Genomic DNA, 144179 nt, shown 5'->3' with positions numbered 1-144179 from the left:
TGGAATGGACTATGCACGTGTCCTTTTAGTCTCTCAGTGGTGGCGTTTTGTCACGTAATAGCGCCCATAATTATAGAGCACTCGCGGGTCACACCGTGCACGTACTACTTATATGACCGTGAAGTTCTAGAATGGAAAGCAGACACGAAAAGGTTCGGCATCCTATTCCATCCCCCACTGAAGAAGTGGGGCATGTGTCCCGGAACCTACATCATTAACTGCAAAACAAAACATGGCGCCGGGGTATTTTGAAAAAGGAGGAGGAGAAATATTATAAAAATGCAAAAATAAATATCCTCTCAATGATAGAGGCATTATAATAATGTTACAGCAACAATGACCGATATAATTAGTTTTTCTCTCTCCCTATATTTCCTCTCTTTTTCCCTATCTCGGTCCCTCTTGCTTTATGCCCCCCCCCCCCCATTTCTACTCTATCAATTTTAAATTGGTTAAGTGAAATAAACCTCAGGTGTTTTACAGTTTTAATACTGTTAGCTGACAAGAATTCAGAATTTTGCAACTTCAATCCGTTGATCATCAATCATCATCATCAACACCATCATTATCATCCTCATCGTCGTCGTCATCATCACACCAACATCATGTTTATCATTATCATCATCATCTCATCACCTCCGCTACCTTCACCCCCATCATCATCATCATTATATTTATTGTGCATAATGTTGCTATGTATTAGAGATAATTTGTACGCTGTCTACTGAAGATGTGAAATTGTTATTATCATTGTTGTCACGATCATGATCATCATCATCATCATTATCATTGTAAAATGGATCTTCATAAGCATATCATTATAAACATGGCCGTCATCGTCATCATTGTTGTTTTACTGTTATCGCATAAGATAGCTGCGAACTATCTAATGAAGATGTGAATGTATCATGTATATTACAACACTGAGGAATAGTGTCTTCGACAGTACATTGTACTACTGTCAGTTGAATTTTTAGTATGACCTGTCGAAATATGCTAATTAACGGATGAGAATTAAGTGGGATTGCCGCTCATGCCATTTTCAGCCCTTCCGTCGGTTAAATATTAATACCAAAATTTGCTGCAACATATTGTATGGCGCTTATTACATTATTGACTGACGCAATGACGAATGAACTGATATCGAATCAACCGTTTGTTTGCAAATGGGGTTAGATTCACACATTTTAAGAAAATCATGTGTTTTTTATTCTCCCATATTGCAACATTCTAATGCGAAACTAAATTGTCATGATACCCTTCCATGTAAAAATAAAATAGGGTATTAACGAAATCTGCCTGTCTTCATATTTTTTTCAAATATTTTTTCCCCAAAATTCCCTTTGTAGATCTAGCCCCTTTTGCAAACAAACTGAAATGGATCTTACCCCTGAAAAAAAAGTGATTTTTCTTTGCCATATTTGTTCACATTTTAATGGGAATTTCCAACTTTTCTTTGGTATCATCTTATAGAGCTATGCTAAAAATCAATACCAAAAAAAAATCTCATTTGATGAAAAAATGGATCTAACGCCTTTTGCGATTGAGTTCTTCAAATATATTAGATGGAATGTTAATGAAAAGGCAAATGTTAGTCAAATGAACAACAATGAATTTGCAATTGAATTACTTCACATTAAGATTAATTGATTACGATTGCGATTGAAGTCACAACAATTTAATTGATACTTGAAAGGCGTTTTTACACTTGGGACAGACTTAAAGGGATGCTCCGGGCTGAAAATATTTTTATCTAAATAATTTTTTTTTTTTAGAGTAAAATTCACAGAGCAAAATGCTGAAAATGTCATCAAAATTGGATAACAAATAACGAAGTTATTGAAGTTTATCAATATTTTGTGAAAACAGTTATATGCACATCGTCATGAATATTCATTAGGTGGGTTAAAGGTAAATGCTAGTTTTGGTAACGATATCAAAATAAGTTCGTACAGAATCCAATGAAATGACCACCAAAGTGTCTGTTTGTATAAATAAAACGCATGTGCCAAAGGATTCTGGAAGAAATTGTGTAATTGCTGAGAAATCAGCAAATAAGCACAGGATTCGGGTAGAGCGTCGGGCCCGACGCTCAAAGCAATAATTATACACTGTCCCACGTGCGCTTATCTGTGTTGGGGAAGTTCAGTCTGAACATTTTTCAGCGTAGATTTCAAGATTTCACAAAGTTCAGTTTATGCAACTGTACCAGATCTAGATCCTCGATGATATACTGACAATTAAGCCTGGTTTTACAGACTTTCTCATGAAATCAGTGTTTACTGCAACTACTGGAATTTCTCTTTAATGATGTCACATCCCCTTTTTCCTTTTTCTTATTTTATTACATGAAATCATACATCTTTCATTTTTTTATACTTGTGTTTATGATGTGTCTCCATTATGATGAGATAAGTTGCGGCAATGAATAACTAATGCACTTAATCAGTTGTCAATCCAATTGTTTTAGTTCTTGGTAGATAGATATTGAATAAACTTAATTTCATATAATGAAATACAAAAGAACAAGGGGGATATGACATCATAAGCCCACCTAATGAATATTCATAAAGACATACCTAGAACTGTTTCACCGGAATAATGCAAATCTTTAAAATGCAATAATTTCGTTATTTGTTATCCGATTTTGATAAAATTTTTAGCATTTTGCTTTGTGAATTTTACTCTATTTATTGAGATATAAAGATTACTAGCCTTGTCCATCCCTTTAAAGGGGCTGTTTTCTTCAATGTGATTGCCTTCAATGCCCTGTTCTATGTATAAAAGGCTCTAGACTAGTATTTTACCTCACATACAATTGGTGATTACAAACGAGGTCACGTGGTCGCCGACGGCACCTTTTAGTCTGCTTTAGCCCGCGCGTTTTCAAGTAGCGCGCCAAATATGGCTTCCGGTCGGGAAGGATGAAAGAGAGTTAGCATTTCTCACACGGTCCTTGTGCCCTTTAGGATAGTATTAGCCTTCATTATCCACCCACCTTCCCTGGCAAAGTAAGAACATGACTCAAATTGATTTCCTATCTTCCATGCGGCGCAGTTTCTCTATTTGGGAAAGCCCAAATAGCCCCATAACTATTCCGACCAGCGTTTAAATGAAAAGTTTGAATTATGTTGCCCTTAACGATGTCTGTTTTAATAACAGTTAATGTTTAATGAAAAATATTAATGTCATTTTCAGTGCAAGGTTAATTTTTTTTGTTCTCAAGGAAAGGGTATCAAATATGTGACAGGATTATTTTCAATCTTGTGTTATCTGTATACAAGAAGAAATTAAAATTCATGCCCAGTCCTTGATTTCGTTCTACTTGTACCATAAAGAAAGTTGCTTTTGAATGAGTAAAAAAGGACAAATTCCTTTATGTTGTGTATGTTGACCTAACTAGACTTACACATTTAAAATAAACTGTTTATCCATTTTTTTTGTAATCGTTCTATCCCCTCAACCTTCGTTTTAAATTTACCCCTATACTTTCATATCCGTAATCTACCACTCATCATCTATTTTCGGTCAGCACATCACGCATTCCGTTCATCGAAGTCGTTTGCACGTTCCAAGGCTAATTCATGACAAAATCACCGTGTTGTACTTGGACGTTGTCATGGTTGTAGGCTAATTAGATTTTATCCTTCATAAAACTTATTAGGTCGATGGTTGTCGTGCCCCGAGGCCAAATTACACCCCTCCCCGCTCCCCTCTCTCCATCTTCCCTTACAACAAATCAATATCTAAAGTAAACGTCATCTCGTGTTCATAACTGTGTTTGCCTACGCCTCATTACATAGTCATATCTGAAGGTGAGGCCGAGGGCATGTTACTCATCTCTCATCCCAATCGAGACTTGTAAAAAGATAAACGCCACTTGTGGTAACGATTCCAAATGAGTTAGTACAAAGTCCCCTAAAAGTTCCTGCGTGTGCATTATGTTTATCTATAAAAAAAAAAAATAATTACCAAGGTATTCTGAAAAAAAAATTGTGTCGTTGCTGAGAAATTTGCAAAATATGCCCGGTATTTGAGCAAATTATGGGCTCGTTTTTTCCATGCTACAAAATGTACTGCCCCACATGTGCCTATCTGTGTTGGCGATTTAAAGTGTGATCGTTTTTCGGCTTATATTTCATTTTATCACAAAGTTCAGTTTATGTAACTCTACCATATCTAGATCCACTATGTCATAGTGACAATTAATCGTGGTTTTTAAACTGTGCAGCGAACTTTTTTTAAGTTCTCAAATGAATTTATTGTAGGTGAGTTCGGGATTATATTTAACTAAAATGTTATAATAATGAATATGCTTACGTGCGGTCTCGTTATTGATTTAACTTTAAAGAAACTGGAATCCAATATTTCTATACCGAATCAACGCCACTTGAAGTATGACCACGATCCCACCACGTTATTTTTGGGATAAAATCTCTCTTTCCAAAAAAAATGCTCGAAATTAATCCGGTCAGTCATAAAGAAAATGATGACACTTCCTATAATTTGAAAAAATTGCCATTCAGGCTATTTTTTCTGTTTTTAATATTAAAATATAATTTAGTTGAAAATTTTAATCAAACTTACGCTGATAATTTGGTGAATTTTACTGCAGTATGTTAACGTATTCCTGTAAGTTGATTGTGTATGATTATGTTTGTGTGGGAGTGTGATAGGGTGTGTGTGTGTGGGTGTGGGTGGGTTGCTGAGGAGTAGAGGTGCCGATTGTTTCGTGGCCGAGTGGTCACAGGCGCCCGACTAGACACATGAAAGACCGAGGTTCGACCCACCGGATACGTTAGAAAGGCATTTATTTCGACAGTGCTCTCTTACCCTACTTTCAAATACAAGGAAATGCAATATGAATTCTTGGTAGCACTATGTGCACACTTGTTTGAATCCTTCTTCTTATTCATCCCCTTCTTGTTCTTCTTCTTCTTCTTCTTCTTGTTCTTCTTCTTCATCATCATCATCATCTTCTTCTCCTTCTTCTTCTACCTTCTTCTTCTTCTCCTTCTTCATCATCATCATCATCATCTTCTTCTACCTTCTTCTTCTTCTTCTTCATCATTTTCTTCTTCTTCTTCTACCGTCTTCTTCTTTTTGTTTTTCTTCTACCTTCTTCTTCTGTCTCCCTCTTCTACCTTCTTCTTTTTATTTTTGTTCTTCTGCTGCTTCTTATTCTTCTTTTTCTCCTGCTTCTTCTTCTGCTTGGCCTCGCTTTAGTCTGCTATGCAGACTCTGAATGGCTCGTGAAGTGGGATCTGCAGCTGGTTTGCGAAGCAAACCAGTCTGAAAGGGCGAGCGAAGCGAGCCACATCTGCAGCTCCAGTAGACCTAGTCTGCTATGCAGACTCCTTGAATCAGCTGTGATACACACACTGCAGATGTGGGTCTACAGTTGTAGACTAGCCTCGCTTGGTATGAAAAGGCCCTGGTTCTTATTATTTCTTCTCGACACCTTGAGCTGTTTGACATAGCAATGACAATGCTCTAATTACTGTCTGGCTTTAACAGACCCCAGGCTTATCATTGTTTTGGATGGATGGAAGTTTATCAAACTGGAGCATCGGAATATCTATACATAACAGTGATTTTAATGAATTGTAATGTAACCTAAAAAGTGTGAGACATTAATCTCGAGTGCGAAGCAACAGGTTTAAGATAAGACGTTGCATTCTTTCTATCGCATTAATGAAACCCACATAGAATCCGTGTTCATATCGAAAATGGGATTTCATCATGTTAGCACTTTTTTTTTTTTCAATACTGTCTCGAGTCTCTCCCAAAATGCATTTAACGTGCACAACTTAACAGGAACCAAATGGGAATGTTGCGTTGTGTATCAAAAGCATTACAAACCCATAGCCATTGAAAATTATAAAAGAAGATATTTCGGCTTTCGATCTTTAAGGGGTCGGTTGTTACTCAACATCTCACACGCTGGAGATGTTTGATTTGGATAACAACGGGTTTTTTTTGTTAATCTTTATTTGTAGGGCAGCAGTGTTTTAGTGGTACGCGGCTCATGGACACCACGCTTGCATCTCCAAGTAGATAATGATCAGGGAATGGGAGGAGAATTGCAAAAGTTATCTGACCCGACGTGGGATAAACACGATCTCTCACTCTGGAAGCATTGCTCAAATCCGCTCTAATATCGGCTGATGAATGCATATTTGGCCAAAGGTGATGGGTCTTATGAGATAACATCAATTGCAATACGTGGGTCTGTAATGAAAGCAGCTCGCCCTACTTCAAGGCATTGCTATTGCCATGCCGGTAAGGGGTGTAGCATGCCCTTGGTAATGAAGCTCAAATTCAAATGTATTTATTTCACTCCTTGCGCGGTTGCTAATTAAGGACGCCTGTTTATCAGACAAGTTTATAAGGGGACATTATTTTCGATATAATACGCCCTACAAACAGTACTAACAGGTAAACGACCTTATTAGATTAGACCTGACACCATAACAAAAACAAAAATACTATTACTTGAATATTTTGTTGGTAAAATAAGTTACATAACATTAAGTATAAAAAGTAGGTCATGAACTTGTTCCATTGCATCTGATAGTCTTTGTTTTTACATAAACCTAGATTAGATATTGCTTTCCTTACATACAGTATTGTAAATAGAGTGGTTCTGAGGTACTAGGGAAACAGTATATTTAGCCAGTGAACGTGATTAAAACTATAATGATTGATGACTATACATGTTTTCAGGTTTTAAACAGTTTCCATTAGAATGAAGAAGTTTGACAACATGATATAATTCTTGACATTGATGTTGTGTTTTTAATGAAAGTCATGGAACACAAATAACAACGACTTCATGGTAACCTTCTACTATATTCCATCTCACTTCGGAGCAATAGAGCTACAATATGATGAATGCGTTGCATTCGAATGACGATAGAAAATTCAAAGAGACCAAAATGCGTTGATACCCCTTGATGCATATAAGAAGAGTTTAGTTGCAAAAGGGGTTAGGTCCACTTTGGACCATTCCGAGAAAAACATGTTTTTATACTCACTTATTGTAATATTCTTATGAGAAACTAAATTGTCATGATGTACTACCCTATCATTTGAACATATAATTCGGTAGAAAAGAAATCTACCTGTCTTCAACTTTTTCTATATATTAAAAAGAAATATCATTGTAAACCCAACCCCTTTTGCAAGTAAACTGAAATGAATTTAATCTCCTTTGATTAAAAAGGTGATTTTTCTTTGCCACTTTCATTCACGTTTTTATTTGAATTTCAAATTTTCTTTGATATCATCAAAGTGACTAAAAATTTTGAGGTTTATAGAAAGAAAACAATAAAATTTATGAAAAATGGACATAACCCCTTTTGACAAATAAGTTCTTTAGAAGAGTTTTGTTGCAAAAGGGGTTAGGTCCACTCCAAGAAAATCATTTTTTTTATTCTCCCATATCGCAATATTCTTATGCGAAACTAAATTTTCATGATACCCTATCATGAGAACATAAAATTGGGTATAAAAGAAATCTACCTGTCTTCATATATTTTAAGATATTATTTTCCAAAAAAATTAAGTGTGGACCTAACCCCTTTTGTAACTAAACTGAAATGGACCTAACCCCTTTTTGAAAAAAGGTGATTTTTCTTTGCCATTTCAGTTCACTTTTTAATAGGAATTTCAACTTTTTTTGGTATCATCTTATAGAGCTACTAAAAATCTATACATTGAGACATAAAAATAAAAATTTGATGAAAAATGGGTTACACTTCGTAATTCCGAAGGTTCGTAATTCCGAAACACGTAAATTGCCTATACCTCGATGTTCGTTAATCCGAAAACGCAAAAGGGTTCGTTAATCCGAACATTTGTGGCGTTATTCCGAAGGTTCGATAATCCGAAAACGAAATAAGGTTCGATGTTCCGAAGGTTCGTTAATCCGAAAACGAAATAAGGTTCGTTGTTCCGAAGGTTCGTTAATCCGACAACGAAACAAGGTTCGTTGTTCCGAAGGTTCGTTAGTCCGAAAACGAAATAAGGCTCGTTAATCATTAGTTTTCGGACTAACGAACCTTCGGAATTACGAACCTCATTTCGTTTTCGGATTAACGAACCTTCGGAATTACGAACCTCACTTCGATTTCGGACTAACGAACCTTCGGAATTACGAACCTCATTTCGTTTTCGGACTAACGAACCTTCGGAATTACGAACCTTCGGAAATACGAACCTTCGGAATAACGAACCTTCGGAATATCCGAACCTTCGGAATAACGAAGCTTCGGAATTACGAATGTATGCGGGAAAATGGACCTAACCCCTTTTGCAAGTGAGCTCTTCATATATAGCCAGCAAAGTTTCATCAGAGGTCAATCCTATCCCCTTTGCCATTTTGGAGACTTTCTTGATATTGAAAAAGAAAAGCTTAAAGTGCTTGATCTTAATTAAGATTCTGTATGTTTTATATTACTTCTCATTTTCTTCCGACCTTGTCTTCCTCTTGCATGTTTTACGAAGCATCGAAAAACAAGCGATAATCTTTAAAGCAATGTCAAGGTCACGCTCACCAAGACAAGTGATAATCCTGTATAATTCCACCAAGGAAACGCATTACCAGTTCTTTACCTTCAAAATCAACTGTTAGCATAGACTTATTTGCGGTTCTGTCACATAAAACCGTCAAATTATACCGTTTTACCGCTCTTCTGGTCTGGCTCATTATAACCGATGATGATGATGATGGTGGTGATGATGATTATGACGAGGGCATTACAACAGTAATTATAATATGCCAAAATATATATTAACGAGTACTCATTTTATATTTCATAAAGATCCCACAATATACAAGCATAGCTTTTTAGTGGGATCCTCAATTTTCACAAATTATAAATCACAAATCCTTTACACATTATTATTATTTTTGTATGTATATAACTTTCTTATAACATGTCTTTTTCAAGTTGATTTTATGACCTTGGTATATTTTTTATGATGTTGACTTGTTATGATTGTATTGATTTGATTTATATTTTGTTGAAAATGAAATAAATGAAATGAAATGAAATAAATAGATGTAGGATAGTAAATATATATATACAACAAAGGAGGAAAGAGTAACAGCGACAACAAAACTAACAAAAATAGTAACAGTAATGAATAAATTAATATATAATAAACATGATAAAAGTATATGAATCGATAGAGAAACGAATAAAACAAAATTCAAAAGAATATTATATCTTCTAAAAGTGTGTAAAAATAAACAAAGAAATTATAAAAGTTTATCAGATGGTTTTCTCCGGCAGTATGTGACAGGACCCCTTCGTGATACACTATCAATATACTGACTTTGTAAACGAACGAGCAAATCTATTTTCAAAGCATCAACAGGAGATGACTAATGCTCTTAGAATGGACGTCTAATAGGATTATTGGAATTAAAACAGGACAAATAAAATGCACTTTTTCACTAGTCATTCAACTTAACAACAATAACAAAATATTTCATATATTGATATTTGGTTTTATTTCCGAACAAATAAAAAGCAATAGAATAAAGAACGTGTAAAATCAAAACAGTATTAAACATGATGAATCAGCGGATATAGGCCAAGTTACCAATGTAAATATAACATTTCTGTTCTTCCTTATCATGCGTATTGCACACGAAGCAAGAATATACATTGTGAGATGTTTCGTTTTAAAAGTCTCTATGACGAAGGGAATTTTTTTTTTCAAAAACAGTATAAGATTCTTTTTTTAATGAACATAGTTATAAAAGTGTGTTATTCTGCTATCAAATTTCGCTTGTATTTTGTGATGTCGTATTTGTAGATGAAAAATGAAAATACGTCTAATATCGAGCCATATAAAGCCATGATGGATTATAACGTTATAACGGTTTTTTTTTCAATTTCGAATCGGATACCAATACCTACTGCATATCAGCATTATTTTATTTGATTTTACCGTCCTTAATTTATGTTAGAGTTATCCCCTGAGAACAGCATTTTGTGAACAAATAGCAATCTAAGCGGCCAAATACGTGATTTTTTAGTGAGTGAATATTGACATTTGAAAGAATGCATGTGATAAAATACAAACGCCATTCATCAGGGTTAAGAATGAGTCGGGAAATCAAATTGTTATTCGAGAGAGAATGACCGACGATCGGTGATATTTTTTTTTTTACCCGGGAAAATATACAAACATAATTTAAAAAAAAAAAAGAAACCTCACAATCACCCTCCGATAAAATCTGGTTCCTTGCAGTCTTGAATTAATATTGAAAGGTGCTCCTTCTCTTCAGTGGCAGATTCCAAGTGTGTCCTCCCCCCCCCCCCTTGAAAGTGAGGACCCTTTTTTAGGTGAAAACCTTGCGGGGGAGGGGCTTGTCATAATTATGTTTATTGACAAAATGAGCCCCACCTTTTGGAAAATCCTGGGCCCCATCTTACAAAATGTTACGATTGAACCAATCAATCTTAACTCTCTGAAAATACATCAGTGTCATAATTTATTCTACACGAAATTTGCAAAATGTCCTTTGTAAACAAAGGAGAACACACCAAATTGTCAAGAAATCAATGAATTTATGAATATACATCGCACCTAGAATTTTTTTTTGAACAAACATGCATTTTATATGTTGACTTTGCTGGCTTTCCATAGTTGCGATTAATCGGATCAATTGCAACTCTTTGTTAGACGGGACCCAGGATCCACCCCTGCTCATGTTACCAATTTATAGCCAGTGGCGTACCTAGGATTTTCCACAGGGGGGGCAAAATCGGCCGCCAAAAAAATTGACAAGCAAAAAAAAAAAAAAAAAAAAAAAAAAGGTCTTCAAGCTCGTCAGCGGGGGGGCAATAAAGGTCTTCAAGCTCGTCGGGGGGGGGGGGCATAATAAAACGTCTTTCAAGCTCGTCAGGGGGGCAGTGATATGTATTTTGTATGGGTTGTGGCTCGTCAGGGGGGGGGGCAGAGTGCCCCCCTGCCCCCCCCCCCCCCCCGTAGGTACGCTAGTGTTTATAGCAATTACGTCATGTAATGTAACACGTGACATGACTACTAGATTACAACGCCATGTTTAAATGTTCCTGGAAATAACCTTGTCTGCTTGCTTTATTTGTTTTTAAGTGAACATTCCGTAGCTTCACATTCGTTACCCCTACATATAAATATCTATTATCTTGTCCCATGGGTAAATTGCCAATTCGTGCACTACCAACTCGTCCACTCACCACATGGTCTACCTTCATTTAGTCTAATGCCATTCCGTCCATCAATATTTCGTCTAACAACCATTTGGTCCAATCATCACTTTGTCTAATCACCAGTTCGTCTATTACCATTTCGTCTAATAACCACTTGGCCTAATACCCTTTTATTTTCCTTCATTTTGCACAATCTAACACTTAAGTTTAATTAGACAAAATGGTACATGGACTAAATGGCTATAGGACCAACTAGTTATTTATAGACGGGATGGCATTATAGACTAAATGAAAGTAGACCATATGGTGAGTGGACAAACTGATGGTAGACCAAATGATAGTAGACGAGTTGGCAATTGGACGAATCGGCATTAGACGAATTGGAAATAAACCGTCCAATGAACCCCTCTTTCCATGCTGCTTTCTTAAACCTTTCAAGACAGAATTTTACGATAATCCTCGGAAGTATAGGGGTCACTGAAATACAAATCTTCAACTACTAACCTGACTAATGCATGTTGAGCCGAGACTTCGAGTATGATAAAGTCAATATTATTTGATGCAGACATGATCAAATATTTGATATGACTTTTCTTCTCTTTTTTTTCCAGGTGGCATTAAGTCTGGATGTGAAGTATTGACATCTGTCAGGAACATATTGCTTCCTCCGCTCATTGATTGAACTCCTGGACTTGTATGCGGTTACATCGGTCAGAGGCAAGTGAAGGGTAGGTTCTTGGGCATCTTTCATTTCATCAAAAAACTTTAACCCAAAACATGCAAAATTGGGATACTACCTCCATGGCTCGTCTAGCAAAGATTTTGAACACTGACGCACAGATAGGGGCTGCTTGGGGGCCATGGTTTCCCAAATGTTTTTCGAACAAGAGACAAAAAGGAAAATGAAAGAGGAAAGAATGACATATCTAGTTTTTATATTAGGCCCGAATCTATCCCAAAATTTTATCTTCGTGTTGGAGATGTCATTTTTTTTGTTCAATCGCTCGAAACATTGTTATTTGTTTCATTATTTGTGGGAGGCAATATTTTAAACTTTCCTTATGAAGGATTTTCGTAAATGGCTTGAGTTTTTTTTAAACAGTGTTATTCATGATAGCTTTGTTTGTTGATGACAGGCCTAAATAGGAAAGATATGTGAACTTGGCATCAAAGACTGACGAGTGTATTCACTTTGATCGAAAAGTCAGTTTTATTATTTTGAACATTTTTCAGAAGAGCCGGAAATTCTCATACATTAAGAAATGATTAATATTTTCATATCTTAATTCCGATGACATTTCCTTTTAGCTATAGTAAAATGGTAAATTGCCAATTTGTCCACTGCCAACTCGTCCTCTCACTACATGGTCTACCTTCATTTGGTCTAATGCCATTTCGTCCATCAACATTTCGTCCAATAACCATTTGGTCCAATCATAACTTCGTCTAATTATCAGTTCGTCTATGATCATTTTGTCTCAGACCATTTCGTCTCAGACCATCAGAACATTTGGTCTGATATTCGTTTTATTTTCATTCATTTTGCCCAATTAAATAGACTAAATGGTATATAACCTAATTGGCTATTGGACCAGCTGGTTATTAGAGTAAATGGTGAATGGACGAAATTGATGATAGACAAAGTGATGGTAGACGAGTTGGCAATTGGACGAATTGGCATTGGACCAAATGAAAATAAACCGTAAAAATACAGCACTTTCTGTTTCTAAGAAGTGATTAAATGGATTTTAAATATGATCATGATCAATATCGATTATCAGATTATATTCATTAACGATAATCATTTAGATTAATTTTTACATTGCTCTAACCAACAACACAGTGATTTTTTTCCCAACAGCGTTTCAGCATGCTAGAAATATTTTTTAGACATCAATTTGAAGTTTCTATTTTTTTTACAAGTTCACACATTGATATGCATTATGCACATAACATTATTTGATGTACGATAAAGCAGCAATGTGGATTAATGCCTTGCTCAAGGCAATCGAAGGGAATCGAACCCCCGATCCTCCGATCTCCAAGCAAGCAACTTAGACCACTCGGCCACTGCCCCTCCACAGGTATCTACCTTAACTAAATGCAACAAAAACATCCGGTCAGCATCTCTCCATCTCTCCATTCCCTCTCCATGTCATCATTTACAGCCTCGGGTTATCTTGGATGTATTCCAAAGCACAATCGAAAAATAGGGGAGCATGGTCAGACGGGGATACATTTTTCTCTTAGGAATGATATAATATACGGTTGAGGATTCATTCGTACATCGACCTTAGAGAGTGGATGAATGGGGGCGCTACGGGATAAAGCGACGCATCTCATATTTCCTTTCAAAGACTACTGTAAAGTACAAATGAGTAAAGGTTCAGGCTCTGGCTTTGAACCAAATGCTTCAGCCCCTTTTATACCTTCACGGATGCAACACGGATCCTCACGGATTGTCAATCCGGGATGAACCGTGTACAGTCCGCGATTACCGTGTACATACCGGCCACTTATCCGGTGCCATCCTTGATGTACCGGCATATCCAGGAGAAAAATTGAACATGTTCAATATTTCATCCCGGAGTACACGGATGGATATTCATCAGTGTTCATCCTTGTAGCCACATTGTACATCCGTGTAGCTACTGGATGCATCCGGAGGCTCCGGGAGGTACTTGTTAATACCGGCTATATCCGAGGCCGAAATTATGCCATTGTTTGCGTACATGAATAATAGTCCGTGTTCATGGTCATGTATGGGTCGCATACATTCGTAATTCCGAAGGTTCGTTATTCCGAAGGTTCGTATTTCCGAAGGTTCGTTAGTCCGAAAACGAAATGAGGTTCGTAATTCCGAAGGTTCGTTAGTCCGAGAACGAAATGATTAACGAACCTTATTTCGTTTTCGGACTAACGAACCTTCGGAACAACGAACCTTATTTCGTTTTCGAATTAATGAACCTTCGGAACAACGAACCTTATTTCGTATACGGATTATCGAACCTTCGGAACAACGAACCTTATTTCGTTTTCGGATTATCGAACCTTCGGAATAACACCACAAATGTTCGGATTAACGAACCCTTTTACGTTTTCGGATTAACGAACATCGAGGTATAGGTAATTTACGTGTTTCGGAATTACGAACCTTCGGAATAAAGAACCTTCGGAATTACGAAGTGTAACCGTATGGGTACGCTTCAGACGTTGCAAAAAGGAAAGAAATGTCAATCTTGGCCATACCACATTAGATATCTTTAGTTAGCACAGTAGAGACCGTAAGCCACCGTGGACGTCCGTGTAAGGACCCAGTAACATCCGTGTATTCCGTGTTGACTCCCAGTAGCTTATAAAGTAGATCCCTACTGCTGCCTTGTCTATCCTTGTAGAAATCGCATTTTCTGTACATTTCCGTGTGAATATACCCAGTCGAATGTGTATTCACTCCGGCAATGGTAGAAAAATATCAATTTGGCACCCCGGATCACCACGGACTGAGATCCGTTATGATCCGTGTTGCATCCTTGGAGATGTAAAATGGGCTTTAGCGTTCTTCATGCATGTCATGTATTCACTGACAAATGGGGCGTTGGAAGCAACTTACATTCAATCGTAATTGAAGCATAAATGCGGTTCAGCGCAAATTAACCAAGAATTTGCATTTGATTAGACGATGTGCGTTTGGTCTTGAGACCTACCTTTGATATAGAATTTTATTGCAGCGCCCCCAAACTCTAGTCACAATGTTATACTCAGATCCAAAATCAAGAAAAAAAAACGAACGCTTAATTGAAATTTACCCTTTCAATTCAACCTATGATCACTGATTCAGTTTAATCGTAACATAATATACGTTTATTTTTTTTTTGTGCAGAAGGAAAGTTATTGACTTCGTTACTGACATGTTTTTTTTTTTAGGGGTTGTTTTGGGTATTTTTTTTTCTTTTTTCTTTTTTATCACCAGTCATACTCATTGTAACTTGAACTATTCATGAATATGGTATAATAATGGCTTATTCAGAACATGCTCGAACTATTACACTTTTTATTTTGAGTTTTGCAGATTTACAACAACAAAAAACCTTATATGCTAGCATGGCTGACCAAGACAGGAACAAACTCATCGGTGTACAATAATGCGCCGTAAGTTCAGCATGTGACCTGTCAAGGCGCCACTTCTCTGATTTTAACGCATCCTAAATCTTTGATTCGTTGATGCACTTTCCAGGGTGGAAATTTGTCAAGGCAGGATAGAGCCTCAGTCAACCATGCATACATCAGAAGAGGGGGCCATCACGTCATGAAAACATTGGGGTGCAAGATTAATGTGCTGGATTACCAGTGACAAAAGGAGGGTGATGCCTTTGTGTGTCATTCCGTCATCTCACACGGACGTAGCTTTGAGGTCATTGAAGTATTTTCATAATATTTCGATCCACCATGTTCTTCAATTGCGGTATCACACCATATATCTGTATCTGTAAATGCCTGCATAAGTGAAGTCCAATGCACTTTTAGAAATCGATATTTTATATTGGATAAGAAAAAAGGATGCTTAATTGTAGTGTACAGTTTCGTGCCACCAAATGATGTGTAGTTTACCACAACGTTGTGTGAATTTAGCTATTAAACGCGTGTTTATCAATCTTTTTTTTTCAAACTAACGTAATACATTTCCCTTATCTATTCATACCGATTACTTGGTACACTTTTACTCAAAACTATAATTTTTATATAGACAATATAAAAGCACGAAATTTTTTTCACCTTGATTTGCTTGCCTTAAATCTAAACTAAATAAATAAATATATACAGATCTTTACTAGAAGTGAAGTTAACTGAGCTTGACAACACTTGCATTCTTCATTGTGGCAAACTCTCAAATTGGATATTATTAAATTTTGTGTAGTGAAATATTATTTTGGCATTTCATTTTTTTTAGATCAATATGTGAAGTTATGATTGTTCCTAGAAACCGACTCAAAGTTGAACTTCGAAATTTAAGCAACGAATCAATTTCTCATTAGAGGGAATCTAGCATTGGTCCTAAAATGTTGTATTGGGGAGGAGAAAATGAATAAAACAGATTCAAAATTGAGATCTGTAAGACTATGTAGATTTCAAATTGGCAACTGGGTAAGTAAATCATGACAAGGGGCAAGGACAACTTTCACCTAGGCCATGGACTGAATTATCAGGAGTATGTGGTTTTCTTCTTAGTACCCATTCCCCTGGGGCAGTTATCTAAATATAAACTAGGTATAGTATATTGATATTTGTCCTCATGAAACAAAAATATAATCACAACTAACTTTTGAAAATAAAAAAGATATTTTAGCCATTTTATGTATTGGGGAACATGGAAGGGTATTCCCTGCCTTACATCACTATGACATCACTTTGTCGGCCAATTTGAGGTTTCCATGAGTATAGTGATTACCAATATTTAAAACTTTAAAAAATTCATAACTTTCTCAGCTTGTATGATTTTTCTTTTTCCTCCAAAAGCACGTTTTTATTCCGGTTGGATTCCCCCTTAAAGTTATGAAATACGACTGTCGCTTTCATATAAATGATTACTCTCATGGTCACTGAATGCGGGGAACAACAGACTTATGTGTTTTTATTTTAATATTTAATAATAATGATGATAATAATAATACGTTGCATTTATATACCGCTTTTAACGAGTGTTTCTAAGCGGTTTTTTTCAAAGGAATAACATAAAATCATAATACAAATTAGAGAACATATACACTTCATATCATATCAAGAATTTAGTCAAGTAAAGGCAATAATAGAAATCGATCACGATCACAAATGATTAAAATGAAGCCTTAATGATATTTAATGAATTAGGACAGGACGAGATGTGTTTTCAGGAGAGATTGGAAGGATTCAAGAGAGGTGGACTGACGGATATGTAAAGGGAGACTATTCCAAGGAGTGGAAACATAGCGAGTAAATGTACGAGAAGAAAGAGAGAGGAACAAGCCAATAATCCTATTGAAGTCCAAATATATATATGTATTTTTTAGACAAATACAGCTCGAAATTATATACATTTTTGGGATGCACATATTGAAGATTTTAACGATCCCGCTTGGTCGGGTGTTTCTCGCGGGCTTTTATCCATATACAAGACACCGATGCCATTGATTAATTACCATAATGGAAAAACAGACGTCGTCTATCGAGTGTCCAAGTTGGGCAGTAATGACCGCTCTCGACTTTTCCCTCCCTCCGGCAATCTACCGATCCTTATAAAGAGTAAACATAGTATAAACAGCTCCAGATTTTCCCTTGTTCGTAAGTGTTCTAGTCAATGTTGTTTGGTTCAAGTTAACGAGATTGTACGCATATTCTCGGCAACGCCAAATGTGTCCAAAATATCGAACGGTCTAACGGGTACTTAAAAGACAAAATTAAGAACGCCAGAAGGAATGACGTCGAGATGGTTGCAGGGATGGCGAATCTCATCATGCTAATGGTGGTCAGTCTATACGGTAGAAGGGCTATATACTCAGCTACATCCTCATAAAATGAAAGACATTATTATTAGTAGTAGTATGAGATCGATCCCTACTTCCTACAGAATTGAGAATTTTCTCCCTTAAACTCCGAGCCATGTAAGTATAAGCTCTGAACAAAAAAACATCTCCCGCGGCAAGTATTGGACATTTAGCATGATGACGCCAGGGCATCTTTGGTTGTTTGCCATATTGAACTGTCATTAAATAAACCCCACCCACCCCCTTCTTCCATTGTGCCATATTCTGTCCCAGTCGAGGCAAACTTGTTTAATGTTTAGTTCGATTCAACGAATTTTAGCTACATTAATTTTTTTTTGCTACATTATTATTGAGGGAGTAAAGAAAATAAAGAAGAAAGAAGTACATAAAAAGAGAGGCCTTGGCCGTGCAACTGGATAACATCACTATTATGCAATTGAGAAAAATATGAAATATGCCATCATTAGACCTCCCCGTAATCCCCCGGCCTCCTCCCAAAGGCCACGAAAGAGTTTAGAAAGTAAGGGACTGACCATGCATTAAATCACAATCAGCTCTTAATTTTTTACGTTTTTGTACACGGTTTTGGAAAAAGTGTGTGTGTGGGGGGGGGGGGGAAGCCCACCCTGCCCTCCCCCCCAAAAAAAAAAATCATGATGTCGCCCCAGGTTGCAATATTGTATTACATCTTATTCCCTAACATGCATAATGATTTACGTACTTTTTTAATTATTTTCATCTTGTATAAACCATCAACATGAATATCCATTTTTTTTTTTTTTGGGGGGGGGGGTATAAAGCAAAATCACTTTTCCACTCTCTGTTGTTTGTAATCTTTCCGTACTCTGGTGAATGCTGTAGTGCCAACACTAATGTAGAAAATTGATCATAGGAGAAAGTAAATTCGCGTATCACCTAAATGAGAAAAAGGCTCGTAAAAGCATATTATGATGCGCAGAAAAATGATAAGCAAATGGCATTTTCTATGGCAGATAATGGGAGGCGGTGTGTTCTTGGTGAATTAAGCACGTTAGGAGGACTTTGTAGAAGAATGCATTGAGACTTACTGGCATAGCCGAGGCAGCATATTTTGTCATTGAACAGTGTTCTAATACACTGAGTGAATAGACAAACAAGCCGTAGCTGGAAATTATTACTATCAATTTATTTTTTGCGATATTTTGATAATAATTTAACCCTATTATATTAGAATGAAATATGCATCTTCATTTATTTGTGAACCATGGACATAATTTCACTCTCTTCATATGTTACTTAGGACACTCTATTACCATGGTTACGAATTCTTCTTTGACGAAAATTTAGTAGTCATATGATTTTTTTTTTTTCTTTAATCTGAACTGCAAGATGCCACTTGTCCTGTGTTTGTGATATGTTGTGAAAAATGAATGCCAGAAAAAAAATTGCGCCCGAAAAGAACATTATCATTGCTTCATACAAGTGGAATATATACTGACCGGAAATACCTTCTTAATTTGGTCCCATACACAAGCATGTGTTATATCAATCTCCCAAGGACATTAAGTAAGATGATTTTTCAGTAACCAATATTTTCATTTTCTGCACGAATTCATTTTGTTTTTTGTTTCTTTTCTCTTCCTGGGTATTTTTTTGTTTGTTCTCTCTTCCTTGGTATTTTTTTTATCCAAATGAACAAAAATTAATGCAACGTGAATCAAAATTCAGTATTTTTTTTTCCAAATAAGATCATAGTAATATTAGCCTATGCCTTTAAGCGTGGATATTTTTATAGAAAATGCAATTCTCGACCCAAAAAAGTACTGCTTAGGGCAGTTTTGTCAGGTCCGACCGTAACGCCATTCTCCGACTCCATTAGGCGACTGAGTATCGAATCGAATTCATTATAATAAACGTCTAGTAAAAAAGAGAGGATATTTCTAAACCTAACCATATAATACTGAATGAATAAAAAGGTTTAATTGGCTCATTCAGATTTTGAAATTGATGACCTCGCTCATGACTGTATTGACTCGAACATAGCCAAAATATCATTAATTTGAGATATTAAGTATGGAAGACTATTGAAAATTAAAAGCTCTTAGCTTGACATGACACGTCAATATTGATTAGTATCCGGGGAAAATAGAGGGACAGACAGAAAGAGAGAGAACACGAGAGAACGGAATAGAATGTGAGAAAACAAATAAAGAGGGGGAGGGCGGAGAGAGCGAGGGAGAGAGAGGTGAAGAAAAGGGGAGAGGGGGAGTAAAATTCTTTAGGCGATGTAACCAATATATCGCTTCGGTTGCCAACAAGCATGCAATTTGCCAAATGACAGATAAAGCTTACCCCACCTGTGTTCTGATTTAGATTGATTGCTCCATTTATTAATTTGATCGATACGCTGAAGTATGAGAAATTGCCTAATTTTATAATTTATTTCTGCATTGCAAACTAATAGCGTCGTACAAATTCATAGTCAAAGTCGTAGGTGAGCGATCTCAAATTGACACTATTGGATTTATCAAGTGACTAAATTACCGTATGATTATAATCCACATCTTTGGTAAATCCCTTAATATGTGGCTATCACTATTTCAGTTTATTGCTAGATTTTACAAATTTGTATGTCATAAACATTTATAATCTGAAGGATATACATGATACATGACATGAAAAATTTTGCAGTCTTACATAAAAAAAATCATTTGTTTGAGTGCCCGATCAAATATATGCGTAGTCTTCTATTTGATATAAAACCTATTCCAAAACAAGGACTGGGCTAAAAAAAAATCAGGATCTAATATGAAGAGCTCAGTTGCAGAGGGGGCTAGGTCCATTTTCATCAAATTTGATTTTCTTTTTTGTCTCAATGTATAGATTGTTAGTAGCTCTATAAAATGACCCTAAAGAAAAGTTGAAATTCTCATTAAAAAGTGAACATAAATTGCAAAGAAAAATCACCTTTTTTTCAAAAAGGGGTTAGGTCCACAAAAAATTTATTGAAAAATAATATTTCAAAAAATATGAAGACAGGTAGATTTCTTTTAAAGACCAATTTGAAAATTTAGTTTCGGATAAGAATATTGCAATATGGGAGAATAAAAAATGATTTTCTTGGAGTGGACCTAACCCCTTTTGCAACCAAAGTCTTCTGAACAGCTCATTTGTCAAAGGGGTTAGGTCCATTTTTCATAAATGTTATTGTTTCTTGTCTCGAAGCCTATAGATTTTTAGTCGCTCTGATGATACCAAAGAAAATTGAAGTTCACATTAAAACGTAAATAAAAGTGGCGAAGAAAAATCACTTTTTTATTCAAATGAGATTTGATTTATTTCAGTTTGCTTGCAAAATGGGTTAGGTCCACAATGAAAATTTTCGCAAAAATATATAGAAAAAAATTGAAAACAGGTAGATTTCGTTTATATCCAATGTCATGTTCACATGATATGGTAGCACATCATGACAATTCATTTTCTCATAAGAATATTGCAATAAGTGAAAATAAAATACATAATTTTTTTCAGAATGATCCAAAGTGGACCTAACCCGTTTCGCGATAAATGACTGTAGCTTCATGATATCCAATCCATAATTTTGTTTAACAAGTGAGATAAGGCTATATATGTTTAATTTGAATATTTTTGTTTTCAAAGGAGAATTGGCAGTTGAAAAAAACCGCTGATACAAGTTTAAAAGATTGGACTATTGGATCATAGTTGAGTATAATTTACAGTATTGACCATTTACTGAGGCTATAAATGCAGTTTTTCAAAGGCATCATTATAAATATTGCATAATTCCCCAAAAGTATTGAAAGAATTGAAGTAGATGTGAGTAACAGGGAGTGCATTTTAAAGGTTAAGATATTCATATTTCCACATTTCTGCCCATAAAGGTGCATAATTACATCTGTAAAAAAAAATGAAATGCTGCATGCCACTTCTGTATTGCTAAACACACCGAAAGTTTTTAACTTTTACTTAAAGTGCATCATTGGTGTATTAATGATTCCTATAACAGAGACAAGATCACAGAGTCTCCCTTTTCCCTTTGCCACACCATACTCCGTCGGACTTTTTTTTCATTAACAATTTATATACACTGAAAAAAAATATATTGGGTAAAATTGTTACCACCACGAGGGTATTATGTGTCCAACCAATTTGGGTCAGTATTTTTTTACCCAATACTTTTTAGAGTGTATGTATGCGGCGTCTGCGCCTTCCTTACCTATTATTTCACCACTTTACGTCTCAATTCAAAGATTGGGGAAGTCCCGTGGCTCCCAAAGGCTACTGTCCGCTAACGTAAAGTACGCGCATCCTCTGGGTGAATCTATGAATGTGATATTCCAAATCTAGTACTCTATTTTAGAATTTGTTTCAATGGGCATTGTTGGTAATGAAGAGAACTACTTCTCACCAATCCATTATTGAGATTTCCAAAATGATGAAGATGATAGACGGAGAGTGAGTGCTCCCCGGGGCAACAACTGTTGGGACGTCGACGGGAGAGACAGATGATCCGAGTCTGAAAACCAGGCCGAGTCGCGCATGAATTTCGATTAAAGAAAAAAAGAGATTTATGAATTTATGAATATGAACGTGCATGTTAAGCTATTAATATATTTTCCTCTCATTTTAGTCTAAAATTAAATTGCATGGTTGGCCTAAATAAAACAAATAAAGTACGCAGTTTGTTTGTTTGTGTAGAGTTATTAATAGGGCATTTTAGCAGTCACTTCACAGACGCTTTCCATAACGCTGATAATCATTTTATCAAAAGCCCTTCATAATATGGTAGTATTTGTCGAAAATTGGTGAATCAAAACAGCAGTGTCGTTTTGGACCCTGGACAAGGACATATTTGCAATTTTTCGACAGGTCCGAATTTCAAGACGATTTGCTGGACCGGTCAACCAACTTTCGACAATGACCTCTGATCTGTCCATTGTGAATCGACTGTGTGGCAATTTTAATAGATTATCAACGTTCCAAAAAGCGTCTGCGAAGTGGATGTTAAAAAACGCAATTGAAGACGTCTATAAAACAGCACAAGACGTCACTTCATATCTTCATTAGATAGTTAAAAAACTGAATTATACACCAAAGAAATCTATTTTATCATACTGATATATTTTTTGTTTGCAATTACCTTTGTGATATTGGTCATTTCAAGTCAAAAGGAAAATATGAATATATATATATATACATGATAAGTGTGAGCGCATGGGTGAGGTAAAACTTGTAATTTTTACAACCTCGTAAAATTCAATGTTATTAGAAGACTTTACATTATAATCCGAGAAACTACTCTTCTAAGATTCTTATGGGTATCGATACAAGAACTAAAGGCCCCATTCCACACCATCACAGGCACGAATTCAGGTGGTGGGGAAACCTCTCCCCCCCCCTCCCCCCCCCCCCCCCCGCTCCTCCGGCTTGTCTCGCCGATATCTTTTTTATTTGGCAAAAGGGGTCCTTTTCTCTTTTTTTTTTCAATCCTGGACCCGGCTCATTAAGGTGAAGAATGATAGATTATGATGATTGGAATGAAGATGATTTCGATGATGGCGACGACGATGAAAACGACAGCAACAAGTAAGAAATGGCAATTGCAGGCCTGATACATAACCCTTCACTTCATTGATACAGTTATATGTATCATAATAGATTGGTCAGATAAAATGAATTTTGATGCATCATCTAGGTACTTGTTTGACTTAACGCTAAACATGCTAAAGGTAACAAAATCCTTTTTTCAACTATTTATATCTTAAATATTATTTCTCAACACAATCATTTTGGTTGTGCCCACACATCACAAAACACATCACCGGTACTGCAAATCATCTTTACAAGAGCTCAACTGAAAATTCATAACTTGATTTCCTATTTCGAAAAGCTGTTACATTCCCTCCCCGAGCTTCATTTTGACATGATCTATCTGTCTATAGAGACTTGTCTAGTTTATATAATACCGTTTATACCCACAGGGTAGTTGAAAAGAAGAGATAGACGGCTCCTTGGGAGGCACCCCGTGCTGATGATGATTCAATAAAGATAATTAATAGAGCGGAAAAATGCTCCAAGAGCATTTAATCACAACGTCAAAACAATAATGAAGGAATAGGAAAATGAAATGTAATGGAAGCTGAGAAGAGAAGAAGATGGGACTGAAGCGAAGGAATTTTAAATGTGTTAAAGCGCTTTGCCATCGAGATCACTTTGGACGCCGTATATCAATGTTTTCCTCAGCATTGTTTGAGCTTGATTTTTTTTTGGGGGGTAATTAATTTAGAATTCAAACAAATTAACAAAGAGGAATAAAACACGCTGACACTGGTAATTACCCGTATTTGACCAGCTTTCACAAAGGAATCTTTATTTTGATCACAATAAACATGATGAACTTCATTTTTCTTCCAGTAGGGTTTATTTCATTTTGCCCTTCAGACAGAATCCTCTCCACGGCCACATCTACCAGACATCGATAAATATCATTTAAGACCAGAATCGTTATTTAGTAAGCTCTGCATACCTAGTCCTGGCTGTGACTAAGTGGGTGCTTTGCCCAATCTACTCGCATGACTGGCTTAGAATTTAAGAATCAGGGTCTTATGTTGGTATGTTGGTTATACCTACATGTATATTCGAGAGCCCATTTCCATTGCCATTCGGTTTCTTATCGTTTCATCTGTTCAGTGTCTGACTGCGGTATAGATGATCAGCAAACAATGGCAAAGATCTGACCATGAAACTCCCTCCATCATCATCCCGCCCACCCGATACTTGAGCACCCCCTTTCCGCTCCAACCCTCTCAATTCAAACACTTTCATGGAGGCCCACGCACACATTCAACGACGTTTCCACTTTTTTTTCTTAGGGTACGACGTAAAATCCCAGTCTCTTAACTTACATGTACATTCATTCATTTGTTCAATCTGAAAAATCCTAAGTAACCCTATGAATATGGATTCCGTTATGACACGGTAAGATAATATCATTACTATTTGTTTTATTCTTTCCACCATGAAACCTTGTACACATTATACCCCATCAATTTGGGTGATGCACCCCCCCCCCCTCCCACACACATACACGCGCCAATGGACACAGTGCATTGTTCAACAAAATGAGGTGCTTTGAAATGACAATTAAAGACTAATCAAAATTATCGATTAAAATCAAATGTTTGCAGTTATGTTTGCATGCTGCTGTAAAGAATTGGGAATCGAATCGCTGCCGTATTCACTGTGTATAAAACACGAGGGAAATTCGAGAATGATAATTACATCTGGTGTGTGTTTCATTAAAAAGCTGTTCGTAAGTTAAGAGCAACTGGTGATCCTTTCTTGTGGTAAATGGTATACACTTAAATGTTTATTGGTGATTATTTAGCGCGTAAGAAAGGATCACCAGTCGTTCGTAAGGTCTCTCTTAAGTTACAAACAGTTTTATGAAACGGCCCCCTGATTGTTTAACTAGATGCTTATCTAATTTCATTTTATAGTCTGCTTTGACTGTATGTGGGAGTTAATTGAATAAGCTGTACTGACAGCACTCATAACATGAACTTGAAGTGGTTTCCTTGTCTTTAACCCCTCTTGATAAGAGGGTCTGTTTCTATCAAAACAACTTCTTCACATAATTTACGAGCCCATATCAGTGGCGGATCCTTAAATCTCACACAGAGGGGTAGGGGGCAGATAGCAATTTTTAAGCAGAATGGCACAGGAGACAGTTTTGTTATATTTGTAAATATGATATAATATCTAAATATATTATTCAACTGGCAACAATATAGGGAGGTGTCTGTCCCATACGCCCCCACCAGGATTCGCCACTGCATATCATCTTGTGCAGATTCGGCCGCACACATAGAACAGATTAAGAACAGAGGATGTATACCTTGATGTATACTTTGTGTGAACACATTTTTCTTTCGGAATACCTCGTGTTTTGAGAGGAGTGAACGTACTGATATTAACACCGAACCCCTTCAGATATGCGTGTTCTCTCAGAGGTAGAGATTAATGGTTCAAGTTTGTTTTAACTGAGTCAATAAGAGACGCCATTCGGCACTCTTGATGTCCTAGATTCGTCGCTTCCTTTCTGTGGGCGAAGGGATATAAATCTTTGCAAGGAAAGGGATATAGCAATTCGCCACGAGTACATTGAGAAATTATGTATTGTGAAGGTGTTAACGCAGGGATCATCTTCATTAAAATTTACCCAATGTTTCAATGCTAAATAGCTAGTAAAAATTAATTAAATAGTAAAGCATGTATAGATTATTGATTATACCTATCTTTTTAGATTTAGTGTGTGTGTGGGGGTGTCGTGCTGAAATATTCAGTATACCTACTTATTTACAGGTAATATTCCAAGCGTCGGCCATGGGATATCATTCAAAATTTGTAAATATATTTTTGGGTATGTTTTTAAAAGAAACATTGTGTTTATCTGTGCAACGTAGCCTGTTTGACACCCCCCCCCCTTCTCTCCCCTCCCCAGCCATCTGTTTTGTTTTTTGTTTTTATTTTTGCGTGTGTGTGGGTGTACATGGCCTTGTGCTTCTCAACAATACATAAACATCCACCCACGCGCACATGCCTTTAAACGCTCACCCTCTAAACACACACACACACTCTACTCAATCAACGTTACCCTCACCATAAACCTACTAGTAGGTCCATGTTCACACTGGGACTTATCCACTTGTGTATAAAGACATAATTACACTCTAGACACACACCCACTAGGTCTCTTCTGCTCTCTTTAGATTTTAGATCCATCCCGCACACCTCTCTCGATCTCTAACACTCACTCTGTCTATCCCTTTCGCTTTCTCTCTCTTCCTCTCTCCCCCTCTCTCCTTATCCCCTTTCTCTCCCCCTCTCTCTTCTATCTGTCCCCTCTCTCACCCTCTCTCTCCCTCTTTCTCTCTCATACACATACACGCACCCGCTTGCTAATCTCACTCCCATTTCTTTCCCTTTTCTCTTCAGTCTATGCATCCTTTCCCCCCTCTAGCATCCTCTTCAAAGGATTGCGTCATGACACTTTTCCTGATCGCTCGATGCCCGTTTCTCCCCGGTAACCCTACCACCTTGACTCGAGAGGTGGGGCATTAGGGAAGAAACGAAAACCCATTGGCGAGTGCCCATCTCCCCAAGCTACGGCTAATCTTACCGTGTCTAATCGATGACATCGGTCATCCTGCTCGGGCGATTAGGCGAAGATAAAGTCGTCTTATATCCCCCACATATCCATACGCAAGGAAAGGAACACAGATTTGAGCAGCAGATTTGTTTCATCGAATTGGGATGTTTCTTGTTTGTTACACTCTAAAAAGGTTTACCCAATATTGGGTAAATGTAAACATGCATGTTTGTTGGGTAAAAAGATATCAAATATTTTGTTACTTTTACGCAATATTTCGTTGAAATTTACCCTTCAAACATGCATTTTTCACAATATTGAGGAAAAAATTACCCTGCAAACATACCTTTCTACATAATACTGGGTAAATTTTTAATCTCTGCTTTTACAGTGTATGAAATATCCAAAGATGTCTTGATCATCTTGAATCGATGAATGGGGGAAAAGGACATACCACAACGTCCATATCTTCTTTAGATTGGATCGAAATATTCGGAGCGGATGTATGACTGAAGCTCAGCAAAAACTACGGAAGCCCTTATCATTGCAATAGTGAGGAGTTCTTGCATCGCAACGCAGAACGCTTTCAAGAACATAGAAAATGGATTTGCCAAATACCCTTCATGACAAAGAGCAACCAAGAAGTCTTTGTCGAAAATTGGTTCCTTACAAACAGCAGTTCCTCCTGGACTCTGGACAAACGACAAATTTGATTTTTTTTTCGTAAGTTCCGAAACTTACAATGGAACTGCTGTTCCCCGTTCACCATATCTCGACAAAGACGAACAAGCTGGTCATTACCATTTGACGAACGTTTCAATGCATTTTACTCTATTATTCAATTCGGTCTGCGTCCCGGTGCGAAAACTACATATTAAGTATTATTGACATGGCCTGAATACAATCCATTTCTTCCGAATTTTCTTCTTCTGTACATTTCGTTTCTATTGTGTAATAACAATAATGAAAAAAGGGTGGAAGGACCACTGGGTATTGGCATGCGAACAATCACGGTTGGTGAGTCCTAAATGCCAGCTCTTTGGAACGCAGGTGTCTCGTCTTACAAGTGATTAAGCATCGCATCCATTCTATACCTTCTTATTATGTATTTATCATCTTTCCCCGAGATAAATGTATTCCCACAAGAACACTTACCCTCCCGCACCCCCATTATACACCCACTTCGTTACACCCTCGCAGTAGTTGCACCCCGATGACCGAAGAATGCCTATTTGAAAACACTTCTATTCAGCTTCGAAATAATTATCGACCATAGCCTATTCTCTGAAGCCATTTGGATTCGTTATCCCACTGCGAATGGCCGATACTTCAATCATGCCAATGCTACTAAAGTGCTTTCCATAAATAGTTGTCATGAAAACCATGCAGTAAGAAATATTATCGGGTAAAAGGAAATAGGTCTAGATGCTGTGCGAGATGATTGGGGAATTCAATTTTTGTCCAATAATCTCGTACATGTGAGATACACCTCGCCCGGCTTGATTCGGCCGTCCTGGATTTGCCCATAGATTGAGGGCATACCGTGTCTGTGATCTCATAGTGCCGTTGACGTCTTAAATATGATCGAAAATGTTTGCTTTACCCTTTGATTTAGCTGGTCATTGTGTTTTCAGCCGAATCCTCTGGGGGACGGAGTGAAAAGAGTGATGTCATGATACCCTATAGTCGGGATGCCCTCTTAGATTGCGGGTTCAATTTTTAAAGGTCTCAGAGCCGTGCGGCGACTGTTTAACAATTTATCAGAAGTCTGATCGTGCCAATGCCTCGATCAGCCTAAGCGATGTATTAAAGGATACATTTAGGACAAAGATAGCCTTACACCTTCGATTTGAATTGGTCCAGGAAACAATTTCCACATCGATTTGATCAACCACTTATCATAAAGATATCTCTTTCTGTTGCTGTTGTTTTTATTTATTTATTTCATTATCATTTCAGAGAGCAAATCTTCCCGACGCATTTTATCACACTGCTAAGAATGTTACTGTTGTTGACACCTTTAGCAGTTTAACACCCGAATACGCACACATTAGTTATTCCCATGGGTTTGGGTAGGGCAAAACACTATACTGGTACAACCTATGCCACAAAATAACTGGTCGGTTGGCCCTCTGAAGTGGTCGGTCTCAACTCTCGAACCACTTTCTCTTTGGCAAGCAAAGGGGATTTTGAAGAGACAGAGTTTTAAGAGAATTAAAATTAAAAAGAACACTAAGACATTGCATTCGCGGTCGTACGATTTTCTGGATTCAACATCAGAAAGATGGATGGCCATTTTTGTTTTGATCCCTACCTCTACAAAGTTACGTCATTTTACTTTATGTTCTTTAAAATCAATATCATCCCCTCATTTAACTTCTGTCAAAACTCTATTTATAATGTTAGGAATGAAACGTCTGTCATATCTCACTCTGTGCACAAATAACAAAGAACGTCTATTTTAGTTGTGAATGATTTGAAATGAAAACAAAAACGGCAAAGGGTTTTTGAAGTAAATTTTGCAAAGCGTTAGTACAATATGTCGCTTGGCTTCCATTGGCATCTAAATAGCATGTACCATACGATGTATTTCCTGATGTTTTACTATTTTAATCAATGTAACTTTTTGACTGCTTGACAGTGGTTGAAAAATTAATTTAAAGTTGTAATTACAAAATTGCAGATAAATTCTAAAATTGATATCGTGCCTCTCTATTATCTGTTATTCCTCGTTCTCTCCACCCCCTCTCATATACTCTCCCCTTTCCCATGCATCTCATGCTGCCTAGTTACGTCTCTCTCTCTCTAGTCTCATTTCTTATTTGTTCTCACCCACCCACCCCTCCCCTCTCTCCCGAGAGATCTAGTTCAACTAATAGACGAAAGTAAAAGATCAGGAATCGCCCCTGGAGCCACTCGATTTGAGGCTCATATTCATCGCGTGAAACAGAGAAACAGAATGAAAAATTGTAAGACAGGATGAACGAAAAATCGTGACTAAAATGAAACCTAGGGCAGGCAGAATCTTGACAGCCCAGGCGCTTTTTTTTCTGAATTTGAGTCCTTTGACAAATCCTGTCTGATTTCGATCATTTCTCCAGGGATCCACATTTCAGGAATTACTCAATAATTTTTTTTCTCTTTAGTTCCCCCTTTCTCTCCCTCTCAGTATTTCTCTATTTTCAATTTCTCTTTTCCCCTCTCCCATTCCTGTATCTCTATATCTCTTTTCCTTTGTATCTCTCTCCGTTTTCTCTCTTTACCTCGCTATATCCATGATCTCTAGCTCTTCATTATTTTGTGCCTCCCTCATCTTCACCCTCCCTCGCTGCACCTCCCCCCCCCCTCTCTCTCTCTCTCTCTCTCTTTCTTAAACCTCTTTTAATTCACTCGTTATCCTATTCAAACTCTAATACCTCTATAACAAAATCGATCGATTGTCGAATGTGACGAATTCTCTCGTATAAGAGGATCCGCATCTGCCAGAAAACGAGCTCATGAATTGATATCGTATTCTTTCCGTCGTTCAGTGTGAAGGCTCATTGAGGATCTGTTGCACTCACTGCTGGCCATCGAAGCAGTCTTAATGGCGTCCGTGGGCATGATGGAGGTGGATTGATGTCTGTATTTAAAAAGGCGAGACAGCAACACCGTCTGTGTCAGATAAAAAGGTGGTTTTAGCTCAGCGATGTAAGGAGGATTCGAGAACAGAGTTTGTCAAATGCCCGCAATGACAAAGCCTACAGAGAAGACTTTGTCGAAAAGTGGTGAATCAAAGCAGAAATTTGGTCCTTGATTCTGGTCACGCGATCAATCTTTTCATTAGCCCTGAAACCAGGACAAAACTGCTGTTCCGGTTCACCAATTTAGACAAAAACTTCTTAATTCTAATTATTTTGCCATTATTGTAATATTAAAAATAATATTCCGCATTTTTTACACATCGTAACGACGTCTCTAAGCGCTTTACGGATATATATCATTACCCCCAGTCAACGGATCCTTGCATGCCCGCATACAACGTATGCACCTTCTCCACTCCCTGGGGAGCATTCCAACAAGAGTTCCAAGACTCAATTGCTAGACATACCACGTAGGCTTTCGCATCCTGGATTGACGCCTTGCCAAAGGACGCTAGGCCATGGTGGAAATCGAACTCACGACCCTCTGATTACAAGGTGAGAGTCAGAACCGCTACACCACGGCGCTTGTGACCGGCAATTGACAATACCTTTACTATGTTGTTGCATGCCCCGTACATCGGAGAGCAAACAATCCTTATTAGGGACATACAATGTGGGAACGCGAGAACGTCAATACTACTATACAGTGCGTCCCACAAAAAACGAAACCGATATTTAGCGATGATTTATCATAACTTAATCATAAATACAAAAGACAAATGACCTACCAATGTAAAGCTTAGAATTTTCTCTTTCATCTTTAATTACTTTCATTAATCCTCATTCACGCATGAGTGAGCAAAAACAATTTGAAGAAAGGATACCAAAAACTCATTTGGCGGGGGGTATCTGAATTTCAAAAAGAAAATTACATGACTAAAAAGTTCAATATCTGCTCTTTCATTTGATACCTTAATCACAGAAAATGGTCAAGAAGTAAAAACGTTCTGTTCCCACGAAACAATGCTTGCATTTTCATTATTTCATTGAATAAACGTGTTTTCACCGGTTTCCAACAGAAGCTATCGCACGGTTAGCTAACTCAATGTCGCCTCTACACATTAGGAAAGTCCTCCACCCGTATTTGCCCCCTTTGTGACTCTTATGATGAGACAGTAGAACACTTTGTCGGATCATGCTCCTCTCTTGGTTACCTCCGCCAAAACTTTATACGCAGAGTCGAGGAGTGTCTCATCGACCACCCAGATTACATGGACTTGTATACAGTTGTTGATCCACACCAATTTTCCTGTGCTACCCTATTAACCAATCAACCTGGTCTCCCTTCCGAAGTGAATAATAGTTTGCTCCTCAAATCTTTCTTTTTTCTACATAAAATTCATGACCACCGCTCCAACCTGATGTTGAATCCCTAACTTATCAGACTGGAATTTATATATTCGTTTCTGAGAATCTCCAAAACAGTGGATGGATCACCTATAGAGAGAGAGGTTAACAAAAGACTTAATGCATAGCTGATCGTCAACAAAACGGAGTGTCGAGTAGTGAGTTTGGACCATAGCCTGTAAAACCTCTTCATTTTAAGAAATTATTGAAATTCAAGCCTTATTTCAAATATCCAGAACTTTGTTATTTCTTGACCAATTTTTGTAATTGAGGTATCAAATTAAAGAGCAGATATTGACCTTTTTTAAAAACGTGGTTTTCGTTTTGAAACCCAGATACAGCCCGCCAAGTGACTTGTTGGTATTCCCTCTTCAAATTGGGTTTGCTCACTCATGCGTGAATGAGAAATAATCTAGGTAATTTCAGATGAAAGAAGAGACTTAAGCTTTAAAATGGTTAGTAGACTTGTTAAGAGGTTGAACGCTGCATTTTTTAGTACAAGTGTCCCACTTGGCACAAATGTTCCTTGAGTCAAAAGAAAAAGATTCATCCAAAGAGACACGCTGTCTCTATGCAAATAAGCAAGTAATTTGAATAAATTTGCATATTATGTCGTTTAGTGAAAACAAGTATTTAAGAGTATATATTTAACCAGAACTGCTCCAAAATTGGAAACAAAGACTTAGGGTAAGAAAGGGAAGAAAATTGTCATAAAATGATTGGGATATCCTTGTTTACTATTACCTAATTTACATGAATTGTGCAAATTATAATTTAAAACAGAGTATTTGTTTCATGAAACCTGAAATGTTTTATAAATAACAGCAACATTCTACAGGAAAGAGAATATATTAGCAAAAACATAGATATGCTTCATGACAGTACTAGTGTCTTAATTTGCTTAGAAAGAGGGAAAATAAGCCAAAATGTATTACGTGATATTGCGCTAAAACGAGGCCAAAACAAACCTCTATGTCACAGTCACACTCACGAATCCGCTATAAAGCGATCAATGGTATGTCATTCGAGATAACACAATCCCAACACAACAGCTTCCATCGGCTTCTCGTATTGCTTTTGTTGGTGTGTCTGCCACAACGTGATATATGGTATATACGGGCAAATGCATTTTGGTATCGGTAAAACACCATTTGTTTTATTTGTTTCTAGTTTGTTTCTCTTGAAAAATTTAGAGGTGACACTGCTTTGTAGGTTACTTTAATGAAGCTCTGGCACATCAAAAATATAAACACATGAGTCATGACGAATGTACCCCACCTCAATCCATATTTTAACTTGGAAAAAAGAAAGAGAAGGCATTGTTTTATATCGCATGGAAATAAGTCCCTGTATATACATGACGGGGCCTGTCGAAGTTGCCCCACCCTTTATTTTGTTTTGACAATATATATTGAAAATATCGTCTAAATGAAACCCTCATCTGGAAAAGGGCACTTATTAACAGCAGCATCTACATTATATAGAGGAGGCCCTGGCACTGGGAAACGTGGGCTGAAGCACCCGCAAGATTTTCGGGAGGGGGGGGGGTGCTACGTGTATTATTCTTCATAGACAGACCCCTTGGAATTCCGGCAGATGTGACAAAACGAAAACAAGAAGTTACCAAAATAACCTTCATTTTGTAGTGCAATCCTTTTTGTTTCTGTTTTATTTATTTTTTTTTTTTTATTTATTTATTTATTTATTTTTTTTTTTTTGCTTGTTAAATTTATTGGGACCAAAATGACCTTCATTTTTTATTTAACCTTTTTTGCTTTTCAAATTTTCATCAGCACCCCCTGTAAAAATCGTTCACAGTGCCCAGGAGGAGGCATTGTTCTAGTGCACAGGCTATATAAATAAGAAATTCAGGCAAATTAAACCCTACTTCTAAGGGGGCTTTTTCCCCATCCCTTTCCATATTTTGACTATATTGAAATATTTCATGTGTTTGTAGCCCCCACGGTGGCAAAAAAAGGCGTCTTTAACACCTAGTAAAGCAAGGTTTAGTTTTATGGAACCTCTGTTTAATAAGATAGAGGAGACGTTGCTCTGTCGATTTCATGTTATTAAGTTCATTAGATCCTATTCCACAAAGGGGCTGCCTGTTGAAAGTATCACATCTCATTCCGCATTGACTCTATGTTTAAACTAGCGTCTTTTTGGAACTGTCAATTGGGGCAAAACGTCATTTTTTCTACATGGAAAAGCCACTTCCATTTTTTTTTCATTGATTTTTTTTTTAACATAAAGGGTACACTCTGCCTGTCTGCAAGTTACAGGTAGAGAAAATCCGGCACATTGAAGCATATCCAACATTGTATGCCTGTCGAAGTACCCCCTCCCCACAATTCTTTATATTATTTTAGGTAAATATAGGAAGCATCATTTCACAAGTTGCATGTAGAAAATTCATGGTACAGAGCGTACCTTCATGGTTCCCCACTCCTTTCCATACTGCACTTGTTAAACCCCCTTTGGGGCCAAAAACATTCCTCTTACTTTTTAACATTTACCATGGCTAGCTAATGTATATAGTCAAGGCACCTTTTCCAATGGAACATCTTCATATTTTGTATTACATTACAAGAATATAGTGGAAAATGTATTAATACCCATCTAAATGAAATAATACATGTTACGAACAATTGATGCGTGCTCGTGTACTAGAAATGCCATGGGGGCTCCCATTGGGAAAGGCTTTGATGTTCCAAATGCTAATGTAACCACTGGTTACATGCTCTACTGGTTACTAACCAGTAGAGTAGGGTCTTCTATTTCTTATCCAAGAGAACATTACGTATTGAAGTGGTTTTACAGTGTAGCAGAATTTGCAGAAATGTAATTAATAAGATAATTAGTCGTGCAACTTCTTTTAGGTCTCGATGGGGAGAGGATTTAATTTGTTAGGATTTTTCTTTACTTAATCCTTATGCCTCCTTTATCTTAGGACGTTAATGAAAATAGAAGCTGATTTAATTTTCAGCAAAAGCGCTCCTTTTATAGAATAATATAGTATAAGGAAAGTGATGGGGCTACTTTGACAAGCAACGTAAAATAGTAAAGGGTTTATAGGCTTCAATGTACCAGGACGCCTTTTAATGCAACCTTTAGAACAATGTATCCTCTGTCTTTTTTCAAAAGATCGGTGGAAATTATAGCGATAATTTCGAATAAAAAATTATATAACTCTTGTTATTGAGAAAGGGTGTGGAATACCTTCGACAGGCTCCCAATGGGGTTAGGCTTTCGTTACCAGAACGTTGTTGCATGTAAAATGCATAGCATTTTTTTATGTTTCTCCATGCATAACAAGAAATAAATTGACTGAATATAATGTTACATATAATACAAAGTAGGAACTATTAAAGCATAAATAAGAAAATGTTTGAAGTGCAGAGTTCCTTAAATAACATCGTTTGTAATTCATTTGACTAACATGGCTAAAAATACGCATTCACAGAAACCAGAACAAAAATTAATTCAATACTAAAACTACAATAATACCCTTTTCCGTCTTTTTCTAATTTTACCAAGAGCAGAGGAGGTTTCATAAATATAAAAGTTGTTTTGCTAATTGTGGCATCGCAGCGTTTTAAGAAAATATGAAAGTTTCAGATTATGGACTCTAAAACTCTAAAATTTTCTTTAACTTTGGGACCAATTTTTGCAAATATAATCCCATGTATATGTTAGAAGAGAACCAATTTAGTTGATACAAGCGATTAAATAACACTGTCTGGAACTATATAGTAATACCAATTGCATGATATGAAAAGTTGTGTAGTTCTGCACCCAACAAACTATTTCTATCTGTATTTACTTGTCTCTTCATGTCATATTGAACTTTAGTTTTAATTGTGCCAGAATTTTAATTGGGAATCCGGTATAAACTGCGAAAATTAGCCATTTTATGTTTGCATAATTTGCATAATGTATGATAATTTATGCAAAATTTATACATAATTTATGCAATTTAGACGACAATATGGATGGATAAACGGCTCGTTGATAAATGTTTTCTTTTCCTCCATCCATAGAACGTTAGTACTGATTAAAATGCCTCATTTTTTACACTACTCATGGAATTAGTATAGGTAAACTCATTAATATGTATTTATGGTAATAAGTGGTCATTTGCATAGATGTAGTGAATTCTTTGTGCCCGAATACTTTATAATAACCCTATTTAACACATATATCATTATTTATTAAGTTTAGATCATTTAAAATCAGACAAAGGCTTAATATCTATTAATAGTACTAATTTGCATAATTTATGCAAAATATGCACTGAATATCACAAACAAATCAATTTAACGCAAATATTGAAAATTACAAAGATATAGTTTTTCCATGTATAGTTTCTTTTCCTTTCATCATCATTAGATTGTCACGAGTAAGACATGTTTTACTATTAAAGCGGTTTTTCTAATGTTCAGAGCATTTTGCATTTTTATGCATAAATTATGGTAATTAGGGATTATTTGCATATTTTAAACAAATTCGTTTGTCCAATGTCTTTCCCAGACCCTAAGACACATTTCTACCATTCATTATTTACATATCACATTTTTTGATACGTTTATTCAATTCAGATTATCCAGAATCATTTGAAAAAGGGGCACTTTCGATTGAAAATGTGTATAATTTATGCAAATTAGGTAATGAAATGTATGGTTACTGCATTTTTTTTTCATTAGTTTTCTTTTGCTACTTCCACAAACGCTTTGCATCAAATTTGACATGTCTATGAAGTAGCTTTACATTTTTACAAGTGTTTTTAGTAAATTACTAATTTTAGAGGCTAATTTACATAATTTATGCTTATCATGGTTAATTTGCATAGATGCAGGGTGTCTCTTTGGATAAAAATTTTCCAATGGGTTCAATGAATATACATGCCAAGAGGCACATTTTTACAAAAAAATGCAGCATTCACCCCTTTTTTGCAGTTTACAAGTCTACAGGTAGGTCATTTGTCTACAGTACTTGTGATTAAGTTATAATATATCATCGATAAATCTCGGTTTCGTTTTTTGTGGGACGCACTGTAGAATTCAATCGAGCATACACATTTTTTTTCATGTATGTGATTTACTAAATTTAGACGAGGGTTGCGTTGCCTTGTTCCTTACCCTATTTTTTTCTGAATAACGACCTAAAAATGCAGAAGACAGACAACGGTATCGTTGACGCATGCGCGGAAGAAGAATGGATATGGTTGATCAGTTTTGTTCCATATTATTGACGTATTTAGCGTTTGTGTGAAATTTCTCGTCCTGTAACGCAACTGTCATATTGTCTAATTAACGTTTGAAGTAACTGGGCAACACAAAGTATTTCTTTTAATAGAAATATGAAAAGAAAAAAAAATGAATGTGTAATCTGCGTTGTGTTATATTCAAAGTGTTGTGCATTTTAATTTTTTTTTTTTTAGCAATCCTAGGAATTTATTTTCAATGTAGATCGATCTTTATTTTCCAAAATGGGACTGATGTATGCTAGGAATACATCACGTTAAATCATCTTTGTTGAATTTTCTTCTAATTATACTGTTGTGAACTGTATAAGTACGAAAATCTTTCTTAAAATATATTGTTTATGAAGTTGATTTTCTTACAATGTTCATAAATTCAGCCTTCTACTATAAGACTACTTATACAGATTTATTTCTTTACGAGTGTCTGTAAGTAAAGTAATTCACGATGAGGAAATCTAAATATACATTCCCGGAAATGAAAAGAAATAGATGTTTGCATTTATTAAATACTTCACCACATGGGTACGAACCACAAGGAAATAGAACCCTACTTCGTGGAAAAATGACAGAATGGCTAAACTATTTAAAGTGTAGTGAAATGTTATGCCGACTGTACAATTGACATTGGACTGTAGGATGTTAGCATTGGATGATGGCCAAGTCTTTTCCAAAAACGTGAACTTATATATCATATTTTTGTTTTCCCCTTCTCCCTTCTCTCCCTCTTCCTTTCTGTCTCTCTTCCTCCCCTCTCTATCTCTCTCTTTTCCAATACTGAATACCCGATACAGATATTTGTCAACGACAGCATTCAAGCCTGGCGAGGGATTGCAGTCAACTGGACAGTTATAGTAAATATTTTGCAATACCTAACAGTGTATCCGGATTCCTATTCTTGGAAGGAAGAATTAATGAGTGATCGCCCTCACTAATTGGACGATATATTTTGTTATGGACACAAATCATTTTGTCTTGGAGATTCATCGATGACAACAGGATTGGCTGCTATATCTTGAAAATTGCAGATTCGGTGTACAAGCATTCAGGAATGTGAGGGCAGAAGAATACGTCCAGAAAGCAGGGGGGGGGGCAGACGAAATTATTCCATCGAGTGACATTTGTTTACGTTAGGTGACAAATCGGGGGTTTGACAAAGCCCAGAAAATGCGATCGAGGCGTGATCATGAACCAAAGATATCGTAATCGTCTGAGTATTCTCTTTCCAAAAGTAGCCGCGCCGGAAGACTATACGCGACTGCGTATCATCGCAGGGATCTTTCGCCTCTCACAATTCATTCTGATGCCTGCAGGCTCCACATGGGCAGAGCTCTTTCGCGCGATTTTTTAATGAGAGAAGTGCCGTCTGTCTTCAAATATCGTCTGCGATGACAACAGCGAAGGCTAATCTCATTCTCCGTTTGCTCTAATTGAATGATTCTCTCCGCTTTGATCACATTTGAATGTGGAGTTAACTCGATTCGCTACGACGCGGTATTTATTTTTCAGAAGGGCGAAATGTGACTTAACGAAATCTTAACAACTAATAAACGACTGCAAAATCAAGGAAACGAACGAGCGGCGGCAACGCTTAAGCCGTGTTTTTGAGGCTGTGATAACTTTGTGGATTTACCAAAAGACTTTCAGACGGATTTGTATTTGTATATGGAAAGCTATTGACTGATTTTCAGCATGTCTTGCCGTTTATTCCCAGTAAAAAGAAGACCAAAGCTTACTATAGCGCTTCAAATTACTTTCTTCGACTTGGCGTTGGTGTGTTACATTTGTTTCTATTGAGTTGATCACAGACGCGGCTGTTTTCTTCATCGAGCTAAATCAAGCTTAGAATTGGAATACGCATCAGTTTATCTGTTTTATTCATGAAAATGGGTAAAATCTAGCTGTCATAATCACTGCGGAGTTTTGAAGATTTGTAAAAGGTTACCTTTCAAATATGTCTTTTTGATAAATTTGCAATGAAAATTCATGAATGTCAATGAGTTATTTTCGCGTTTTGGAAGCATGTGGCGATGCTTTTGATAATTACATCTTAGACAAACGGTCGTCTTGTCAGACACAAGTACAATTTTAATGCTTAACGTTCAGTGACAAGGATTATGAATGCTTATTACCAACTAAGATATAACTTTTGTTGAAAAGTGCTTTTGAAGCCGTTTATTTAACAAAACGGATTAATTGGAAATATACTTTAAAAGAGGAGGTGCGCGACAACATCCGACATTCGCAGGAAATCTGCTCCAATCGTCAGCTCGGTGCTTTGTAAGACGAGAAGTTTTATCTGGATAGTCAACTCGTCCCACAACAGCACAATGTCGCTTAATCAATACGAGCCGGGTGTCCACTCGTTCGACATGAACGCAACGTACAGACTAATAGGTGGAAGCACTTCTACCCAAGACAATCAAGGTTTAGGAGTGTTGGTGTATGATGTAGGTGGGACAAGTCCATCCGTTGTGATCAACCGAGGGGCTAATGCTTCCTGTCCAGAGTTTGGTGAAGCTTGGAAGTGGGCGCCGGTTGTTTGGAATTGGTTCAATATCCTTCGACTGAGTCTGACCCTTGCTGGGATCATGGGAAACTCGTTGGTGATTATAATACACAGTAAGTCGCAGAGTGTGCGCGGTACAGACCGGCTGATAGCAGGACTGGCAGTAGCTGATCTTCTATGTTCCGTGTTCTTCACGCCAATCCCTAGTGCATCCAGGTTGTCGAACAATTGGTTGGGTAACATCTACTGTAAGTTTGTCTTCTCCAATGTTCTCGTTTGGATTCCATTCATAGCGTCGATGTACACTCTATGCATGATATCGCTCGAACGCTTTTTCGCTATCGTCTACCCGTTCGTATATCGTGCAAAGATAACCCCTTCCCGTATCAAGTATGTCTTCATTCCTATATGGGTGCTAGCATTTAGCGTGAACATAGGTAGCTTCGTTGTCAACATGGTGCATCCAGTATCGTGCGTTTGTGTCGTCCATTTTCCGAACCATATTGGTAAGATGATGCAAGGTGTTCTCCTGTTCATCACCGAATACGTCATCCCGATTGGCATCATGCTCTTCGCGCACGTCAGGACGATACGGGAGTTACACACCGAGGCACGTGCCCTCAAAGACAATCGCATGGATTCCTCAAGGATAACCCTCAATCTGCTTCAAGCGCGGGAAAGGGTCCTTCAAATGCTCTTTGTCGTGGTAATGACGTTCATAATCTGCTGGACTCCGGACCAGCTGTGTTATCTCTTTTACAGTATCGGTATACTTGACGAGGACTTCCTCCACAGCCGGCTCTACATGGCGTTTATCCTCCTGGCCTATGTTAATTCTTGTGCCAACCCCTTCATATATACAGCCAGGAACCCAGAGTTTCGGCACGCCCTGAAGGTGTTGTTCAAGAAGGCTGCGAGGGTGCAGCAGGTCTTCAACACCTCAGAGTGGGTGCATGATAGAACTGATGATATCATGAACGAGGTTGGGAATGGGACTGTAGTCGAAAGTAGGGTATGATGTTAAACTTAAAGAAAAAACCTATTAGTCTATCATCCAGGCCTGAAATAACTTATCATAATTTCAGCATGAATTATTCCTATTTTTGTAACAAAATTATATTGGATTCATTTTTTCATATGCTGCAATGTTACGTGATATTTCTATGTTCTTTTGTACGTTTATTTTGCCGGTAAGATAAGATCGCCAGGAACGTAAAGGTTATGTCGATATTTTTTTTTTCCTGTGTGGTAACTTTAACTTTGGTTGAATGTTATTGCTCGGATCCAGCTCCATCGTTTTGTGAGAAATAACAAAATGTAGGCAAGAAATGTTCATTAAGATTTGAACAAAGAACTGACAAGAAGAATTGTTTATTAAACCAAGTTTCTGCTTTGTGGTGACTTTAAAAACATTATTCAAAATATCCTCTCACTTTTAGCCACAGTTCTAATATCAGTAAGTTTGACTCTTTTTTTCGTTTCTGTTTCCATGTACATTTCCTTAATTAAAGTTTGAAAAACGAAACGAATTATCCCTTACCATTCTTAATGAATGCATGTAGGCTATAAAGCAGTGATATTATAATACTTCATATGAACGCCCCTCCCCCCCCCCCCCCTTGATACATACACCTTTATTTTACAAACTGAAATCAGATTCTGTGAAAACCACCAACAATAGCAGTTTCCATACAGCAAAGAAGATCCCAAGATCCTGCACATGGCCCCTCCCCAACTACAAAAAATCTTCTACAACCCCTGCAAGTAATCTTATTCGTAGCCACCAGCAAGACAAGGAAAACCATGGGAAAGTCGCATCGGCGCGATTGATACCATTAACAAAACCATTCTAAGATTTCCAAGAGATGACAGTCTAGACCTGGACATTCGATAGGTTGGGCATGTCGCGTTGAACTTCAGCATCTGCCCCTTCAAGTGATGCGACTGAAAGGGTAGACGCAAAAGTCAATATAGTATGAAAGGGATTCCGTCCAAGGCAATCTGTGTTTATGACTTCAATCTATGTTACTAAATATCAACCGTGTGTTGTTATGATCCAAAGGCTTCTTTATGTCGGCTCATTGCATCTGGTTAGGATTTCGTTTTGATGAAGGAATACGAGATCGGTTCAGACACTTGGAAAAATCTTCCGGTGGGATCAAATTAAATATTGACTACAAAACGTTATACAAATTCTCTCCTTACAGTTTGATTTTGTGATTTTTTTTTCACACTTACTGTTAATACTCTTTTCGACTGGCGTTCGGCGAAGGTTGTATGCAGTTCTTTGGAGAAACAGCATGGTTTAACACATTATTTTTAAAAAGTCAAATACTGATTCCATCAATAGTTGGAACAAAATACCAATATTAACCATGTTAACAAATATGTTTATCAAAGAAATTTGACTAAGTCACCCCCTGTATTAGAACTACCGGTTTGGCTCTAGCAAACCAGAAAGCCACCCCCCCCCCCTCCTCAATAGTAAGCCATTGTAGGTCAATTCCAGCAGTATCGGCTCGATAACCATGTTAGTAATGCGATGAACCCTGATATTCATCAGTTATTAATGCGAAATCCATGAATACCATGTACTCTCCAAGTTACAGAGCATCAATAAATTGGGAACCAAATTATTGGGGTTTTTCCAGGTCAGCATTCTGCAATGGTCTGCGTTTGAATGTACCATGTGTACGGTGGTTCGGGTGGGTGTTCCAGAATGAATTAAATAAACATAATTACCATCGCCATATTTGTTGAACCATCCATCCATCTGTTGCTATGTAATTCATCTATGTAATTTTGGGTATGAACAGCCGATAGTTTTCACAAGATGCATGCACAAACCCTCGGAGGCTCGTTCAAATGCCAATGTGTCTCATTCTGCTGTTTTAGCGACCGTGTACGTTCCGCCCAATCTAATGTCTTTAATAATGTGATCGGGATATAAATTATCTTCGTCAGGTTCATCGGTCACAGGACCATGATCTAGAAGAAGAAATTAACTGAGGTTAATAAACCCAGGAATGTCAGGGGTTTGCCGTATGTTGCCATTTTCTTGAGGACATTGACATTGAAACGATGATGGCATGATGACTCGTAAAATTCTACACAGATCTTAAAGATCGTGTAAGCCATCTTTGAATGTGATGTCTTTTTTCGTTTTATTAATCAATGGACAGACAGAAACGATGGAGATCAATGTCCTTAAGGTCAAATAGATTTACATCATTGTAATCATTGCAAGGTTGATAGTAGGTAAGATTTCTTTCATGTATTCGAGTTAAAGTACTAGTACACTGTACGGTGATATTGTAAACAGTTTATAATGTTCAGCCACCCTGGTTAAACATACCGGGTAAAAAAGAACTTGGCAAGTGCGTAAAAAGATAAGCACAGAAAAAAAGAGATCACAATGAGCCACGGCGTAATATGTGAATAGTTCCACTGTCCACTTAAAAAAATCGCGGGAAAGAAACCGAGGTCAATCAGCAACGATCAGATACGTGCGAAGTCGAACGTATCTGAAGATGCATTCATGTACTATAAAAAGGGAGAAAAGAAAGGGCTTTATATATATCCCCCACCCTCCTCGATGTACTATTTAGATGGCGCTTTTTTACATTGGCGGAAGGTATGAGATAAAAGAAATTGTAGGCACAAACACGTTAATTTCTTTGTTTGAACATTAAATGAAATAACGCCATGATTGCTATATACTGTATAATGGTGACTATGTTTGGCGCAAGCGCATGGATAGCATGTTTTACGTTTTTTGTGTCTGTTCTCTCCTAATAATGATACAGAATACCCCTACCACTGCTACAACCACCACTACTACTTCCACTACTACTACTACTACTACTACTACTACTACCACCACTACTACTACTACTACTACTACTACTACTACTACTACAACCAATATACTACTACTACTACTACTACTACTACTACCAATATAATACTACTACTACTACTACTACCAATACTACTACTACTACTACCTCCACCACTACTACTACTACTACTACCACCACCACCACCACCACCACTACTACTACTACTACTACTTCTACTACTGCTTCCATTCCCACTTCTATTTCTTCTATTATGCCTACTATTCCTTGGTTTTTTTTTTGTATGTACTACCCTTCTATTGCTCCTGATATTGTTGTAACTGCTCCTGGATCTTTTACTATACTAATAATAGTTCTACTGGCTGTTATATCATATTTTTAAATGACAAATAATATTTTTCCATTTAGAATCGCAAACTGCAAACTTTATCAAACAACACACTCACACACACATATATATATTTACAGGACACACACATTCATATAATCCAGTAATTGATCGGAGTATTAGCATGCCCTATCGGGGATTTACCGAATCTTAATATTAGCTTCGAAAATCTGTTTCTTCTTGCTTTTGATTGACAATGGAAAGAACGAATAGAGAAATCAAAATTTATTAGATTCGAATCTCTTTCCCGGATTTCATTCAATTTTGGAGAAAAATGAAATGATGGGCTTATATATTTATTGCGCCCCCCCCCCCCATATATCTTATTTCTCATGATTATTCTCTTGCATCGTATACACAACTTTAAAAAAGTCTCCCAAATCCTCCCACACGATATATTTGATTCTAAGCAGGCATTTTGGCTGTTGTTCAACAGGAGTGGGGGTTGAAGCAAGCCCCTCCCCCCCCCCCACCCCCTTGAGATCTCGACCGCACAAGCGCCGCGAAAATTTGCATGAGGGTGCGATGTAATCTACTACAAGGTTGTAATGCTTTTTTACCCGAAATAGTTACATTTCATTTGATATGAATATATAATACGAATTTAAGCATAAGTCATACTTTTCGCTAATATTCGCTTAGTAAAGCTCCAAGAGTGCTTATTTTGCTTCAAAATATTCTTTGTAGCATTTCTAAGTATTCTAACTACTGCGTTGGAAAAAAAAGTGTAAAAATCATTTTCTTATGAATCTTATTGTTTTATGAGTTATGTTATGTAATTTTTGTTACCCCTTTTCGCCAAATTTGTGTAAAGAGTCGACGAGCGGCGCGGTCGAAAGAAAATCGCGTGGCGGTATGGTAGGGAGAAATATCGAGGGGGTTGATTCCCCCCCCCCCCCCGGCGTTTTTAGGGGTAATATAAGTAGGTTAACTATAAAGGTAAACTTGGATGTTGCTAATTTGAACGTGACAAAACACGATCTAAAACAATATATAGGAACTTAAATGAACTTTCCACATCCCATAAATCCCAATATTTTACTAAAGGTGACCGGGTAGATGTGATTCTTTTGTTTGTACTTTTAGTTTCCGACTTCATGATAAACGAAAAGAAATAATAATAATAATAATAATAATAAACAGTTCTTGTATAGCGCATATCACAATTATGAATAATGTCTCTATGCGCTTCCAAAGGACTTGGATATTATTACCCCAGCTGTAGCTTGGCAGCCGTAATTACTAAGATTACAGCGCACACGCATTTCAAGGTATAAATTCCTGCCAGGTACCCATTCACATCACCTGGGTTGAGTGCAGCACAATGTGGATAAATTTCTTGCCGAAGGAAATTACGCCATGGCTGGGATTCGAACCCACAACCCTCTGTTTCAAAGTCCGGAGACTAATCCACTGGGCCACAACGCTCCACACAAATAGATAATTCTATAATAGTATACTGGAGAGAGTTACTTATGGCCCAAATCTTATGGATCCTATTTCTGTCTGTCTGGCCTGATATAATCACAAATGAAAGCTTAAGATGCCAGCGAAGGATTATTACGACTGATCACATTATCATACAAATTAAAGTAAAATCCCCTTTCTTTCCATTTTCTTTTATTATTTATTATTGGGGCAATAATTTCTTGTTTGATATTGTCTGTCGCGTATATATTCCTGTCTATCATTCTATAAAAAAGCTCCAAACATAATGCACGTGACGGAAATATCATAATGCTGTAATAATTCAGAATTTGCAGAATAATAACCTGTTCTAATTCCAACCCCCCCAAAAAATAAATGAAAGAAATAAATAAAAAACAAAACAAAAACAGACAAAACCCACTTAAGCCAGTAGAAGATTACTTTTCGTTTGCTGTGACCTTTATCTTATTGTACGTTTCCTTCTCCTCCCTATTCTTATGGGGTTTTTTTCTATCAAGACTACTACAGGTACTACTGCTGCTGCTACTACTACTACTACTACTACTGACGAGCCACACTAATAATAATAATAATAACAACAATGATATAATATAGGATTTGTATAGCGCACGTATCCACCTTGCTAGGTGCTCAAGGCGCTCCTATATTACCCCGGCTAAGCTAGTCTACCGTTTCTGGTGCGCACAGCTTTTTGAGGAATTACTTCCTGCCAGTACCCATTTACCTCACCTGGGTCGAGTGCAGCACAGTGTGGATAAATTTCTTGCTGAAGGAAAAAGCGCCATGGCTAGGATTCGAACCAACGACCCTCTGTTTGAAAGGCGAGAGTCAGAACCACTAGACCACGACGCGCCCACACCGATGATGATGATAATAATAATAATAATCATAATGATAATGCTGATGATAATAATAATACACTTCTACCTCTACTTCTGATATGAGTAAAATGAGTATCCATTAATATGTTCATGGGTAAAATGTATTTTGATTTTACTTCTTCTTGTTCTTCTTCTTATTATTCTTCCTCTTCGTCTTCTTCTTCTTCTCCTCCTTCTTCTTCTGTTTCTTCTTCTTATCATTATTATTGCAATTATAACTAATATTCTTAATATTATCATTACTATTAATGTTCTAAATTTTATCTTCACTATTATTATCATTGTTATTTCATTATCATTAGTATTGCTATTATTACTACAATTATCATCATTATTATCATTATTATTATTATCATTATTATTATTGGTGCTATCAGTAGCTTGAGTATGACAACTTTTAAAAGTTTATTACGTTTGCAATCATGTTTGCTTTGAAATTCATACAAAGACATAAGGTTGTACCTTATTTACATCTAAGCAATACTAGTATTATATTACAATCAGAAATGATTTTTAATTTGCCGTATAAATCTTATACTTGGTTGCTCCTGCTTATTTTAATACTCATTTGCCAAATACATGGAGGTGCGATGGCTCAGTCTTTAGATCGAGGGTTAACTTAACGTAATAGATAATTCATGTAATCACATTAAAAGTGTAATTCTTTAAAAAAAAATCACTAATTTGACTACTGCTACTACTCCTGCTTCTGCTATTATTACTTATATTTGTTATACATGTACTTCTTTAACATTTACTAAAAAATTCTCACTACTTCTACAAGCTCCTTTTTTCTTTTTTTTTTTGCTTGTCAATTTTTTTTTCTGGTACGAAATCCTTCATTTGTGATTGAAGACCTTTTTTTAATTTTTTTGCTTGTCAAATTTTTTGGCGGACGGTTTTGCCCCCCTGTGCAAAATCCTAGGTACGCCACTGCTACTACTACTACTACTATTACTACTACTACTACTACTTCTACTACTACTACTACTACTACTACTACTATTACTTCTACTGCTACTGCTACTACACTTACTACTACTTCTAATAATAATAATAATAATACTTCTACTACTACATCTACTACTACTACCACTACTAATTCTACTTCTACTGCTACTTCTTCTCCTACTACTACTACTACTACTACTACTACTACTACTTCTACTACTACTACTACTACTACTACTCCTACTACAACTACATATACTACTGCTACATCTACTACTACTACTTCTACTACTACTACTACTACTACTACTACTACTACTACTACTACTGTTGCGGCTGCTGCTGCTGCTGCTACTACTTCTACTACTACTATTACTACTACTTCTATTGTTAGCACCACTACTACTATTGCAACTATTACTACACTATTACTACTACTACTACTACTACTACTACTGCTGCTACTACTGCTTCTGCTACTACTACTACTGCAACTATTACTATACTATTACTACTACTACTACTACTGCTTCTGCTACTTCGACAAAGACAACGGCGAGGAGGAGGAGGACGACTACTACAACTGCTACTATTACGATCAGTGACGAATTTAGCTAGGTAGAATGTAATAAATTATTAGCACTGAGCAGTATAATTAATGCACAATTGTCGGCCCAACAAATTCATTTTGTCATATCCAGCTGGCTCCACCTTTCTATACTACTAGTAGTGACTACTCAAAGGCGGGGGGGGGGGACGTGCCCCCCCCCCCCTAAATTTGAGGTGGGGCGATCCCCCCTAAAAAAAAAATTAATAACCTTTTTTTTTTTTTTTTGCTCGTCAAAAATGTTGGTGGTACCCCCCCCTAAAATTTTGGGCTTCCGCCGCCAATGCTACTACTACTACTACTACCACTACTACAAGCAGTACTACTTCTTCTTCTTCTCCTCCTTTTTTTCATTTTCTCCTTCTTCTTCTTCTTCTACAAGTACAAGTACAAATGCTACCAGGGAATTATTAGTGAGAATTCATCCCTGCTACCATACTACTTCTACTATTAGTTGTACTACTACTACTACTACTACTACTACTACTACTACTACTACTACTGCTACTACTACTACTCCTACTACTACTACTAATACTACTACTACTGCTACTACTACTACTACTACTACTACTACTACTTCTACTACTACTACTACTACTACTACAACAACAACTACTAATACTACTACTACAAATACTACTATACCACTACCAATAAAACTGCTGCTACTACTACTACTAACACTAATAATACTACTACTACTACTACTGCTACTACTACTACTACTTGTAATGTTACTACTTCGTTATTTTAATGAAATCTTTAATATAATTTACAATGCAATGGATTTAAAAAATGCGTTTGGTTTTGCCTGGGAAACTTCGTAGTCACTGCCCCCCCCCCTCCCCGAAAAAAAGGAAAATTTTCTCAAGTGTCCCTGCAAACTTGTTCACAGCCCTATTTGGCCCCCAAATTGAAGTGATGCTACTTGATATTAAGCACTTGTCTCATGATATTTCCTTGAGCATGTCGAGAGATCCCTTAAGTAGGTGCAGCGAATGAAATATTAATGTCCTGTACATGAATTGAGTTGAATTGATATAATGTGTAGCACATGGATGGCGTCCGGCTATATTTATATACATATATATATATATATATATATATTTTTTTTTTTATTTTTATTTTTATTTTTATTTTTTAAGGGGCAAGAATTCAGGATGACATCATATCTTGATTAAATTACTGGGGTATTGTTGAGATATAAAATGTACGACCCCTGACCTATCTTTGATATAGCCCCATCTCCCGACCCTCTTTCAATTGCTTGAAAAAAATCTGTGACCCCCCCCCCCCCCCCTTATATAGTGCCGCCTCTGCAATGGAAGGCTGTGTGTACTGCATATCCATCTCACATTTCAGGGCCTCATCTTACAAAGAGTTCGGATTGATCCAATCAATCACACCTATGGAAAGCCAGCAACGTCAACATCTAAAATACATGTTTGTTCAAAATATTTTCTAGTTATGAGGTAAATTCATACATTAATTGTTTTCTTGACAATTCAGTATGCTTCTCTTTGTTTTCAATGGACATTGTGAAAATTTCCTAAAGAAAAAAAATTGTGACACTGATGGAATTCCATATAGAGTAACGATCGATTGGATCAATCGTAACTCTTTGTAAGATGGGGCCCAGATCTATCATTTGTTGTACTTGACAAAAATATGATGTGGACAATAATTTTGTGCGATAATTATACCAGAGGCCTAAGTGGTAATTGAATGCCACTCGTTAGGAGTGGGTGTTTGCATTTTGATTATTCAAGAGTTAAATAAAAGGTAGAGGTATATGACGTTTCTGCATTCTGTCCCATGAAATACCAAAAGAATTAAATTTATTTCGCTATGGAACCGAGAATATGAGCTATATAACTGTAATTATAATCATGCTACCACTACCACCAAAACTCTCCGTTTTGCTTAATGATCCATTGTTATGTGCAATAGAAATAAATATATTTAAGTAAAAAAAAAGAATTAGTATAAAATTGTGCAAGTTCTATGGTAATTACTCAAAGTTTGATTCATTCCTTGATTTGTTTTGTTTTAAATGCAAATGTTGGTTGGGTTCGTTTTTCTCCTTAAGTTGTGCAATATACTGTAAGACACTGGGGTGTAAACTCGACAGGTTAATTGTTGTCATAAGGGTGTCATGTCCAAAAGATCTTCATCGAGATGATTTTAAACTGCTTATTCGGTACAATATATTAAAGAGGGGAAATACGACCGCACTTTTGACATGTTTCTTGTGGTTGGTCAGATAGTCAAACGCACCACAGGTTGTATGTGCATTCGTCGTTGCATACGCACTTTTCGTGCGTAATAACGTAAAATGCACCCTATGGAAAGGACACGCACGCAAATTGTGAGAACGGGGTACGGACACAATTTACCCTGATGTATTCTGGCCCGTATGGCCAACCGTATGTATTGTTTTGAAAGACAGCATGTTATGACTTTCATAAACATGATAAAGTCTATATCAATTTTGACACGCGATGAAAAGTAAATGTACGTCGGACATAATTGATACGGGTTATTCTTTACGCATTGATGATGTTAATTAAATGTATTTTACATATGTTCGGATAGCAGTGTTGAATTGACTTTTGAGCTTTGTCTGTATGAATGAAAGTGCGCTTGAAATGACACGATATAGAATGGCAGGGGAGCCTCTCCATTAATTTTTGTTATAATAAAAAGAAAATTGTTTATTCTGAACAAACGTTTAATCATTTTGTCTCCTTTGACTTCGTGTGTGTAGTCATTATTTGAACTTTGGTAGGTGTGCTAATTATCATTTTAAATAGACCTTAAATGTTGCATTGGTTATTGATAAGATACAAAAATCAATACGACAGCAGCAGAAATTACGATAGAATAGGAATGACTTGAGATAACTATGAGAAAATAGAGAGTGAGAAGTAATAATGGACAGAAGAAAAGGTAGATCCCATAAACAATGCAGAAAAGGTAAGGAGTAAGGGGGAGAGAGAGAGGGGGGAAGGGGCCATGGGACGAGAATAATAATTCATATCAAACAGTGGCATACAGATTAGGGGCTTTCCCCAAAAAAAATCACGACCAAGAAAAAAAAAAGGAAAGAGGGAAGGGTGACATTATGATAACAATAAAACAAATACTTTTTTAATAAAGATATCGGATTTTTTGGTCGCCCGGCTCGCTCGCTCACAATTTTCGTTTTCATGCAATACGCCATATCATGCCCCCTCAATTTTTTTAGCTAAGTACGCCACTGATATCAATTATGAAAACATTTTTTTCTGGACGTACTAATAATGAAAACATAATTTTTTTTTTTAATATAAAAACAACTTTCTAGACGTACTATACGTCTCGTCATCAACTGGTATTTACCATATTCACTTTGAGATTATAGAGGGCGACATCATGTCAAAATCATCACCGAGCCCGAAGAAAATCTGCCTCCCAAGAAATCTGTAAGCAACTGAAAAAATAAGTAAGTAACCAGATAAATGAATGAATAATAAATAAACGAATTAATAAATAAATAATTGAATAATCAATAAATAAAAAATGAATAACTGATGAATAAAATAACTAAATAAATAAATAAATAATTGAATAATCAATAAATAAAAAATAAATAACTGATGAATAAAATAACTAAATAAATAAATAAATAATTGAATGAATAAATAAATAACTAAATAAAAAATAATAATAAATAGATAAACAAATGAATAAATAAATAAATAAATGAAGAAATGAATGTTGTGGCTAAGTAGATACGACTCCGGACTTTGATCCACAAGGTCCGGGGTTGAATCCCACAGCAGCACTCGCGTCCTTTGGCAAGGCGTTTATCTACATTTGCCACTCTTCACCCAGGTGTAGTAAATGGGTACCCGGTAGGATGGAATTCCTTGAATGCTCGAGCGTCCGATCAGTATAGCCGTGCTAAAGCCGGGGTATTAGTATGCAGCTCTTAGAAACATTTGTTTTAAGCTCTATATAAATGTTGCATATCGTAATTATAAATAGATTAATAAATAAATACTAGCAAATAAATGATCTAATAAATTAATATATAAGTAAATAAATTAATTAATAAATGCATGTAAATAAATAAATGAATGAATGACTAAATAAATGAATAAATGAATGAATGAATAAATTAATTAATTAATTAATAAATAAATAAATGAATAAATAAATAAATAAATGAAATCAATCAATATTATTGAATAATAAAACGGGTTCTGGGCATCATAAGATTGGTATAAAAAACATGGCGTAAAGATGATGACCTTTTTTTAAATAAAAAAATCCTATGCGTTGATAACTTCTGGTAATTTAGCATGGTAAAACCACTATGCAGTCAATAAAAAGGGTCCCCATGGAGGCCATAAAAGAAAAAAAAACTCCATAAGATTGTATTTGATCTTATTTGCTCTGATTATATTTATTTTCATCACGTAGGTTTATGGAAGAATTGTTACAAAAGATGCAAATCGTGCTAGTTATAAGAGCAAAAGATTCTATATTTGAGGAAATGAAAGTATCGCTTGTCATAATGAGGGTGGCCCCTTAGCAAGACATTATACAAGAAGAGGGCCGCTAGTCATAACAGTTTTATAATGAATTGTGATATAAGAATAGCAAACATCTTCCTCCATTTGACAAACAATCCCTTTAGTCCATTATGGATATCGACCCTTTTGTCTATTATGTTTCTCGAACGTTATGAATGTTGAACCTTTTTAATAATTATCCCTTTCCCTATATTATAACTAGGAGTCTTTAGGGATGTGCCATGTTATGATTGACAGGGACCTTTGTGAATAATTTATCTCATGAATAGTGAGCACTTCTCTGAACCGCGGTGCTAAGTAATGTGAAATGGATTTCGTATAACAGATGATGGCTCAATTGATACTTTGACTTCAATGTGACAAACGCCCTCATTCGGTAGGATCATGGAGCTATTACTGGTAGGATAGTGGTTGTGTTTTCGTTTCGTGGAGGTTGGCAGAAATAATTTTTACCATCTCCCAAGTCTACCTGACGCCGTCTGTCTCCAATTTTGTTTCATTATTTTGAACCCTCTCTATACACAAACATTCCACCCCCCCCCCCCCATCTCTCCATCTCTCTCTCTCTCCCTGGGTCTGTGTCTTCCTTTTTTTTTCTCTCCCTCTACCTGTATGCGACCAGTCCTATGGAACAAAAAATGAAATCATACTCTCATAAAACGATAGCGCTTGATAGATTATTATCGAAGAGGTATTTAGAATAATTCTACTCCAAAAATCGACGGGCGATTGAAATTAATAGATTTCGTTATCAAAATGACAATATTATTTTCATATTCACAAGAATCTGGCTTTTTTAAAAATAAAGATATTAAAATGAGTTCCCATCTGATCAAATTATTTTTTCAAGTTTCATAAGATTTGCCCCCCCCCCCCCCCTTTCCCTCCTCTCTCTCTCTCTGCCATCTATAGAGCCATGTCGTTGGCCCAAAGTAGATATGAAATTGTTTTGGCCAACCAAAACGTTTTGCCATTCCTGGCTCTCTCTACCTTATCTTCCGTCATGTCCATAATTATCTCTCTTTTTCCCCTATATACCAAGTATATTTCCATATAACCTGACACCCCCACCCCCCCCTCCACTCGTCAGTGGACTCGTCACAAACACGGAATAACGTATAGGCATAAACTAGTCCATGAAGGTCATACTCTTAATGAAAACTTAATTCGAAACTTGCCTCAGCAGAGCAGCATTGGGCAATAATTAACATCAGCTTGTTAATAGTTAAAAGAGTGCCGAAAAGGAACCGACAATTTGGGCTGAAATAATTCGTTACATTGAGGTTTGGGGTTCTTTTGCCCTTTTTAAGTTCGCAGCCGCTCCCGTGACTGCGCGGCACATAATCAAAGGGGGCGTCCCAGCTGGAAATCGAAATTGCCGCTGCGTCCCCGTTCATTGAGAGAGACGTTGAGCAGTGAATGATGATGGCATCGAGGCGGCTCGTACAACCAGTTAAAAGAAAATCTTTCAAAGGCGAGTGGAGGAGTTTAACGAAAGAAAAAATAAAAACATTACAGATGCCGCTGATTACCGTACGAACTCTACAATTTGATAATCTGATCAAAAAGCTTCAAATTAGATGAAAGCTGTTTACGACAGACAAGAAGTTTGCAAAGGAAGCCCTCCAAAACTAAATGATAACAAATAGATAGGATACATTTGGAAAATATTTTGCGCGAAATCTAATTTCAATTTCAGAAGATGGGCTCTCTATTCAGTGAGCAATCTAAACGGGGAAGAGTATTAGCGGCACTTTGGTCGAATCCTTTGAAGTTTATTATTCAGTTACTGGCGATCTTCCGCTTCATGTAAAAAAGAAACTCTGAGCTGAGTATATGTATGTAGGAATGAGAAATTAAAATTCGATGTCGGCAAGCGAGAAATAAATCACACTACATTTACTTCTGACTACAGGCCACATACTAAAATATGTGATTTTTTTTCTTTTATTATGAACTGCGAAGTCGTAACCGGAGTTGAAACTTGAAATGTAAATAAATATAATATATATAAATGCTTTCAGCCTCTTCTAAAACAAAAGTCGGGATGATCTAGCTCACCGGGTTGTTGTGGATATAGGCCCATTATTATTGTCCAATTCGGGGTGGTACATAGGCAAATACATGGAGGGTTGTAAAACAGGGGGAAAGAAACCGGTATTACTGAACGAGAGGAAACCCCGAATATTGCTGTACACATAGTTACATGACCAAATTATTTCCAAACACCCCCTAAACGAGATTTTCTCTTTGTGCAAAATAACCCCCTAAACAGGTTTTTCGCGGGCGTCATTGACACATTTTGGCCCCCAAAGAAGTTGTCGCTAGAATATGACCCCTTTTTGTCTACTTGCTAACAATATGCTTAAATCCGGGAGAAAATGCTTGGGGAAGAAACATACCTAAAAGTTAAAAAAGTAAAACACCTATGGCTAGTCTTTAAAAAAAGTTTTAGAAAAAACATACCCTTAATACGTTTGACCCCGCGATTGACCATTGACCATTGACCAGTCTTTCAAACCCACCTCTTTTTTTGAAAATCAGTGTTTTTTATACCCTTAACGAGTGCACGCGCGGCCCACGTCCAAAACTGGAAAAACACCCCTTTAAACGCGTTTTTTTTTTTTTTTTTTTTTTTTTTTTTTTTTGGGGGGGGGTCAGGCATGTGTACAGCAATATATTTGACGTCCCCCCACGGGCCCCATAAAACTAAGGTTAGCCGGCCTATCAGGATCATCGTTGTATGTGCATCTTGCTCAGTAGACTGACTGGGAACCAATCAGAATCGTTCTTTCAAATTAGCGATTAATCGCTAACCTTCGTTTTACGGGGCCATGGTGAACTCTAAAGCCAGGTGATGTGCTCATGTCCCTTCACCTTTATCCATGATAATATAACTGAGAAATTGCCAAATCGTCTACTGCCAACTAGTCCTGTCACCACATGGTCAACTTTCATTTAGTCTAATGCCATTCCGTCCATCAACATTTCGTCTAACAACCATTCGGTCCAATAACCATTTGGTCCAATCATCATTTCGTCTAATCACCATTTCGTCTATGATCATTTCGTCTAATAACCAGTTGGTCTAATATCCATTTGATTTTCATTCATACTTATCAATTAGACCAAATGGTATATAGACTAAATGGCTACTGGGCCAACTGGTTATTAGACGAAATGATGAGTGGACGAATCTGCAATTAGACCATGTGGATAGTGGACGAACTGATGGTAGACCAAATGATAGTAGACGAGTTGGCAGTTGGACGAATTGGCATTAGTCGAATTGGAAATAAACCACATATCTACATACGGCTTATTCCTTTCGTTCTTTCAATGCAATTCTTCTTTAAGGAGTCGCTACCCCCCCCCCCCCCCGTGAATGAAAAAAAAATGACTAAATAAAATGAGAATATGGGTGGAAAATCAATCATTTGAGTACAAATTAGGTAGGCTTTTCTGCCTTCTTGCCTTGCTTTTTGGAATAGTTGATTAGTGGCATAAGGTCACAATCAGTGATAATGATACTGGTTTTACCCCTATGAGATGAACTGGGTTAATGGAAACTCACCTACTTCCTATTTTAGTCAACAAAACAGCAGGAGGCGACCGAGGTTTCTAGAAAAGGCTAGGAAGGGAACCAAACTATTTGGATATACTGTGCGATTTTGTAACTTTTTTTGAGGAAATGTGTAGCCACATTGAAAACACCTTCCATTTCTCGCCCCCCCCCCCCATCGTCAAGGAAAGGAAAGGTACTGCCATATTTAGTGGCTGCACCGGGGGGGGGGGGGCAAAATAAAATTTTGTTGGGCAAGGACGGATTTATTTTTTCTTCATCTAAAAAAACAATCTTGGGGGAGATCTCGGCCAATGTCCCCTCCCTGAACTACTGTCAATGGACATGTTGTTTGAAGATTGCAATGTTGGTCCACCAGTTCGCAATTCCATTTTTTTTAAGAGGGGGTAGGGAAAATCTCAAATCTTGATTTGTCACGATGGTGGCATGAATACACACATGAATGTCCAAGGTAGCAATCCCGGCCACGTTATTTAATATTGGCCTAAATAAGCCTGATAAATGCAAATGTTTAGGTTTTATGATTGATACCAACGTGTGCACATGTTCAAACAAAAGTCTCAATGCTTTTCATGCACATCTGGCCATAGTAACATGCCAGTGCAGTTCCCCGGCTGGTAAACAAGTGTGTTCGGAAGCAAGCAATCACTGCGTCATATCGTTTCGCCAAATTATCCGACAAATTCGATCCGACAAGCTAAAGATCCGACACGGGACTACCCGCTGACACGAACCGTCTGTCAGAAAATTTGACAGGCGTCGGCTCGCTCCCACAAATTCAAAAGTTTCCCATCCTTTTTGCGAGACCTTTTCACATATGGTAACGCCAGGAAAACCGTTATTTTTTAATTCTTACAAAAAATACGCCAATTACGAATGAGGGGTCAGACATTGCGTATGAGGCAAAATTTCTCAGGCTGCGAGTGAGCAAAAATATTGACCATTTTTATATAAATATCAAATTTTGAGATAGATTTTAACATAACATTTCTGCTTTCGTTTTTCCCATTTTTGTTGGTAATGAAAGTTGTAGGGTCCATGCCCTACAAGGCCCCTTCCCACCCCCCCCCCCCCTCCATCTGTACGTCACTGGTCTATTATGCCTGTGCCGTAAGAAACCTGCTTCAAATGGGACGTTTTCTGTATTAATTAATAATTGTGTTGTCGATGATATTTTTGGGGTATTTTTACCTTGATTTTTTTGTAATAAATGCAGAGATTCTGATCGAAATTGTTCCAATGAAAAGTTGGATTGCGTGTCATGTATTTTCTGTCATTTGCTTTCTCTCCCCCCCCCCCCCCTCTCTCTCTCTCTCTCGCTCTCTTGCGTTAGTCGATCTTTTATTATTTCTTGAAAGATGGTCAGTGGTGCATGAACTCGACCTGCCAGCAATCAGCCCCCCCCCCCCCCACACACACACACACATACAGATGTACACCCCGGATCGTTCCGCGATCCCTGCGGCATACATTCGACATTATCGCGTTTTACCAATCATTTCACCGGCGCTTTCTATGACACAGATAATATATTGACAATAGCCTTCATTACAAAGCAGCCTTTGAAGAAAATCGGTTGATCCAAACAGCATTGTCGTCCTGGACTCTGGACAACCGAGATACATATATTTTTTTTTTTTGGTCCAGTCGGAATCTTCGGACGGTCTGCTCTCCCCGGTTTACCAACTTCCGACAATATGACCTCTAATCTGACCATTGCGATTTGACGGACATTTTCAATAGATTTTGAACGTCGCAGAAAGCGTCTGTGAAGTGGATGCTAAAATACGCTAATTACCAGAGAAACACCGCATAAAATCGGTTAGTGAATGGTGCTTTCGGTGACTGGAAATTTGCGTCAAATGTGGAAGGCTTTTGTGTAACTGTGACACTTCTTGTTCGTGTTACAATTTCATTTCGTTCGCTATCACGGCGCAGCGTGAAGACGGTCGGAGGCGGTTTGATGTCTCTACCGCCAAACGAGCCGCCGTGTGCCCGTCATTAGGAGCCAGGGAGGGGGCACCAAGCCGATCGATGAGCCCGTTCACAGGGTATCCGGCTACCGACTTGATTGTTGAAAAATGGTCGGTATAAAACAAATACCATGCTTTTAATGACCTAAAAGCTGATCTGAAAAGAAATGATTTTGGTTTAATGACCTAAAAGCCGTCACTTGAATGTTAGTTATCACAAGTCGAGTCGAGCCTCATCGAGTTCGGCATGTTGTGGTTGCAGTCAGCCCCATCCCAATGACCCACTACGCCTAATCTTGATATTAACCATGATGTAGGACAATTGATAATACTATTACCCATGTTCATGATGTTGAAATATGGTTACATAGCCGTAGTCTCATTACTTCATATAATGTATATGCCTTTAACATAGAAGAGCTATATATATATATGAAAAAAGCTTTCATTTGAAAGGTTTATCGCCTTGCTCTTGCTCCATTAAGAATAAACTGATTTAAAATTGGCTTTGCACGTGAGTGAACTAAACAGAAAACAGAGAGAGAATTTGCTGTAGCTTACTTAGATAAATGTATAAAACCTTAAACAAACATTTAGCCTTTGTAATGGGCCTACTTACACTTAAATCACTTGGGGGAGGAGGGTAGATAACGGTAATTAATAAAATATAGTACATATCTTTGTCAGTCATTTTTAATCAATAAGTGATCAAAAGACTGATTTCCAAAACGTTCATTTCGGAATCACATGCGCTTGAATAGGAATGGTGAGAATGAAAGTGTTGGCGAATAGGTGTTTTTGACGAAGAAATTGGTAAAAAGCAAGGGTCAACGGTTCTGGGGGGCAAAATTAGCCCCCCCCCCCCCCTCTTGAAACTAAAAATAAATATATAAGGCCTTTTCTACTGGAAATAACAAAAACATTACTTTGACATGTCCGATATAAAGTACTTTTGATTGGCGCATATTTTTTATCATAATTAGAGCGTCTTTAAAACAAATCAACAACAACAATCCTATCGCATCTCCTGTTGGGCAGTCTGTCAGCTGCTCTTCCCAGACAAACATTTTCCTAAGCATTGTAAGAAAGTAGGTACTTTTGCAAAAAAAATGTTAGGAAAAGGTGGTTTAGTTGGTGATCATGGTGATTACCCTTTCGTATCATAATTTGTGAATTAACTGTGCTTTAATTTTCTGATAAACATAATTATTATTACGGATTTAATTTATTCAGTTGATTCATTTCTAATCTTCATTTTATTTTCATCGTAATAGAGATGTCGTAACCAACCATGAATAAACTAAGTTGAAGCGTATTTTCTCTGCATAAACACCTCTCCTATTTTCTCTTTCAAGAAACAAGAATCGATTTCAAGTTACTCGCAGAACGAAATTTTATCTTTCTCTTTTGAGGATTTTCATTCATGGCTTCATTGTGATCTCCTTTGAAGCGCTACCTTCTCCCATTATTCTATTCTTTTCAATTTACATAACGTATTTTGGCACGAGGTACCGAGTATCGTTTTGCGATCCATTTCATGTCGGGGTTTATTAGATTTGCGGGCGGCTTTGTCAGCGGGTCGAGTTTCCCCCCGAAAATGCTCGATTAGAAAAAAAAAAGGGGAGCGACACCCCCGCTCCGGGGCGATGGCCTGACACCACAGCTGGGGAGACCATTCTTTCTCTTTTCTTTATTTTTGTTAATTCCTCGTACTTAAATTTCGAGAATCGTTTCGATACCATAGATATACCTCAAAGTCTAAGATGGAAAAAAGGGGAGCTGGGTACCAAATCGGCAACATGAAGTTGGTATCATTCGATTTTTTTTAGCGGTAGGTCAACAGTCTTGTAAAAAAATATAGAAATCGATTAATTTGGCATGAATCTCTGATTTTGGAAATGTGTGGTAAAATCATCAAACTATTAGTTTAAAAAAATAATATGATACTTACAAAAGCATGTATTTCCTTTTACAACAATTTTGCCAAAATTCACAATTGATGACAATCAGGGAAGGAAGTTGTTGAGTTGTTGAGGCTACTATCTTGCAATGTAGGAATTGTAACATTGATAGTCTTTTTTACTAACCGCTAGCTGATTAATTTCACCGTGGCTCAGAACTTGTTTTACGGGTCGGAGGGTGGGGTCAAAGAAAACCAGTGAAATTCATTTCCTTTTTTAAAGCATCATGTGTATATAGAACTATTTTTAATGTAACAATGTCTTAACCTTTCCAAGGTTTGATAACCCCAAACTACTGCTTAAAGTTTACGCAATGTTGCTGGAAATTTTACCAACCTCTTAAACATGTTTTTTTTTCGGTTTATACCCAACGAACGTTCTCAATCATTTTACCCAATACCTTGGATAATTTGTTTTTACTAAACTATTTTTTTAGAGTCTGGGAGTAGAGAAGCAAGAAGACAGGTAATTACCTCTATTACAATCGCCGAAAAAAGCCCATTATGTTATCATTTTTATATAAAAAAAATAATTGTAATTAATTACAATAAGCAAATAATGAACAAAAAATACATGCCATGGAAAAATGCCAATCGAGAAATTCAATATAATGATAGACCATAACAAAACGTGTCTTTCTTAGAACTTGCTTTGTTTGTCAAACGAACTGCGTCCATTCGCGAAACATTCTAAATGAACAATTCTTTGATCCTGTACTTCAAGTTAAATATGAATCCCCCCTCCCCTTCTCTGTATTCGTAACAAATTTCTTTGGGGATTGGGGCTGTTTTGTAATCACCATTTCATTGATTACCTTTTTTACATTTTTAGTCTGTTTTTCGCTTCGGTGAAGTTTATGACGTATTGACAATTACAATAAATCCGTCAAGTGTCGTACGTCTCAAACTTCTTAGGAAACGTGCAAAATGGAAAAGAAAATGAAGGATGAAAATGTCAATCAGCTGAATCCATATCAAAGAGAAAAATCAAAGAAACATATTGTTGAAAGTTTGAGGAAGATTGAATGAATAATAAAAAAGTTATGAGCATTTGAATATTGAGATCACTAATGCCATGTAGATCCTCCCATTGGCAATGCGACCAAAATCTGTGATGTCACACACGTACAACTCCCTCATTACTTTAGTACTTATTTCACTTATATATTCACTTTTATAGAGTCTATCACAAGGTGAGGTGTTCTCTTTATGAGAGGACAAGTACAGAGGTTTCACAACATTATATCATTGATGAATCATTTGTCGATCATATGATGAGAATGAGCAAAAAGAGATGTTTTGGGTTATATTTTCAGTGTCCAAAAGGGGAGAGTTGTTCATCTGTGACATCATAGATCTTGGTCGCATTGCCAATGGGAGGATCTCCATAGCATTAGTGATCTTGACATTCAAATGCTCATAACTCTTCTATTGCTAGTCCTATTTTACTCAAACTTTTGTTGATCTTATTCTTTGATTTTTCTGCTTTCACAAAAGCTAACTTGCTCCAAGAGTTTCATTCTCCTTTAACGTTTGGAGTTATCGTTTAGAAGGTTGCGAAGTTCATCATCCCCATCCCCCCGCCACCCATTTCCTGTTAACCATTCGTGATTATGCTTAGTTGATCAATTTCGGGATTGGCGCGATCATCCAGAAAATTACAGGGTGCCAGACTTGGCGAATGTAGGGGGAACCATTTTTAGAATGCTGCAAGATAGCGAAGCCAGCGATATTTTTTTTTTACTAGGGTATATTTTTAATATATTTTGATAAAACATTCAGGATTTTTTTTTCAATTTAGGTCATGACACTTAGAAAAGATTTTATATCTCACCCCTCCTGATTTGCTTTGTTTAATTTATTATTTTTTTAATTAATTTTGAGACAATGGCCTCCAAGTCCCCCCCCCCCCCCCCCCCCCACTATCTGTACGCCAGTTTGTTTAGGATAAACGCACCCCATCCCATTGTGGTCGCTGGCGTGCTCTCCTGCATGTATATACGTCTACATCAATCACATTGCCATCGGAAGTGGACAAAAAAGTACAAGTCACTGTCCTTTTTCAGTCTTGAGATGGCTGTCAACGTCATCCAGAACCTAGACCATGGTAAAGCCAATACCTGATCCTATCAATTCTCCTCCCCTCAGCAATACAAACAAAGACTTTTATTTGGATTTCATGGATCTGGTCAAAAGAACAGACGAGCCATTATTATCTGTTGTTCTTTGAGCCTCGGTTTGAGGACATGCTAAACATACAAACCAATCTCTGCTATTACACTTTTTTTTTGACAAGTTTGAGGTGGGTAGAAAACTGAAAAGAAGGTTCACAAAGAGTTCCGCCGGAATCGCCAGCAGGTATGTCGTACTTTCAAAATATGGAAAATAAACCGCGTTGACTTGGTGCGATACTCCTGACTTTTCAACAAAACGAGAGGGGACGGATATAGATTTAATCTACAGTTTACAGTATAGTGCAATTTTGACGACATAAATGGTCGGGTATTATTTGAAGGTAGATGACAAGTAAGATAATGTTCAGTCTAAACGTCAAAGGAGACGAGTTGTTATTAGGAGCTCAGAGGCATCTAAACATCTTTTAGCATTTTTAGGTAAGGGATTATTTGCCTTGTTTAAAATGGTTAGGATTGTACTCCATAAAAGAGAGGATAAGTCTAGACCGTAATAACACGCATTTACTTTTTTTCCTAGGCATGCTCGGGAAGGTGGGGGGGGGGGGGGTCTTTACAATCTTTACGAACAAAGTGAAGCTGCGATGTGAGCTACGATCACAAAGGCTCGTACTAACAATGCGTGTGTACGAATCTCACTGTTTGTACGAATTTTTAGAATATGTAGATGTGGCAAGAAATGGTGTTCGGTTAGGCAATTGCCCTAGAATTCGTACTCAAAAGTTGCACATATTGTATAACTATGCCGTACGAGTCCCTTACGGACGCCTTGCCAACGCATGGAGTCGTTCGTATAGAGCTCCTACGAATATCCGTTCGTAATACGTTCTTAAGAACGCCGTTAATAATAGCCCTCTATACGAACGACTTAAAGTTTTCTTACGATCATCGTAATAATTTAAGGCTTCTATAATTGTCTCTCGACCTTATAATCTTACATGGTTCTTACGATGAACATATGACGTTCGTACGGCCGCCTAACATGCCTAAGGAAGAGAGGGTTTCGTACGACGTTAAAAAAACCTTGGACAAGACTATCGACCAAGGTGCGAACTTATACGAACGGGTCTGTCAATGCTGCTAGTGTACGGCCTTCTTCATGTTCTTGAGAAGATCTTATAAAGTTGTCTAAAAATCGTTCGTACGGCGTTCGCTGCGAGTTCGAGCCATCATCGGCGAGAGGGACGCAGTCGAGTTAAGAAGCGTTGTGCGCATTTTAAGCTCGAAAAGAAAGGGTTTGCAGGCTTTGGGCATTTTCGTGAAAATTTTCAATAAAAAAAAAAGAGTTCAAAATGAGTCTACATCCCTACTCCCATCCCAACCATGCCAACACTTTCTGAGTGTGGAATGCGATAAAAAAAAATAAAGCTATTTTAAAAGGCCTCGATGAAATATTTAAAGACGGCACTGCAGGCTGAAGCGGATAATACCTAAATAAAGATGATGAATCGAGGAAAGTGTAAACTAAACGAGCAAAATGCTGATTTTTTTTTTGATAATAGCTGGTTAAAAAAAGGGAATTTTAAAGTTTAGCAATATGTTTTTAAAAACAATTATGCATACTGTAATGTATTTGCAGAATATAAGATTGGACCTACTATGATATGATGAATGATGATAACTCCACTTGTGTTTTTATTACGTAATTACATAATAATTTCACTAAAAAATGTGTACATGTATAGCACGTCTCCCTCTTGGTTGTCATCCTTAATTTTATATTTCTCCTCCTCTTCCTCTCCTTCTTCTTCTTTTTCTTCTTCAACTTCTTCTTCTTTCCCTTCAACTGCAACAACAAAAATACCAAGCTCAAACCCACTTTTGATATCTGATTTAGTACATGATATTCTCTCGATGGCTCCCTTTGGCATGTTTAGGTAAATTGCCATTCGTCCACTGCCAACTCGTCCACTCACTACATGGTCTACCTTCATTTAGTCTAATGCCATTCCGTCCATCAACATTTCGTCTATTACCATTTCGTCTAATAACCAGTTGGTCTAATACCCACTTTCTTCTCATTCATTTTGCACAATTAACACTTTAGTTTAATTAGACCAAATTGTATATGGACTAAATGGATATTGGACCAACTGGTTATTAGACGGAATGGCATTAGACTAAATGAAAGTAGACCATGTGGTGGTGAGTAGTCGAACTGATGATAGACCAAATGGTAGTAGACGAGTTGGCAATGGACGAATTGGCATTTGACGAACTGGAAATAAACCTCCCTTTATACCATGTATACCAGACACCCCTATCGCATCTTCCACTATAGCAGCCTGTCAGCTCTTCCTTCCTAACCTACTTGCACCCATCTTTGGCCCTCATCCATCTGCAGAGGTGTGAGGGCGGCATACATCAAAGCCCCCTTGCCGACCCATTACCAGCGCCCATGAAACTCTCTTAACCCCCACCACACCCTCCCAATTAGGCAAACTGGTCCCGTGGGGGTAACATATTCATGTACCGGGTACACGAAGACAGGTATAGCATTCGGATAGATAGTGATGAATAACAATACTGATGGTGTATTTTTCACCTTACGTACTTCTGTTTTATTCCCTCCTTTCCTTTTTTTTCAATTACTACCCCCATACTGCAAAACGCCGGTGTTAATTTAACACCAGCCTGGTATCTATATCGGTCCACACCAGAGAAGCGTTGAAACAACACCAGTTAAGAATCAAACCGATATTGGTTTAACACTAATTGGTGTTACTTAAATGCCAAATTGGTGTTAGCCTAACGCCAAACCGGTGTCGTTTCAACACCTCTCTGGCATGTCTGGTGTGGACCGATATATATAGATACCAGGCTGGTGTTAACTTAACACCGGCGTTTTTGTAGTGCACTCTCTGTCTATCTTCTCTTATCTTATCTTCTCTTCTCTTCTCTTCTCTTCTCTTCTCTTCTCTTCTCTTCTCTTCTCTTCTCTTCTCTTCTCTTCTCTTCTCTTCTCTTCTCTTCTCTTCTCTTCTCTTCTCTTCTCTTCTCTTCTCTTCTCTTCTCTTCTCTTCTCTTCTCTTCTCTTCTCTTCTCTTCTCTTCTCTTCTCTTCTCTCTTCTCTTCTCTTCTGACTTCTTCCCCCTACCTTTAGTTATATTCTCTTCCCTTAATGATATTCCCTCTTCTCTTCCTTTCCATTTTCTCTATTCCATATAATTATCTTCGATTATGGTGACGCAGAAGCACGTTGAACATGTAGAATACAGCCTGGTGTCGAAATCAAACGAATTCGGCAATGGAGATGACCGAAAAATACATATATTTCTAAAATACTTCGAGAAGGAATATGGCGTCGATTTGGAATGCTTCCACCAAGAAAAGGGTGTGTACATGTATTTTCCTCGCTTGGTAAGCTCGCTCGAAATGTCTGAATCGGTATGATGTCAGAAATCAACGATGGCGATCGTATTCTTGCCTTGTTTACTTTTTTTTTGGGGGGGTGGTGCTTTTTCACCAAATTATATGTTTATGATTATAAGAATGTAAGGAAGCATTCCAAAATATGGTTGTTATCGATGACGACGATGATGATGATGGTGATCCTACCATGGACAGATGGAGTCATTTCCATAATCCTTATAGCAAATGTTGCAACGAAAGTCGTGTAGTGGGGTTCACCACTTCGTAGTGAACCTCACAAAAATCCACCAAATGACTGATAAATGATAATTATGACGGTGGCGATGATGATGATGATGATGATGGCGATGGTAGTGGTGTCGGTATTATGACGAGTGTCGTAGAAGGTTTTGTTGTTTTATCATGGCCTACATGTATTTCCATAAAATTATGGTTGTATGGTGAAAATGATGGTGAATTGCCAATTCGTCTAGACTACTGCCAACTCGTCCACTCACCACATGGTCTACCTTCATTTAGTCTAATGCCATTCCGTCCATGAACATTTCATCTAACAACCATTTGGTCCAGTAATCATTTGGTCCAATCATCACTTCGTCTCATAACCAGTTGGTCTAATATCCATTGTATTTTCATTCATTTCGCCGAATTAACACTTAGTCCAATTAGACCAAATGGTATATGGACTAAATGACTATTGGACCAAATGGATATTAGACGAAATGGTGAATGGACGAAATGACAATTAGACCATGTGGATAGTGGACGAACTGATGGTAGACTAACTGATAGTAGACGAGTTTGATAATTGGACGAATTGACATTAGACCAATTGATAAAAAAAAAAACCGAGAGAGATAGGGGGGGGGGTGGGAGAGAGAGAGAGCGCGAGAGACTTTCCAAGGAAGAGAGACATAAAAAAAGGCATACCCGAAATTAAAACAAAATAGAGAAAGGGAACCTATTCTTTAAAATCAATGGCATGCCATTTAGAAGAAAAAGAAGATACGATGAATATCATCTGTCACCATAGTTTATATCCTTCAGATTATGTGGAATGTATTTCCGGGTAATTCTCACCATCTTTTGCTCATCATCATTCCTGTTGCCATGACAACGATCCTACCGGTTAACCTGAAGACTTGATCGCAGTCAATCTGGGGCGTGGTCGGGGCTCTAATTGTTCAGGGGTATTGTCATTTACTTGATGGCAATAAAGAGTTAATTTCAACAACTTCATTTGAAGAAATATGATAAAATCAGATAAAATGCAACAAAGTCATGTTTACAGATGTTGATCTTCACTATAAAATCGCAATGAATTATAGAGATCGCGATTTGGCATTCTTCATCATTTCCAAGGGAGAAGAAAAAATAAACGTCTACTGGGGAAATTATATTTCATATAATAAACATGTGCTTCTCATCGCCCCCCCCCCCCCACACACACATTGGCTCTGCCATTTGCTCACTATATACTATATTTTGTGCAAGCAATGAATACGTCATCATTCTCATATTTTAAATTATGATTATAACTAGATTTTCGGTACTATATTGTTCTTTTTTTTTCTATATTTATTAAAACGATTCCTTACACCTTCCAGCCTTTTTTCTACTCAACCCTTACCCCTTTTACCCCCACCTCTCCCTATCTTCCACCTACCGCACCCTCACTCCTCCAACCCCCATTCATGACCCTATACCCCACCCGTTATATTACCCCCTTCAGCCACCTTTCGTGCCCCTATATACCCCGCCCCTTTCCCTCTTCCAGCCCCCTTTTCCTGCACCCCTCTCACCCCTTACCCCCTTCAACAACCCCTGCGTGCACCCATCCATCCCTTACCCCCTTCAACAACCCCTGCGTGCACCCATCCATCCCACAAAAGCGTGATTGTTGTCATATCTCTGTCATGCCCAATCAAAATATGTGCCTAGCGCTTAGGGGTCGGGTTACGGGGCGTTTTTAGAATAAATCGCCCCGCGATCAAATCCGATATCCTTTATAACCAGTACATTTGTCGCAAGATGCCGATTGACATACCGCTAGTATGAGCAGTGGAGGTGCTGTCTTATGGGGAAGAGAATGCTATCATATACAGCCTGTAGAAGAAATATAATACCAGATGAATACTCTGATATCAGAAAAAAAAACGTATAATAGAGAAACATTATCATTATTAACATTATCAAACACTTGCGTACAGATGGGGTGGGGGTTAGGGGCATGGACCACCCCCCCCCAAAAAAAAGCCTTATACGACATGTTTGGAGCCCTCAAAATGTATACATATGTATGTATGTATAAAACATCTTTGGCTATACATGAATATGTTTTGTATATTGTTGAATTTTTGCAAGATTTTCATAAATACACAAAAGAAAATGATATAATATGATTAAAACAACAATATCAAATTTGAATTTACATAAACCACGACGAAAAGAATGGAAAAAAGTTTGTACTTCTTTTACAAAATGGGCGTTTTGCATAAATTCTAGTATATCAATTTTATTTAGTAGCAACTCATTAACAAGTCTATCACACCAATATACCTGTAGAGGTCAGTATAAAAAATCATGCACCGTCATTGCACCTTGGGTCAAAACAATAGGTATGTAAAAGCGAAAAGAAATAAAGTTAAATATTGGTCTAAAAGTATAATGTAGGCCCAATTTCTGCTTTCCTTAAAATGTGCGTTTCAACACCTTTAGCCATATGCATTTAAAAACTGCTGTAGAACCGTACAGGGAAATGTGCCGACAATCAAAACGGTTTTATATATCTAGATATGCCGCTTCGGATATTATTTTTGTGTAAATATATCAATCTTTATTTCACGGTTTCTAGGTTTGTTTCGGAAAGCTCAAACACCTTTCTTAACAATCCAATTACGGGGAACAATTGCACCGAAAAGACCCCATCATCACAAGTTGATTACCCTTGCTGATAAACCATTAATCATTCCATTTAACAGCCAATTCTCTTCGGGAGCAGTCAACAGGACAGTTACAAATCGAAGCTGAATTGAATTAATTGAATTATGAAAAAAGAAGGGATTTTATTTGATCTTTTGTCCGGCTGCACTTCAGTGATAAAGAGGTCTCGCTCCGACGCGTACGGGGTGACGGTTTTTTACTACATCAATGGGAAAACGGAATAAATGGCTTTTCGGCTTTGCAAAAAAGGTGGGAGTTTGAATACTTCGTCTTTCTTTCTTCGGAGTATTCTTCCTTTCATCAAAATAATTTGCCTATCGTGTTTGCGCATTGGTACATCACCGACAGATTCTGTGTAATTCAAACCACGATAATTTTCAATTCACTGTAGATCGGATATTGATAGATGGGAACAGATATATCACCAGGCATAAAGTCAAAGCAGTGTTTAGAGCAAACAAAATACTATCAAGCGACGAGTCTCATGTATGACATGTAGGAGGGTGGGTGATAATGTTATTGTACAATCATATCAACGGGACCAAAATACATATAAAACTGTTAATCTGTATTTTAACTTGAAAGTAAAAGAAAAATACAAACTCGGAGATTTTTTTTCCATTTCCTCTCCTTATTTATCTTGATATTTCATTTCATTTCACTTATTTCTATTTCCAACATTTACAATATGTTTTGTTCCATACATCGACTTGTTTAGAGCAATAAAGCAAGGAAAATCTATATGTACAATATCATGAAGATAACCATACAAACAGGTTGGGAAAGAAGGAGACTGTTAAAAAGCGCAACTTGTAAAGTGAAGCCTCTTTTTTAACAGTATAAACGAAACACAAGAATAACATGGTGAAAATTTGAGCATAGATCCAATTAAATGTATAGTTTAAAAAAATCAAAGAAAGAGAAAACTGAAAAAAAGCGAGATTAAAAAGTCTCAAGGTTACAAATTCCTGACCCCATATGATGATGGTGGCCTCTCACTCACTTTGCAATCACCGTGGTTAGGGCCCTGATTTTGATGAAAAAATGATTTATTCAATATTGATACAATGAGAAGACAACTGGAGTCAAGTTGACATTGCATATTCGCTTTTTTGTAAAAGCATGGCATCCGGTGGACCGATAAATTTCTTGCACCAATTACCGTGATTACCAAGGCCGATTATGATATGACAATATCGATAGTTGTAAAAGGACAGCTCGCGCCCATCTTTTCCAATGATGTCGAACTGCGCGCCTGCATCCTGTTATAATAAAAAGAGGAAACTTAGAATACTTGAATTCCTATTTTCTATACTTTTTTTTGAAGATATAGCCGGTTAACAAAAAATCACTTTCCCTTGTATTTTATTTGCATAGAAGAATGGCTTATTCTTCAAATTTCTGGTCATAAAACTTCATCTGAATATTAATGTTTTTCATTATCATCTTCGCGTTCAACCGTTCAATGGGCAAGAGCAGCCATTTTTTCCCCTGGATAAATGTAAATAAAAAAAAATCAACCAAGCGTAATCATGGTAATATTTTGGTTGTCATACCGTTCTTATACATGTATATAGGCCTATATTTTACATAGTACAAAATAAATATTGAATATGTACCCGATATTGGGTAAAATGGGAACATGCATGTTGGATGGGTAAAAAGATACCCAATATATTGTAAATTTTAAGCAATCTTGCATTGAAAAAGCCCAATATGGGGTAAAAAAAAAACATACCCAGCAAACGTTCCCTTTCTACCCAATATTGTGTAACTGAATTTTACTCAGTGTTTTTAGAGTGTAACATCAACAACTTTCACACTTGCACGTCTCTGTGTTGTTATTGGTCATGTTGGTGGGCCTGCAAATATTTTGTTTAATAAGCAAACATTTTTAGGGGTATACATCCGGCCCGTGCCCACTCCCTTTGCCCATATATATTTTTCAATGTCGAGCAAGTTAAGACATTATTATTATAATTATTATTATTATTATTTTGCCTTACAGGTTTTTCGTTACATGAATCACCCTCATTCGGGAGCGGATATTTTTTTTCATGCTTGTCAATTCTATTTTTTTCTGTACAAAATCTTCCCTTTAAATCCGCCCCTGCTTTTCAGTCTTGATAAAAGTTCAGTATTAAGCTTGTTTTATTTTCATCTATTTATACAAACCATTTTTGTCCGGGGTGGGCTTAAATTTCAAAGAAACTGGATTGTGAGTCTAACGGATGTACGTAGCATACAGTCCAGTGGCGTAACTACGGGGGGGCATGGGGGGGCACGTGCCCCCCCAATCGGCTGACAAAAAAAAAAAAAAAAAAAAAAACGGGGAAAAGGAGAAAAAGAGGGAGAAAGAAAGAGAAACGTAGTGGGAAAAAAGACATTATTGTTCATTATAATGTTATATTATTTCATAATAATATGTTATGTTATATTACATAAGAAACATTTTTCATAACTTAATGAAACATAATTTGCTCAGGGCCTATGTTTTCATTGCTCCTGAAGCTCGCATTGTCTGTTTACCGAGATATATAACCCTGATAAAAACTAAAACCTCCCGTTTTCAAGTCAATATATACCAAACTGCCAAATATATTTCCTCGCACTTCGAGTTATTGTTTTATGTACAATAGTATGCTTCTTTTTCATGACTAAAGTGATTGCCCCATTTTAAGGTCTTAATATAAAACATTTCCTGTCCGTGCTTACGTTAGCAGTAGCGGATTGGTGAAATATGTCTGCTCTCAATGAATTCCTAGAATCAGTCCTTAAAATGTTCCTTTTTCTGATCTGAATATCAAAAATTTTCACCTCGCGCTTCGCGCTCGCACCGTTTGGTTAGTGAACTACGTATGGTCTTCGTGAATTCCTACAAACAAGCCTTAAAATGCCCCTCTTCAGGTCTGAATTTCCTAAATTTTCAGCTCGCGCTTCGCGCTCGCAAGATTTGATTAGTGAGATGGGTATGTTAATCATGATTACAAGTGCTTTATGTGCATATGTTTAGATGTAATTCTAACAAAATCAGCAAGCGCTTATTGGCACTCGCATTAGATGACTATGGTGAGATGTGTATACTCTTAACGGATTCCTAAAATATAGTCCTTAAAATCTTCCTGTTTGGGGTCAATATTTACAAAAATTTCAGCTCGCGCTTCACGCTCGCATTATTTAGCGAGACAGGTACGTATCATGATTACAAAATAATTTTATAATGTCCTTTTTTAGGTCTGAATATCAAAAATTTTAAGCTCGCGCTTCGCGCTCGCATTATTTGACCAGTGAGATACATATCCGTTTAATGGCACTGTCCTTAAAATGTCTCTATTAGGTCAGTATACCTGGCAACTGGGCGCGCTGCGCTCACTAAGTGACTCAAAATTTTTGCTCGTGCCCCCCCAATGCCGTGACCCACGTTACGCCACTGGTAGCATATGATATTGCTAGCTTGGAAGATGAGTCGATTTAATTTCATCACGTCAAGAAGAATTGTCAAAAGATAGGCCTATATAAATAAGCTCCGGTAATAAAATACTCGTCTTCAAAATGAAACCGGAAAGATTTTCCGTTGACCAGCCGCACCTTGACCGCTGAATATCTTCGCTAACCTTGACCTTTGACCGAACATTCCACAGAGAATATCATAAAGAAAACGATTTATTCTTAGCTTGAAATGTCCATGACCTAAAATAACATTTTTGTTCCTTGTCAGTGGTCGCAAGCTTCATCTGATATATTTTCATAGCCAAATGAAAGATGGGGTCCGTTTTTAGATGTTCAATCTTGGATAGGGAGAGGTCTAGCAAAAAAAAAGTCCCATTCTTTAAAAAGAGAGACATTAAAAGCTGACCCTAAATCACGATACAAAACAACGCTGTATCTATGCTTTACAAGTTTCAAGTTTTACATTTTTTTAAAATAAAAATCCTCACATATTGGATCATTCTCAATTTTACAAACAAACACTTATATATGGACAATTACAGTGAGGCACAAAGTTACAAATCAAATATATAAATAAATATAAATACGAAATACAGAGAGAGAGATATATATAGATAGAAATATAGTGGGCCCCTACAGATAATAGTTAAGAAACATTAAAAATACTTAGGTCACATTTTTGAAAAAATTAACAATTTTCAAGTTGAACCGTAAAACATAATCGATACATATTCAAATCAATAATCGACCTCTTATATAGCATTGGTAAAATTATGTTTTTCTTTTTCTCCTTTTGAAATTTTATTTGCACGATTTTTAAATATGCAAATTATACTAGGCTCAAATCAAATTAAATATAATTAAATAAAGCAGCCTATCAAAAGGATGATAATTATCACGGGTTTCATGATGGTAACTTTTAACTGGGCACTTTTTTGTTAGGGGGCGGGGCTGTTCTCGCACCCCGAAATTAGCAAAACCTAGTTTTCATTGCAATTTTCAACACCAAAAAGAAAGAAAAACGAATAAAATATGAGCATATTGAACTTGTTAAAGATAAAACAACCAAAATACGTTCTTGTGTGATTTATAATTCATGATCGCTTCGCTCGCTCGATTATGCCTACACTATTCTTCACTTTCCATAGATCATGGCATTGATAAAACCAATATGACACATTAACTTCAATCAATCAATTGATCTATTATTGCAGACATATAATACTTTTAGCATGATAACGAGGGGGGGGGGTAAAGGTAAAAACATGTGTATACCCCCAAACCTGAATTTGAGTCTCCGACAGAACCTCGACTCGACTCACCCCCCCCCCCCCAGCACTCCTTGATTTGTGATAGGTCCATGCTTTGAAAATGTGTCTCTGTCACTCCTCCCTCTTATATCTTATTCGTGGTACATGCTAATGGTGCTGGTTATGGCTGAGGGGGGGGGGTGATTTTGTAGTTGTTCGTGTACAAGCCGTAAGTCATATATAGGTGGCTCACTGCAAAAAAATAAATCATTGGTTTTTAAAACTACATGACAACATTCAGTGTCATGAGAGTGCCACTTTACACCAGTGTAAATTTCAAAGTGTTATTCCAACGCCAATCGGCTAATTGGGGTTATGATAACCTGTGATAACACTTGTTCGTATGTTGTTTGATACTATGAATTTTTATGTCATATTACACATGTTACAGCAAGTGAGGCAATATTCCTTGTGATTTTTTTTCTACTGTATATACGCATACTGCTATTCATGATCATACTATAAATTGTTTGTTCGTCTTCCCACGATACATCATTTATCATTTTGATCACTTTTAAAACTTCGTAAATGTTATTGAATATTCCAAGCAGGGAGATGCTCCAACTTCCAATTCTCAATTTAATTTGTAGTTTCCCTTAAAAAAAAACATGTCAATGCCGTGATGACTTTTTAGGAAGCCACATCATTTAATGAGACAGGTGTTCAAAGCATGGAGCTATGTTCAAAGGGTTGGCTTTCGGTTCTGGTCGGCTTCTCTTTCGGAATGTCATCGGTGCAATCCCGAAGATTTGTCGGCGATTCGAGACACAGGAACGTGAGCGCTCTACCCCCAAAATTATACACATGAAGATGAAAAAACATAAACCCGCGCGTGTTGGGGTAAATTCCCATTGGCTGGGCCCAGCAGGAGTTGCTCCAGAAAAACATTTGATATGGTAATGAGATAGTAAAGGACGCCTCTGATTGGCTGGAACGGCGGAGGGTTGGTTTAATGACTGCGGGCGTTTACGGATCGGTCAGCTTTGAAAACCAGTTCGAGTGGTGGATAGACAGAACCCGTTCTAGGTTTATGTTTGTTTTCGTGGACATTAAAACGAGTCGTTTGATCTCGCCGACAGCGAGCGACGGATCCTCAATATCGCGCATAATCGACAGTTGCATTTATCCATCGCGGCATTTATCATTGTATTTCGAAGTACGGCGCAGTGATTTTTTTTTGTCGTCTTTGCTGGAATCTTATGACTCCATATTTTGTTTCAGCTTTTACAGATAGGTTCTCGCCCTTGGAGGAGTAGTTATTATTTATACCCGCTAATGTTGTGACAGTCTCACACTGGAGACAATCCCCGCGTAACTTGAAGGAATTTGAATAGGCCGACCAAGGATGTTTCGGAGGTAGACGCTCAATCGCGTTTGCTCTCTCAAGTTTGTTACTGTTTATTTTCACATCGAAAGGTGATCGACATCAGATTTTTTTTTTACTCGCCTGGTTTTATTTGCCTCGTGTTATTTCGGAGATTTGCTCCTGATTTTAGCTCGCTAGCTGCGTGACTAGTCAAGGCGTCGAAGTTTAGTTATCAATCACTCATATTTATTTATCGTGAATTTGTAGGAACTTGCATGGGTAAAACATGAAAACATGTTTTTCTTACTTTGTATTGGATATTTATCAGTGTAGCTGTAATTTCTTCGTTGATGTAACGGACATCCTATATTTGACAAAAGGAATTGCCTTTGATTGAACTTCAATATATTATATAGGCCTACAGTAATAACCTAACATTGGACTATTAAAGTTGGGAGACAGACGATCTTGATTGATCTGATTTAATGATTTTTTTGGAACAATTTTCACAGCAGAGAACGGCTTCAAACTTCCAAGATGGGATTACTCGATCAGCCGATAATTTACAGGACACACATGTCGTTATTTCATATATTGTGTTGCTTTTTGCAACTTTCGTCAACCCTCGTTAGCAACACGTACAGAACCGACATGCTATCGAACCACGGACACCACACCACGGCGGAACTTCAGCTGCACCGCTGGGCCGTGGCGGCCATGGATTACCCACGGACATTGGATTGCACCGTAGTCCCATTCATACGGGAGCGTGAGTGCCTTCAGCTGACGCAGCGGCCCGAATCGGAAATGAACTTGTACGTCGCCCCGCCTCGCCCCGGTGGTTACCACGCCGTGTTGCCAGACGGCGGGCTCAGTGGCAGTGGAACACACGACGTGGTGCTCGCGGTAGACCCGTATCCAAGAGCAAGTTTTGGGCATCTCGTGATTATCTTCTTTCTTGATTTTGATTTGGATCTTGATGCTTGCCGAGAAAGACGAGGAAAGTACCTTGGTGAGTGCTAGATGTGTATATGATATTTATATATTTTTGTCAAAATCGTGATATACTCGATACTCCTACTCCCAGAAGGTTCTGTTTTTTGGGTCATGATCAAAATTAATGGTAGTCGAGAATGGTACCATGGAGCTCGCTCCATGGTATAACTGCAGGTACATACTATACATGTAGGTTTACCTTATTAACAGAGCCTATGGTAATGTTTGGAATTTGGGATTGTGAATTGCATTTTTGGCAAAATATAAAGGAACTTGACATCAAAGCTCAATGAGGTCATTAAACAGCGTTCTCGGCTCACCCATCACACCACCATGTCTCGATGATCTCGATCCCCTCCCGATTCTCTCACATTTAAACTTTTTTTTTGACAGTTTGGGTAATAATATAGCGGTAAAAAAGGTTATGGAGAAGGAACAAAATGGGGCTAGCTATGATAGGATAATTTAACCTTGAATAATAAGTTGGTTAACTTGGTTTTAAGAAAACCACACAAGTAGGCCTAACAGTAAAATATCACTGAAGGTTTGATGAAAATTCGTCAGAGAACTGCGGAGTTATACATTTTTTAAAGTCCCTCCATAAACTAGGCCTATAGTGTAATGTATTGTGTGAATTCCCCCAAATGGCATGGATAATCTGCTCGCATATTATGACGTCATAAATCTAAAACTTTATAAAATCCTAACTTTTTTATTCTTAGATGGATTTTTATCAATTTTTTTTTTTTACGTTTTATTAAAACCAATTTATTGTCAGAAACGTCCCTTTTAATTCAGACATGAAACTTAAAGTTCGAGAATGGAACAAAGTGACCCCCCCCCCCTTTCCGTGGTGAAAACGTGTCAATGTTGCTTTTGTAGAAACGAGGTAACCGCTAACCAGCCATGAAAAGAAACCAATAAACGCGATATTCCATTGTAGACCCCACCCCCCCCCCCCCACATAAACCAGGATACTAATGTAATGGGGTAGGCCTAAGTCATATATATATATATATGCAGAAATTGATAGATGACTCTTGCGAAAACGCACAAGGATATTGCTGCCCCCCCCCCCCTCCCCTTCGGCATGTTCGTAGTTCAGACTCTTCTCGCTGTTGGTAATTCATCTGGTTTGACTCTGCTGTTGAGAATGTTCGATGATTTCCACATATAATAATGTGCATTTGATTTCACGGTCCAACATTTACGTGATGGAAAATGAAGGTCAACGACCTCTGTTGTCGTCAAGGTAACGCCCATCTTCACTTCGTCCTATAAATCACTATGGATGCGCTGCCATTGGTAACCGACGAAGATATCAGATAAGTGCAACCGGGATCGGAAGAGTGGATAGCACTATCCCACTAGTTATTTATGATATGATAATGAAACATGCATGTGCTGGTTAATTGCAATTGTTTTCCATGGCAATCGGACATCTCGATACCAGACAATACGCTTTATTTTCATTTGGTCTAATTTCAATTCGTCCAATTACCAACTCGCCTACTATCAATTGGAACGTCTACCATCCAAATGGTCTAATTGCCATTTAGTCCAATCACCATTTCGTTTAATAACCAGTTTGTCCAATATAGCCTTTTAGTCCATATAACACTTGGAGTAATTGGTCTGATGTTAATTGGGCAAAATGAATGAAAATAAGATCGATATTAGCCCAACTGGTTATGACTATGAGACGAATGGTCATAGACGAACTGGTGATTAGACGAAGTGATGATTGGACCAAATGGTTATTGGACCAAATTGTTCTTAGACGAAATGTTGATGGACGGAATGGCATCAGATTAGAGACCATGTGATGATTGGACGAGTTGACAATAGACGAATTGGCAATCTACCGACAATACTCCTTCACATGCCCATATGCAGATATACTACACAGATAAAGAGTGAAAAAAGGGCCTTCGAATATACTTTTTTGCACCTCCTCTGATTATTTAAAGGAAATGTGATTCGACTGTTTTGTGAGTCCATACAAGTTCAAAAGAGAACAGTTCTATGGCCCGTGACGTAGCAAAGTCACATGCAGATAAATGATAACGGTGTGAAAAATTAAGCCCCTTCAAATGCCATCCTCCTTCAGATTCCGGACCACCGCCCACCCCCTTCCATTAGAAAGTAATGGGGCATTGGGGGTTACTAATGATTATGGACCCATTCCACAACCATGACATTGGTTCAGCTTTTTGATGGAAGTTTCAATATTCAATTTAAATATTTTTCAATATGATCCGCAACATCTCAATTTCTTTAAGAAAATAAGAGATTCTAAGATACGAATATAACCATGGTAACGCAGTAGAATATTGTAAATATCACAATGTTCTGTTGGCCGTCTCTCGTCTGAGACCAAGCCCATGCATCAGCAAAGTGCATGGACCTTATTTCCTTGGGCCATACTCGTGATAACAGTTCATAATATCCTGAACTTTGTCATGAGCAGCTGGCCTGCATTCACCTAACACATAACCCATGTAAAGTCGATAGTATACATTATTTTTAAACATTTAATTCTCCCAATGTGTGAAGTAAATTGGGGAAAACATGCAAAGGGTTGTTTTTTAAGCGTGTACACGAATACACAAAATAAAGAACCTGGAAGGAGAAACGGTATTGAGTTATTGACAAAAAAGTGGAAATTTATTCATCATTCGGCCTCACCTTACACCCTAATGACAAGTGCACAAGTTGTCCATGACAGTAGGCCTACTACTGGATATACATGTCGCTAAGGTAGCAGTATTGCTATCAATTCCGTCATTACCCACCGCGACCATGTACAGTATGCCCAATAATTCCTTTCTAGCACGACATACATCATGGTCGTAACAACATTCACGAAGAAGGTCGTTACGTCATCACATGTCTCATCTAACCATGGACTAGGTCCATGAACTAACCAACTCTATTTTCAAGCATCACTTCCCTTTCGACTGCTACCACAGTTTGACCACAGACGTATAAAGAAATGGTCCACAACTTCAGCTGACAGTTCGACAAAGACTGCATTTCCTTCAATCAAGTCCCTGACTTGACTATCTACATGTGTTTAATCAAACAAATATTTGACATCTATAATAAATTACACCTAATTTAAAATCATGAAAACAACAGCAAATGTATTGAAGCACAATGATATTACATGTATATTTTGGCTTTTAATTTTCGATTGATTTTGCTGTAAGCCCGACACTTGTCATTGATTCCCATTGATCATGTTACCCATCCGCCCACTTTTCTCGTCATCCAACATTTCTTTTCATTTTCTTATTCTCTGGACTAAAGGTTTATTGTTTAATGCTAACATATACCATTTAACCTTTTTATGAATATTCCAGTTATCAGTATTTACCGTGAATTTGAGGGGGGGGGGAGAATGCGAAATCACGACGTGCAATTGATCAAATTAACCATTTTGGGCTAACTTTAGAATTTTGACAATATCTTCTACCTGAATGTTTCAAGCAACTGGTGCACCTAGGTGGCCTTCATTGTACTCTCTTTATCCCCCCCCCCCCTTCTGTGGGAGTATGAGTGTGATTCAGATATCTTCAAATGATGGAACCCCTTTTTTATTCTCCCAAAAAATTTGCGACCACAAACTTCGATAAGGGGCAACGTTTTGTGACACAGAAAATAGGCGGAGAAAAAAAGAAATCGCTTTATGTGCCGTACAATTACCCATCTAAATCGGTTTTCTCTCTTGGGATTCGAATGGCAAAGCAAGATGAAGCATAGGAGCCGTCGTTTCACTCTGAACTTGTTGATATACGGTATTATTAGCAGTAGAAAAAAAAAATCTTAGAAGCGACGTCGTGCCGATATGCGATTGTGTTTACCAAGCGCTTCTATTTGAACTTTTTTTTCTGCAGGACTAGTTCTCTGGGTTGGATCTTGGCAAGAGTTCGGGTGTGGGTTTTGCCTGCGAGACTCCTTTTATAATATTAGGGTTTACCTCGGTCTTTAGTGGCTGCCTGAGTGTATATAGAATAGGACTCAGTTTGAGGACTTGGTCCCTGGAGGCGTACCCTGATAATTGGCCTAATTGCATGTCTGGATATCGGGTAAAAGCTAGGGTCAGCCCCGGGTCATATCGGCTCCCATTGGTGTAAAGTGACTTCCAAAAGGCTTTGCCGCAGATTCAAAGCCAAAGAGATCCCACTCCTTTCTCCCATTCAGCCTCCTAACTTCTCTATTTTCCATTTTATTTTGCAATATTACAATTTTATTCCCTTCCAACAAAGCGAGGAAAGAGGACTGAGGCATACGTTTGATTTTTAGCCGAGGTTGTCGGTGCGAGTTCTCTCGGGTTTTTTGTGGCTACTGGGTGTGATATAGGTATGGTGATACTTGTAATGTATCTAATTGCAGTTGCGGCGCTTTGTGGATATCAGATAGGCGAACCGAATATCACAGAGCGGGAACTTTATCTAAACAGAGGCGATTAGAAAGGATTTCAGAAACGGTTTTTGAGCCGGGAAGGCCAACCGGTATGGCACCTATTCCTTTTGGGGATATACCGTGTTCGTCCCTTGGGGTGGGTATGACTGAACTCTTTGGTGCGTGGTTTTAATTACAGCCTAGAGTAGCGAACATGCCGTATTGGTAGAATCAGCACCCGGGGTCTTTACTAAACTATTGTTACCACGAAATTTCATGACTTTCACTGAAATCTATCCCCTTCCACCAAAAGCCATAACAATGAAAAGCGGCATGTATGCCCCCGTCTCTTCACCCTCTTTCTTATCGTGTAATCGAAAGGGTAAATCGAAAAGCAATGTTAAATGATAACATATATGAGATCCTTTTCAAAATGAAATAAAGGAAATAGAAGCCATCCAGAAGATATTGATTGAGATGTATGGCTCGGCCTATTTGGCCATAGCACGACTACTCTAGATGGAAACTTTTGTTTCGAGTAACACCGTATTGAAATCTCCACAATAGACCCATATTTTCAGTATTGTGGTACTTAAAATTTTCACTTTAAAGGACAAGTCCACCCCAACAAAAAGTTGATTGAATAAAAAGAGAAAAATCCAACAAGCAAAACACTGAAAACTTCATCAGAATCAGATGTAAAATAAGAAAGTTATGACATTTTAAAGTTTTGCTTAATTTCACAAAACAGTTATATGTACATCCTGGTCGATATTCAAATGAGGAGACTGATGATGTCATCCACTCACTATTTCTATTGTATTCAATTACACGAAATATGAAATATACTAATTTTCTCCTCATTGTCAAGTGAAACAACGCGAATTCCTCCATGAACAGTTGGAACTAGCATTGCTAAATACTATATGATTCAGTCGAGTTGGTCCCTATTGTGAAATCCGTAAAAAATGAAATATTGTATAATTCAAACAATAAAAAACAAAAGAAATAGTGAGTGATGGACATCATTGACCGTCTCATTTGCATGTCACTGATTTGTGCATATCACTGTTTTGTGAAAAATAAGTGAAACTTTAAAATGTCATAACTTTCTTATTTTACATCCGATTTTGATGAAATGAAAAGTCGTGTGAATGAACGTGGTTTCAAAAGTTTGGTACGAAACGTCTACAGCCAAGTAGACCCGTTCGAACAAAACTACTGATCACAAGCTAAAGTAACTGTGTTTCGGGTTAAACTCGACTTTCCTAATGAAGTTACAAAAGTGAAAATTGTTCCAGAACAGTACTAGAATCTTCATTTTCATAGCTGAACAGACAATCTTGCCAAAATTTATCGCATCTCGATAATTCAGAAGTGCACATTGTAAACACTGGGCCTATGGGATGTGTTATACTCTAGATGCGAATTCCAGCCGTGCTGTTGACACCGCATGTCTGAAGTTCAACATGAGTCTTGAGTGGGCGTTGTAACACGTCCCAACAATCAAAATCGAATTAGACATACGAGATCATGATATTTGTGTAATTTCCAGGAAAAGTGCAAAATATTTTTGCTGCACAATCTGCGCACATGTCTGAACGAGCAATTGGAATGTCGACGCTGCTTATCCAGATGTTCTCATTTGTTAGTAAAATTGAATATTTCGTGCGTCTAAAAATACGGGATGGAGGGTGTTTGGGGTCCTACGAGTCTTGTGTTTCTCAAAGAAAGGGCACTAAAAACGTAGGACTACGAAGTGACTAAAGGATAGGACCTCCTGACGAGGCCAGGGAGCCCACCTCCCTCATTTCTACCCTAAACAGCTTCACCTAGCAATTCCTCCTCTTTGATCTATACAGTATATAGTCGGGGAGAGCTTCTTGAATAATACTCATCATGCTCATGGTATGCATGCATATAACCGAAATGATTTATGAAAGCTGGCACAATTGCAAGGGATTCTGCTGGGATTCTTTACATGGCGAATCTCCTGTTTGGAGAGTTATCTGAATTGATGCAGGGCAATGCAAACGCCCGATATCCATATATTTCACCAGACATGTTGAAGGAAGATCTCCTTATATCTAGGAGCTGGTAAATGGTATTTCCCTGCCGGCTAGGAGGTTGACCGGGGAGATTGATCGTGCATTCTCTTACCAGGGCAGTACTGACAATGGGTTGTTTTACCCATGGACAGACATGCCAAGAGTCCCGGCTTTGCATTTTGACTTCGGTCGCATGTGTGCATCAAATGGACTGAGGTGATGTCCTTTCTAAAGGCGTGAAATCCATGAATTTGATACTAACTGGTTGACGTAGATTGAACCTACAATCGCCTGGAAGGGGTTACTAGACTTCTGTTCTCCCATGTTGGTCAGCGCCAGCGGTTCTACCACTGGGTTTTCAACTCGCCTCGTTTGATTCTTCAAGACCACCCCCCCTCCTGCGGTTACATTGATGCAGATTGTGAAAGTTTAGTTAATTCTATTCTCGATGTAAATTGATTTGTGTGTCTGTCTTATTATGACAACTCGGTTTGTAAAACAAACGTCGGCACCTTGTAAAGGAAACAGTGATCCCTTGGGTACACGATTAAGAGCAATCAAAGGATTAGTACCAACACCTGTATCGAGATAACACACGAGGCTGTCTGCATACGTCATAGACGAAGACTGGCAGCGCAGTATAACCTACGACCATGACAACTGTGCATGGCGCACCACAGATGGACGTCGGCATTGGGCATGATGAATTAAGGGGGGGGGGCTGACTTTTTACCATGAACATTGTAATGAAGAATACAATCGAATATCACGGTGAAATTCATAGACGCCCTGTACTTTGCAAATCGCATGAGGGAACTTAATGAAATTGTGATGATTCCTTTTTACAAAAGGACAAAGGTAACTTTGCTTGCCAGTTTAAAGTGATTCCAGTCAATTTTAAAATCCACGCTTGGTTTAAAAGTTAAACTTATAGCCAACATGACAACAGTGTGGACAAACGTTTGTTTCATTGCAGTTGTTTGATATACATCATTTTTCATGACTTCTTGATATCAACTTATACATTTGTAAAGATATATCTCATGGTTTATGTATGTTTATTGTCCTTTCATGAGCTCTTTTTTGTGGGGCAATCATTCTGTTCTAAGGTATGTTTACGTTTAATATTGTGATGGTACAATATTATGTGTGCCATGATATATGAATGGATTTGAATATGAATATAAATATCCATTCGCTCGCTTGAACATATTAACAATCTGTGGAACACACACATCTAAAGCCATAACACAAATAGTAACAAATTAAAAGAGTGGGTAGTCAACACATCTCAAAGATAAAGGCGGCAAATCAAAGAGAGGTGACTAATTATATATGACCTTTGTCAATACATAAAACATTGTATTACAAGTAATTTACTCTTGGGGAAAAAGACCTTGTGAGGTTACAGTCTTGCTTTCTGTCTCGAGTCCTGTTAGTATGATCTGCAAGATGCATAATGATGCCCATTCTTCAATGAATTTGACCCAGGATTCGTGAACTTTCTTTTCCAGTCATGCCAATGAGCAATCCTCCTATGATTAGTAATATAAATTTAAGAAGAAATATTGACAAATGTAGGGTCCATGGTCAAATTATATACCCTGTTTTCCAGCATTTATTTATCGTATCACCAAGACTATCTTCCGTGGGTGTAGGTAGCTTATAGGTCTAAACATTCTTTCCTATTCCGTCGTGAAATGTATGCCTATACATCGTCAAAACGGAATTAAAATGAAAAGTTTTAGGCCTTTAGCCCATAGAGGAGAACCTGGTTCACCCAAGCCCCACCACAAGTACCATTACCCCACCCTGAACCCGTCGACCCAACCTTTGTAAGGGATTAGGAACCCTTGAGGATTCCCTGGAACCCACCACGAGTACAAATACCCCCACCCTGAACCCGTCGATCCAACCTTTGTAAGGGATTGGAACCCTTGAGGATTCACTGGATCCCACCACCCCCACCCTGAACCCGTCGATCTAACATTGAACCCTTGAGGATTCCCTGGAACCCACCACGAGTACAAATACCCCCACCCTGAACCCGTCGATCCAACCTTTGTAAGGGATTAGGAACCCTTGAGGATTCCCTGGATCCCACCACGATTACCAATACCCCCACCCTGAACCCGTCGATCCAACCTTTGCAAGAGACTTGGGATCCCTGACATCTTGGGTATACCTGAACACCTTTACTATGCGACCGTGGTGATCAGAGCACATTGACATGATTACGATGCGTTTACCGTCAACAAACGTAGGTTGATAGGGGCGGTGTGTCAAAGGCAAGGTGCGAATCCTTTCCTATTACCTGTCATTGCTGCGTACTATCATTGTAGTCTCGGTGTCAAGACCTTCTTGATTGCGGGGGCTTGGCAAGCTTTGTCTAACATGAAACCTATCATCTTAAGTGAGTGATGGCAGGTCTATATATATTCATGGAGGTAGAAATATTTCTACATTCATGGTATAAAAATAATGTATACCAGCATGACCAAGGAAAACTCACATTTCCCTGTTATATTAACAGAGGACAGAAGGTGCTACCCTTTACAGAAAAAAAAAAGGTTCGCCAATGACGGATGTGATTATGGCTATGCCAGTTCACGTGCAAGTATACCGTACCACTTGTATAATGCATTTCTTGTTTTATGTCGTTGGCGTGGTAATTGAATTGACAAGTACGGGTAAAGCGGGGGGGGGGGGGGGGTGGCTCTATCAGAACAAGAAAAGAGAGATGAAAGTATCGCAAGAAAAATAAATTGTGTAGGTCCAGTTTTCTTAGTCCCTGGAGTATTCCACTTGCAACTATCCCGATAATCGATGCATTTGTAGCTCAGTCGGTAGAGCGGGGAATTCGGATTCCGTGACCCGGGTTCGATTCCCACTCGGTGCGCTAGTGCCCTTTGGTAATGCTCATTACCAGGTCACTCGGAGAGAACCTTAAGCCATCGGTCCTCTGACAAGCGTTCATGCTTTCTTAGCTATCATGTAAAAAAAAATCCCCACCATTTACCATTTACCAATCGATTCTAAGGCTATCACCTATTCGAGAACCCTTGAACAAAATCAAGATATTAAAATAACATCCGTCTCGAGACACACTTCTCACTATGGAGCAGAGGGCACTTGAAATATTAACGGAACACTCCAAAAACTGTGGTCGCAGTATTTTCACAGCCGACACACAAAATATGAAATTTGAAATTGATGTGTGCCCAAAACGTATTTGATCAGCAAATAGTCGGGTAAATATACCCTTCGGCGTCAATATAGATTGGGAAAACTTGGTCCTTTTCTTTGGTTGAAAATAGGCTCTTGACACAAAACCCATTGAAATGGGTCTTCTTGACCTCATTGGGATTGGAAAATAAAACAACGGAAGGTACCGTTTTAGGTAAAGTTTACATAAACCAAAAAAGGGGAGAAGGAATGTGTCGCATGTGAAAAAAAGCAACCAACTCGATCGTGGTCAAGGAAAATAAGAAGAACGAAATAGATTAGTGTCTTGAGGTGTTTTATCAGTTAATAAGCACTGTATATATAGGTTCCGCTATTGTATGGGTATAAGTTCCCGTTGTGGCCAAGGGAATTATTCCTCAGACTTTGAAATAGGGGTTGGGGGTTCGAATCCCAGCCATAGCGTAACTGGTCTCGTCTTAGCAGTGTCCCGTTAGAAATCATACCCCTATTGCAAACGTGGGATGAGTTATAAGTCTAGATTCGGAATAATGATATGAAAAGAAAACGTATCTTTGAATCCCAAAATTAACGAATTGTATAGGTTGCGGAACAAAACTCGGTGACCTTTGTTCCAAGAATCCAAACTCGCGATGGAAGTCGTAGAACAAAAGCTATTATCGGCAAATAAAACGGGAAGGAAGGTGCATAGTTTCAACAAACCTGCAGCACAAGATCAATTCGGGGATCAAGTTCGAACGGATATCACCAAATTTATCACCGTTCGTCAATCGTGAAAGTAGCCCGATGTCCATTTTAAACAAGCCTTATATTGTAATAATCTGTAATGAAATCGAGAAAAACACACAAACATACCTCTAAAAACCCATCCTTGAAATTGAACACATGATACAGAGGAAATGTATGACTGCATCACGTCTAATGGCAGGACCTTGCAATTATGAAATCTATGAACAACGTTCTTGTTCAAGAGTCGTTAGCAACGCATTTATAGAAAGTGATTGAAATTGGATATTGTGCTCATCATTTGACATCCGATACGATAGATATCATTCCAGGAGTCATCACAATGTCAATCGCTTCTTTGGGCAACCCAGTTTAGAGTTGCGCAGGGTCGTCAGTCTCACTCGTTCCTACATGTCCTAGACCCATCTTTATCCAGTAACGTGATTGGAATTGATTCATTTTATTTTACCTACCGTCTCCCCACCGTGAACTTAAACTTTAAGCATGTTAAGGGCAATTTGAAATATCAGCAGACATTATCGGTTATGCCCTGGCCACCAGATGTAAATTCTTTGTGAATATTTAGTACTTGGACCCGCACACCAGAAGCCACGTTTGGACTCTCCTATACTTGCTACTGTAAACCGCCCACCCAACCTACACCCTTCCATGCCAAGGAGGGGGTTGGAGGCACTGAAATCACCCCGAACATAATCATGTTAATATCCCATACAGGGCCCCGTTCCATAAAAGTCATCATTATGGTAACTTTGCCATCCACTGGTAACTTGCATGGAATCCTTAATTCTGATTGGTTGTTGATCATCGTTACCATCGGATGGCAAAGTTACCATAATAGTAACTTTTATGCAACGGGGCCGAAGAAGTCATTTAGAGGAGAATGTATAGCTATACAATATATTCATTTCCTGTTGAAAAAAAAAATATTGTGAATGAGAAATACCCAGGAAAATGAGAAATAACACTGAACCATTTCAAGAGTTTTTATTCTGGGATATATTTAATTTGTAAACGTTGTCAGTTGTAGACTGAATGGTGTATATTTTTGTTTATTTAGTTGTCTATCATTTGTTAGTTAATGATAAGTATGAATAATACTAACATCAATGTCATGAGAACGCGATAAATTTCTCACACGGATGCCCAATCGATTAGTCATAATTCATGTTTAAAAAAAATAAAATAGAGGAATACCATAGTCCGCGGCCAAATTGAGGTTTAAATCGAAAAAAATTTGGCTTTCCCAACATTCTCAATGTTTCTCCTAGTATATAATGCATTGTAATGTGGGTGTTTATAAACGAGATGACGTATCCGGGAAACCATGTGTATTGCGCAAGTGAAGAATTGGATAAAACAAAAGTATTTGGGAATGACCTTCGTAAATAACTCATTAATTAAAATCGTCACGTTTGACGGTATAGGAAAGGTTAATGCACTTTGTGATGCCGACCACTTTGCATGGTCGTCTGTAGGCCGAATTCACAGACTTGGAAAGAAGAAAAAAAAATCCACCAAAACAGATGAAGTCATGAGATCGTGATCGATAAATGGTAATAACGGTTAGGATGACCAATGTGAACATTGCACAATTATCATTGAAAGAACCACATTCTATGTACGCACTTATTGTAAAGGAACTTTGACCATGATGACCGAGGCATAGTGCTTAAAAAAATGATAAAATGGTACAAAAGTACTTTGGTTTTATTAGTTACCATTGCGGATATGTGTGAAGCTTGAAGGTGGCTCTCAAAATGACTTTGTGATTTAAGTGTGTGATATTACATTATATGAATATTACTCTTCTCATGCGTTTCCCTTTTTACGGGAATACAAGCGTCCTCTAAAATTGTCCTCGCAAGTCATCTACAGTTTCTTTCCTTTCCTTTTTTTTTGTTAGTGTCATTTATAGAAGTTTGTCTAACTTTGGTTGTTCAATTTTTTTTCTTCTAAATGACAGCTTTTAAAGGTAGTCATAAATAGACAATGGGATTCGTATCACCTTTGCAAAAGTTAACGATGACTATTCAATTCGATTCACGTGAACATTGGTTCGTTAGCAAAAACCCTACTTGTTTGAAAAAAAAAGGATTTGCACATAGTTTTAACAAATCTCAAATTATATTTCAATAATTATGCAAAGTACCAAATGCAATTTAGGAATTATATTCACATCAAAATTGCACATTAAATCATCGATGAAAGTAATATAGAAATGAAAATGTATTGATTAATACCATGATAAACTCTCTCAAGAGCATATTTTTACGGTTGGTTATGTTCACAGACTTGGTTTTAAATTACATTATACGATTGACAGATATAAAACATTACAGAAAATGTATTGAACACACATTCAACATTTGAAAAGTTCCTGTTTCTTGATCTGTTTGCCTCGCATTTGAATTATTTGTATTTGTTTGTTGTTTTTGAGGTCCAAACACACGACCTCCCGAAATGAGGCTATGCAAATACAAATCACATTTTACCGTATATCAGTTATGACTACAATTTGAAGACAGATTTAATACCAATTCGCGTGCTTTTTGTTCTTCATTGGAAAAATACCTCGTTGAATTATTCACCAAAACTAGTTTGAAACATGATTTATGTTATTTACGATTCGAGAAAGAATCGTAAATTCACCAGATTCTCTGGAAAACATGTTGATCAATACCAAACGAATTGTTTACCATGTTCTTTGATTTGGAACATTTCTTGATGGCAAGGCATTTTACACCCATGATGCACCCGATTTCATACGAACAAACCACCAACCCTCATCCATTAGCAAAATAACGTCTTGGTTTATTCTTCCCTCGCATACTTTTCCCGTGACCCGTATTCGTATCCCATACCACGCTACGTAATATATATTTCATCCCGTCCTCTTCATTTTTTTGTAATTTGTACAACAAAGTTTTTTTGTCTGGGATGAAATTGTAATTGACTCGACTTGACTTTTCGGTCGATATACCTGTCATTTATTCGGGTCGGCGAAACAAGAATTCGCTGCTCCCACTGCCATAAATCATCCTCCACGTTGACTCATCTGCGTCATAGTAACATGTTTCAATAATACGGGAGGCAGAAAATCAATGAAGAATTTTGAATTTATGTAGTTTATTTAATAAAATGAACACCCCCTGTGTGATGTATCATGCAGGAAACAGATTTTGCAAATGTGGCATCTTTACGCATGAATGTAATATCGCATTTATGTTGCCATGGTAACGTATATGTACTCGACTTTTTTTCTCTCATTCATCATTGATGTAACTTACTTTCCTTGTATTCTCATTGTCTGTCACTGGTCCTCATTCTTGGCGGTGCTGTGGTAGATTTACCCACACAGACAGTAGTGAAATGAGCAATAGATTTTGAGGGGACACCACAACGCAGGCAACATTGCGGATTAGACAAAAATTATAGTAAGACGTGACCGAACAAAAAGTCGCGACCTTTTTAACGACGAATATGTAATTTATGACAAATTTCACAGCATATTTCGGAAGTATTTCTTTCTATTTGGGGTTTTGTATCAATGGTTTTGCTCTCAACTGGATCAAGTCATACTTGTCTGATCGGCATCAAAAAGTTGTTATTGATGGTACTGTCTCAGATTCTTTCCCAGTACCTTTTGGCGTGCCCCAGGGCTCACGACTCGCTCCATTGCTTTTTGCTTTATACACAAGTAGCCTTATTAATAGCACTCAGAATAATTTTCCTGAAGTTTCCTGTCATTGTTATGCTGACGACACACAATTGTAGATATATTTTAGGCCATCTTCTACCTCTGCAGACACAAGTGTTTCAAGGCTGGAACAATGTATCTGTTTCATTCGTAGCTGGATGCTCAACAATAATCTGAAATTAAATGATAGCAAAAGTTAATTTTTTCTCATCGGCACCTCACAGCAGATCTCTAAAATTAATATCAACTGTATAAAAATTGGAGTATCCAATGTCAAACCATCTGATACTGCAAGGAATTTAGGAGTTTATTTTTATACAAACCTCAATATGGAAACCCATGTCACGAATGTATGCAAATCAACATATTATCTCCTCTATAACCTTCGGCGCATTCGCAAATACTTTGATCAAGAAAGTATCAAACTGGTGGCGCATGCTCTGATTACAAGTAAGCTTGATTACTGTAATGGTTTGTTGTTTGGAATGCCTGATAGTCTCATTTCTAAGCTACAAAGAGTCCAAAATTCATGTGCAAGACTTATCTACCGTGTCCCAAAGTTCAGTTCCACTACACCTCTTCTGAGAGAACTCCACTGGTTGCCTGTACGTCAAAGAATTTCATTCAAAATTCTGTTAATTGTATATAAATCATTAATCGGTCAAGCCCCACATTACATTACAGAATTACTCAAACTTAAAACCCAATCACACAGTCGAAGCCTGCGAAGTTCCACAGATAAATTATTGTTTCAGATCCCATTTCACAAAACAAAAGTCACACTTGGTGATCGTGCATTTGCACTTGCTGCCCCCAAACTATGGAATAGCCTGCCAATTGATATAAGAAGCTCTCCATCCTTGGCTCTCTTCAAATCAAAATTAAAAACATATCTCTTTAGTTAAGAAAATATGCTGTGTAGATATAAGTAAAAAGAGCTCTGAACAAGCGCAGCTGAATATATCCATATAAAAGCTGCGCTATATAAATTAATGCTTATTATTATTATTATTTTGTTTGGAGGAGGGGGTGTTGTCCAGGGCCTTTAAGCCCCATCCCCTCTATCTATCACTTGTATACGCTTGTGCACACAAACGGAAAAAATGTGGAATCTGTATTTAAAGTGATTGGTTAACATTGGTTTGACTTTTTAAAAATCTGAGCTAGAAGGTCACACTTTTCACCTGTGTGTGATATGTTACAAAAATGAAGCCCAGAAAAAATTGCGTTCGAAAATAATTATTTAATGCTTCAAAAATTGAAATATAAAGTGACCGAAAACACCACTTATGTGTACTATTTAGGCGTCTATAAGACGCCTATTTACAAAATCGGGGTTTGCCTTGCAGTTTTAGCTTTTCATTCTCAATAATGGTTGTTTTCAGGGTTTATTAATTCTAATACATGCACTTGTACACATGTTTTATCTTGGTTTGAGAATTTTTTAAATCGGCTGCTCACAAAGTTAAACAATACCTTTAAAAAAAGGGGGGTAGCCTACCTATAGGCCAATGTTGAAAATATTTAGTTTTTCATTATTTTGTATATACTTTTTTTGCTAAACTCTGTTAAGAGTGTATAATGAATATCATATATGTTTTGAATGTATTATTTTTCTTCATTTTTCTCTTTATATCCACCAGCTAGCGGTGAATGTCTCCAGCTTGCCGAAAAGCAGCGATGTCGAAACCGATTATGGCCCCGAAGTGGACGGCGACGATGCGATATCAACTTCCTCCCCCTCGTCTACTCCCCCTTCGACGAGGTTGGTTTGAATCTTTTGCGTCCTCTTTTGTTTTTGTTAACACACAATTTAAAAACAGATAGATTGCAGTCTTTGAACGACCTTAATTTTTTTTCTTTTATCTATTAACAATTTGAAAGAAAGCCTGATATCATTGTAAATATAAACCATTGAAATTTGATAGTTGAGATCACGGTAACATTAACCCTTCGCACGCTGATGTTGCAATTTTGCACATTCGTACAATTAAATTCAAGAATCGTAATAATTTTTTCTCCCCTAGCTTCATATTAGAGAAGCTAATAAATGGCAAAAGTTCTTGGACAACATCTATATAACAATCATCAGTATCAATGGTTCAAAATGGGAATCTTGATTCAAACAAAATAACATGGAAACAATTGTCATTATTATTTCCCCGAAATTAATTGAGCGTGCAAAGATTTAATGAATTCATTGATATTTCATTCATTATTTAATCTATTTTTGTTATGTATTCGTATTTCATTGACTTATTCATTAATTTTATGATCGTTGTTTTAACTGATATTTCTGTAAAGGGGGTCCATCGCCCCAATGTAGACCCCCCCGCGGAACCTAACATGTTAAAGGGGAATGAAACCTTTGGAACAAGTAGGCTTGTGTCGAAACAGAAAAATCAAAGAATAAGAATAAAGAAAGAAAGTTGGAGAAAAATCGGACAAATGAAAATGATGAAAATCCATATTTTATTGTTCGAAATAGACATGAAATGAAATACTCCGAAAATTTGCTTTGCCCAATTGATCGTGGGCCCGGCGAGGCTCTATCCCTTTAATCGTTGAACGCCAAACAGGGTAGCAGCAACTCCCATCTTTTAACGTCTTTTGGTCTGACGCGGCCGGGGTTTGAACCCCGACCTCCCGGTTGTGAGACGGACGCTCTACCAACTGAGCCAACACACCGGTTTGAGATAATGAGAAATAATGAGAAAGTTATGAGCATTTGAATATTGCAATCACTAATGCCATGGAGATCCTCCCATTGGCAATGAGACAAGGATGTGTGATGTCACATGTGAACAACTTTCCCTTTGATGGACTATATATAAAATACCCCAAAAATGTATCTTTTTGCTTTTTCTTATGGTGATACAAACTCTTTATCCATGATGTATTCTTTAAAAATCTGTATTACATGCCCTCCTATAAAAAGAATACATGATCTACTGATAGATGTGATAAAAGAGGCAGTTTAAATGAAATATATACTAAAGTAATGGGGAGAGGTGTTCACAAGATTTCAACATTTGAAATACATGAAACATTGAGGTAACCTACATGCATACCATCGGTATAAGAGAAAACATAACACGATGTACAGTACCGCACATAACATGCTTGCTTTTAAAATCCTACTTTATGTTGTCTAGTTTCAAGAAGTAACCGTAATGTGTTTTATGTTTCTCGCTAATCCACTTAATTCAAGTCTATCGAAGTTCTTTAGGCCCCTGTATAATCCCATTTTCAAAGGACTTGCGCGCGTCAACCAATTCACACCTCCCCTATAGTTCGCGCTACTTACCTTTTGTTCGAAGGGGTATTATTGACCCCTCGTAATCAATAAGACCAGACTTTAATGCAGTCTGACTCATGACAGTTAGTTAAAGTTTCTGAGTGGATTGGTAAAAAAAAATGGAGTTTAAAGATTGACTGGGTTTATGACCTATTTCTTAGTGTTCTATTCGTAGATGTTTTGATAAGAGTGTCGGTCGGAATTATCTTTTTGGCGAACTATGAATTTACTGTCCAGTCTTCTGCGAATTGTGACAATGGTCATTGATGGTGCTAAGAAGTGGACTCTGTGGATGTGAAATAGATTTGTTTATAAACAAGGTAGTAAACGAACAGAATTTGCGATTAACCCATATCATAGTACGTCCATGGTTAATACAAGTAGATGTGTGCGGGCTATCATACGCGGGTTTTGGGATATGTCGATATGGGCACTTTAATGGCCGTAAGCAGAATGGGGGAGGGGGGCAATCCTCCCCCTTCCGAAATTTCAAAACTTACATTATTTAACTTCAATATTTCACAAAATTCACCAAAAGAGTGCACAAAATTCTTCAATTTCGCTTTATAAAATGCAAAAACACCCCAAAGACAAGCTCGGTCGTTTCGCTCACTCGCTTTCAAGTTTCTCTAAAAGAAAATTATGCGTCTTGCCCCCACCTCCCCCCCCCCCCCCCCCACCGGAAAAAGAAATTGCGCGGACGGCTAAGGGCACTTTAACATGGAATGGGGTCTTTATGGGTTCTAGACCCCTAGCCTTTCAAGACCAATAAAATAAAAGCACCATGGGTAAAATATATTTTTACTGAAAGATATCAAAATCTATCTTAAAAGTAAATTTTCATTTTAATATTTTCATTAATTTGTTTCGCTCTCCCCCAAATGTTTAGAAATTCTTACACACCTGCTAACAAAATGCAGTCAATTGCTTCGGGTAAAATTGCAATGAGGACTTTGTTTTCGTTGATGGTTGAGCTTGTTTTTTCTATCGAAACGCAGCACAACTTTCTTCATAACATGACAAATTTAACTGCATTTGCTTTTTATTTTTATCGCACTGCTCAAGTCACCGATGCATGCTCATTATCCTCATAATCAGATGATGTTGAAAAATTCCCTTTGAATAGGATTGATACTAAAATATTCGAACTCCAGAACTGCAGGTGTGCCAGGCAGACCACCAGGTGTTTAATATTCAAAGAGCCCCGACACCGCGTAAGTCAAAAGGTGTCAGAAAGTTCCGCCAGCTTTGATACAATGTTATTTTGTTGAATTACTTTACATTTATCGACAGAAGGATACAATAATCGATAAGTTTCTGCAAGCCACGTGCATGATCGTAAAATGCTGCGAAGAGATACATGTAAGCAAAAAAATGTTTAATGTTATTGCTGCTTTAAAAAAAACCCGCCGCGTTTATCAGTGGTTTGATATGTGGTGCTTGATACGTTATTAGTGTTTGTAGAGATCACTGTCCAAACCTTTTATATATATTTTTTTCTTGTTCGATTGTTGATTTTAAAAATGAGGTGCTGTTTATTTTCTGTTTCTGTTTTGATGAATTATACGCGCCAATTTAAAGAGTTTTCTTTGAAGAGTGAAATTTGGTCGAATGAAAATTATAACCATGATAATCATAAACAGACGTAATTTTCAGTTTGTCATGCCCTGACAAGTGGACCCTTCCCCGATCACGATCTTATACAGATCATATGAAAACATGAAATTCAAAGCCAATTTAATGTTAATGGAAATTTGTTTCGTCGATCATTTTAAAACAAACGAAAGAGGCAAATTTCAAATAATATAAGAAATGGAAACAAATATATATAGGCTATAAACATATGAAGAGATAGTACGAAATGCATGCACGGTGACTGATAATTTAATGCATGGTTTGGATGGAGTTTTGACGGTTGAAAGGTATGTAGGATGTCGTTCCATTTCAGGTATGGAAATGGTCGTAAAATCCTGAAGGATAATAGATAATCTTCATTTTGAATTTGGTTTTAATTGATTTCATCGTAACACGTTCTCATTTCAAAGCTCAATCGCCGGTTTTAGACCCATTTCAATTCAAGGTTTGGCACGTTTTGATCATGACGATTTATAATCTGATTAAACAATTATTCTTTTAAGGGAAAACTTTTGCAGGATTTTGTAAGAAATAGATAACCTAGTAACTGTAACAATATCTTTAATAGGTCCCGCCGGTCACAAGTGCCTGATCATAAACTAAAAGAGTGCGAATAGTGGGTAATTATTTTGTCCAGGTATAGATTCAAAGGACCCCGCCAACTCGTAGAAGTTCTACAAAATGTAAAAAAAAAATGCACAGAAGTGTTAAAAGAGTTACAAAGACTGACGAGATAGGTTTCGGGTATACTTTTCAAAGAGCCCGCAAAAATTCTCAGGTGTGTTATCGTGTTTTTGGAATCATAAAGAGCAACGAGATTATTGGTAATTATTTGGATGTGATCACAGAGATACTATCATAGGGACACGGTGGGAAAACAGTGAGATTATACGATTTGTTGGCTCGTGAGAAAACGAGGGATCATCGTAAATTTCTTCTTCGAAAAATGATTTGGTTGACATTAATCTGCCTCTTCCTTTTTGGGGGGAGAAAATAGTCGGCTGTCTCCCGACGACTGGGGTCCAGTTTTACACTTTACATTGCCGCCATTGGCTGGCTTTCCTCAAAATCAACCACCCATCCACGATTTCTTTGGTATCTGTTACAGTTTGCATTCATCTTGACCCCTGGCCCGTTGACTCTAATTCAAGAGTTATTTTTTTGTGCCTGGGACAAATAGTGACACCAAATCGCCCAATATATTTGTGTATAATTTGTGGACCTCTTTATTAAAAAATATGAAGTGTATATGAATTCAAATTGAGAGTTAGGCTGCATAACAAAAAAAAAGGGCGAAGATCTGCCCAACCAAAAAAGTTGAAATGAATTGAAATGGAGAAAGCTTAACTACCAAAACTTTGGAAAAATCATCAAAAACGGATGAAAAATATCTGAAATTTCAAAATTTATGTTCGACCGGGATGTCAGATTTGCAAAGTTTTACCTTTCGATTTGTGGTGTGCGAATGAGGGAGCCAAAGATTTGTTGAAATATGCAATCTTTCCATTTTTAAATAACAAAACATTTAGAAATCGTGCCAGAAAATATCGAAATTTCTGTATACACGTAAGATTCTCAAAGGCTCACACGATTTTTTGAACTATTAAATCGTAGTATTTACAAGTCCACTCATGTAGAAAATATAAAATTTCTCCGTTTACATTTCGAATGCCAACCATAACGACGTGGGTTTGATTTCAAAGCTCAAATCTACATCTTATATCTAAGATTCTCATCTTGAGTGTTGAACCGAAGTCGTTAGCGTGGATATGCACGCTTCAAGGAGGTTTAGATTATCATTATCATTGTTTTTTTGTTGTTTTTTTATTCTCAACATTTTATTGTAAAATTATTGCTCGCATGCTTCTGAGCTGAGAAACCTTGTGAAACTTCGTTCTTGTGGGTCATTCTATTAATTATAGAAATATTTTACGTCAAGGATTGTTCCAAGGTCGGTATTTAAAACGCCACAATTCTGACGTCATGGGTGTATGTCTTGAAGAGAATTCAGTTTCTCTGGATGTTAGTATATATTCATCTTACATTCCCGGGTATTTGTTAACGTTATTTGTTTATTCGTGTGTTTGGCATTTATTTTGTTTATTATTGCGTTGAGGGTATCTGTTTCTACAAGTTTAATAAATTCACTCACCATCAAAAGTCTACTCCCGTCCTTCCTCGCATTGTTCTCCCTGGCATCCCTGTAGAAAATAGCGAAAATAATGGGTCGCAGGCTGGCTCGCATTTGTTCATTGCTTCGATGTGAATAATAGTAATGCAATTCTGTATTCTTCCGAATCAATTGAGCATGGACATTGTAAAGAAAGGGCAGTTTAAATAGCAGAAGAGGAAAGCGAAGTAACAAAACAGCGGTGAGCAGAGATCAAAGGGAACGAACCGCCGAGACTGTCGGCGTGCTCTTTGATGTTAGCCTACCAAAAGGCCGCCTCGACATACAGCTATTCTAATGGCAACGTTAGCGCTCCACGCATTTTAAAGGGTGTTAAGAAAAGAACTGTTTAACCTCTATTATTCTCCACTATCAAAGATACAAAAAGCCAACTGTTACCAATTCTATCGGCTCTTTATTCTCCTTGAAAGGCGCCGTTTTGTGAAATGTCAATCGCATTTATTCGTCTATTGGAAATATTTTTGTTTTGTTTTGGATTTTCTTTCTTTGACTTGTAAGCGCGCTCTGCCATTGTAGTGGCGGGAGACGTATTAAATCGCCGAGCCCATCTCGTGTCATACATCCATCTCTTTTCATCATAGATTGGGGACTTTTAAAAAGTAAAATTAGGTTTCCGATATTTGTTAGAACTGCCCATAAACAGGCTTCATCCGAAGCCGTAAAATCTGGTGCGTCTATTCGTCGAACTGTGAAATTAAAAAAAAAATCAGAAATTCCACCGAAGCTATATCTCGGCAATAGATCATCGGCTTGGTGATACTACACTTTAGAAGACAACTGCGAAATCTCTTTATTTATATTCCGATCTTTCCCAGTTCCTATTTCTGGCTGTGTTTCGGGCGAAATCAAACAACATATTTAGCGCTAAATAGCAAGCTCTTAATAGCATGGCAATAGTCCCATCTATGTAAATGCTACCTCATAAAACAAACTGAAATCTACGCTGTCGTCTGCCTTTGTACGTGTTTATGTCCTGCTCACATTCAAACTGGTAATTTTATGCCCCTATGAAACATTTTCCGCGCGCCTTTGATGTTTCCCGCGGGAGCCCTTGAAGTTGAGCCCCTGTAAGATCTCAGAGTTATTTCAGTCAAACTGTTTCGATTATTTCTGGTATCATTTTAAATTTAGAAGCAGTTTCTGGCTATAAGTCGTTCACAGGGCATTTTAAGTCATGAAATTTCTCTGAAGCTTGTATTATGACAAATGTGATATCCATGAATTAGGATCCCAAGGGGATCAATAATTGCTTTTCATGAATTTTGTTTTTAATCAGTTAGTCTGTGTAATTATAATTCACGCATTCTGTAGATAAAAACTTATTTGAATACTAATGATTTGGTTAATATATTGATTCGTTTTACATTCATTCATTTATTATTTAATTGATACATTTATCATTTCATTCATCTCTTAATCTATTTGAATATTTTTGTTCTTTAAATAATAGCTATAAACCTATATATCAATGGGTTTTTATTATTCACATGTCTTTTTTGGTTTTTGTTTTCAGACATAAATCCAGAACTACTATATAGTAGTATACCTTTTAAGACATTTAAAAAGGTATAACTTTTAAGACATCTAAAAAGCGTCATCCTAATAAAGATCATAAAATAATGTTTTGATCATGCATCAAATGGTCGGAAGAAAGATTGTTTGGCTGTTTGCCAAAGTACAATAAGATAAATTCATGTGATTTCTGATAAATGGGAATGTTTGACCAAATTCCAGAGCTGCCAAGTATTCTGTATTATTAGGGAGACGCCCTGAAAATTAACTAATTTTCAAATGAAAACTGCAAATTTTAAATGTTTCATTAATCCATACATTAATATCTTTCATTGGCTTGTGTGAAATGAAAAAATAAAATTTTCCCCCTTCATCAGTAAATTTTCCCTGAAACTGTAAAAAGGTGAATATTTATCTTGACAGCTCTGGAATTCCATTCATATGAAATTATATCTGTATAAGAATCAATATTTGTTATTGTCTTTCTTACATTAGTTCTGTATTTCTTTAATTTATTTGCATCATATAGGCAAAAGAGCAGCATCTGGTGTGTCGAGACGATTCTATTCTAGGGTTTGGGGCTTGCCCGACGTATCGCAGTGATGCAGCTAACTACTCCATGAACTGTGAGCTCAACAAGAATACAAGGCGATGTGAGGTTCCATCTTTGAAGGTAAATTATAAAAGTATTTTTTTTCATTGTTAAAGAGGACAAGCATTTAGGCATCCATTTCCTAACACGCCCCCCCCCCCAAAAAAAAAAAAAATCAAGAGCTTGGTAAAATGGGAATAGCTTTTTAATGTAAAAACAGAGTATGTATAAACAGAGTAGCCAGGTTTGTTAGGAAAATTCAATTAAAAAAAAAATACAGAAAGGGAATGGAATGTGACAAAAAGGCAATCAGAAACACTTTCATTGACCTATTTCATTCCCATTTATCAGTGTTTCTGTTTTCTCTCCCTCTATCTGTCTTGCTTCTCTCTTCTTCCTTTCACTATCTCTCTTCCATTCTTACTCCCGTTCTCCATTGCAATGTCAGAATGATATACTAATTTGAATAGATTCCTTATCAGGTGAGTGTTTCGTAAAGCTGTTCGTAAGGTTAAGAGTGACTTTAAAGAGAAATGCCAGTAGTTGCAGTAAACACTGATTTCATGAGAAAGTCTGTAAAACCAGGCTTAATTGTCAGTATATCATCGAGGATCTAGATCTGGTACAGTTACATAAACAGAACTTTGTAAAATCTTGAAATCTATGCTGAAAAATGTTCACGCTGAAGATCACCAACACATATAGGCACACGTGGGACAGTGTATTAATTGCTGGAATAAAGACCCGACGGAAGTGACCGAATCCGCGCTTATTTTGCTTATTTCTCAGCAATTACACAATTTCTTCCAGATTCCTTTGGCACATATTTTTTATTCATAGAAACAGACACTTGGGTGGTCATTATATTAGATTCTGTAAAAAGTCATTTTGAGATCGATCGTTACCAGAACTGGAATTTATCTTTAAGAACAACTACTAATCATTTCTTGTGGTAAATGTAAGACACCAAAATGTTCATTGGCGAAGGTTTAGAGCATAAGAAAGCTTCACCACTCGTTCTTAAAGTCGCTCTTAACTTACGAACAGCTTTATGAAACGGCCCCCTGGAATAATAAATCCCTAGCACCTTTTAATTCTTTGATCATTCATCATATGATTAATGGTTATGTTTAATCAAATATTACTATTATTCTACCAATGAATAATTCTATCTGATGTATGTTTTTTTTAAACATTTTATTCTAATGTTGGAAATCTTTGTCAAGATATTTTTTACCTCAAATAAAAAGAAATCATATTATGTAATTGTGCCAATGACAGTGGTGATTTATAGCACTAGGTTTGTCATATTTGTTATCTACAACATGTTTATGCAGATGAAGACATTTTATATTGTACAATTATCTTGGAATTTATTTACAAAATAAAGAACCGTGTAGGAGGAGAAAACAATGTTTTATAAATTTATGATATTTCCATAAATTTATTTGCCTTTTCAGGTAAAAGCAAGATGTAAGGTGTATGAGATCTGCGATCAAGCAGTACTTATCTCCGGGGGTTGGAATAGACAGACGAGTCCTCAGTCATCGGCAGACAATGTACAAGATATGTATTCTGTTCTCAGGAAAAATGGATTTAGAAGGCCCAACATCAAAACATTTTTTGCTGATACAAGCAGTGTATTAGGTATGCATTATATCCAGGATCTGTCTATCTTAATACACTCCAAATTCCAAGGATTTGATATAAATCCAAATCGGCTGTGAGTAGTGGCCAGCCGAGTTTTGAATTTATTTTCAATCTTAAGGATTAACTTTTAAATCTCAAAAGATTTAAATTCAAATGTTTTAGGTTGATATTTAAACCAACAAGGTTTAAATCTAAATCTAATATTCGGCTGGTCACTATTCACAGCTAATCTGGATTCATTTTAAATCCTTGGAATTTAGAGTGTACATGTATCTTTATACATGACATATCGTATTGTTATCATATATAATTCATTTTATTTGCCATAAATCAAAACAACAAATCATTAACAATACAAAACACATGTAATGAAGACAGAAAATCCACATATCTATCTTTCTATCTGGTATTGGTTCTAAAAGACTCTTTGGAACTAGCTAGAGGTCCTCAAATGGGTCCACCCTCAAATGAGCCCTCATTCAAGTAGGTATTCTCAAATGTTATAAAAGACTGTATTATGGCGGCGTATTACAGAGCACTTTTCATCTGGGAATTGTATCGGGGGGGGGGGGGGTTATCTTCCTGAGTCCATTTTTTCTGATATGAAGCTAATAGATGCACACCAATAATAGGTTCCGGTCACATCGGGGGGGGGGGGGGGGGGGCCTTGACCTGTACCTAAAATGACGTCATTCATAGAAATAATGACAAAGGTATGAATTGTGCTATTTTCAACACTTATTTTTTTAGTGATTTAATTTATCTATTCTCATTTTTAACACATGAGCCTATGGAGATATGTTAAGTGGTGCATTGCCTAATATCAAGCCACTATACCATAGCCACTTTGAACAGCGCCACCTCTAGACAGACCTCAACTACCTCATTGACATCCATGCAGGCTGCATCCCCCTCCAAGAAAAAATATCATGATCTGTCGTCTTGTAATACGTGTCTATACACACATTCCATTAATAAATATCTTCCAGGCACGGGCGTAAGTACTTGATGTCACCCTACTCAAGTGGAAGGGAGAGGGGAGGGGATGACACAATAGTTCATCCTCCACCTACCCCCCCCCCCCCTCGAGCGACAGGTTTGCTGTTTGAATTTACATCAGTGATCCAGAAGAGCTGTCCTCTTAAAGTAAATGTCGAGAATGATATGATGGAAACATTAATCTAAATTCTCTCTTTTTTATCAACAGAAGGCATCGATGAAGAAGGTTCAAGACACACGTATCCAGCAACACATAAAATGGCTATTCAGAGCCACCTTAGTACTCTGTGTAGAACGCCGTACTGCGTAGAGAGCCTTGTCATCTATCTAAATAGCCCCACCCTAGCAGATGGAACGATGCTTCTTTGGGATACGAATCAAGATGGCATTGTAAGTAAAAGGTGTTTTTTTATATGTGTGTAGGAAAGAGTATGTTTTTTGCAGGACTAAAAAACAAAGGTTTGAAAAAACATAGAAATACATAAGAATTTAAAAAACAATAAAATACATAAGAAATAAATTATATTTCTGCAATTTTTTTTTGTAGATATTAGTTAGAAATGTAATAGTTGATACTCCCACCAAAAATTAGCATTCTACTAGCTATATTTAAAACTTAAATGAAGAATTTGGAAAGGTCATATGATCGTAGAATGCTAATTACTAGCTATATAAATTGAGTTAAAGGCAAAAACATACACAAAAAACAAATTTAGGGCAAATTTCATACGCTTATTTCCATAATTAATTAGTAAAAAAATATAAACAATTAATTTTTTGAATATTTTACTATACATTCTTGTAGGTTACATCCAGCTCTACACGCGTGCAAATTTTTGCGGCGATTGCGCAACCCCCCCTCCCCCCCCCCCCCCCAGTATATACTGGTTTGAAATAGCCCAGTTAAGATAGGGTTAAGACTCTCTACAAATAGCTTCCTTTAATATTGTTTGTGTGATAATGTTTAGATTTTCACCTCACTACTTGACCTACTTTCCCTTTTTCCTCTGAAAACATCTTTTTATTCCGGTAGGATTCTACTTTGATATTGTTTTAAAGTTTTGTAGTGGTCGATAATTGATTGTGTTTAATTTATTTAAAGGACGTGGGTTCGATTCCAAGCAATGGCGTGTTCTCCTTCAGCAAGAAATTTACCCACATTGTGCTGTGCTCAACCCAGGTGAGGTAAATGGGTACCGGCAGGAAGTAATTCCTCAAAAAGCTGTGCACACCGGAATCGGTAGACTAGCTTAGCCGGGGTAACATAGCAACGCTTTGAGCACCTAGCAAGGTGGATACATGCCCTATACGAATCCTATATTATTTCATTTTATTTATTCATCCAACAGGCTAATGCTGATGAGCAGTACACGGTAGCTGAATTCCTAGAAGACATCTCAGACTGCAATGCACGGCACATCTACATCATAGCAGACCAGAGCTTTTCCGGTAGACTGGTAGACGCCCTCGAGTTAGCATCGGACACCACCCACCATGAGAATGTTGTAATTTTCACAAGCGGAGGGAGTCTGGAATACTCATGGAACAGCGAGTTGACGAATCGATGGGTGAACTCTAATCACACGACAATGTGTGTAGATGAAATACACAGGGTGAGAGCGAATTCTTTTAAACGAGTCGGTCCATAGTTTGTTTTTTAATTCAATTCAAGAAAAAATTCGATTTTTCGTCCAATAGACGTATTTCATATACATAATGCAAATAAACAATATAGTACACACATAAATGAATACAGTACACTACAAATACACCGGTGTCAATTTAACACCAACCCGGAATCTATATATGTCCACACCGGAGAAGTGTTAAACAACACCAGTTTGGTTTGTTTTAACACCAGATAGGCGCCTAGTACAACACCAATTAGTATTAAAACAGCTTCGGTTTGATTCCAAACTGGTGTTTCAATACTAATTATGTGTTCGGGGGAAGGCCTAAAACCTAGAAACCAGGGGCATGTGTTGGGATATGCCTGTAACACTATAAATAACAATTTCACAAAAGGAAGGGCTAAAAGAAGAGAAAGAAAGAGAGGAGAAAAGAGCAAGCGAGGCGAGCAAGTGGACGTTTTATAAAGACACTTCATATGTTCATGGGTAGCTGTGTATAATAGGTAAGCTTCATCAATATTAGAGGCTGATCCACGACTCGAAATTAAAAAAAAGGAAAGGATACAGGAAATAATGTGTGATAAAACATTTAGATAAAAAGAGTTTGGAGCCACCGTTGAAAGTTAAAGTGAAATTTTCATGGTTTAGGCCAATTTATAGTTAAGCAAGGATGCAATCTTTTAACAAATTTTAAAAGTCTCACATTTTTGGAATTGTCTCATTTTTTTTTTCTTTTTTGGGGGGAGGGGGTTATTTTTGCATGTTTTTTAAGAAAGGAAAGATAATCACCTACAATGCTTCCGATTGAGTCTGCCGAAATTTGGTGACTTGTTTTTCTTATTCTCATCCTCCACAAAATGTTATTGTGCCCTTGGAAAGTCTTATTTTAGTATTTTTGACTTGCATTCAAAGTAACATGAAAGAAACGTGAAACAAATTCTTAAGAATTTTTATTTAAACTTGGCTTATCATCACATCATCACATAATATTATTATTATTATTATCTAGTAAATGTTCTTCTTTAATGTTCATTTCATTCTACAGGGATATGAAGACACGCTATCTTCCACGCCGATTCTCTACGAGAGCTCGCAAAATGCCGCCAATACGACTCTTTTCGGGGCACCCTGTGATATGCTTCCCTTTTTGACCCCGCACGAACTCCGCGTCACGTATATGGGGTGTCAAAACCTTCCCATGACCCTATGGTGGTTCCGCTTCCAGTCCACGCGGTCGACGCGATCAACGTATCGATAGCATGAAATGGAGATCATTTTGTGAGGACTCGTGATCAGAACATTGATGATCAGGACAATGTCTTTTTTCGTGTAAAGTTTGCTTTGTAAAAGCAAGCTGAAATTTCATTACAGAGCTTTCCTCTCCATAAAGCTTTCTAAAAGTTGTGGATAGACAGGAGAAGGATTGACTTTGACCTATAGCGATTTTGACTCAAGATGGCGCTGTTCAACATCAAGCTGTGATGTACTAGTACTCTATCCAGTTATAATGAGCTGTTTATGAGATGTGCTTATTATAAACTTGAAAAGCAATGAAACACTGTTATCCTAATGTTTCACGTTCATTGTATGTGATTGATTCTGAAGAGATATGGTACTGTAAGTGTCAAAAAATGTCTAAATGATTTGTTTTGAAAGTATAAGGGAATCTTTCTTCATAATCCTAATGTAGTTGGTATTATATGAATGCCTTTTATCTCTAACCCAATCTAGTTCATCCCACTGTTGTTTTAGGCAGTGCATTCATTAATCCATCCCATTTTTTAAAAGATCAAGAAAGGAAAAGTTAGCTACTGATCTTAGTCCATTGTCATAGAGTTTAGTTCACATTTGTTTTATTTATTTTTTGTTCATACGTGAATAAAAATTATAAATTTGTTGTTAAATGATTAGAGTGAAACCAAATGTTTTCCCACCATATTCATTTGCCATGTGTTCCCGTTTGTTATGAAATTTAAGATTTCTTCTTCAGAATGTTGCATTTGAGCCAATTGATAGGCTCAACTAATATGTTTCAGGAAAGTACCAAAAATTTAGTTATTTTTTTTTAAATTATACCCGTTTTCACATGTTATGTTATATTTGTTCTTTATTTTAAAGTTGTTTTCAAATTGCATGATTCAGTTTAAAGCTCACATTCTTTCTGTTACCTTCCTCACTGTTAAAACAACCTTCAATATTTTCTTGCCAATGAAGGCAGTGTTCTTTGCGTTAGCCATCTCATGTTCATCACACAAAATCATTTTACCAATTTTTCTATTCATTAAATTCTTTTTTTTTCAAGAGTGGTCTTGTATATTGAGGCAATGCCTGTATGTAAATAAGCATATTTATGATTGTAAATGTACAAAGTGAACAACAGATTATGAGAGAAAAGATTATGAAAAGTGTTGTAATTATAGATAGGCCCTATTTTTTCATATTATGTAGCCTATATAAGAGAACGATGCATTGCTTTTTAATGTTGAGTAAGTAGTATAGTGATATCCCATCCTGCATTACAGAGATAGGGTCCCAATGCCTGAAGGATCAACTCGATTATTCCCGATGATATGTTTGACTTTGTTGGTCTAGTAATTAGAATCAATCTTACTTGATTGTAATGGTTGTGAATGCTCAGCCTCCCTGTCACAATATAATTGGAAATTGTGAAAATATTTGAGTAAGTAACCAGAATGATTTATATAAGATAATAGTGATAAAAATAATAATTTCCTGATTTATATAGAACTTAATACAACGGAACGACTTCTCTAAGCACATTACGGATATACCATTATCCCGGTTATCTGATCCTTGCATGCACGCATACGATGTATTCACTCTTTACATTCCCTGGGAAGCATTCGAACAAGAGTTCCAAGATTGAGTTATAATAATGATAATATAGGTGTATTTACCCAGGGAAGCCACTTCAGTTCTGAAAACTGTTCTCCCAGTGGGCCCTGTTCTTATTATTACCCCAGCTCTAGCTGGGCTGCCTAGGCGCTCAAGCATTCAAGGAATTTCTTCCTACCGAGTACCAATTCACCTCACCTGGGTTGAGTGCAGCACAATGTGGATACAACTTAAGATGTCAGACACGATGAAAAATGTATGCTTATATTGGATTGACATTTAACTTTGAAGTGTTGGCTTTTATATCTCTTGACAACTGATGTGTGGAATCAATCCCACTTCTGCCTCTGTTTGAATAATATAATTGTTAATGCTTTGAAGTTCTGATTTAGAAGGAATTTGTTATCATTTTGTTAGCATTTTTATTGTTTAGGCGGTTACCTACTGTTGTTTAGTTTCAAGTTATTTGCAAACCTTAAATGAAAGCACCCCCATACACTCCCTTATTTTTCCATCTCATTGTGCTCTTCTTTGTCTTTCTGTCTCTGTCCTTTTCATTCTCTCTCTCTCTCTCTGTCTTCCTCTTTTATCTGTCATTGAATGCAGGTATTTATATTAAAAATATTTCCTTCCAGTCGAGCCCCTAAGTGTAGCCTTTGTTTATTAAACATGTTTGACTTCTGAATTATGTAATCCAAAGGTTTCATAGTTGTATACGGGGACCAATTGGCTAAAAAAAAAGGGCAAGAAGATAATGTTTATGTATAAGGAGACTGGGCTTACCAGCATAGGCGGCGGAAGCGGGGGGACGGGGGGGGGGACCTGTCCCCCCACCCCCTAAATTTGAGGTGGGGGGGCGATCCCCCCCTAAATTTATAGTTGATAACCTTTTTTTTTTTTTTTTTTTTTTTTTTTTTTTGCTTGTCAATTTTGTTTCCTGCGTGGTCCCCCCCTAAAATTTTGGTTGATAACCTTTTTATTTTGCTTGTCAAAATATCTGGGTGGTCCCCCTCTAAATTTTTAGGCTTCCGCCGCCAATGCTTACCAGGCATGGAGGCTGGGGTCTTTCATCAATTCCTATCAGCTATTTCCTCTTACAATATCAATAGCAAACCATTATTATATATCTAATTTCTAGTTAGTAACAAACGTGAGTTCTGTAAGTTGCTTTGACCTTTCTTATTTTTTCCCAGTTTCCAGAGGAACAGCACCTGTTGAGTGGCTGAAAACTCTGTTTTATTATTTCGTATTTGGTGATAATTTTTCACTATGATCAATGATGTGTTGAAGTACCTTTTTATGAATGTATATATTTATATATATTATATATATATCAGCTCAGGATCCATGGTAATAAAACATGCACAAAAGAGCAATGACAATGGTGTTTCTTTCGTTTTCTATTGTTATCTATGCTTTTTGCAATTAAAGGTAAATGCTAGTTTTGGTAACGATATCAAAATGAGTTCGTACAGAATCCAATGAAATGACCACCAAAGTGTCTGTTTGTATAAATAAAACGCATGTGCCAAAGGATTCTGGAAGAAATTGTGTAATTGCTGAGAAATCAGCAAATAAGCACAGGATTCGGGTAGAGCGTCGGGCCCGACGCTCAAAGCAATAATTATACACTGTCCCACGTGCGCTTATCTGTGTTGGGGAAGTTCAGTCTGAACATTTTTCAGCGTAGATTTCAAGATTTCACAAAGTTCAGTTTATGTAACTGTACCAGACCTAGATCCTGGATGATATACTGACAATTAAGCCTGGCTTTACAGACTTTCTCATGAAATCAGTGTTTACTGCAACTACTGGAATTTCTCTTTAAGATACTGCAGTTAATATTGAGTGAAATATGTAGGCCCTAATTCCCATAAATTTTGTAACTTGGATCACCAGATTCCAGAGGGGCACTAATTATAACAACAGTAAAAATAATAAAAATAATTATAATTATTACAACAACAAAAATAATAATAATCAGGTGCGGATCCAGGATTTTCCAAGGGAGGGGGGGGGGAATTTTGGTGATTTCTGGAAAAGTTTTAGGAAATTTATTTATTATTTCACTCCCTTCTGTTTCGTTTTCTTTCATATTGTAGTTCATTTAGTTAAAGATATATAGAAACTAATTTCCATTGTCATTGTAAATGGATCACCAAATTCCAGGAGGATAATAATAGTTATGATAATAAAAATAATTTCGGGAAATGTATTTGTTCATTTATTGATTATGTTACTTCTTTCTGCTATTTTGATGCTGCTTTTATCAGAACCAGACCAGCGCCATCGTATAAAAAGTAGCGGATATGCTTCAGTTACTGAACGCTTGTGGTGCGGAATATTTTAGTGCGGGCCTGCTACGGACCAACAAATTAAACTAGATACGAGAACGTAACATGAATATTTCTCTCGCTTGCATAACAGAGCGAGGCTATATAAAGACGCCGCTTTTCCGACAACGGAGACGATGGCGGTGGCGTACGTCGTCAACATTAAAATATCTTTGAATTAAATAACTTATAAAGTATATGGAAACTTGGACATAAAGGTGATCAAGTATTATTAAATATCCTGCCTAAGTTTCAGGTCGCATGACCAAGGTCATTTAGGGTCATTGAACTTAATTTGGGAATCAACGTCGAATCTTAACCAAGGCAAAGTTTTTGAAATGTCGTCAAAACTTAGAAAGTACATGAATCTAGTTCATAAAATTTGGACACAAGGGTAATAGTGAATCCCTGAATATCCTACCTGAACTTCATGCCACATGACCAAGGTCAAATGCAATTTAGGGTCAATGAACTTTGACCAAATTGGGGGTAATTGTTGAATCGCCATCATTACTTTAAAAGTTTTATGGATCTAGTTCATGAAATGATGACTATGTCTTAAGGGTTATCAAGTATCACTGATCGACTTACACAAGTCTTAAGTCAAATAATCAAGGTCGAATGTCATTTAAGGTCAATGTACACAGTATTTTATTGTCACAATAAATGGTGTTTATTGTGAATAATCAATAGTCGTTTTCATTTTACCGTGTTTACACTTGATCGGCTTTTGGTTCAGATCCAAAAGCCGATGCAGAATCGGCTTTTAGTTTGCGTTTACACGTTGTTACAGCTCGCGGTTCAGAACCGCGAGCCGACGCAAAAACCTGAAATGATACGCACACCAACAATATACGTCGTAATAAAGACAACGCTGGATCAGTGCGCTTACAATTACGTCACAATGGTAAAGTAAATGAAATGCGCACAAATTGCCGATGCAGAATCGGCTGTCTGTTTACACGTAGTAAAAAAGCCGATTCTGCATCGGCTCGCGGTTCTGAACCTACTACTTTGGTGGTGCAAATTGCCGGTTCTGAACCGCGAGCCGATGCAAGTTACTCGCGTTTACACGCTATGAAAAAGCCGATGCTGCATCGGCTCGCGGTTCAGAACCGCGAGCCGATTCAAAAGCCGATTAAGTGTAAACACGATATCAGCACTACTGCTATTATTGAATCGTGTAATGCAACCGAGACTGCCAGAGGCGCGGCGGCGTCCCTCTTGTCATTTTTTATTAACATAAATGAATTTCTAGTAACTTAATTCTGAATAATTATTTCAAGAAACCTCCGAAAGCACGGGTATCATACAATTATTACCCAAAAAATATATGTAATTAAAATGGACAATTATAAAATATTTATCTTTACTTAATTATACTGCTTAATAATCCAACGTCGTTTATTTACAAGGTCACACAAATATTGTCATTTCAAAATAATTTTGTGTTTGTAATAATAATCAGTATATATCTGTGCTAAAGTTGTTTTGAATTAGTACCAGTTTTTAGAACTGAAGTGACTTCCCTGTGTAAAATATGACATTACTATTATTATTATTATAATTATTATTACTATTATCATCATTATTATTATTATTATTATTAATTTGCCGCTGACAAGATTTCGTCAACGGGTAGGCATTGGGATAAACGGTTTACAGACAAAGTAGTAGGAAATTGAATAAATTGTATTTTTATTAAGAAGTAGCGATTCCTTAGTTTTCTTTTAATCCCATGCACAAACTGGCAGAGAGCGTGGTTTTAGAACGCAATTTTGCAACCTGAAGATATCTGTACAATGTGCAACAAATTTAACGTGATAAACAACTACAATAATTCGTGGTTATAAGTTACGACTAAAAATGAAGAGAACGAAATAATATATTATGCTTATTTTCATCAACAGACTAGTTTAATCTTAAATGATTTATAAGTTCATCCAATGGATGGTAGTATAAAACCAACGAACGAAGAGGGCCGCTGTCAAGGCCCTATATATACCGAGGTTGTTTTACCTGACTGCTAAGAAAGCACGAATGCCTGTGAGCAAGCAGATTCCGGGCAAGGTGGTAAATCAACACCGGAGTTTTTGCAGAGTAAGGGAGTTACTTCAACAGAAACCGGTTCATGGAGGTATACCACACTGACCAACCTACCTAAGACTTACAAATGTATAAAATAAGATACATTCTACCTTTTATTGGATCAGAAATTCACAGTCACAACCGATGTTCCTTTAAATAAACGAACGTAGAGGGCAGCAACACACAATTCGACAGCGCTGCTTCCGCCAACTAGTTAGATGGCTCAATATAACCACGATAACCAATCGGTTATGCATCGCGTCAAACAAAATCCAATGTTTCATGTTTCCAAACATTTAAGGCAAAATCCATCCAAAAGGTTGATATGATTGAGACAAAAAGGTGTATAATAACATTAGAATAACACTAAGAATTCCATATAAATCGGGTGCAAAATTATAGCATTTTATATATTATTTTCACCATGTTCACGAAGCAGTATCGTTCATCGATTAGAAATGAACCCAGATGGACTCGATGAGGACCAATCGAATTTTGGATTTCATTTTGAGAATAAATTTTTGGAATTCGAATTAAAGTATGATTTCGATTGGCGCCCAACTACAGTTCATGTCGATGTATTTTATATTAAGTCCACACAATTTAGAGTGTGAAAGGGGTGTGCAAATGAGGGAGCTGGTGATGCCACACACAATTTTTCAATCTATTATGAAACCAACATGTAAAATATTAATTTCAGCTATTACATTTTATTATTTTTAGACTTGCCAATTACGATGGGCTTAATCATTGAGTAGCGTAAAGTATGGTTACATGTAGAGCAGTGAAGGCAATATTCCCCGCAATCCCACAAAGTGTTACGAGCGCTGCTTTCGTCTCGAGTGATAATGCCACCATCTTCCATAATTCTGCATTTTCCAATTTACCGTCGGTGTTAGAACTCTGGTGCTTGTCATCGCAATCACGAAGCTGCTTTCCGTGCTCATCATCAGGGTGGATGACAGTAGATCCATGATTCCGTTTGGGTACTGGATCTGTTGTTGATAATATCTGGGATTTTCGAAGGAACGCACGTTCAACCCATCTTGGTACGTCTCTCGCGTTGCCAACGTTGTACATCCTCAAGACAATCGCTTCGATTATTATCGATGTACAGGCGATAATTACCATCACACAGATGTAATTAGCTGAAAGAAAACAAAAAAGTTAATTAATAATTATGATCATATTTGTATCAGCACGATAAATGTTGGCTATAAAAGAAAGTTTGAAATACATTGTAAAATGACCATCGATAAATATTGATAATATTGTGTTACGACCTTAGTGATCTACTACAGGTTGTATGACCTACCATTATCGTGCGTCACATCATTTGGACCAAGAATGACAATAATTATTGATGTCACGAATCCATGGATGGCGACAGGGTCCCGTCTTACACAGAGTTACGATTGATCCGATCAATCGCAGCTATGGACGGCCAGCAACGTCAACATCTATTACGCATGTTCGTTCAAAATATTTTCTAGCTATGATGCATATTTCATGCATTCATTGTTTTCTTGAAAATTCAATGTGCTTCTCTTCGTTTACCAAGGACATTGTGCAAATGCCCTCGAGAATAAAGTATGACACTGATGGATTTCCATAGAGGTTCGATTGATCGGATCAATCGTTACTCTTTGTAAGACGGGGCCCTGGTGGGTGTTTCATAAAGCTGTTCGTAAGTTAAGAGCGACTTTAAGAACGACTGGTGATCCTTTCTTACGCGCTAAATAATTACCAATGAATATTAAATGGTGATCATTTACCACAAGAAAGGATCACCAGTCGTTCTTAAAGTCGCTCTTAACTTACGAACAGCTTTATGAAACGGCCCCCAGGTATGTTGACATAATAAGACGAATTAAAGATAACTCGTTTTATCTCAATGAAATATCAGAAAATAGTATTGTTCCTAATGCCTCATGCATATTAATTATTTCGCCACCTCCTTTAGAATAGAAAAAGTTTCATTACCTAAATAGGGGGCAGTAACCCATGGTCCCTGTGGCGTGGGCACCTAATGATAAAAATCCCTAATATTTATTCACAGCTAAAAAAAAGTACCTATGATGGGAGAACCTGTCGGTGGCATGGCAGTTTGTACAGTTTCCTGGAAGAGGACCATGGCTAGAAGGTTGGTGATACCAAATGAGATCTTCTCTCCAGACTCTGGAGGCAGTAAAAATATTACCATGGTGGATACAGAGAGTAAGACGGACGGGATAACAATACCCAGGACGTAGACCTTTGATTTCCTCCTGAATGTGATGTGGTAATGTATCTCGGCAAAGGGTTCTTCATGCGTGCTGTAGGTGACGCATTCTTTTTTAACCGTGTCTTTGACGATCTCCCATACGCCGTTTTCACGATAGCGATCGATGGTTGTCTCGTTCTGGTCAAAAAAGAAGTCAAGATCCTCTTCGTTATGAGGACTTGCCCAGGGTCCGAATTGAAAGACACATTTCTGGACGTCGAAAGGAAACAGCGTAACGTCGAACAGACAGGTGCTGGTGATGACTGCCGGTGAAAGCCAAGAAACGGTTCCGTCAGAAGATATTTCTACTTGACGATGATTCAGAAGTAAGAAATCAGGACTGTTGCTGTAAAAATGAAATAATCAACGCTTAGAGCAACAATCTTTCTCTACTTAAAGGTCAAGTCCGCCCCAGGAAAATGCAGACTTGAATAAAATAGAGAAAAATCAAACTAGCATAGTGCTGAAAATTTCACCAAAATCGAATGTAAAATAAGAAAGTTATGATATTTTAAAGTTTCGCTTATTTTTCACAAAACAGTGATATGCACAACTAGGTGACTCAGTCGATGATGTCCATCACTCACTATTTATTTTGTTTTTTATTGTTTGAATTATACAATATTTCATTTTTTATAGATTTGACAATAAGGACCAACTTGACTGAACCATATAGTATTAAACAATGCTAATTCCACATGTTCAGGGAGGGATTAATAATTGTATCACTTGACAATGTGGAGAAAATTAGAATATTTTAAATTTCTTATAATAAAATACAAAAGAAATAGTGAGTGGATGACGTCATAGTCTCCTCATTTGCATACCAGCCAGGATGTGCATATAACTGTTTTGTGAAATTAAGCGAAACTTTAAAATGTTATAACTTTTTTATTTTACATCCGATTTTGATGAAATTTTCAGTGTTATGCTTGTTGGATTTTTCTCTTTTTATTCAAATCAACTTTTCGTTGGGGTGGACATGTATGGTCCTTAAAAAAAATCTTTCAATCTCTCTTTCTCAATCTTTCTCATGGTGTATCGAATCTTAATGTAGTTATCGTGCAGCCACCTAGCCACGGGCGTGAATCCCGGGGATGGGGGATACATCCCCCACTTTTCGGAGAGGAGAATGGCATGTACAATTATCCCCCACACTTTTCAAGATAGAAAAATATATATTTCTCCATCAAATTGTTAATACTACTATTAATGTGTGGATTCATCTATGCAGTCCAAGTTTTTAAATTGGCCTAATTTTGCCTTCTTAAAATGCAAATTTCTCGCGCGGGTCACTCCGCTCCCGCGCTCAACTTATTCTTACAAAAATTTGGCCGTGACAAATCCATACGTTTAGCTTCTTGCAAAGGTTATATCCACTGCATCATGGGAGATTAGTTATAATAAGTCCATTTATGAATATGTTATTCCAGTGACTTGCAAATATGATTATGACTTCTATCATAAACGAATTAAAACATCCTTTACATACACTTTCGTGAAAAATATTTGGCCTACCGTATTCTTCAAAACATGGGCGGAAATCCCAGGGGGGACGTGTCCCTCTACTCAAAATAGTAGGGGGGGGACACAAGATCAAATGTCCCCCTATATACTATTTTGGGTCTTTTATGATGGTAAGAAATACATCATTTAAAATCGAAATAAAACGTGTTTTTTAGGACGAGATGACCTGACTTTTGGAATGATAACCTTTTTTTTTTTTGCTTGTCAAATTTATTTTCGTCGAAATAACCTTTAATTTGGGGTGAAAACCTTTTTTTCTTTTGCTTGTCAAATTTTCCAGCCCCTTGTCCCCCCTACCTTTTGGGAGAGATTTCCGCCCCTTCTTCAAAAGTATACGATGAGTTACTGATGACTTTGATCAAATCAATGCCGTTAACGAAACATTCATCTTTACCCTTTTATCCATTTATCCATTTATATGGGACTTCTAATCACATTAATTAACACGAAATGTAAACAATATTTCATAAATGAATTTTGCTCAAATTTGGAATGTTGCATCATCTCCCTATATATTTTTACAAATTATTTGAAATATTTCATTTTCATATTCATCATTATGATATGTCCACGTTTTTGGAAGATTATATTGTGGTCATGTGTGATGGCCTATGATCATTTCATATGTCACCCTTATTCCTGATAATCATGATCCTATTTTTGTTGTCATTCTCATCTCACCTTTGACCAGCATGACCAGTGAGCAAATGAATTTTCATTGAAGAAAACTCGACTATTATATCCCTATTTGCTCTTTTTATTAGTTCTTGTTCATATCCTTCTGTAGTTTACGTTATTGATAATATACTCTCGTCATCCTCTGGTACTTGATGCATATTATTTTAAACGACTGAAGCAACTTTTTGAAGGCTCGATAACTGCGCTCACCGCCGCAATTTCTCCCATAATTACACTCCCTTGAAAGACGATTTGATAATCATTCTGTTTCTGTTTTTCCAACTACGGATTTTTGCTCGGTCGCTTCGCTTGCTCGCATTTGGATACTAACTGTAATACAGTAGTTTACGTCACAACAAATCCAGTTCAATATAACCAGCATTGTGATAGTCCTTCAAGTGGAAGATGGTAGTATTATGCTTACAGTTATATACCCCTGTACATATATAGCCCGTGATGCGATAATTACACACCACTTGAAAGAGGTTTTGGGGCAACATTCTTTCTTCCACCTACTGAAAATTTGCTCTCTCGCTATGCTCATTCGCCACATTATCCAATAATCACACCCAAAGACGTTATAATATGATCACACCTCATGAAAGACGATTTTAGTCATCATGTCTTCCAGCTACTGAAAATTTGCTCGCTCGCATTTGGATATTAATTGTAGTTTAGTAGTTTATAACACAACAAATTCATTATATAGCCATTGAAAAAAAAATATGTAGAAGCCTTTAACTGAAAAGTTAAAGTTCTTTCAAAGTTGAAATTCTTTCAAATATAAGTTCAAAAAATTTATCCAAGATAACCATTAAATTTAACTCTTCATCACTCAAACTCTTGTATTTTTTTAAATCAAACATGATTATCATGTCACGTACGCTCTTCCATCTCTTTCGTTTTCATGTTGATCAACGAGGTCCGTCTTTGAGTGCTGGGGCTGGATTCTGGAGACCTTTAATCTCTCTTTTTCTTATTTCCTTTTCTATTTTAATTTCCCCTATTTCCTTTTAATTTAACTGGTTCATGCTCAAGTTGTTATTTTGATTTTTATATGCTATGCAACTACAAGAATATTTATTAGGAGGCTGCACTTTATATACAAGCTTCGCTTTTTAGCCGCCTCCTCCATTTCCAACCTGATATGTAATAATCTTGAATATAATTTTTGTACAGGAATACTTGAAATATGTTTTGTTATTTATATGTTAAAATGTACAAAATAAACTGTAATTGTTGAAAATGGAAATAAACGAAATGAAATGAAAAGTAAAAGGATTATGTACATAGTTATATACCCCCGTATAAATAACCTTAGTTGTAGGGTTGTCCCCCCCCCCCAATTTTTCATTTTCAGGTCAAAATATTGCTTTCACCCCCCCCCCCCCACCCCCTTGCTCGGACCGGATATACGCCAGTGCATTACATTGTATAAAAATGTAGATAATAACTGAACAGTTCTTTGGACAAGATATGATACTCACCTTGTCAACAATGTAACAGTTGGACTCCAAATCTGTCCAACATCCACCTCTAGGAATGCAACATCGGGATAGTCACTCCTATTCCACGATAGATGATCGTCTCGCCATATCTGAAACCCATCAACAATATCATGATAGATTATGAAATGAAGTGTGTATACGGTCACGAAACACAAAAAGTAATGATATGAATTAAGAGGATTTACTCAACAACACGAAATTATATTTCTAAATATGTTAAAATTGCCTCTCTTCTTAGACTCTAACGGCCCACCTTTCCCTTAAAGGACAAGTCCACCCCAACAAAAAGTTGATTTTAATAAAAAGAGAGAAATCCAACAAGCATAACACTGAAAATTTCATCAAAATCGAATATAAAATAAGACAGTTATGACATTTTAAAGTTTCGCTCAATTTCACAAAACAGTTATATGCACATCCTGGCTGGTATGTTAATGAGGAGACTATGACGTCATCCACTCAATATTTCTTATGTATTTTATTATATGAAATATGAAGTATTCTAATTTTCTCCCCATTGTCAAGTGATACGAAGATTAATTCCTCCCTGAACATGTGAAATTACCATTGTTTAACACTATATGGTTCAGTCAAGTTGGTCCTTATTGCCAAATCTATGAAAATTGAAATATTGTATTATTCAAATAATTAAAAACAAAAGAAATAGTGAGTGATGGACATGATCGACTGACTCACCTATTTGTGCATATCACTGTTTTGTGAAAAATAAGCGAAACTTTAAAATGTCATAACTTTCTTATTTTACATCCGATTTTGATGAAATTTTCAGCACTATGCTAGTTTGATTTTTCTCTATTTATTCAAGTCAGCATTTTTCTGGGGTGGACTTGACCTTTAACTAAATAACATACTTTTTTCTTTTCCATTCTGTCTCGTAAGATTCTCTTTCTGATGTACATCTATCTCACCTAAATTAAAACCCCGATCAAAAGTTCCAATTCGAAATTGAATCCGGAACTCCGCATCTCAAACCTTTAACCCAGATCCCCATTACTATACACACAGCGCATATTGCTGAGGTGAAAATGGGATATCCTCGTTCAGGGTTGGTTTGTTTGTTTGTTTATTCATTTTCCGATTATTAAAAAAAAAACAATACATACATATATATAACATAAATAAATAACACAGATGGCATCAATTGAAATAAACAAAATGAATTGCAAATATGTTGAATAGATAAAATAATCGAAAGGATTGCCCATTTCAGAGTCATTAACATAATTACTCTGTTCTTCCATGGGGTCCATATGAGTGAATCCCTTGTTTAGGATGTGCAAAATCTGGCAACTGGCCCATTTTGGTCGATCCCTTTATTACCATTCAACACAAAACGAAGCAATTAAAAAAAAGTACAATTTAAAAAACAGAGCGTGTATAGATAAAGAGGGAATGGTCATATATTGGTACCAGAATGCATCCCTTGGGAGAAAATGATAATGAATATTATTGATTGCAAATTTATGCGGTTATGGTCTTTGTTCCCAAAAGAAAAATTACTCTTAATCGCCCGCGGGCGTTATTGAAAGTAGCGAAACAAAAATCCATAGACAACCCCCCCCCCCCTCCTGCATCCGTCAAGGACTGTATATTTTTTTCGCTGCAGCATACATGAACCGTATACTCCCTCACATCGCCGCTCTTACTAAACAACAACAATATATTAAATCATTGCCTTTGCGCGTGCCCCATCCTAAACACAATAATGTCTTGTGATTCTTGTCATTTGCATATTTTGAGGAAAATTGCGTAAATCAACTGTAAAATTTACCATTTTAATAGCAGAGTAGAGTGTTACTTGTTGATTAGGTTCATCCTGATATAAAAAGAAATAATAATGGAATAAAATTCTTGTTAATCACAATATTTAAATTGCATGGCTCATAATCGAGCATGGAGCCAGATTATTATTATCATTATTTAAACAATTGCACACCTAGTTACCAATAATGCACATAGCATTTCCATTTATTTGAAAGCAGGATAAAAGATCATTGTAGATTAAATGCCTTGCTCACGGGCATAGGTGTCGCGGCCGGGGATCGAACCCCGGACTTCCCATGTATATAGCCAGGCGCCTTAGACCACCTCCCATTATGCTCAACGATTATGGAGGCAGCTTGTCAGGTCGTAAACTTAAAGCCTATTTAAAAACAGCTAAAGTCATAAAATAATTATTTTCAGAGGCGGTGATGGTTAATGACACTGTGCGTTGAATAAATAATAAATAAATAAATAATATAGGATTTGTATAGCGCACGTATCCACCTTGCTAGGGGCTCAAGGCGCTCCTTTCTTGCTGAAGGAAAACACGCAATGGCTATATAGGATTCGAACCCACGACCCTCTGTTTGAAAGGCGAGAGTCAGAACCACTAGACCACGACGCGCCCACGCGTTATACCCAAACAGCTAATGATAATAAAATATACATGGTTTCAGAACGGTGAAGAGCTTAGAGCTTTAACATAATCATAAAGTTGTAAACATCGTTATTTCTCAGCAAATAGTGCTTAAATACTTTTAAAGAAAACCCCTACATAATCGAGTACAAACAATTACTGCATTTCCCTATGCAACTATATATATGGATTAAAAATTATTCTAAGCTCTTCACCGTTCCAAAACCATGCTGTACACTTAATAAACCTTTCATTTATTTGTATATATATATATATATATGTTCATTGATTGATTTGAATAAACTTCACCCCTTGGATTTGAAAAGAGTTATCTTGACATGGTTTTATTTACAACTAGCTAAATTTGCCTGTCATTATTTTTTATTCATATTGCCTACCGTCCTCAAAGTTCCGAAGTGAAAATGATAACACTATAGGGCACGTGATATTTTACGGCGTCTCAAGGCATGGACGTTGGCTGATTACATTAGAAGTAAAGACGCTCAACAATTCTATAATAATTAGCAGTAAACTAGTAAAGCAAAAAACAACAACAACACTCACGAATTGTACGATGTGGTCGACGAGCATACGCATTTTGACGTTGACAGAGGATGAATTATTAGTGTAAGGTGGGATGGTTGTAGGTCCGTAGTTTGATATAAGATCATTATGAAGCTTGATCTTCGTCATTCTTATCCCATCATTTTCTGCAATAACTGAGGAGAGAAAGAGAAAGTGAATTGAGAGAAATAGAGGGAGGGGGAGATTGTTGGTGAATAGACAGATCAGTTGAAATAAATAAAAATATACATTATGGGAAAGTTGCAAACAAAAACTGTGAAGGTATGTACCAAGCCCAAGTCTGTTGCACGGTGACTGTGTCATGCAAGTATGACACATGACATTCGCCTATAATGGCTCATGCCAGCCTATATGGTTGATCGTCAAAATAAGCAGGTTGACCTTTACGCCTGGATATATGACCACGACAACAAAGACAACATTTTACCAAGTTACCTTTTTTACGTTATTGTTATCATATGCATCACCACATGGTATTTGACATCCACAGTTTGGTATTTCTGTTTTATGTTTCTGTTTATGGTAACTCCCGCAGGAACTCGACAGGACAGCATTTTTGCTGGTAAACGCCAACATGGCCAAGCTGGTATATAACCAATGACCTAGGAAACATTTTACGTCTAGGTTAATCAGTCATAGTGACGTTATAGACGACAGATATCACTCTCGGGCCTTTTTTCAAAGTGGCGACAATGGCAGAGTTGGGACTCGAACTCACAACCTTCCGATTATTAATGCTCTAACCAATGGACCACACGATCCTCATATAAGGTGATAATCTGGATACTGATCAGTGATGGGGATTCATCAATGTACATTTTTTTATAGTACGTCTGTTGTTCTGAAGCAGCATCTGCAACGGAAACTCAATACATAATCCAATCACTCGATGTGTGATGGCTGCTCAATAATTCAAATTGAATCAACTCGTGTTTGTAGAGGCAGGCATCAATTTAATGAGAAATAGCATAGTCCACTGAGCAATATCAAGGCTCAGTGTCGAAATGAGGTATGATAAGAAAATGGGGGAGAGGGGATGGGGCATGGAGGGGTACGGGGGAGCGTTTCATGAAAGGACTTGTCGGACTTTTTATCCGACAAGTCCCATTTTATCCGACAGTTACCATAGTAACAGTACCTCTCAGCCAATCAACATCAGAGAAAGATGTCAGATCTGACAACTTGTCGGATGAAAATGTTGATGAAACACTCCCCGGGTGTGTATATTGCACCAATGTCGAACATATAACGTGAATAACATCAACAATAGACAAACATTAAAGGGATGGTCCGGGCTGAAAATATTTATATCTAAATAAGTATAGTAAAATTCACAGAGCAAAATGCTGAAAATTTGATCATAATTGGATAACAAAGTTATCAAACTTTAAAGTTTATCAATATTTTGTGAAAACATCTATATGCACATCGTCATGAGTATTCATTAGGTGGGCTGATGATGTCACATCCCCACTTTCCTTTTTCTTATGTTATTACATGAAATCATTTTTTCATCCATGTGTAAATGATGTGTCTCCATTGGGATAAAATAAGTTGCGGCAATAAATAACTGATGCACTTAATCAGTTGTCAATCCAATTGTTTTAGTTCTTGGTAGAAAAATTTGGAATAAACCTAATTTCATATAATAAGATACAAAAGAAAGGGGATATGACATCATCAGTCCACCTAATGAATATCCATGAAGGCATGCATTGAACTGTTTCACCGAAATAATGCAAATCTTTAAAATTCAATATCTTCGTTATTTGTTATCCGATTATTTCGATCAAATTTTTAGCATTTTGCTTTGTGAATTTTACCTAATCTATTGAGATATACATATCTCTAGCCTGGACCATCCCTTTAAGGAAACCAATGTGTGTTTTTTGTGTTTTTTTTATCTAAAATCTCCAGGACACAAACAAGAAAGGAAAACGAGCGAGCTAAAAACAACATATTAATTTGTATCATTACGTTTGCATTTGAACCAGTGATGTGGAATTAAGTTTTGATCCCTTATATACAATAAACATGACAAAAGGTCTGAGATTTCATCATGGACACACTGTAAAAAAATTATCTGAATTAGTAGTTAACACTTAATGTATACACTGTAAAAAATGAAGTGCTAATTTAGCACTTACAGTGCTTGTATAGTGACTGCACTACGAGTGTTGATTTTCTAGTTTAAATTTGAACTAGAAAATCAGCACTAATAAAGCAGTCCCTATATACAAGCACTCTTAGTGCTAAATTAGCACATCATTTGTTACAGTGTGTAAGTAGAATTTATTATTTTTAATTATTTCTCTATTTTTTTTCAGTAGATTTAACTTTTAATTTACTTGATTTATTTGATTTATTTGGGTTCAATATACATTTTTACGAAAACTCACGTATTGCTAGCTTGCTTCGAGCTAAGTCCAATTAGGCCAAAGATAATTATGAATTATAAAATTATGTTGAATTTACTTATATCTTTTAAATTAATGCCTTATTTAAATAATACCTGAATATTCATAAAGAGCAAGTAAATGTAAAAAAAAATAATAACTGTCATATCTATTTGTTTTTTATTGTTTTGGATTAGGGTGTGAACAATATTTCATTCTTTTGTTGAATCAAAGAAAGAGCAACATTAAATAGTCACTCATTAGAAAATTTCAGATTTTTTTTAGGTTTTCGGAAAATGTTAATATTATTCTTACCGTTTTATTAGGATGAACAGGTCGCGTATAAATATAATTGTCAGTACATATCATGTACAAGTAAGTGACAATGCATAAAGCCTGATATTTGGATATAAGATGTCTAAGACTAATGATGCCACTGAAAGTGGGACGATGGGGGAGAGGACTTCCGAATCACGACACTGTAAAAAACGAAGTGCTACTTTAGCACTTACAGTGCTTGTATAGTGACTGCACCACGAGTACTGATTTTTTTTCTAGTTCAAATTTAAACTAGAAAATCAGCACTCGCGGTGCAGTCACTATACAAGCACTGTAAGTGCTAGATTAGCACTTTATTTTTTACAGTGCATGGAAAGTCCACTCCCCCAATTGTTTTTATACATATTTTATTGTTTGTTTTTCTTAATGGAATCAAGTTGTTGTAACTTAATTTACTTGAGTAAAATGGATGCAAAAAATAAGTAAATTTAACATTAAACTGCTAAACTTATAAATACTTGCAAAAATTGATGCAATTTATGCCTTGATTTTATTGAGTAATTAAAAAAAATTGTACAGTGTACCTTCCTGGCTACCTCCTTGTTTATCAATCTATAAAGGGTCATAAAGACTAAGGCGCAGTATATTTTCACAGACAAGAAAACCTGTCAAAAGATCACGTCATATTTTTTTTCTCACAGTAACGATATTGATAGTTATAAGACCATCTCTCATTTTTTTGTTATAATACTTTCCTTCATTATTCATTCCCCGCTTTTTTATCATTTGATTTTGGATCGCTCGAAAAATGACAGCAGCGACCGAACGAAGCAGAATCCATTCACGGTTGTTCCAATTGATGTTGTATGTGATGTCATGAACCAGGGCTTGGATGTGTTTTAATTTCGTTTCTTGGATAGCATGAAATTTGACTTAAGGCTTTCATATCTGTATTGTGAGAGCAACTGCTGCCATACCATTTATGGTTTTCTGTATCATTTCACTACTCTGTGACAGAGTAATTGCAAAGAGCTATGATTGGCTATAGACAGAGTCTCTGTCTATTGCCAATCATAGCTCTTTGCAATTACTTTGAATTGTTCCAAAAGAGTAAACTCATGTTACGCTCTGATAAGTGGATCCCAAATACAAAATTGCCCCTACTTGTTATTGCCATTGACAGCTCAGTGCTGCTTAAATTGCACTCATTCTAACTTTACTATACCCCTCCTCTCATGCTTTAAAACGCTCTTCTGTTCTCTTGTTTATATCACTGTAAAAAATGAAGTGCTAATTTAGCACTTACAGTGCTCGTATAGTGACTGCACTACGAGTGCTGATTTTCTAGTTTAAATCTGAACTAGAAAATCAGCACTCGTAGCGCAGTCACTATGCAAGCACTGTAAGTGCTAAATTAGCACTTCATTTTTTACAGTGTAGCAAATACTAACCACTGGCGGATCCAGGGGAGGGGGGCACAGCCAGCCAGTGCCGCCCCCCCCCCCCCCCCCATTGAGAGGCACAATTAAATTTTGCAATGTTACTGTGCCGCTACAACACAAGTGTGCCCCCCCCCCCACTTTTGAAAGCGAAGACTTTTTTTTTTGCTTGTCAGATTTTCCTCGGGAAAACGTGCCCCCCTGAATCCGCCCCTGCACTGTTAGAAAATGTATCCTTAAAATAAAAGAAGTTCCTGCAGCAGCGTCTCGAGAGCATCTGTAATCTTATACCAGATTGCGTAATTTTACATTAATATCATGTAAAATTACAGGAAGTTGGTATTTGGTGTATGGAACCTTACAAATTTCCTTAAATAGAACACCATTTCCCCCTTTTTAAACAGACCTGCTCTGTTCAATTGTAGAAATATTGCTGTTTTATGAATTTACAGAATGATTCTGTTATTGCTTTCTGCAAAATCTAGTTTTTTCTGTAAAATCAGGTTTTTTTAACAATGTGACACTAACCTTATTAGCATACTACTTGCAGCTTTTACTTATTATTATTTTTTTCATTCTACAGAAGACGTTTCAACACACATTCTATCAAAATATGGAAGGCAAATCAGTGAAAAAAAAATAAAAAGGGAAATTAGATTCCATTAGCATATAAATTAAATCTGAAAATATCGATTGTTTGTTAGACCATTATTTCAATTAAAATGTACATCCAGAGTAGATATATGAGCTTGACTTTTGCACGAAAATATCTGATGGGAGAACATGGATTTAAGATGAGATTGAAATCAATTGATTTTATTTATTTATTTATTCATTCATTTATTCGTTTATTTATTTATCTATTCATTCATTCATTCATTCAATCAATCATTTATTGTAAGTCTTCATCAAGGATAGTCTGTTCAGTTCGATACAAAGATAATAAATGACTCAAATATGTACAATTACATTGTTCAAAAAACAAAAATCACTGGTCCTCCACAGGGCTCTGCCTTATTATCTCGATACATGATATATCAAACACAAAATACGTAACATAAAGAAAACAAAAAGCATTTTCAAAATGGCTATTAAAAAACAGTTAACATAAACGACCAAGCAATGTCTTTTTTCCATAAACAGGGTTGTATTCAAGTATTAATTTTTCAATGGATTTGACTAGAATACAAAATGCGGCGACACATGCAGATAGACACGGATGCACCAGAGTTTTTGTTTGATAAAATTGTCATTATGGATTGAAAATACTTACCCTCTACAGAATGAAAGGGCATCAAACATATCCACCAGATTAAAAGAGGCTCTATCATCTTTCATTTTCTAATGGAGGAACGGTAATATAATGTTTGTACAATCCAAGAGAAAATTGATCAGAATATAAAAGTCCCATACAGGCGGTCAATGCGAGTCAATGCTGCTTGCCATATGATCATATAGTCTCATCTTAAAGACAAGCCAAGTTGAGGCTCGTGTGAGGTACCCTCTTCCACGTCGTTGGGTATAACAACTATAGGCCCTAATGTTATCATGATAATTACATTCTAGCTATTCCGCTCTTAAAACGGTCAGTACAAATACTTATTAATTATGATTTAGTACTTTGCAGAGCCGTATAACACGCTAAGAAGTAGGGGTTCAAATTTGTAACCTTTAAAGGTTTATGCTCATTTTTTCACATTTAAGAGTGTAGTTAGCTTTATATCCTACATGAATTAAATCATGTATGCTGATTGGTTTAAATAGCATCATGTGACCAAACATATTCTCACTATTTTGTGATGATGTTGAAAATGAAACGCCCACTGAAGAAAAATTGCTATTCCATGACGTCAATGATGGAATAGCGCACTATTCCATCATTGACGTCACATTCATTCGAGCCAACCCATTCTCAATTTTTGAATTTGATATTGCTGATTGACAAAAATGAATGAATATGACTGACAATCTAACACTGATTCTAGGGAGGTTACCTACCTGCCTACTGAACTTCCTTTTTCCAAATTTGTATATTTTTTTTCTGGCGGAAGAATTAGTGCCAATTTACTCTACCATTTTACGTATCATTCAGTAGTAAATATTTGCGCCAATTTGATCATGTCTGTTCAGATCAAATTCATCAACTGAAACAGTAAAATAGCCCCAATTCTTCCGCCAGTCATAAAATAGTTCCAAAGTCATTGATATATCTTCCCACTTTGGGCAAAGGGAGTTCGGTAGTTACCATTTCAAGAATCAGTGTTAGATTTTCAATCATATTCATACACTTTTGTCAATCAGCAATATCAAATTGAAAAAAATTGAATGGATTGGGTCGAACGAATATCTTTTGCCTTCCTGTTGTATTCGGCTCATGGCACCCGTAGTAGAAAGTTGAAAGTTAATATTATCCAGCGTCTCTGTTCATGTGCCTGGTTCTTCCCAATGTGAATGGCATCTCTAATCCATCTTGTGTATTTATTGTCATCTCTAGCTAGGATCTGGCTCTTACGCCCTTTCACAAGGTTAAAAAAAAAATCTTAATTTGAAGTATGATTCCAGTGAAAAATAGCCTAAGGTTAATGACGATTTTTCAGCACGTGTGACAGAAAACTTAGAATCAAGATAGCTAATCGCAATTACGAATTCAAATTCTACTCCGTAGGTAAATTCCAGGGCCTTTTTACACGTGAATCATCGGACCTTTCACACGCTCACTCGAAAACTGTGATTTGAATCTAATTCACGAGCGAAGATGTTTTGGAGGTCGAGCCTTTCACACGCACAATTCGTACCGTAATTTGAGTGAAACTTAACTGGAATTCACCTCTGGAGTAGAAGTTGAATTTGTGATTGTGATTAAGCGTTCGTGATTCTAGTTTGGCTTGACACGTGCTGAAAATTCGTCATTAGCCTTGTTTTTCACTGGAATCATCATTCAACTTACGATTTTGTTTACCGTGTGAACGGGCGGCCATTTAAGTTTCACTCAAACTACGTTACGAAGGTCCGATGATTCTAAAGCCGAATTGCAATCATCATTACAATGATGATTCTAGATTCTCGTGTGAAAAGGCATATTCCAATTTATTGAGTGGTTCCTTTGGACTAAATGGTCACTAATAGCTGACTTAAAAAGGGTTGACTCAGCCCACTTCTTTCTCGATCTTGCATATGAAGAGCTAAATTGCAAAATGGGTTAGTTCCATTTTTCATTAAATATGATTTTTTTTTCAATATACTATAGACTTTTATAAATAGCTAGCTAAAAATAAGATGATACCAAAGAAAAGTTGAAATTCACATTAAAAAATAGATAAAATGACAAAGAAAAATCACTTTGTTTTGAAAAGGTGTTAGATCCATTTCAGTTTGTTTGCAAAAGGGTTTAGATCCACAAAGGTAATTTTTAGAAAAAAATATTTAAAAAGATATGGATCAGGCAGATTTGTCTTATACCCAATTTTATGTTCACAAGGTAAGCTATCGTGACAAATTCGTTTCGCATAAATTCACAGTCACAACCGATGTTCCTTTAAATCAACAAACGTAGAGGGCAGCAACACACATCTCGACAGTGCTGCTTCCGCCAACTAGTTAGATGGCTCAATATAACCACGATAACCAATCGGTTATTCATCGCGTCAAACAAAATCCAATGTTTCATGTTTCCAAACATTTAAGGCAAAATCCATCAAAAAAGTTTATATGATTGAGACAAAAAAGGTGTATAATAACAATAAAATAACACTAAGAATTCCATATAAATCGGGTGCAAAATTATAGCATTTTATATATTATTTTCACCATGTTCACGAAGCAGTATCGTTCATCGATTTGAAATGAACCCAGATGGACTCGTTCAGGACCAATCGAATTTTGGATTTCATTTTGAGGATTAATATTTGGAATTCGAATTAAAGTAAGATTTCGATTGGAGCCCAACTACAGTTCATGTCAATGTATTTTAAATCCACATAATTTATAGTGTGAAAGGGGTGTGCAAATGAAGGAACTGGTGATACCACAATCATTTTTTTTAAAATCCATTATGAAATCTACAACTAAAATATTGATTTCAGCTAATTATATTAATCTTAAATTTGCCAGTTAGAATGTGCTTAATCATTTAGTAGCGTGTAGTATGGTTACATGTAGAGAAGTGAAGGCAATATTCCCAGCAATCCCACAGAGTATAACGAACGCTGCTTTCGTTTCAAGTGATAATGCCACCATCTTCCATAATTCTGCATTGTCCATTCTATCGTCGGTGTTAGAACTTTGATGTCTGTCGTCGTAATCACAAAGATGTTTCCCGTGCTCATCATCAGGGTGGATGACGATAGGTCCATTGGGTACTGGATCTGTTGTTGATACTGTCTGCGATTTTCGAAGGAACGCACGTTCGACCCATCTTGGTAAGTCTCTTGCGTTGCCAACGTTGTACATCCTCAGGACAATCGCTTCGATTATTATCGATGTACACGCGATAATCACCATCACACAGATGTAATTAGCTGAAAGAAAACAAAAAAGTTAATTAATTATGATCCTATTAGTATCAGCATGGTAATGAAAGAAAGTTTTGAATAAATTGTAAAATGGTCATAAAAAATTATTATATTGTTTTCTGACTTATTACAGGTTGTATGACCTACCACCGTCGTGCTTCACGGTATTAAAGGGGAATCCAGCCTTGGCCATAAAATTTTGTGTTGGGAAGGAGAAAAATAAATTAAACAGAATGGCGAAAGTTTGAAAGAAATCGGACAAGCAATAAGAAAGTTATAGCTGCTTTAAAATTGAGATCAATAATAGTATGTAGATTTCAAATTGGCAACTGGGTAAGTAAATTATGACAAGGGGCAAGGACAACTTTCCCATAGGCCATGTACTTTATAATCAGGGATTTGTGGTTTTCTCCTAAGTACCCCTTCCCCTGGGGCAGTAATCTAAATATAATCCAGGTAGTATATTATTTTATGTCCTCATGAAAGAAAAATATAATTTGAAATAAAACTTTTGGGAAAAACGACCTTTTAGACATAATATGTATTGGAGTACATGGAAGAGTAGTCCTTGCCTTACATCACTATGACATCCCATATGCGGCCAATTTGAAGTCTCCATGGGTATAGTGATTACCAATATTTACAACTTTTAAAAATTCATAACTCTCTTGTTGTTTGTCCAATATTGTTCAAACTTTCACCTATCAACTTGTCTGATTTTTCTTTTTCTTATAAAAATAAGTTTTTATTTGGGTTGGATTCCCCTTTAACACCAAGAATGACAATAGATGACATCAAGAATCCGTGGACGGCACCAGGTTGATAGGCGGGGTAAAACGAGTTAAAAGTGACTCATGTTATCTCAATGAAATATCAGAGAAATAGTATTGTTCCTAATGTGTCATGTTTATTTGTCTGTTCGCCTCTTCCCCTTTTAAACAATTTTCAAGAATTGGTTCATTACCTGAATAAGGGACAGTAACCCATGGTTCCTATGGCGCGGGAACCCATAAGAGTCCATGATATGTATTCACAGCTCAAAAAACGTACCTAGGATGGGAGAACCTGTCGGTGGCATGGCAGATCGGACAGTTTCCTGGAAAAGGACCATAGCTAGAAGATTGGTGATACCAAATGAGATCTTCTCCCCAGACTCTGGGGGCAGTAAAAATATTATCATGGTGGACAAAGAGAGTAACACGGACGGGATAACAATACCCAAGACGTAGACCTTTGATTTCCTCCTGAATGTGATGTGGTAATGTATCTCGGCAAAGGGTTCCTCGTGCGAGCTGTAGCTGACGTATTCTTTTTTAACCGTGTCTTTGACGATCTCCCAAACGCCGTTTTCGCGATAGCGATCGATGGTTGTCTCGTTCCGCTCAAAAAAGAAGTCAAGATCCTCTTCGTTATGAGGACTTGCCCAGGGTCCGAATTCAAAGACACATTTCTGGACGTCGAAAGGAAACAGTGTAACGTCGAACAGACAGGTGCTGGTAATGACTGCCGGTGAAAGCCACGAAACGGTTCCGTCAGAAGATATTTCTACTTGACGATGATTCAGACTTAAGAAATCAGGACTGTTGCTGTAAATATGAAATAGGAAATATATTCATATACATCTTGGATTTTCCAGGTACCATGGAGTTGTTATATTCACTCTAACTTGTATCAACAAATTATTTTACCCCCTGGACCATGGAATATGAACCAAAATAGGATTCTAGAGTGGAAAATGGGTAAGTTATATCCATTTTAAGTGAATGGCGGTCATCTTGGACGCCATCTTGAAATAAACCACTTTACCAGATGCGGATTATGGCAGATTTTTAGTATGTTTTTCTTGGGATCAAATTCTGTCAGAAACATGTGAAAAACCATTTGTTGTTACCTTTTGTTCTGGGTCAAACCATTTATTGACCAGTCTAGTCTAAATGTGTAATTCAAGGGATTCATCAGATAAAATCTTCACATAGTCTTTTCTTTCAATTATATAATAGTCAAACAAAAAATAGTTCGAGAGATATTAAATTACACACTCGAAATTTTGGTCACATTTTCTTGAGTATTACCTTGACCGTTGCTATATTTTTTTTCAGAAATATGATTATGATGTGATTTATAATAATTTCATTCTAAAAGAAAATTATAAAATTTTGTTGTAAGTAGCAGTATAGAAAATATCTTGAAAATTTAACTTGAGCTGATGCTGATACACGCTAAATCTCAACCCTCTTTACTTTAAATCGAAGACTACATGTTTCTTGCCCACATCATTTGAATTGATCAATAGTACATATCTACCGCCCTTTCATACGGTAAAAAATCGCAATTTGAATGATTCCAATGAAAAATAAGGCTAATGACGAATTTTAGCACGTGTGAAACCAAACCAGAACATGATTAGAATCACGAACGTTGATCAAATCACGAATTCAAATTCTACTCCGGAGGTGAATTCCAGTTTAGTTTCCCTCAAATCACAGTTTTCGAGTGAGCGTGTGAAAGGTCCGATGCGATGATTCTAAAGACGAAACGCAATTATCATTACAATGATGATTCAAGATTCACGTGTGAAAAGGCCCCTGATGAATTATTTAACCATCATCTAATAAGCTTCTAGTTTTCAGTTGTTAAGCTCATTTGTTCGGTTTTTTTTTTCAAACAATATTGAAAAGACTTGTCCTCTACACTTACACTTCAACTATCCGCCCTTTCACACGGTAAAAGAAAATCGTAATTTGAATGATTCCAGTGAAAAATACGGCTAATGATGAATATTTAGCACGTGTGAAACCAAACCAGAACATGATTAGAATCCCCAACAGTTGTGATAACAATGGCAATCATCATTCATGTCATTACAATGATGATTCAAGATCCACGTGTGAAAAGGCCCTATGCTCAATGTTCTCATGATGTGAACATCATTTTAACATTATTATTTCATGTTCTTCGGCTACATAAAAACGGAATATTTATTTTAAACATGGTGAATAATGAGAATCTTCAAAACGCGTGTTAAACGACATTTCGAGCGTTTGATGGACATATATTCGTCACTTATGCACAGTTTCGTTTTATGGGATTTTGCTTTTATTTTTCGTAATTAAAAAAGGATGACCTGAAAGTTGCACTTCCCCCCAAAATCCATTCATTCTGTCTCATGTGATTTTTTCCGTTTTCGGTATTACGGAAGACTACATGGGGACGCTAGCTCCCTTAGCCTTTTCTGATTTTATGGCCGCATTTTCCAGTCATTACATTATATACAATTTCGATGATAATTGAACAGTTTTGGACGGGATATAGACTGATACTCACCTCGTCAACAATGTAACAGTTGGACTCCAAATTTTATCAACATCCACCTCTAGGAATGTGACATCGGGATAGTCACTCCTATTCCACGATAGATGATCATCTCGCCATATCTGAAACCCATCAACAATATCATAATAGATTATGAAATGGATTGTATATACGGTCATGAAACACAAATAGTAATGATTCGAAGTAAGAGGATTTACTCAATAGCACGAAATTAAATTTCGAAATATGTTAAAATTGCCTCTCTTCTTATTCTCTACAGACCCATCTTTCCCTAAACTAACATAACATACTCTTTTCTATTCCATTCTGTGCGATTGTCTCGTAAGATTCTCTTTCTGGGGAGTGTTTCATCAACATTTTCATCCGACAAGTTGTCAGATCTGACATCTTTCTCTGATGTTGATTGGCTGAGAGGTACTGTTACTATGGTATAACTGTCGGATATGTCCGACAAGTCCTTTCATGAAACGCCCCCCCCCCCAGATGTACATCTATCCCCAGGGGCGGCGGAGCGAAGTTGAAAGTGGGGGGGGGGGGCACAGGGAAAAAAGCAGTTTTCTTTCGAAAAATGGCAACATATTAAAACAAAGAAAAAATGACTTATCTATACAGTGGTGTAATGACCAACAAATTTGGAGGGGGCTAGATATGTCGTCTCACGAAATATTCATGAGAAGCGAGAAACATTTTGTCATTTTTTATAACGAAAATCCAATTTTGTGATAGATTTTGACATAATAATTAAAAAATCATATCATATTTCACCCTTCTTTCTTTCCTTTTCTCCTTTTTCTGTTTTTCTTGGTTGTGATTTTTTGTGGAGGGGGGGGGGCAAGAGCCCCCCATCTGCAAGCCACTGCTTATCTACCCCCACTCACATGACTCAATAAATTCAAGGCACGTTTAATTATTCTAACAAGTTTTTCCCTTCATAAGTAATAACAATAAGTAGCAACATGAGAATATTGTTTTCTTGTTTCAAAGGGGCACTCGTTAACACATAAATCGGGTCCATCCCAGGTGAAAGGGGCACATAATTTTTTTTAGTGATTTAAAAAGTGGGGGCACTGTGCCCCCGCCCCCCCCCCCCCGGATCACCGCCCCTGTCTATCCTACCTCATTGAATAAAAGCCCGATAAGTTCCAATTCGAAATTGAATCCGTCAGTAACCCCGCATCTCAAACCTCTAAATCCTTATTACTACACACACAGCGCACATTGCTGGCGTGAAAATGAATATCCTCGTTAAGGGTTTGTCTTCAGGGAATCCCTTGTTTAGGATGTACAAAATATGTCACCTGGACCATTTAGGTCGGCCCCCTTTATTACCATTCAACACATAAAACGAAACAACTCACAAAAAGTACAATTTAAAAAACAGAGCGTGCATAGATGGGGAGAGTGGCATGCAAGGGAATTGTGTTATTGGTACCAAAATGCATCCCTTGGGAGAAAATTATGATAATGAATATTATTGATTGCAAATTCATGCGGTTAAGGCCTTTGTTCCCAAAAGACACATTACTCTAAATCACCCGCGGGTGTTATTAAAAAAATTATGAAATGACGTTCGGAAGTCTCAAATGTAACAATGTCAAGCATTGGTGCATCTCAGAAGTATTTATTTCGAGTGGGAGATCGTGCATTGTATATCACCCATCCATGTACGGTGCGTTACAGGGGAAGGGCGCCCCCTACTGTGATTTTTTGGGGGGAGGGGGTAAATAGGGAACAAGAGGAGAGGAAAAATAGATTAAAAATAAACTAAGAAAGAAATATATCAAAAAGAGAGATCATCAATGAGACGTATAACTCTATATTATCTCTGTTATTTAATTTATAACCTTTACATCACCCCCCCCTCACAAAAATCCATAGACACCGCCCCTGCATCCGTCAAGGACTATGTTTTTTTTTTGGGGGGGGGGCGGCAGCATAACTGAACACGCATACTCTTTCACATCGCCGCACTTACTGAACAACAAAACATGTTCGTAAACACATTTCTGTCGTGTCATAATTATATTAATAATAATAGGCATTTATAGCGCCATCTATCTAGAAATATTCTATTCCGAGGCGAGTTGTTATTATTATTATTATCCCGGCTTTAGCTCGAGCTGCCTTTCAGCGCTCATGCATTCAAGGAATTAATCCTGCCGGGTACCTATTCACCTCACCTGGGTCGAGTGCAGCTGAATGTGGATACATTTCTTGCTGAAGGAAATTACGCCATGGCTGGAATTCGAACCCACGACCCTCTGTTTCAAAGTCAGAAGACTTATCCACTGGGCCACAACGCTCCAAATGCATTATGCATATTTGGTCAGGAGGAAAATTGTGTAAAGCAACTGTTAACATTTACCATTTTAATAGCAGAGTAGAGTGTTACTTGTTGATTGGGTTCATCCTGATAAAAAATAGAAAGAATAATGGAATAAAAATCTTGTTAATCACAATATTCAATGAAATGAGACATAAAACTTTAGTTTGCTAATTATCAAAATCATCGTTATTATCGTGTTATCATGGCGTTATGAATTGAAATCCACAAATTATTTCTCGTTTCCCATACAAGTCATGTATCACTTCGGTTTTTTTTTTTTTTTTTTTTTTTTTTTTTTTTGGGGGGGTATTTTTATACATTTTTGTGTAATTTTATAAACCAATAAACCACCGACCGTTATGGGGGAACCTTTTTAAAAGTCACAAGTTTCCTCTAAGTTTCTTTTTGGCTATCCCTAGCCAATGGTCGGTGGTATTGTCAACATTCTTTGTGTTTAGAATCCATTATTTCATTTAATGACAATGAATAAATTGATTAAACAACAAATAAGTAACGAATTGAAATTTTGATTTTTTTTTCCTTTGATTAATTTGAATATACTTCCCCCTTTGGATTTGAAAAGAGTCATTTTGTTTTTTTAAAGGTCAAGTCCATGCACCCCAGCAAAATATTGAACTAAATAAGTATAGAAAAATCAAACTATAGCATAACACTGAAAATGTCATCAAAATCAAATGTAAAATAAGAAAGTTATGGCATTTTAAAGTTTCGCTTATTTTTCACAAAACATTGATATGCACAACTCAGTGACATGCAAATGAGTCAGCCGATGATGTCAATCACTCAGTATTTCTATTGTTTTTATTGTTTGAATTATAAAAAATACAATATTTCATTTTTTTACAAATTTAAACATAGGGAACGACTTGACTGAACCATATATAGCAATAAGTAATGCTAATTCCACAAATTCAGGGATGAATTAATTACTGTTTCACTTGACAATTAGGAGAAAATAAGAATATTTCATATCTCATAATTTATAATAAAATACAAAAGAAATATTGAGTGGATGACGTCAGCAGTCTCCTCATTTGCATACGACCAGGATGTGCATTTAACTGTTTTGTGAAATTAAGCGAAATTTAAAAATGTCATAGCTTTCTTATTTTACATCCGATTTTGATGAAATTTTCAGTGTTATGCTTGTTGGATTTTCTCTTTTTATTCAAGTCAACTTTTTGTTGGTGTGGTCTTTTCCTTTAATATACCAATATTTAGTGACAGGATTTTATTTACGACTAGCTATATATTTGCCTATTATTATTTTTTAATTCATATTATTATCTTGCCTACCGTCCTTAAAACTTCCGAAGTAAAATGATATCACTATAGGGCACTTGGTATTTTTGTATTTTTACAGCTGCTGCGTCTCAAAGCATGAATGTTGGCTGATTTCAGTAAAAGCAAATCTATCTTTAATGATAATAATAATTATAATAATGGTAATATGCAACATTTATATAGCGCTTAATACAAATGTTTCTAAGCGCTGCACACTATATTACCCCTGCTTAAGCAGTTAAGCACGGCTACCCTGATCGGGCGTTCCTTCCTACCCACTGGGTACAAATTAAACTACACTACATTTCGCAAGTGTGTAGATAAATGCCTTGCCAAAGATGCGAGTGCTGCGGTGGGATTTGAACCCCGGACCTTGTGGTGCAACGTCCGGAGACTTATCCACTGAGCCACAACACATTTACACTTCTAATTATAGTTGTAAAGAAAACTACAACACTCACGAATTGTACGATGTGGTCGACGAGCATACGCATTTTGACGTTGACAGATGGTGAATTATCAGTGTAAGGTGGGATGGTTGTAGGTCCGTAGTTTGATATAAGATCATTATGAAGCTTGATCTTCATCATTCTTATCCGATCGTTATCTGCAATAACTGAGGAGAGAAAGAGAAAGGGGAAGGAGAGAAATAGATGGGGGGGGGGGGAGATCATGTTGGGAAAGTTGCAAACAAATACTGTGAAGAGAACTTTCAGACATAATTATATCACATGCTATTCATATAGACGTCTAGAGGGTAAATTTCCGGGGGGGGGGGGTAACAGTCCCCGGAGATAAAAATATGGACGATATAATATTTTCCTCGAAGTAGTTGTCAGGGGGCGATTGTCCGTTGGGTTATGGTTATAGAACCCCATGCATGGACTCGTATCATTTGACCTCCCGATGACTTTGATCTCACTATACCCTGATCATAATTTTACACACACCGCGGACTATCGGACCCGCGGACTAACGGACCCGCAGACTATCGGACCCGCGGATTATCGGGCTGTAACCGCAAATTGGACCGGAAACACATAGTTTTCCTAGCGAAATGTATACCTCTTTTCAATATTTTAGTGTTTTTGACACCCTTATTACGTTCGTAACGTGCCCTATCTTGAAAAAAGGGGATCTCTTTTACGTGTTTTGGGGGTCGTGCATGGCCGGCATCCACATTTCAATGGAAGCGCCCCCCCCCCCCCCCCCCCGGTGATCATATTCATCACCACATGGTATTTGACATTCACAGTTTGGTATTTGTATTTATATGACACCTAGACAGATCCTTGTGATTTGATTGGTTGTTTGATATCGTTCGTTCGGCCCATTTTGCAATGACTGTCTTCATCAACCGTGCAATTTTTGATCCATAATCGTGCAATTATGGATCCATACGATTTTGTCCATTGCACTCGCGCACCGAGACTGCAGCTGCAGGCACCAGCAGTGCGCATGTTGTAATGACGTAACAATCAACAGACCGAACTCGCACTGCATGAGCATGTTTTGCATTGAAATTCATAAATTTCATCTGAAAAAAAAAAATCAATCCTTAGGTGTCATATAAACCAAATAATGACTGTTTTTTCATTCGTGCAATGGACAGAATACGTCATTCGGTGAAAGATGAAATAATGATCCATTCAACTCGGCTACGCCTCGTTGAATGGATCATTTCATCTTTCACCTCATTAAGTATTCTGTCCATTGCACTCATAAACATTATTGTATACTGGATACTGATCAGTGATGGGAATTCACCAATGTGCATTCATAAAACGTCTGTAGTTCTGTGCCGGGCAGCATCTATGGTACAAGAACAGAAACTCAATACATAATCCAATCAGTTGATGTGTGATATGGCTGCTCAATTATTCAAGTTGAATCGAATCGTTTTTGTAGAGGCAAGCATCAAATTAATGAGGAATTGCATCGTCCGCTGAGCAATATCAAGGTTCAGTGACGAAATGAAATATGATAAGAAAATGGAGAGAGGGGGAGGGGACATGCACTGTAAAAAAAAAATATTGTATAAAATTTTGACCACGTACACGAGGGTAATATTATGTGTCCAACCAATTTTGGGCAGTATTTTACCCAATGCGGGAAGCACATTGTCAAGTAAGGTTAAAAATAAGTAGAAATTACTTTAGAATGGGCAAAATTTTCATCACACTTGATAAATAAAAATGCCCCAAATAAATGACCAATGTTGGTTTCGACACATAATTACCCTCATGGAGAACTTTAACCCAATATTTTTTAGGGGTTGTGCACCAATGTCGAACAGATAAAACAACGCGAATAGCATCAGCAATAGACTAACCGATCTTCTTTTTAATGTTTGACCCATAATCTCCAGGACACAAATAAAAAAGGAAAAAGAGCGAGCTAAAAACATATTATTTGTATCCTTCAGTTTGCATTATTTTGATCCAGACAGTGTGGAATTAAGTTTTGAAGCTCTATATTATAATATGGCAGCGAGTCCAAACTTAGTGTGTATCCATATTTCGCGGACGGTCATCTAAAAAACTAATAAAAAAAAACAATATCCTTAAAATTTGACATCATCAACGTGAAAAGCGACCTAATAGGCCTATTACCCTTAGGCATAAGTTTCTTTAGGATGAGTCTTGTAGGCCCTATTCATGAAAAATATTGACAATATAGATCGGCAAATTTTTAACCATCAGCGCCCGTTCCGTAGAAATCAGAATTTCTCAACAAGCATCACGATATCATCATTTTACAAGCAGATATTACAAAAAATGTGAGTTCAATGTGGTACTGAACGATTCTACAGCATTTTCCCGTCAATCTGATATAAATATCTTAACTGGTGAGTTTGAGGTTTTGTTTAAATTCTTAACAGAACTTTGGTCCGAGAAGTTAGGTCACACTACCGTTTTTACATGTGATCGGCTTTCGCAGAATCAGCTTTTTCATAGCGTGTAAACGCGATTAACTTGCATCGGCTTTCGGTTCAGAATCGGCAATTTTGCACCACCAAAGTAGTAGGTTCAGAACCGCGAACCGATGCAGAATCGGCTTTTTTACTACGTGTAAACAGAAAGCCGATTCTGCATCGGCAATTGGTGCGCATTTCATTTACTTTACCATTGTGACGTAATTGTAAGCGCACGGATCCAGCATTGTCTTTATTATGACGTATATTGTTGGTGTGCGTATCATTTCAGGTTTTTGACACGCGAGCCGATTCTGCGCCGCGAGCGGCCGCGAGCTGTAACAGCGTGTAAACGCGGTGCAAGATAAACCAAAAGCCGATTCTGCATCGGCTTTTGGTTCTGAACCAAAAGCCGATCACAATGTAAACACGGTAACTTTTTCAGAACGGTTTTCCAGCACAGCGCGCATTCGTCGATCGGAATGGAATTTTGAGATCGCAATACCGGCGAACCGACCCATTGACCTACACATTTTCGTCAATAATTTAATAGTCTACGATCTTGCCGTCAATTTTTTGATAGCTATTATTTGAATTGTTTTTTAAACAAAATGTGATTTTATTGGACGAAGTCTAGCCTAATAAATATTTCTTAAATGTCCGCGAGGTTTGGACACCCAGTCATACAACAAAAGGTCTGAGATTTTATCATGCAGGATACCTACCTGAGAAGGGTTATAAAACAAAGGAGTGGAGTCAGTCTATTTTTACAGACAAGAATAAAAAATCAAGTCATATTTTTTTCTCACAATCGGGGTATGTATTAATAGTAATAAGACCATCCCTCATTTTTCGATACTTTCCTTCATTATTCACCCCCCCCCCCCTTATCATTTGTTTTTTGGATCACTCGAAAAATGACAGCGACGACCGAAGCCCGAATCTAACCCTTGACCATTACACGGTTGTTCCAATGTCGATACATTTCTTTTAATTCTTGGATGGCATGAATTTTGACTTTAGGCTTTCATGTCTTTATTGTGAGAGCAAGTGCTGTCATAACAGTTGTCGCTTTCTGTATCATTTCACTGCTCTGTATATTGCCAATTATAGCTTTTTGTAAATACTTTGAATTGTCCCAAAAGAGTGATTTCATGTTTATACGCTCCTATAATTGGATCCAAAAATACCAAATTGCCCCTACTTCTCATTGCCATTGACCTGTTGACATGTCGGAGCTAGATAAATATCACCCATTCTATATATTGTTTACTACACCTCCTCTCGGGCTTTAAAACGCTCTTTTTCTTACTTCTTTTACTGTTATTTTTTTGTAATTCTTCAGAGACGTTTCAACACACATTGTATCAAAGTATAAAAGGCGAATGATTTTTTTAAAGGGTAAATTAGATTCCATTAACATAATCAAATCCGAAAATATGGATTGTTTGGTAGACCAATATTTCAATTCAGATTAACCTCCAGAGTAGAAATATGAGCTTGATTTTTTACACGAGAATATCGGAAGGGAGATATGGATTTAAGATGTGGTAGAAATCAATTGATTTTGTTTATTCATGTATTTATTTATTCATTCATTCATTAAATCAATTATTTATTGCTAATCTTCATCCAGGAAAGTCTGTTTAGTTCAATACAAAGATACATTAAATGACACAAATATGTACAATTTTATTACATTCCTCAAAAAAAAAAAAAAAAAAATAAGTGGTCTTCCACAGGGCTCTGCCTTAATATCTCAACATATCAAACAAAAAATACATAACATAAAGAAAACAAGAAGCATTTTCAAAATGGCTAAAAAACAGTAATCATAAACGACCAACATGACCAGGCAATGTCTTTAATCCACAAACAAGGTTGTATTCAAGTATACTTTTGCAATGGATTTGGCTAGATTGGTTATATACAAAATGCGGCGACAAAATACAGATGGACACGTTATGCACAAGAGTTTTTGCCTGATAAAAATGGTCAATATTGATTGAAAATACTTACCGTCTACAGAATGAAAGGGCATCCAACATATCCAACAGATTAAAAGAGACTCTATCATCTTTCCTTTTCTAATGAAGGAACGGTAATATAATGTTTGTACAATCCAAGAGAATATTAATTAGAATATAAAAGTCCCATACAGGCGGTCAATGCGAGTCAATGCTGCATGCCATATGATCATAGTCTCATCTAAATGACAAACAAAGTAGAGAGGGTCGTGTGTGGTGCCCTCTTCCATATCGTTGGGTATAACAACTATAGGCCCCTAATGTTATCATGATAATTACATTTTAGCTATTCCGCTCTTAAAACGGTCAGTACAAATACTAATCAGTTATGATTCAGTACTTTACAGTAAACAAATAATATATCAAGCTTTGAGAAAGTATAGTGGAATTATTTATCCGAGGTTGGTCTGCATGGCAATCACTATTTTTCCCGAGGGGCGAAGCCCCGAGCAGTGGCGTAACAGGCGGGGGGGGGGGGCAGGGGGGCAAGCTGCCCCCCCTGGCGGAGCTCACCGGGAAAATAAAAAAAAAACGGGAAAAAGAAAAAAAGGGGGGAAGAAAGGGAAAGGGAAAGGAAAGAATAAAGGGGGAAGGGAAAGGAAAAGGGAAAAGAAAACTAAGAAAAAACATAAAAAAGGGAAAACGGAAAGATAACGGGAAAAGGAAGGAAAAAGAACAAGTGACAAAGAACAATTCGCCCCGATATACAAATACATTAGCATGATTAGTAAGACAGGGACATAAATTAAAGATGACAAAAAGGCAAACAAAAGCGGGACATAAAGGCAGAATGGAATTAGCAAAAATCTAAATTAGAAAATAAAGAATAGGGACAAGATAACGTACACTACCGGGCTGCCGAGGATTGAGATAACGAGCGGGAAGAAAAATGGATGGTATATAGCATAATGTCGTATGAAAGTCTATCATAAACTTGCTAAATCTCCAAAGGCTCTGTCCAAGAGTCAAGACCCCGTGCAGTGGGGGCTCTTCATCTGTAACCTTCAATGGGTTCTATAACGGGCCCCTATATGGACCCTTCCTGCATTAAGCTTTACGTTGAAGCACTGGTGTACCGGGGGGTGGTTCCACAGCCAAGGGGAAATAAATGAAAATAAAGGAGGCAGCGAAATGAGATGAATGTAAAAAAATATATGACATGATATTTGCTATAATGATGTAAAAATTTATCACATAATTAGAATTTCATTTTAACAGGCCTTTTTTTTCTGGCTCGCTTCGCTCGCTGGCGACTTTTTACAAATTTTCCCACATTTGCGATGGTGTGCCCCTCGCAATATTTGGATGATTATGATACACAACTGCATTGAATTTATGTGTTGTGTTAAAGCTATATAAATATACACGCAATTTGATTAAAATAAGTGGCCATCTGTAAGGTTTAAAATGGCTTTGATATCAAGAGGTTCCGGGGCTCTGCCCTGGACCCCACCCATAAAGCACTGTTATATGGATGAGTTTGGACCATGGCCCTCAAAAGTTCTACAACCAAACAAACAAAATGAGGAAAGAAAGGAAAGTGTATTATATTTTTCTGAATATCACGTTAAATTCTATCTTCATGTTAGATTCTCATGAAAAGGTGATTTTTTATCTCGCTCGCTTCGCTCGCTCGGGACCTATATTAAGCTACTTCTTGCCCAAAGCGCCATACTCGGCCCCCTCAAGCATATAGAGCTTCGCCCTGATGCTCACAATCATAAGTTCATAGCAAAAATCCTGTTCACCGTGGCGTACAAAAAAAGAGAGAAAAAAGGAAAGAGAGGAGGGTGAATATGATATCATCTTTTTAACATTATGTCAAAATCTATCACAAAATTGGATTTTTTGCAATAAAGATGTCAAAAAATTTTGCTCGCTCGCTTCGCTCGCTCGCTTATATATATACATTTGCCCGATACGCCATATCACCCCCTCAAAATTTTTGCCTTATGACGCCATTGCCTGTTCAATGATATGACCGGGAAATTTTTGGCTCTTGCCCCCCCTGGCCACCGACCCCTGTTACGCCGCTGGCCCCAAGGGAAATATAGTAGTTTTGCCAGTCCAACCGAGGATTAATAATTCCCACTATGCTTTCGAATGAAACGCCTGTTATATTTATTTGCCTTATATCCTACTTTTAATAATGTATAACCAAAATCTATGCGCTGAGCTTGCAACGTCCGGTTACTTGCTTTGAATTACCTACTTTTCTCCGAGCCACCGCGCTCAGCGGAACGCAGATTAGTGCCTGCGCCGACGCATCGCGGGACTTGCCCGGGAGAGAGAGAGAGCTAGCCGGTGCGCACGAGAGTTTAGCTAAATATCAAGTTTTCTGAAATAGTGACGTCAGAATATTGGTATAGCGAAAAATATATCGAGGTCTGACGTCACGCAACATCATAGTTGAAATATATTCGGTCACATGATGCTATTTGAACCGATCACTATCCAGGATTCAATCTATATGTAGGATATAAAGCCGTATAACACGCTAAAAAGTATAGGGGTTAAAATTTGTAACCTATAGAGGTTTGTGCTCATTTTTTTTCACATTTAAAAGTGTAGTTAGCTTTATATCCTACATGAATTAAATCATGTATGCTGATTGGTTTAAAAAGCATCATGTGACCAAACATATTCTCACTATTTTGTGAGGATGTTGAAAATGAAACGCCCACTGAAGAAAAATTGCTATTCCATGACGTCAATGATGGAACAGTGCACTATTCCATCATTGACGTCACATTCATTCGAGCCAACCCATTCTCAATTTTTAAATTTGATATTGCTGATTGACAAAAATGAATGAATATGACTGACAATATAACACTGATTCTAGGGAGGTTACCTACCTGCCTACTGAACTTCCTTTTTCCAAATTGGGATTTTTTTTACTGGCGGAAGAATTAGTGCCAATTTACTCTACCATTTTACGTATCATTCAGTAGTGAATATTTGCGCCAATTTGATCCTGTCAGGTGTAGTCTTCATAAATGCCAATTTATTTTTTAGATGAGCAGGTGGGTGTTTCATGAAAGTTGTCAGCACTGACAAGTTGTCTTTCTCCGACAGTTACCATAGCAACAGTCAGAGGCCAGTGCTTCTTAGCCAATCAAAACCAAGGATTTCACTGAAATAGTCAGCAAAGATCATTTAGTCAGTGCTGACAACTTTGATGAAACACCCCCGGTCGAGGTACCCTTTTCTGGTCAGTTATGGAATGTCAGACCTATCCACTGGTAGTAAACATTCAACCCTCGAATTTCCTCCTTATATTTTATGATTTTATTTTTAAAGTGCCACTTTAACACACGAGTCTATATGGGAAATTATTTAGGCCTGTGATACCGTGAGAATGGAATCGGAATGAACGTAGGTGAAGATTATACAGATATTGCCTACCTAGAGTTTGAATATAGCATTTCCTCTCCCCGACGGAGTTATATTTTTCCCAAGGGATTATATTTTGCCCGAAGCGCGCAGCGCTGAGGGAAAATATTATCCCGAGGGGAAAATATAGCGTCGGAGGGGAGTTGAAATGTTATTTATTAAAACGATAGACCAGGCAATATCTGTTATATTATATAGTATATGTGGATTCGCCATCAGAAATTGCAGGCATCATCTGGCTCAAACCCGAAATTCTTGCTACAGCTCTGATCCATCTACGTCGTAATAGATTTTTTTTTGTAAAATACATCAAACGCGTTCTTCATGCAATCGACGCGTTAACATTAGCGCGTACATCAAATAAACTACCTTGTTACGCAACTTGTATGCAGCGAGTGACGTCACCTTAGTGAATATAACGCTGCAATTGAAAATACAACGCAGTATATTCCCTGAGGTGACGTCAAGACCTAGAATATAACAAATGCGATCCTCGCAGCTATGGTCACGTGATGGCGTATTGACCTATCACTGATTCGAATCTACATAACCTATGTAATATTATACAAATATACAATGACGCTCGAGGATCTGGCTAAAACTATTCGCATCGAAGGAACATCATATAGTACTATTCTCCCGAGGGCCATCGGCCCGAGGGAGAATAGTTCTATGTTATGTTCCTGAGTGCAAATAGTTTTAGCCAGTTCCGAGAATGGGTCATTGTATATTTGTTTTATATCACTTCCACTCATATATATTCTTCATACGATATTCTTCGTTGATACCCGACTTTTACAGCAAAACGATTTTTAATAAGTCGATGATGGAACAATCGTTGAGAAGTTGAGAAAACAATAAGCCTTGTCGTATTGATCGTCTGTTCAGCGAGCGCACCTG

General features: G+C 37.1%; 4 protein-coding genes across 4 annotated transcripts; 2 read left to right on the top strand and 2 right to left on the bottom strand.

The window, feature by feature from the left end:
- The first annotated feature begins 38075 nt into the window (after positions 1-38075).
- On the top strand, positions 38076-43319 carry LOC129274467 (galanin receptor 2a-like). Its single transcript, XM_064108664.1, has one exon. The coding sequence runs from the start codon at positions 39500-39502 to the stop codon at positions 40694-40696; it is 1197 nt and encodes a 398-aa protein (XP_063964734.1). The 5' UTR covers positions 38076-39499; the 3' UTR covers positions 40697-43319.
- A 31818-nt stretch (positions 43320-75137) lies between these two features.
- LOC129273944 (uncharacterized) lies at positions 75138-106587 on the top strand. Its single transcript, XM_054910813.2, has 7 exons — positions 75138-75498; positions 91229-91350; positions 98751-98894; positions 100274-100460; positions 101671-101852; positions 102812-103075; positions 104139-106587. Exons 1-7 carry the CDS (start codon positions 75138-75140, stop codon positions 104349-104351), a joined length of 1473 nt encoding a protein of 490 aa, XP_054766788.2. The 3' UTR covers positions 104352-106587.
- A 3596-nt stretch (positions 106588-110183) lies between these two features.
- Positions 110184-119481, bottom strand: LOC129273943 (neuronal acetylcholine receptor subunit alpha-7-like). Its single transcript, XM_064108959.1, has 5 exons — positions 119333-119481; positions 118139-118183; positions 116326-116435; positions 112444-112979; positions 110184-111518 (listed from the first exon to the last, which is right to left on the bottom strand). The coding sequence occupies exons 1-5, from the start codon at positions 119459-119461 to the stop codon at positions 111118-111120; spliced, it is 1221 nt and encodes a 406-aa protein (XP_063965029.1). The 5' UTR covers positions 119462-119481; the 3' UTR covers positions 110184-111117.
- Positions 119482-127413: 7932 nt separating this feature from the next.
- On the bottom strand, positions 127414-136402 carry LOC129273940 (neuronal acetylcholine receptor subunit alpha-7-like). The gene is made up of 6 exons (XM_064108918.1): positions 136369-136402; positions 135404-135558; positions 133677-133721; positions 131303-131412; positions 129029-129564; positions 127414-127984 (listed from the first exon to the last, which is right to left on the bottom strand). Exons 1-6 carry the CDS (start codon positions 136400-136402, stop codon positions 127593-127595), a joined length of 1272 nt encoding a protein of 423 aa, XP_063964988.1. The 3' UTR covers positions 127414-127592.
- Between the last annotated feature and the right edge of the window lie 7777 nt (positions 136403-144179).

Source organism: Lytechinus pictus, chromosome 13 (genome assembly GCF_037042905.1).
Source record: "Lytechinus pictus isolate F3 Inbred chromosome 13, Lp3.0, whole genome shotgun sequence".
Classification (NCBI taxonomy): Eukaryota; Metazoa; Echinodermata; class Echinoidea; order Temnopleuroida; family Toxopneustidae; genus Lytechinus; species Lytechinus pictus.
Note: the sequence above shows the minus strand (reverse complement) of the source record. Positions and strands in the feature narration are given on the sequence as shown.

Bases quoted from the DNA above. Each gene is read 5' to 3' on its own strand.
- LOC129274467 (XM_064108664.1), top strand. From the start codon at position 39,500: ATGTCGCTTAATCAATACGAGCCGGGTGTCCACTCGTTCGACATGAAC.
- LOC129273944 (XM_054910813.2), top strand. From the start codon at position 75,138: ATGCTATCGAACCACGGACACCACACCACGGCGGAACTTCAGCTGCAC. The intron at 100,461-101,670 runs GTATGCATTATA...TTTTATCAACAG, and splicing joins TGATACAAGCAGTGTATTAG to AAGGCATCGATGAAGAAGGT. The intron at 101,853-102,811 runs GTAAGTAAAAGG...TTCATCCAACAG, and splicing joins ATACGAATCAAGATGGCATT to GCTAATGCTGATGAGCAGTA.
- LOC129273943 (XM_064108959.1), bottom strand. From the start codon at position 119,461: ATGACGAAGATCAAGCTTCATAATGATCTTATATCAAACTACGGACCT. The intron at 112,980-116,325 runs GTGAGTATCATA...TCATTTTTACAG, and splicing joins ACTGTTACATTGTTGACAAG to CAACAGTCCTGATTTCTTAC. The intron at 111,519-112,443 runs GTACTTTTTTTT...GTTTTCTTTCAG, and splicing joins GACAGGTTCTCCCATCATAG to CTAATTACATCTGTGTGATG.
- LOC129273940 (XM_064108918.1), bottom strand. From the start codon at position 136,402: ATGCGCACTGCTGGTGCCTGCAGCTGCAGTCTCG. The intron at 135,559-136,368 runs GTGCGCGAGTGC...TTCTCTCCTCAG, and splicing joins TGCCTGCAGCTGCAGTCTCG to TTATTGCAGATAACGATCGG. The intron at 133,722-135,403 runs GTGAGTGTTGTA...ATTTTTTATCAG, and splicing joins TCGACCACATCGTACAATTC to GATGAACCCAATCAACAAGT.